The following is a 144179-nucleotide window of genomic DNA, read 5'->3' as shown; positions in this document are numbered from 1 at the left end:
TTCTTTTTGAAACTTTAACCTATAAAACGTGTGCTGTCATTGCTGTGCTGGGGTTAGCTGGCAATAGTACAGAGGACTGTTCCAAGGTCACAAAATACCTAAAAATATGTCTGTAATGCCGAATTTGTTAACATATTCATTAAAATAAAATAAAATAATAAAATAAAATAAAATAAAATAAAATAAAATAAAATAAAATAAAATAAAATAAAATAAAATAAAATAAAATAAAATAAAATAAAATAAAATAAAATAAAATAAAATATATAAAAAAAATCATCACATTAGGAAGGCATTTCAACCCAGAAGATGACAAATGAAAATAAAAGCTACAAATCTTTATTTGTATTGCTACCTTGCATCCACTCACAAGTTTTCCTCTCAAAGACAGTTTTCTACACACAAAGAAATAGACCATATGTATTAATTTTACTTTATACAGTTCACAATATCCATTGAAGTTACCTAAAGTGAACTAAAGTCCTCAGGAAGCATAATGACCATTATGTTCACTTGTTAGCATAGGAGAAAACAATAGTTGAAGTCACGAAGGAACACCCTGCAGTTCATGATATGCTATCAGTTAATTATAAATCTCTTATAAATATCTTCTTCCCCAAGAAAGGAAAAGTCGTTTGGTTTGTGTTATCTCAACCACTTCCAGTTTATTTTGTTAAAAATAAGTCAGAGAAGATAAAAACTGCCAAATAAAGCATAGCATTTTTTAAGCACGTGAACTTAAATAGGAATTCAATTATCACAAAAAAAAAATTTCCTATGAAAAAGTCATACTGATTCCAGAGCCATTTTATATTTGAACTCTGTGTGTGTATTCGTAACAAACCAGAGATCACAATTCTGCACAGATTTTGTAGGAGAGTGTTTGTTAAACTAGATTACTGTCCATGACTAACCTGAATGAAATATTTTCTAGACCACTTCAGCTTGGAAATACACACTCACACATATATACACACAAGTATTTATATGAAAATATTTTACAGAAGAGGCAGTGCATGTACTTTCTTATCTGACTATGCCTTTAACTTCAAAAATTAATCAAGTTTTATGTGAAGCCATAAGTCTACAAGCTGCAACTAGTCTAGAACAACACAACATGGGTATCAATCATACACATTTAGTTATTTGCATAATTTTAAATGTATCGCTAATTCATATGTTTGAGACATATTTTTTCTTTGAGGAACTTGAAGTGCTTACTTCTTATCTCTCAAATGAAGTTAGGATTTTTTTGCAGTAATACTCATAAACCCACATTTTCATAAAAGCTTTCCACACTTCTCAGTGGCAGAACAAAAGCAATATTGAAACTGGAAAAGTTTATTTCTCTAACAAATATCCTTCCAATCTGTGAAAGATTTGAAATATGCAAATACAGTGAAAAAGAATGTTTGTCTATTTCCTCAAAGAAGAGCTTTAAAAGGGTAGTAACATAACCAACAGCTTTCTATTTGATTTCATATAACTATTGGAAAATGCCTACAGATTAATGAATCAAAGAAATAATCTAGCACTTTACAATGAACAAAAGGTGTGCAACTTCCCCCAACAAGCATGTAATAGATTTACATGCCTAATACAATCAGAAAAAAAAGAAAGATTTTATGCTTCAGTTTAAGATACAACTGATCTTGCAATTTCTATAACAAGCGCTTTGAAGGATCAGAAAATATGCCTGTTTCTGTTGCAAAGTAAGTCTTAAAACTGTGTAATTTTCACTTTATTTCACAAGTTCAAAGAGTTGGTTAACTCATAATTAAAAGGTTTTGTCATCTTAATGAAACAGAAAGTGAAGCAAATGGCTGAGATAAACTTGTCAAGTAAGGTGGGAAATTCAGAGTTTGTTTTGGAATCTAGGTCTATGAAAATATTTTTCCATTAGAGACAGTGTAAGTTGTGTGTGGCACATGAAGACAAGTACTGACTTCTTTCCAGCATGTGTTTTTGTACACATACACAGTTGCTCATTACAACACTTCCATGATACCACACAAGCAAATTCAAATTCTGGAAAAAGCTCTGAGATGTTTTATCTGCAACTGAACTGTATGAGGTTTAACCAAATTAATTCAGTTGTCAGTATTAACTTGACTGTCAAATAAAAGGAGGCTTGTTTGGTGAAGCGAGCTGACTTTGCCAAAAGGAAGAGCAGAGAATAGACATCAGATAAGGGTTCATTGTTTCTTTTCAAATAACATTGGTGCTCATAAGGATAGATTCTAAATAGCATTATTATTTTATAAACTGTTTTCTTTAAAGTAAATTATTGCCCTATCCTGATTTAGAATCCACTCCAAATATTAAATGTGCTTGCAAAAGACAACTAAGTTGAAAATACAGTTTTGGGCTCTGATCAGTTTCTTTTTATTTCTTCACATGCTAGACAAAGGAAGAAGGTGGATTAGAAATCACAAACCGTACGTATTAGTAGCACTCAGCTATGTACTTCAAACACTATAAGCCCAAATAATATATTTGAATTTAGCCCTTTGAAGCTTGAATAAAACTAGTATGGAATCAAGGTTTTACAAAGCTAAGTTAGGTAATACAGTAGCACATAGCGATATACATCTTAAATACTTATCTATCAGGTTTTAAAAGTAGTTGAGGTATTGTCTACAAGAGCTAAGTACATCAATTTTGCTACACAATAGTAGGTAGAAAATAAGAAATTGTAAAAATAAAGTTTACTGAGTAATTTTGCCCACACATTAGGAATTGGTGTAATTGATGTTAAGAATACCTTAAATATCTTTTCAAGAATCTGGAGCTGATGTTACTTTTCTGTACAGGCTACTGAGCTACTACAAGTTCTCACAAGCTTTCAGATGAGAATAGAGAGATCACACAATTCTGCATAATCGTTTTTTAAACAGAACAAGCTGATATATTTCCGTCCAACTTTCAGTTTTTGTCTGTTTTGTTCAGCTGTGAAGGAAGAAACAAAAGGACAACAGCTCCACACCATTCAGAGTTTTTCTGGACAATGTTTTTTCTAATGACAGGATACTTGATCTTGCTTCTAATCACTTTGATATTCTGGCAGAGAGTAAATGTGTATTCTGTTTGCAGAAAAATAATTCAGAAGCAAATACAAAAAAAAATAACATATCTAACAGGAACACTTTAGGTTGTGATACCAGAAACGTGAACTTTTTTTCCAAAACTTATTAAAGTTTATTTTGTGAGAGCAATGCTGCCTGCCTTTTTTATTATTATTTTAATATATACATATACATTACTTTGTTAAAAATGAGCTTTGAGAAACAAGATTGCTTTCTTCAAATGTCATGTCAAGAAAATTTTCAGACAATTCAGATTTTTTGTGGTAGTCAGACTTTCAAACACTAGGCTGTGAAGTTGACATTGTTTTAAAGCCTGGAAAGAAAATTCTCTCCTAATAGCACTACCCAGAGCCTTGCCTCCAAATGTTGGAGTCACTAGGTCTAGAAAGAACTACCAGGTTGGGTTTCCTAAACAGACTTTGTTTCAGAGATTTCAGCATTATGAGTGAAGAGAAAAAGCAAGAGGGAGCTAACTGAATTGACGAAGTGTGTTTGCAAATTGGAACATTCTTTTAAATTAAAAATTGACTTGAAAGATGAATGATAGCTACATTTTCACAATTTAACTTTTAAAAAAGAAAACTGTTTAAGTCACATTAAACTGCAGTGAAAATTCAGTGGTCTTATGCTTTTGCTGTATTATCAAATTTATACTCATGCTATTTAACTAATAGACTATATTGAGGAGGGAAAAAAATGAACCATGGACTTCAGTGTTAATTTTAGATTATAAACTATACTATTATCAAGCTCTTTGAGAGTAAAGGATGGGGTATTTTAATTTGACAGCAATACAGAAGGCATTAAATCATCTTCAAGCAGAACCAAATATCATTATGAGTATTATAGACCTTAAAGCTATATTTTCACCCCTTTAGTCCCTAATATCTCTTGGGGCCATTATATCTTGGAGTTAGAACCTCCATAATTAGCTGACACAAACATCTTTACAGCTAGAGTAAAGGTTTTCTGTACTTTTAGTAGTATGTAATTTTACTGAATCTCTTGCAGATGAAAAGAGAGATACCAGATGTGTTTAAGTAGTTCTATAAATATCAATGATGTTTTCTTTACTGATTACATTAATCTATGGTCTGCAGACAAGGGACATATATTTTACCAATACGCATAGAAGGGTCTGTATTCCTCACTGAACCAATCGAATTCCAGAAAACTTCAGTGGTTCAACTTCATTAGCAGAAGTTACTCCAGAAGGACAGCCTGTCCTTAAAAATCCAGTTGTTGTTCAATAATGGGTTGAAAAGCATCCTCCAAAGTGGATGTAGTTTTGGCTTATCTACACAATAAGAAAAAGCCACTTAAACTGTGGTGTTATGTACAATTCTGGGGCTGCTACTCTGCACTGACAAATGCTAAGAAGTTTCTCTGGCAAAACAGAAATAAAAGAATAATTCAGAAACTGACTCAAGTCAGACATTTCTGAAAGCAACATCAAGAGATACCTTATTAACATCTACGAAGTGGACTGTTGAAGCTATTAATATATAGAAGTGTTGTATAGATAATTCACTCAGATTATTTTTATAATGAAAATTTAGCTTTCTATAAAGATTGCACTTACAAATCTGCACTACAAATTCACACATAGTATTCAATCTTAATTTTGTTGTTGTTTGATTATTAGATAGCTAGAACTCCCACTGACTCTGTGGTTTGCTTAAATAAGCTAACTTCTGGAAGAATGGTCTTTTTGCTTTTTATGAAAGTTTTTACCCTATAATTAATTTTTATTGCTTCCTTTTCATACCATAGGAATATATAAGTACTTATTCTGTGAGATTTGACCCTCATGATTCAATATCCACATTACATGATTAGTTCCTAGCAATAAGCACTGGAATATTATTTAATATAATTTGGTAGAATCAATATCTAAGCACAAAACTAAGTTTGTAAATTAGACAATACAAATATTCCCTAAATTAAGGGCTTACAAAGCACATTTGTTTATATGATTATAAAGAAGGTTCCTTTCACATTACATGTAAACAGGCAGCTAAACAAAGGTTAAAAGTTCCTGCAGCAGAAATCACACTGGAGTTAAAAAGAAAAGTCAAAATAGATCCATTGGAATAAATCACAGATGGAGCAAAAAGGTCTAGATGTGCATACAACTGTACAAAAAGCTAAATGTTTTGTGAGACAATGAGCTTCAATAAAAAACAAAATCTCTAGAATCTGAACATCAAGATTCCCTTGCAACAGTTTCCTGTCATTTCTATACTTAACTCTTGAAAGAGCAATGGACTGACAAGGTCTTTTATTACAGACTTTGTTATTTGTTTGGTTTTGACTCTTCCAAACTGGTTGTCAGAAAATGTTTCCACTAGCACAGCACTTTGGACAGACATCAGAATGTCTACATTGTACATCATTCCCATTGACATAAAAAACATGTTGCATTTCAAAGGTATGGAGCTGCTAATGGGCTTTCTGGAATGGAAGCATTGAATGGAGGCTCAAGAGAGTAGAATCATAGAATCATAGAATAGTTAGGGTTGGAAAGGACCTCAAGATCATCTAGTTCCAACCCCCCTGCCATAGGCAAGGACACCTCACACTAAACCATCCCACCCAAGGCTTCATCCAACCTGGCCTTGAACACTGCCAGGGATGGAGCACTCACAACCTCCCTGGGCAACCCATTCCAGTGCCTCACCACCCTAACAAGAAAGAATTTCCTCCTTATATCCAATCTAAACTTCACCTGTTTAAGTTTTAACCCGTTACCCCTTGTCCTGTCACTACAGTCCCTGATGAAGAGTCCCTCCCCAGCATCCCTGTAGGCCCCCTTCAGGTACTGGAAGGCTGCTATTAGGTCTCCACGCAGCCTTCTCTTCTCCAGGCTGAACAGCCCCAACTTCCTCGACCTATCTTCATACGGGAGGTGCTCCAGTCCCCTGATCATCCTCGTGGCCCTCCTCTGGACTTCTTCCAACAGTTCCATGTCCTTTTTATGTTGAGGACACCAGAACTGCACACAATACTCCAGGTGAGGTCTCACAAGAGCAGAGTAGAGGGGCAGGATCACCTACTTTGACCTGCTGGTCACGCTCCTTTTGACGCAGCCCAGGATACAGTTGGCCTTCTGGGCTGCGAGAGCACACTGCCGGCCCATGTTCAGCAGCAAGCTGTTGCTAGCTAACAACATCTTTTTAATTCTGAGGTTCTCCATTGGTTTAAATGGAGATATGGAGAGAACTTTTGATTACACAGTTCCAGGAAGAAGTTACTGCAAACAGACACTAAATGTGTATATTTTATAAAATGGAAACTGCCTTTGCTGTCTTTTTAGTAACAATAAAAATCCTTTGAGTTAAATTTTCATAGCACTCTCCTGACCAATTTTTACTGTGGTGGTTGGCTTTGGGTTTGTTTTGATTTTGGGTCTTTTGTTTTTATGTGTGTGTGTTTTGTTTGTTGTTTTGTTGTGTTTGGGTTTTTTTGGTTGGTTGGTTGGTTGGTTTTTCTTTAGTAAAACCACTAGAGAATTAGGTTAAGTAAATTGTTTGATTAAAAATAAGCTTAAAATTAAAAAAAAAAAAAAAATCAATATTTGCCTACGATGTAGCTCATCCAACCAGTGTGTATTTTGAAATAATCACTGACCTGTGAAATTAACAATTGAAGCGATAAATTGGACTATCTTCAAGAATATTTCTAATAAAGCTTTATCAGTAGGACAATCCAAAGTCGCAGAGTGCTACAATGGGAAAAAGCAGACATTCAAAAGCAATGATTACCAAGAAAAAAAAAAAATTTGATTCCCTTTAATTTAGCAGCAATTGGCTCCTTTAGAACTGCTGAGTGCAAGTTTAAAAAGAAGAGCCTCACTGCCATTGGTCCCGATCATGATGCAAGAAAGCTCTGCTATTTCATTTCCAGATGAGAAAAACAGAAGGCAGAATGATTACTCTTTAACTGCTATTATGATAGAGCTCCCTCTGTTAATGTCTAAAGACCTCAAACATTACTGGGGCAGGCAATAAAAATTGTCAGTTCTTACCTTGTAAAGGCTAACCTAAATGAGACAATGAAACAATGAGACAGAGCTATTTTAATCTGACCTCTTCCAAACATAAGTGAAAGATCTCATTATCAGACATATCAGGTTAGGACTATGAACATCAATGTCACCTTGCCTTGAATACGATCTTTGTGGCATTGTCAGAGCAACAGCCTGATGGTGCTTGGCTGATCTATTTCATCAAAACACTCAGTGGCATATATGTTAGGTAACAATATGTTCCCTTAATAGCTGCTGTCATATGATGGGAAACTTTCCTTTTATCACATCAGCCTATTTTAAGGCATTGTTTTCACTTGAAATGATATTGAGAAAGACTATATTTGCCTAAAGTAAAATGAATATATAATCGCTCAGTAACATGAAGATAAATGTATGGCACCTTTAAGAGAATACTTCTTTGCACCCAGACCACAAAAACAAGAGCTGCACACTCAAAAAGCCGAGGAGCTGCTGCTGTTTGAGAGAGAGAGTGTGTGGAAAGTCAAAGTAAAGAGGTTGGGATGGAGGGGGAAAACAAAAGGAAGGCAGAAAGATGTACACATAGTAAGTTCTTTAGAAGAGCTCAGTAAATCCTGAGTAGAAATGAAAGTCTTTATGAATAAAAACCTGTTATGTAAAACTGCCACCAAATACATAAGCAGGGATTATTTGTCAGATGGTATAATACATCACAGGTATCTTGACACAGGTGCCTTGACTTTGGGGTGGGGGGTGGGGGGGGATTTTTACTTGCTTTGGAAAAGCAAAAGTGTTTGCAACCAGACCCTGAATACTTACATACACAGGAGGAATGAAAGCATGAGGACAGCAATGCCACTGATGATGGATGACTTGGGTTCTAAAAACTGGCCCAAAGAACCCAGATTTCTCTTTCAAATCTTTGGAGCATGTGCGAGTTTCCCAGTCAGCAGTGGAAGAATGCTTTCACTGCTCCACTAAGGCTCTGAATGCTCATGCAAATACTGCAAGTCTGTGGCTTCTCTCCAGGGCATGTTACCCCACCAACTTCTCAGGGTCAGGCCGCTCTGAATTTGTGCTTGTTCAGACCAGCTGTAGGCCCAAAATAGTTTCTCACATATGCTGTTCTGAAGCTCTCCTCCCCTTACCCCGTAACATTCAGGCACAACATTTTCCTTCCTTTTGTCCTGTACAAACATATGAACCATAGAATCACAGAATGGAAATCAACACCTTTGTTTCACAGAGCTTTCTGCGATGGTATGGTGTAGAAGCTCAATTTGTCCTATACTTGACAGGAAAAACATTTGTCCTGGACCATGAAATCTCTCTTCCCTACGCTTTCAGTAAGCTAGAAAAAATATTTTATCTAAATACCTTTTTTTTAATAAAATATTTTTTTTAATCATCTGAGAATGTATTTATTATTTATTTTTCCCTCCTTGAACAAATATAAGGAACAGAATGCTGTCTTCTGAGATCATGGTCAACAGGTAGAGGTCACACTTCAAAACTGGAATCTTCCAGAGTTGAAAGGGTACTCTTTCCTGCCAGTGACTCAACATGCCAGTCTAGAATATCATTAATTTTTCACATTTCTCCAGTTTCAAGGAATTTACTGAAGGATAGAGTTTACTCAAAGCTAGAGTAGACTCTCAAGGGGAAAAAATATTTTTAAAAGGAAAAAAGAGAGAGAGGGCAAACTCAAGATACCTGACAGCCAGATAATTAGGACAATCCCTTATGTAACTGGACAAAGTTGACATATTCACAGCAAGGATTTAAACCTCTGGGCCATTTCAACTTAGATCCAAGCGACAAGTATTTGAAACACATCCTGGACACATAACAGCTACAACTGAATTTAGTTAACTGCCCAGCATTTACGTATTTTATTTCTCTAGAAGTGTATCATATGCAGATGAGAGAAATAGATATTTGGTTTCCTAAAAAAAGAAAATAATAATAATCTGTCCAAAGCTGTTTCCAGATGGCTCGAGTTTTCATTCTGCTTAAGTTCAATATCTAAAAAAAATATGCAGCCTGTCTCTCCCAGTTTCCTGAATTAGTTGAGTTAACTATGATCTCAGCTAAACAAGATGTATTATGGAAAAGAGTAATCTTCCACAGAAGAACCCAAAACACAGAAGCATTTAAAATATAAAAACAAAAACAACCCGCCCCCCCCCAAAAAAAACACAACAAAAACAAACAAAAAAAACCCCACAAAAGAACACACAACTAACACGCAAGAACCCTTCAACCCTCAGAAATACATTGTCAATGGAAAGAAGGCAAGAAGTAGTCTTGACTGACATGTCCACAGGTCTAAAGAAGAACTCTAGCATGCACTTGAGTCATTTTGTGCTGCTGTAAGACATTTTCTACTCTAGACTTTCGAATCCTCTTAAATGTGGCTGTCAGCATTAAGTACATTAAAAAGATACATCAGAAATGCCAGAATGATATTGCTCTTGATTCAAACATCATCCATTTTCACTACAAGCCAGCAATGCTAGTAATACATATAAATCAAATGATGGGCACAGAGAATATTGCATCATAGTATCATGCAAAGCGCACACACTTCCCAAGCTTTTTAACTTTTTGTTCTTCTTCCATTTTTACCTTGTGTAACTTCATAGGTAGTGATCACAGACAGAAAGGGAAAATGTAATGTCTCTTAAGGTAAAATAAATACTGGGTGGCAGGGAAGAAGGGGAAGTTAGATTTGTGTTAGTGGAATCCCACTTTAAAACAGAAAACAAACATTAAAAGCAGAACATTTTGTGGATGACCTGGGTTTGCAGATCAGATCTGATCAGTTTGGTTTACCTGCCGAACAGGAACTCCAGAATCTCAGTTATGAGTATTTGGGTGCGGTCTCTTCATTTGTAATTGGAGTGAAATCACAAATCCGCAAGGAAAAAGAAATAAAAAAATAAAAATATAAACTCTTATGTCCACTCGTGTTTTGGTTTTTTGCTTATACAAACTGGAATTTCATTCTGGCAGCCACCGAGATCTCAAATATTAGAGCAAAACTCTCACCCAAGAACGCATAAAAATGCCAGCTCACTGAAATAAGAAAAAAAACATTAGAACATACTACATTCTTCACACCAAAAATTCAAGTATCTTAATTTAATTATCACCTAACCTCTGTTGAAAGGAAGTGATTCATTCTTGGACACAGGTATCAAGATGTCAGCAATGCTTGCATATACCATGGATCTAGTCTATATTTAAATGCAAGTTAGAAAAAAACTGTAGTATTTCTGAGGTACAACTTCATTATCAGAGCCCACAATAAAGTATTTAAACTGATCTACCAATATAAATTCACTTCTAAAATACATACAAAAGATGGCTAAAAACCAGTTGAAGTGTAATAAGGCAGTTTTTCACTATGAACATTAATTTATTATTAAAAAAAAAAAAAAAAAGTATAAATACCACAGCCCAAAAAAACCCTACAGGAAAAATGCAAAAACCCGCAAATTTGACAAATATCAACAGATGGAAGACATCCACATTTCTAAACTCATGTAAAATAAAATCCTCTAAGAGTATAAAATAACAGATGTTGGGGGTTTGACATCTTGTGGTGGGTTGACCCTGGCTGGACACCAGGTGCCCACCAAAGCCACTTTATCTTCCCTTCCTCAGCTGGAAAGGGGAGAGAAAATATAATGAAAAGCTCACAGGTGAGATAAGGACAAGGAGAAATCACTCACCAATTGCTGTAACAGGCAAGACAGACTTTAGTGAAAATTAATATATTACTGATAAAACCAAAGTCAGATATTATGAAATAAAACCACATCTTAAAAATACCTTCCCCCACACCCTGCCTTCTTCCTAGGCTTAACTTCACTCCTGATTTTCTCTACCTCTTCCTCTTTAGTGGTGCAGGGGGACAGGAATGGGAGTCTCTTCATAATGTTTTAAGGAATAATTTCTTAAAAAGACATTAAGCCACTTTCTAAATGCAATTAGATGTTAGACCAAAATGTACTGTATAGAAAGATGACATATTTTTCATGTTTTCTTTACTAAAATAACCTTTGAGATCAAAATCTAGTTAAATATGTAACCTTTTACACTGCTAATGATTTTTACATTCAGTAATTCTATTTGTTACTTTAAGACTCTATTTGCTTACACTCAAGTGAAAAAGCAGCCACCTAATTCAATAACATTACTGTTTTACCATTTTGATTCACTGTCTCGAGTTACAGAAAGCTTAAACATCAATAATTTATTCCCTGTTTTCTAGCAATTCCTAGGGACACTAATGAAAATCATTCAGTCAAAGTGTCAGATATATTGAAGTAGTCTATTTATGAAACATTATTCTGTAGCCGCAGAACTTACGAAGTTTAACTCTCTCGATATTAATATTACATCTAAAAATGTGTAAAGCACCAATTAAAACAATACAGAGATAAAGGCAAAGACTGAAATAAACCTCTTTCTCTAACAGAGGCTGTGTTGCTGACACTATTCAGAATGCTACAGAGTGAAGCAAAATGTTTGAGAACACTTACTGTGATGGCAGTCTGCTGGAAAAAAAACATAGGCATGGCTTGGAGCAGGTTAGTAAAGTAAACAGCATTTTAATGGCTATATAAGCACAAAGAAAAGGCTATGCAGAATTTATTTTGTTTCCCATTCTTCCACTTGTTTTTAGGCATATCCAAGATAAGACACAAACAGCTTGGTTCCTTGTAGTCTTCAGCACCCTGGGGCTTCCCCTCTTGCTGCTGTTAAGCCTACAGCACCCTCTTGGCAGCACCCTGCTCTTAGCTGCTAACACCCATGTCTTTTTGCAACAGTTTCAATATTTTGCATTCTCACTGTAGTTCATTTTAGCTTATGCTCCCTCTCATAACCTCCAAGACTTCCAGCTGCTTTTTGCTCATGTTTCTGGATTTCTTGGCTTCATAATAACCCTTATGGCCTGCAGCTGCTCATTAACATTCCTCAAATCCTTATAATCTTTCCCTTTCTATTTCCTACCATCATCACCATCTCCATTTTCAGAAAGCAAGAAAAAAGGGTATATTATTTGTTGTACAAGCAATGCCTTTGAGAGCTACAGAGGGGGGTAAGATTTCACCTCATGATCCTCAAATTGGTCTTTGGGTTCTACAGAAAGACACACAAAACAGTAACCTACAGATTCAATTTACCAAAATAGAAACTTCTTCTCTATGCTACACTCATGTTAGCAATGTCTCATAGAGCCTTTCAGATGTACAATGAGTACCACCAAGTCTGCCGAATTAGCTAACATTTTTATTGATGTTTTCCTAAATTCCTTGGATTTCCATACCAATAAAAAGTTTATAATTTGTACTAATAAGACACAAGGTATAAAAAAAAAAACACAATCATAGAAAAAAGGCAAATGTCAGATGGCAGCTAACTCAATATGAAAACCCTACCCTTTTTCCTTACACAAATTAGCTCCCAGGTTTCAGCTCAGTTAAATCATTGTAAATGAACAGAGACATGTTTGAATTTTCTTACCTTCAGATATATTCAGATATTCAAGCATCACCCTCTGCATATATTTTCTATCACAGGCTAGCACATAAAGTTGAATCTACATCAGACTCTTGGAATAGATTCTAACTTGGAAAGCATCCATATAAACAAACAAAAAAGCTATAAAACTTTACCCTCTGTATTACAGCTCAGAGAGAAGCATACCCAGAAAACAACCTTAAAGGTGAAGTCAGTCATATTTACCAGAAAGAGGGAAACTAAGAAAAAAAAGGTAGTAAGTTACATACATGATGAAGTACCACTTAGTTTTTCATATGTCTATATTTTCATATTCCTAACCTGCAGGATTAATATACACTGTCCTGAGAGTAAAACGGTTTATTCTTCTTGCTGCATAGCTACCACTTGTTTTTGGCTGCTTCTCCTCAGCAAAAAAAGTTTCACATTAAGAAATCGGGGAGAAGGATCATAAGATGAAATTTTTACTTTAGTAGCCCTTTTCTTCTTGTACAGTATGTAAAATGATCCTAGTGCCATCAGCTCTGTACAATTCCATCTGCCTTTCTTCCTAGTACACCTGAATGTTTTAGTGCACAAGTTAGCATGTGAATTATTTATCCCCCTCAGTAATATATCTACATCATGCTCCAGAATTTTTAACTATTAGGTTTCCATACAATTAGAGCAATATAATAATTATAACTTGACATTTTTAGCTGGGTGTTATTATTTTTCAACCAGGAAGTGTTCCAAAACTAGAAATAATTGATTTTCATTTAATTTGTATGCATGTTTTTTTCAACAGAAACAGTGTTTTGATGCCTGAAATATGCTCCACATTCTGCAATTTTTTTTTGTTTAGAAAAAAAAAAAAAATAAAGTGACAGCTATTCAGGTTTCAATTTTGAGATCTTGCTGAATGTAGCCAGACCACCTTAGGTGTAAAGTAATTCTGTTTCCTGTAAGAACAATTTTCCAACACTAATGACTGAAGCAGCACTGTGAACTACCAAAAAGTGCAGCACTTCTGCTAAAGTAATTTGCAAAAAGGGGATAAAGCAAGTCTCATATGTCACTATGACAGGATTTTAATTTGCAAACTTCGGTTTGGTGGAGTTAATGTTTGAATACCATGGGAACTACGAATAATTACACATTTACTTTGATGAACATAAGATTGACCTAGGCAATTAAGTTCATGAAGGATTTATCCTGTTACTAACAATGAGAGAAACATCTTAGGCAAAACATGTTTTTATGCAAGTCATATAACTTATATCAAAACGTATTTCTTTATTAAAATTTCTCTTCCAGATTTTTATTGAAGTACAGAATGACACTGAAAAAAATTACTAAATACAGGCAAAAAAAAAAAATTCAGGAGAAAAGTAGGAAAAGATCTGTCTGCAAGTGTCTCACATGTTGCAACTAACAAAGTCAGGATCTCGCTTTGGCAAAAGAAGCATACTGGAGTGAGTTTGGATCTCTCTCTTATTTACTAAGTTGAGACTCATCTTTGAAAGTAGAAGAGCCAATGTCCTGCTTTATGACATGGATATATTGATGAGAGTACATGCACTTTCTACTCAGTGTTTCTGAGCACACTTTACATTTATTTTGACATGTCTGTGTATTATCAAAATGTTACAGAAACCTAAAAGTCATAGTTTATTTTCATATCTTTGTAAACAGTCATGTCAGCATGTGCTTTCTATTAGAGGTTATTCTGATAGTATTCTTGCCCATTTTCTAGGGTAAACATATTTTAAAATTCTGAAAATATATCAGAAAATCTATTTACAAATACATAATAGGATTTGAGGACATACTATCAGAACAATGGAGCATAATGCAGTACATCAACAATACCTGTGTCGATAGAATTTAGCAGAATTTTCACAGCGACAAGGTTAAGGACTTTGCTTTAATTTTGCACTGTGAAACCCAGTCTCATGAGCCAGACTAGCTAACAGCAAGGCAAGAAAACATTTATGCTGGGCCATCCTTGCTGCAGGCACATTTTAGATTGCAGAAATAGCACTATCTTGCCCTAATTTACTGCACCCCTTCAAAATCCCAAAGATAAATAAGACTAGGAAGGGAGATACTGCAATTCTTACCCTTATATGATGCTTTTAATTTTTATTTAAGATAGATGTAGTCAGGATTTATTCTACTAAAAGATTGCTTTAGAAGGGAAACCCTAGAAAAAGCATTAAAGAGTACTCATTATATGCTTTTAAAATAAGGGAGTATTAATCTTCCCTTTATCATATATACAACCGAATTCCTTAAAACTTGAAGACTTTTTAGCAACGCTTCATACTGATAGTTTTCACCATGTTCTACTGAGAGGCACTATGCCAACTGAAGCTTCAAATAGGTGAGGAAAAAAAAAATCCAAACATATAGAAAAGACAAGTGTGACCATTCAGACAATAAAATAGCTCAAGTGAGCAGGCTGAAATCTCAAGATGGAGCAGGAAGAAGACTCTTCTTTTCCTGAACTGTCAAATAATATGCGTGCTTCAAAGTTCGTATCTCATCTCCTTCTGAGGTCTATTCAACTATTTGTTCAATTCCAATGTCACATCCAGCAAAAACGTGTAAAGTTAACAACGTAAAGTTAAATTTAAAAAAAAAAAAAAATCTTTAAGACATTCTTCTATTCGCAAGCTCTCAGATCTGAAGACCATTGGTCAAGAAGGTTAAGAGGAAAATAAAAATAGAAGTAAATTAAGTCTCTACAGAAAGAGGAGAGTGGAGACATTCATTTCAAGAGGTCAGTCTAAAACCCGTTAGAAAAATCTTAGCTAATGCACACTGAGACTAACCTCATGAGTTCACCCTCAGTTCACAAGATTCTGAACCTGAGTAATTGGAAGCAAGATAAAGTTTCCAAGTACACAGATACAGACATTTAGAAATAAAAATAATCCAGGGAGTTCAGTTAAGCTAGACACAACATTTGGTTCTTAGTATTCACTGTGAACAAAGGTTAAAGTTTCATCTCTGTAGCACTATGATCAAGCATTGAAGCACCCAGCCATTAACACTGCAATACCCCATGCATGCTGCCAGGTTATGGAGCCTCTCATAAGTGTAATTTCAGGTTATTAATATTGCTGTCACATGTGGTCATCCCATTCCTAAAACAGTCTCTCTGGTGGCGACTCCATACAAGCAAAAAAGGGGATTATCTGTAGTAAAAGCAGAACAGATGTACTGAGAGATGACTACACCCGAGACAATGCACATCAACCTGCCATACAGGTCCCAAGGTATCAGTGCGGAATAAATTTTGGAAAAGGTTTCATAGGAATTCCTGTCAGGTAGAAGAATTTTCAAAAAGCAAAAATACACTTCCTATTTGCACACATAGATTCCTTTCCTTCTCCTATTACATATATGTTTATTTCTATGTATAATATGCACACATGTAGTTTACATCAGATATTGAACAGACTTTTGTTCTGCATTGTGTGTGCAAGATTTTTCTTGAACATAACTTTATTAATTTTGTGCTAGGAAATTAGACTTAATTTCTTTCAAATATCACCCCCCAAAACAAGATTAAAAGATTAATAAGTATTCAGTTTTGACTGAATAATTTTGATTTTGTTCATGCTGAAGCCTACTCCACAATTCAGAAGAAAAATAATTTATTTTTGCTGCGCCATATTTCTCATTAATGCTAAGTTCCACAAAGTTGATCTACTTGTAGCTATCTTGCAGAAACAGAGTGTAAAATCAGAGCAGACTACGTAACATAAAAAACACATTAGTTTGTCATATTAATTTTAATTTTTTTAGTTAGCACATTAGGGTTTGTATTTCTCCAAATAATTACATTTGCATCTATTTGCAGCATAACAAACTACAATAAAACCAGTCAATCTGCTTCTCTTTCCCCCTAGTAGCTTCTGAAATAAGACTAAAGCATACTAATAGCTAGCATGTGCAAGTTTTACATTTCCTTCCAGTTTCACCATTGCAACACTGTATATTACTTGATCCATAACCAGTTATATTTAACAGAGCCAACACTAATTTTGAATTCTTCTGCGTTTAACAAAACTTGTCAAACTGCAGCATTATTCCATAACAAACAACTTGTTATATAAATTTCAGCTTTTCCATGAAAAGCTCCAACATCCAACACAATAGATCATAATGCAAGTCTCTACTAGATGTAAATGCTTTGGCAAACTGATGTTGGAAATACAAACCTTAGCTAATATTTGTGTCTTTACATTTAAAGTCTATTTTCCAAAAGACTGTGCTGAAGACTTGGAAATCTAATATATTTTTGTGTCGTATGAGCTAACTTTTTTTCCTTAGGAGCTTTATATTAAGTTGTATCAATACTTTTCAGCAAAACTGTATAGCACCTACTGCCAGCTAAAAATATTTTTCGTTAGGATGACGTGTAACACGTTGTCATAGAATGGCAAAACATTCATTTTTCTTAAGAAAACTCCATTAGAAAAAACCACCAAAACAAAACAAACAAAAAGCAAACAAACAAAAGAAACTGCGGCATGGGTTTAATATTTATTACCCTTCTTGTACACCATACCTCAAATATTGATACCCTGTTTTCCCTCAAATAACATACTCTTTCAAATTGTCCAACGCAACAAACCCATAAATCTTTTCAATTTATGCAACATATGAATTCCTGAAATTATATTTAAGATTAGTCATCTCAAATCAAGTCCCACTCTGATATAAACTGGTTCTCATTCAAAGCCAGTAATGTGCCGCAAGCGCCTACCAGCAGGTATTTTTCTCCATCAATGATTGTTACAAGTGGAAATAAAATAAAATATTTGGATACGTATAAGCACAGGAGTAAGAAAGAAATAATCTTTCTTTAAAGGATAGTGCTATGGATGAATACATTTGGTGTAAAGTTGAGAGGAAGTTAAGGGTTGAGAGGCCAAATGTGAATGGCAAGTCGGGAGAAAATAGGAGCTTACATGTGTCACCAGGGAAGGTGGTCTCTGCTCTTCCAAGAGCTAGAGGAGTCAGTTACAGGTTGGTCTTTCCAAAGTTTTTCTGACCTCTCCTCAGTGTATAATTAAATCAATCAACCTCTTCCTAGTCCCACTAGGACTACTAGCCCCTAGCACCAGGAATATAATCAAATTCAAACCCACATATAAGTGTTTCTGGTAGCAGCAGACTACTAGGGGACAAAGAAACATATACTTTATACTAGAAGGCAACGTTTAGTGCAACAAAAATGCCTGTGTTTGAAACATAGATACTCCCATGAACACAAGAGAAGTGAAAGACTGATAGAATTTGGGAGGAAGGTGCATAAGAAACATGGTCAGATATGCGAGGATGTAAGTAAGGAGTATGTTAGTAAGATGAGATTCACCTTACTAAACTGTGAAACATTTTAACAAAATAAAGTCACAGTCCTATCACTTGATTCTTTGCTCCCCTGATATTCATTCTTAAAAGAAAAAAACAAAACAAAAACAAAAACATTAAGAAGGTAAAAGGTATATTGCTCTACTAGATACTTTTTTACACTTTCACTCTGGAAAAACAGATTTAGGCCATCACTGTAGTTAACCTTCCCATGTTCTGATGTATTTTGAAAGGGAAGTTTGTTTTCCATTGCACGTGAAAGTCCCTCAAAAAATTCTGTTTGTAATTTCCCCTTCATCACGCAACGTGCAACATATCTATCATTTAGTAAGGCAGGAGGTTCAGAAGAAGAAAAGTGCCAGAAGATTCCTCCGTGCCCCACAGTAGTAATCTTCCAATTTCTAGCTGTCACCTATACACCTCCAAACAGAATATTAACAGCCAGAATATACAAAGAAGTTCTGTCTTCTTCTTGTACATTTAAAGACTTAATGTTTCCCTCTACTCCTGTCATACTCATTTCTGTTAGTCTTATACAAACTTAAGCATCTGACATCAACATATGAAGAGTGAAAAAAATAAATAGTTAGACATAGAACAGAACCAAAACCAGCTTTCTATATCCTAACTGACTTTTCTAACCACTGGGACAAAGGCTTGAGTGGAAGAAAATCCTCTTATTAAAAAAAACAAACAAACAAACAAACAAAAAACCCTGCAAGAACTATACAAAACCAAAACAAAACAAAAAACCCCACAAACACCCACACACACACACAAAAACACAACCAAACAAAAAAAAAGTCCCTGAACAGCCTGTACACCCAGGGCTGCTTATCTCCGCAAAGATTAAGCATTTCTGTGTATTTGCAGACCACTGCCAACAGAACTAGGTGAATTTTGCAAGTCACAAGCTTGATCTGATGAGCAATATCAGACCCTGAATCCTTTCTGCCTCTGACCTGTTAGAGTCCCCAAATGCCTCCAACAAGCCCCATCCCAACAGTGTACTGGAGTGTGTAACAGTAAGATTTCTAATTATGTTTATTATAGTTGGTGAAAACCAGCAGAAGGCTTACACAAAGCAGTTTCAACATTGTCATTTACAACACAACGACTTCACAAATAAAGCAAAAAACTTCACATTCATTTCTATTATGTCTAAAGCATCACTGAAGATAACAGTGAATAAACCAGCATTTTTCTGATTTATTGTAGTACAAGTGGCAATAAGATAAGACAGATTCTGCAACTGCACTCTGAAAGGCTTCTGTACTTTATATAACAATTCAACTCAAAGCTCTGAAGTGACTGTGTTAAATTTATCTGTGCTTGAAAAAAAAATAAGATGTTTGTATCTCATTATAAACTGTCATGGTTTGGGTATACCTGTATTGTGTAAAATTCAGTTTGTGACTTTTAGTAACAAAACAAGAATTGGCCGATGATTTATCAGTGTTTACAACATGAGGTGAGACTGAGAAACAGTGAAATTTTATCAGCAAGTATATACTGAGAATACAGGCAGAGAGAGTATCAGATTTGAATTAAAATAACCTGCATATATCTGATACTGCAATTTTTTACTACAGGATACCTGCACCCTGAAAATATTCTGGCAAGATATATCCAGAAACTCCATCTTCTCTGATCCATCATGTCCCTTTCTCACCAGATCCTTAGGGTGTAGGGTCAGTATCTTGCATGGGGGAAAGAAGAGATTTCATCTCTCCCCTTCCTTAAGTGAGACATCTGTAACCAGGTCTGCAAGTCAAAGTATCTTATTTATTGCTGTCCAAGATGTTCCAGCCTTCAGCTCCCAGTGGTGTCTAGAAAGCCAAATATCGATCTATCAACTTTATCATAAATTCTTACAGTTGTAATCAGCACTAAGCAGCAGCTTAAGTTGTTTTACTTCAACAACATGGGCAAAAAAAGTAAAAAAAAAAAAAAATGCGGGGGTGGCTTTTCCTTACTTGCTTCCAGCTTTAACTTGAGCTATTTTTATTAAGAAATAATTACCAGATAATACCATTGCTAGACTAAATAGCCTGGAAACTATTTCCTCCCTGCTCATAAAATCTGCACAAAGAAATTGTTTTTCCTGTCTAATGTTAAGACCACTCATGAGCAATCTGCCTTAAAAAACCTCACATTTCCACTGATAGCTTCTCAAATGGTTCACTAGTCACCGAGAACTCAGAAGACAGAACTGATTGCACGAACATGAAAGTGTATTTAAAATTTAATTTATTATAGACGTTGCATTATTTTTCATACTAAAGTTTTTAAATTTCAGATGTCAACTGATTTAACATCAGCTATTAAAATGTAATTAAGTCATGCCTCATTGCAATAGTAAACATGTCTGACCCACACTTGTATTTCTTGTTGAACTTACCTTTCGGCTAGTGGGCTAAAACTGTTATCTGCATCTTGTATATTTGTGCATTTCACTGCAACATCCAGATACAGGATCAAAATCTGGCCGACTAAAAATTCACCTGATCCAACATTTATTCAAATATGCACTACATGGTACTTGGAGTAAAAGCAAATCAAGATAAATTTTTGGAGACAAGGTTCAATTCTTCTTCACATGTCTACATGTTAAGATTCAGGACTCAAAACCAGAAATAACTTACTGCAGCACATCTTTGTCTTAAAACTGTATCATACTGAAAATTTGTCAGCTGCAAGATCAAGCTCAACTAGAACTCTCCTCAACATTTAGATTAAAGGTCACAAGAGGCTTCCCAAAGTATCACAGATTCAAGGAAAAACAAAATCTCTTCCATTTTTCTTGTGCAAAACATGAGTTATTAAGTAGATTCCGCATATGGCTGAGTCAGCTATACGGCATTTTACGAAGCTAGACAGTCATCTTCATTTATTCTGCTGGATTGCAAAGAGTTACACATGAGGTTTGTGGCAGGCTTGAAAAACTGTTCTGGACTTTGATTAACAGTATTTCAGTATCTAGTTTATACAACTTAGAATGGAAGTAATTTCTGCTTTTGTAACTATAAAGCTACAGGAAAGAACTGGAGAAAGACATGGTGACTGACATCTTAATTTTTAAACTGCCCTGGAGCAAGATATAGTACTTCCTATTCTCCCCTAGTAAGAGATTTGACCTAGCCTTGTGATAAATCAGATCAGAGGCAAGACAGAAAATCATAGAATCATAGAACAGTTAGAGTTGGAAAGGACCTTAAGATCATCTAGGTCCAACTCCCCTGACACGGGCAGGGGCACCTCACACTAAACCATCCCACCCAAGGCTTCATCCAACCTGGTCTTGAACACTGCCAGGGATGGAGCACTCACAACATCCCTGGGCAACCCATTCCAGTCCCTCACCACCTTCACAGTAAAGGACTTCTTTCTTATATCCAATCTAAACTTCCCCAACTTTCTCAGCCTGTCTTCATATGGGAGGTGCTCCAGTCCCCTGATCATCCTCATGGCGCTCCTCTGGACTTGCTCCAACAGTTCCATGTCTTTTTTATGTTGAGCATGCCAGAACTGCACACAATACTCCAGGTGATAGGTCTCACAAAAGCAGAGTAAAGGGGCAGGATCATCTCCTTTGACCTGCTGGTCACGCTCCTTTTGATGCAGCCCGGGATATGGTTGGCTTTCTGGGCTGCAAGCGCACACTGCTATCTCATGTTCATTTTCTCATTGACCAGCACCCCCAAGCCCCTCTCTTCAGGGCTGCTCTGAATCTCTTCTGCCCAACCTGTAGCTGTGCCTGGGATTGCTCTGACCCAGGTGTAGGACCTTGCACTTGTCATGGTTAAACTTCATAAGGCTGGCATCAGCCCACCTCACAAGCGTGTCAAGGTCCCTCTGGATAATATTTACAAAGGCCAGCTCCAGCAAACCATGCACCATAGCTCTGATTCAGCACCATTTAAAATATGGGTATATCAATCAATTGCATGGGACGAAAACAACCGAAAAAAACCATTAGATTAATGTTTGTCCCTCTTTAAATAAAGATAAAAAACTGTTTTCCATTGTTGTTCACATGGCTTGTGAGGCCAAGAGGGAGTGCTGTTCATTACAGTTCAAGTATAAATATCATGACAAGCTATAGATTGCATACTAGTAGGCAGTATAATCTATGAAACTGCCTGTGGCTGAAAAACTGTTGAGTTGCCTCATTTCAGGAAAAGGTAACCTTAGGTTAAGGTCACTCACAAAGCTTGGTAAAGAGTTTCATATACAAAGACTGCTTGTGTTTTTTTAAAAAAAGAGGAACCAAACCTCCAAACAGTTCAAACAGGTACCATACCAAGTTCTACATAACAGGTCCACTAAAAATAAGTACTTTATCAACTCCCACAGGCAAAGGCCTGATTTCAGTTTAGGACTGGTAGCATTCATTACTTTCGAAAATTGCAGTAGTTGCAGAGTTGTGCATATTCGGCTAAACAGGGAGCACGCTCTTTTTTCAAAGCAAATAGGGAAGGACCCATGGGAAAGCACAAACACCCCCGCCAGATATACTTCTTCTTATGGACTCTGAAATTCACCATTCTTCCTTCTGTGGCTTCTCCTTTCTTGATCTCTGTGACTGTGAACCAATCTTAAGTAGATTCAAATGCGTGGGTATTTTTTTTTTTTCACTTATTTAATTAAATAAGCTTTGCCTCAGTTACTAAGCAGCAACACAAACTTCAAACAAAAAAGAATGTTGCGTCAAAAACCTTTTTCAGTCCTACTACTAAAAGGGCTTGAGGGGGCAAAAAAACACACCACCAAGAGAATCCACACATCTTTCTGTAAGATTTTTAAATGCTCTTGCACTAGCCTCATTACTATCCTTTTAAATAAAACACCCTGTTCATTTGTTAGAGTATCAGCTCCCAGAGAAAAAAAGCTTTAAAGCAGCGTGAAAGCAAAAAGGAAACAAAACCATGATTCACAAGAAGCATTTCCACTGGCTGTGAAAGACGCTCCAAAATGATCTGTCTGGTCATAAAAGGAAATCTCTTTGAAATTCATTAAGTCAGACACTATCAGCCCAATCCTGCAATTCTGACTCAGGCAAAGCTGTCACTGACATCAGTGAAAGCATTGCTTTTATGAAAAAGTGAGAACAGATTTCAAGGCTGAAACCTAGTTGTGTTTCATTTCATTACCATCTTACTTCACAAGCAAAAAACCCATTAAAATCAGAATTATATTCTAGTCTAAAAGAGAAACTGTACATCCAGGGAACACAAAACAAGCCCAGTATGAATTGCAGCAGAATTTTATTGTGGCCTTTCTTTTAACTTTCCGTTAGATGTCAGAACAGTGCAGAAATCAACATATATTTTCTTTATGAGTTTTGGCTTCTCTCAAAGTGATTTATGAAAATAGATCTGCTGCTAGAAGTGCTGTAGGGTAGACAGAAGGTTGCAGGGAAAATGCCAACACACTAAAAAGACTAAAGAAAAATAGGCAATAACAAAGCATAGAACAAAGCAGTATAGGAATATTTGAGTATTTCCTAAGATCTTACAAACAGAAGCAGCCATCCTATTCATATTCTAGGAAAGAATAGACTAGGTATTTTATCAGAGAGACTGTTTTCCAGAACTCAGATAATATTTGGGATTACAGATGTCCAGCTGTCTCTTGCTTTTCAAGAGTTCCAGTCTTGCATCTGAGTCTAACTAGAAGACTAATTATTTTTAAATTATCAGTTTTCCAGAGATGCAATAGCACACTCTATGATACTTTGGATGACCTTCTTGGAACAAGATTTTGCAAAATTTATTTGTCAAAGATAGCTTTGTTTTTAAAACTTCAGAGTGCAAATTTCTGAAAGATACTTATCATCAAGAAAATAATGGAAATTAATAGCTATCTTAAAACTATTGAATCCTCTTTCAATTTTCATTTATCATAGCTCCTCTCTTGTTTAGAAGAGATAACAAGAGAATTCTAATGTTACAGTTTAGAAGCAGCCCAGATTCAGGTCTATAAAATCCACAAATTTGAGGCTTCTCATCAGAAAAAGTGACACCTGCAGTTCATAGAATATCTCCAATTTAAATGGACCAACAAGGATCGTCAAGTCAAACTCTCTCCTCCTTGCAGTTGGTACTGCTCAAGTAGTAATATAACCAATCACAGTCCAAAACCTAAAGAAAAAAGATGTCATAATTGACACTGGTTTAAGGCTTACTAGCTCTTGAAACAAAACACATCTGAAACATTTAGGTTTTCTACACCTTTGTGGATTTATCAACTTCAAGGAAGCATTCTGCTTCCGTGTACATGGGTACGCTCAAGGTAGCTGACATGCTCCTACACTGTATTCAGGACCTTGCTCATTTAGTCACCAGGATCCGTGCAGTGAATTATACTGAGAACCTGTGGAGTCTGGCAGAGACGACTTGATTGCTACATAGAAACCCTGATTTTTATAACGAACAACGTAGTCCAGTTATTCTTCCACCACAGAAGTGCCTCAGGAACTCTCACTGGTATTCTGCCATGCTGCTGTTTAATATTTGTCTTACTATTCTTGAAGTACATTAGCAAATATTTGAAGACAGAAAATTTACAGTCTTAGCTTCTTTTATTAATTTAATTGTTCAGAGATTGTTATAATGTGTGATATTATAGATAATGAACATCAGAGTAAGTTAAAAAATGACTGAATGTATTTCAGACCTCCTAGGACCTAAGGTAATCACAATATTTGCCCCAGTTTTTGTTTAAAGTTTGCTTTGAATAGCAATTTCATAGTCATAAAACTGCAAGTGTTGAAAAAGCCATCTTTCTCACAAATTGACTTCTAAACAGGTGGGGATTCATAAGGAGCAAATTCTATTCATGCAAACAACCATGAACCCCATCCCAATAGCCTCACTACATGTACATCTTACGAACCAAAGTGACAAATCTGTCAAAACTTACATTGTCAATATATTTTTCTGTTTTTAAACTTTGGCTTCATTTAGTATCTTAATTTAGCTTCTATAAGACATTTAAACATGAATATTTACTTTCTTGTCACCTCTCCGTGGTAAGTTCACCACCCACTAATATTGCATTCTAGGAAAAAAACAAACAAACAAAAAAAAAAAAATCTTATATGACCATTCAGAGAAGGAGGCTTGGAATTTTAAGATTTCTTCCAACCCAAAACCTTTTATGATCTGTGTGTTTAATAGACCGTTATTAATTCTTGAAGCAGTGGTTTACCAGTTTATATTTTTCCAGTTTATCTGAATAAAAGCCTACCTGCCTTTGTGTATTATGTAAACAAGTGCAAAGATGTAAATAAGTGCAAAGATGTTCCTTATGGGAAGCATAAACACAGGCAACGAAAGGACATTTTGACAAATCAGCCCAGTACTTTACCACACAGCCATTAAACTATTACAAGCAGGTCCGCTTCCAATAATGCTGAATCCCACTGAATTATTTTCGTTATGCTTCACAGTCGTGGAACTGAGCGTGCTTTACCTCCAAAACACTGCAGTACAGCTCTCCTATTCCCTAGTCAGGGAAGCAAAGATTTTAGCTACCTAGCTGAGAACTTTCTTAGTTTCTGTTACAGTCTTAGAACTGGGAACTGCTGTATCACCTGCAGCAGATGAAGATCTGCCAGTCTTGCTCATACTTCAAGTCTGAAACTCTTTGCCTCTCTGTGGTAAGCTATGATTTCATCCACATGTACTGGTACAAAGCTTCTATTTCTATTCATAGAATCAGAATCGTTAGGATTGGAAGGGACCTCTGGAGATCATCTAGTCCAACCCCCAGCGTTCATGAGCTGGCCATCATGAGTGTTACGGAGATGAAAACCTATAACAGCTCAGTGAAAGACAGACATATCTCTAGCTCCAGAGAATCCTCATTATTGTCTAACTCCAGAGTTGTTGCAAGTCAAACTTTACCCATACAGTAGTTAGAACCTACAAGAGAAATCCTGTGGTTCCCTGCCAGGAATCTGTCTAAATACCACATATAGGAATCTGCTTTATGTCTATTCAGACAGCACAGATACTGCTTAGCCAAAACCCTTGACCAGGCATCCTGCTGAACACATTGGAGAAATCACTTCAGATAACACCTTATCCTTTTAAAGGGATTTTACAAATTCATGGCACATTAACAGCTTTTCCTGCTATATACTTCTCAGAAATTAGCAGTAAGGCAACACAGTGTCAGTAAGCTTAAGTGCAACACCATATGTCAGAACTCTTGTTAGAATTAGCAACAACAGATAAACGTTTAAAATCTCCAACATGCACAAGCTCCTGAGCACACAAGGAGTCAGCGCACATGAATTTTTACAGTCTTTAAAGACATGTCTTCAAGGCCTGGGTGAAATATTTCATTTTAACTCATTTACACTACCCAGCTTGGGGGAATACAGTGAATGCCTTTCAGATTTCTCTTGTACTTTCCTCCCTCTACCATTCAGCTGAAAGCCTAATATAATTGTACTGGGAATTCTCTTCACAGTTCTCAAGCCATTAAAAACTGCAGCACTGCTTCCTCTTTGGGCAAAGAAATTTTGCGATTCTGGTACATTTCTGGATAGTGACAAATCTCATTTGTGAGAGGGTAACAGGCCATCAAACAGCAGTTTTCCTAGCTTAAATAAATAAAGCATATTCAGTAGCTTTCAGTTGCTGTTTGAATTTTCCATTGGACTTTTGCTTATCATTTACTGGATTCTAGGTAGTAGAAGTAGAAGTAGAAGTAGAAGTAGGGGACTAGTCTACATTTATGCAAAGCTGATCCATGTCTCTTCCTTCTGAAGATTTAATTAAAAACATGTACAAATGCTTATGTTTCCTTAACAGGCTATCCTCATGTTTAACAGAAACATACACACACACATACATATATTTATATACACCCTGCAGACCACAAAGGTGAAAAGAATTATCATTACTTCTTTAGATTCCATTTTCTACTGGGGAAAAAGTGACATTTTTGGTGAAAAAAACTACAGAAAGAGCAAGTTATTTTCCTTGTCACTTTACTTTGACAAATGCAGGGATGCTTGCTTCATGCCTATGTAGTTGTTTCATGTCCTTGGTATTTTTGTGAAAGAACAACATAGCATAAACTAATTTTTATAAAGTAAGAGATGCAAAAATATTCAGAAAATGATCTGGTGCTGAAAGCTGAGTCCCGTAGAGTCCCTAATAGTTAAGTATTTTTTCATTTCATGGGCGGCTTTGGAAGGCCACACTCAGGCTTTATCTGGACTCACTTCACCCCAAGTAAAGATTTTGGGGGCTTGGTTATTTATTTTTATGAACTAGCAAGGAGGTCTAATCAACATTGCCCTGGCAGAATGGCCCTGTCTTAGAGCTAGTCAGCTAAGGGAAATCGTACAAGCTTTTCCATAAACAGAGCTGACACACAAACAGCAGTTTTTTTAGTTTATTTCACTGTCTGGAAAGTGACTGATCTCAGACAAGGTATTTCAATCACTACTGGTCATAAGTTAGGGTTGTCTTTGACAAGTTGCCAGTAAAAAAAAAATTCATATTTCAAAACTATTAAGGAACAGCTCCTCTAGCTCTGTCTGCACAGCAGTAAACACAAACCTTTTAGAAGTCACTGACAAGAGCCATCAACATTTGAAAATGATCAGCATGAGCCCCAGCACAACATACATCTTTTAAAAGCTACTTATTTCATAGGAACCACAGAACAGGTAGGAAGGGATCTTGACAGATCATCCAGTCCAAACTTCCATGGGAAAGGGAGCTTAGATGAGATTATCTAGCACCTGTTCAATTACAACTTGAAAGCTTACAGTGACAAGGATCCTTGGGACAACCGCAGAAAGACTGCTCCCAGTACCCTCATATTTTATACTAGGATGTTCACAGCATCCTGAAATTCCTTCAGTTTGTTTTCTTTCAATAAATAATAGGTTAAAAAGAAAACCAACCAAAAGAAAAAAAGAAAAAAACAAACCCACACTAAAACATCCAGTTTGACACATTTACATACAATAGCTGCATCTTAAAACTTTTTTTAATGCTATGCTGGGAAAAAGAAACTGCAGAGCACTGAGGCAGCTTCCTTACTTTGTTGAGATAAGCTGCTTGGCAGTTTCAGAGAAAATGTTTCAAAGAACTGATTTTTGCTTTTCTTGTGGCTGGAAGAATCTGGTTCAATATAACGGCAGGCTCCAGTCTCATGGTTTCCAAGAGAAATTTATTTCTCCCTGCTGACTATGCAAAATGTCTGTGCTGTATCCAAATTCAGGGTGTCTTTCACATGTACATCCTCCCCGTAAAGGATATTATAGCTAACTATTGCAAACAGTGAACAAGTAGCCTTGTTATTAGTTCTAATAACCCAGAACTTTTTCCATTTTGTGTTTGTTTCACCTAACAGCCTTCACTTATTCAAAGCAGGCTCCCTCAGGTATCTAAGCCTGCATGATAATTAGAAAGCATGTTTCTAAAGTAATAATAAAAAATGTACTACCTTTAAGAAACAACATGTGAAACAAGCATCATGTCAGTTATATTGAATTGAAGGTTTTTTCAAAACACAGTAGTTGATCTCACTTTTCGTGAGTTTTACATACAATCCTTTAAATAGAACATATCAGTAAAAGCTCAAATGCTAGCATAACTCTAAATACATTTCTAAAACTTTCCTCCTCTCTCTGCACCCAGTACAGCACTGTGGCAAAATTACTCTGCCTCATCTTTTAATATTGAAAGAAAAATAATCATCATAATTGAAGCTTGGACTCTTAATGGATATTGCTCAGATATCTGGATCACAGAAAACACTTGCATTTAATTTTTAAGCATTTTTAGTGAGGTTCACACTCTTTAGTAACATCAGAGTTCAATCTAGTCACTGCTAATCTTTGTGAGATACTGAAATAAATTGTAAAACAAGCAAACAATTTATTAATGTCTGAAGAAGCAAATAATTTAGATGCTTTAAAATTATGTTACAAACTGATTCACAGAGAATTCTTTATTTTCACTTCCTTGTGAATGCAGTGCATTGGTCTTTTTATTTGTACAAAGAGCTCCTGAACTAAGTCAAAATTTGTTTGTTACTAATGCTGCTGAATGCTGTTCAAACCAAATGGAGATATCAGTCATCTCTCTAAATGTGTTTTGTGGCCTTATGGGCTGACAAGGATGTCTTAAAAGCTTCAACTCTTCAGCTATTCTTAGAAGCTTTTGTTGAAAGAGGTATTTTTGCCATAGCAAAGAATACTTTGGACCTTCCTCTAGCAGAAGTATCCTGACATTCATGAAAATTGGGTAAAGCTTCCAGTGGCTCAGGCCTACTTGAAAGTCCTATGCATATGTTAGTAATGTTTCACAGATGGCATTTGGTCCTTACGTCCATCACTGCGGTTGTATTCAGTCTCACATCTATATTCAGTCATTCAGCTGTGCCAAGTAGCTGATAAGAAAAGAATTTTTAGTTCCATTTTAGACTTTGGAAAGAAAAAAAAAATGAAATAGCATGTACCATATAACAGATTTTGAAAATAACTATAGATGTTCTGCAGATTTAAGAACATTTCTGTCTCCAAAGGATTTGGAGACAGGTTCTTCTGAGAAACAAAAATCAACTCTTTTGCTGACTTTTGTATTTCATTCTATTCCCTAAAAGTGGTATGAAGCAATGCCACAGATACAAGACCAGAACTGTTGACAGCATCAGTTTGAATCTGTAGTCGTCAAGACTATATTGCAACCCTTCTGGGGCCCAGAAAATGCATAGCAGCTTATTTTATGTTTTGCCATTACTGTGGTCCTGTTCCCTTGGCCTCATACTGCTAGACATCCTAATTGGTGAACTGGCACACTACATTTGCAATGTAAGGCTATTGACATTTGTATTGCTGGTGTTTTCATCCAACTTTTTTATTCCAAGGAATAGGTCTCAAAAATCCACTACTGGATTACTCACTAGCCAGAGGCTATTTAAACTCTGCACTTTTACATCTCCAGATTGCAACTGTGAATCAGTCTTCAACATCATCTCTACACATAGACCACAGCTCCATATCAACAATTACAAATGATTTGAACTTAATCCATCAGGTTCTTATCTGTTTCAAGATCTTACATGGAATTACAGTCATATTTCTTATTTGTGTCTCTCATCTGTTTCTGGAATGAAACATATTTTGATGACATTTTCAGTAAAAAGAACTACTGAAAACAAAAAACAGAAGTACCACCTATATATAATAGAAGCAGTGATGATAAATTGATCTCCTTAATTCTTCCAGTAGCTCTAGAATTGTGCAGGGTTCAACTGAAACTGCAGTATTAAAAGTCATTCTAACAATATACCCCAATTCCCATATGCTTTTGATGATTTCAGTGGAATCTGAACCTTTGTGTCTGTATCTGTGAATGAAATAGAATTCCTTCATGTTCTGCCTCTCCACAGGGTTAAAAAATAAAGGTACAAAAAAAGGTGCAAAACCATAACAAGAGTACCGTACAAAATGAAGCAGCTTCATACTCCAGATAAGACTGCAATTAGTGTAATAAACAGAACCAAGACACTGTCCAATGATACAAGCTGCTCAAGTCAGCAAAGCCACATCACATCCCTCTGCCCCTGAAAGAAACATATAGTAGCTGTTCCACCACTATTTTGTTGGCAGTCTCCTTTTTTTGCTGCAGTTTAAATAAATTACAAATTCCATTTCTTTCCTGCCTTCCAGCCAATATGAGGGTAAGAAAGAAAGAAGTCTTCCTCATCTCCTCTGAAAAAGCCAAGACACACTTTGTTCAACATAGAGTGATAAACTGCAGAATTTCATTTCCATTCTCCTCTTCCCATTTCTTACTTCTACTGATTATCACTCCCAGCAGTGCACCCCAGTTGCCTGAAGCTGAGTTATTCCAGACTGGTGAACCATAAATCAACCAACACAAACTGTTGAACAGTACTGTAGACCACATCAATGAGCACTGCATGGACTCAACTCCCCTAAATAAATATCATCACCAACGAAGTATTTAAGTGCACACACCTTAAATTTTTCTTTTGAGATCAAGTTGGAGTCATAAAATTTCCTTCAAAAAATTTGAACATACCAGATGGGGAACAGCTTAAGACAGATTCATTAGAGTCAGCAGTTGTGTCTTCTGAAGTACCACATCCTTCTGTTAAAAAAACAAATTCCTTGAGGCGTGTGGGCATGAAAAGTATACAGGGGTAGAGGAGTGAGAGCATACAGAATATACATACTTTCCTTCCATACATCAACAAAATAATGTTTTAACAAAAACAAACAAACAAATAAACAAAACCCATCCAAACAAAAAAACCCACCAACATAGAATCAGTTGCCAGCTAGAGACTGCGCATGTAAGCCAGTTTTCCTTACTAATTCAAATATTCTATCATCATATAGCAGCAAATTGGTTTGTCTGGGGTTTATGGTTTGGGGTTTCTTGGTTGGTTTTGTTTGTTGGTGTGTTTTGGTTTAGCTGTGGGTTGATTTTATGACATGCACATACACACCCTTTATTTTTTTTTTTTTTTGCCTTTTTATTTGTTTTAGGTTTGGTTTTTTTTTTTTAACTGAAAATAAATTACTTTTGCAGTAAAACGCACCCTTTTCCCTAACATACTTCCTAAATGGAAGCAATAAGTCTTCACCTTGTCTGCACAAAGGGAGTTGATAATCACAAGAGATATTTCTGTGCTTTCATATTTTTAATGATGAAATTATTTCCTTTTTTTATAATTTCCAAAATCCAGTAAGGATAAAACTACAAGATATATGAGAACGTGCCATCCTGCCACCATGCATGGAGCTCCCCTTCACGCATTGTTTTGTAGATGTAGCAAGATTTTTCACCCTGAAGTAACTAGGCATTTTGATGCTATGAGAACTCCAATGTGAGCATGTGAAGCTACATTATTTCTACTGACCCTTTTATCTTCATGTCCCAGAGAATTCTTAAGGATATTATAGTCCATAAATTTACAAAAATTAGAAGCTTTAAGCAACTGTTAGCTTCCTATTCATTAGCTGAAGTATTAAAGTTATAGTAAAAGGCAGCCTATGAAGCCTCACTGTTGTAACCATGTAATGCAAAAACATTATCTGAAATACCATTCTGAATGACCTCACATCAGATTGCTAATAGAGCAGGGCACACTTCCTCCTACGAAGACAGTACCATAGGGTCTTTCATGGGACTGTGCCTTGCAAAAGCCTACTCAATGGCAAAGCAGGTATTTTCTGAATACAGAAACACATACATGACCTAAGTAAATGGGAGTCTGGGCATAACGGTCTTAATTTCCCAGCAGGTATCTTCTTGAGGTGGCTACATAAATAAGTCCACAATTCAGTTTTATTTATTAATGTGAAACCTTCATAAAGGCACTACCTTAGGAAAACATTTGCTTAAATAAAACCTTGAAATAAAAATCTCACTTTGACTGTGATTTTTTACTATCTAATGAGTATACAAGTGAAGGAATGCACTTTTGTAATTTTTTTTTTTTTGCAATGCCCATTTTCTGAAATTTTTTAAGTTAGTTCATATGCATTTATTAATAAATGAAATAAAGTCTTAAGTTCAACATCAGCTTTACCTCTGTAGCTAAATTAAAATTCATGTTATGTTAAACTTAAGACACAGTCAGGAATGTTAACTTTAATGTGATCTATATACTTTACTAAAAGATAACCTGTTTTTATGGTTCACTGTAATTTTTTTACTTCTGAAGAGCCTTTGAGTTAACATTTCAAAATATGTGATTATGTCAAAGAAGAGACTTGTAAATTCTAAAACTGTCTCCACTCAACAATACCACATAATCAAGACAATATAAAATAAATACTTGAAACCAAGATATAAATATGATCAATCATTAATTCAAGATGAGATTTTCTTTTTTTATTTATTTATTTTTTCAGGCAGAATGTAATGCTTTATCATATTTAAGCATTTGTTATATATTCATTTTTACATTTACTTTCAAAACAAGTATGCGTATCTGATTCAGACCCCATAGCTGTTAACAAAACAGAAAAGAAACAAAACAATATCTACAACTAGGCAGTACAAGCTGTCTGTCACATCTCTCCTCTGTCTACACTTTGACTACAGGCCAGAGTAGGGTAGTCACACCAGCTTCCTGCTTTTAAGTGTCTGAGGGTCACTCTAACCTCCTGTCAAAGCATCTAGGAGCATGGAGTTCAGATTTTCAGTAATTAGATCATCCAGGAACAAAATAATTGTTATACAGGAACAGAAAAGAGGTAGCAAAGAAGTTTGTTTTCATTTTGGCTTCATTTAAGTAATCTTAAGAACCAATTCAATAAGATTCAACTGTTTCTAGATATTTTTAAAGGTGAGCTGCATCACATGCATGATCATGACACATGTAGGAAATACTGGCTGATGAATAGTGACTAAAAAAATTACTGTATATAGGCAAACAATAAAACTATCTATTTTATATAAAAATTAATAGTCAGGAAATGAGATAAGTACCTCTGAGGTAAAAGCCTTTTGTTATAGTGAATTTGGAGGGGAAAACCTGTTTTTCTAACATTTTAGATTCTAGTATGCACAAGTTATAGAAGCAGCAATTAACCTTTAAATCTGACAAGCAAAAAAAAAAAAAGTGTTGAATTATCTTGTTTGTTATCAACCTAACTTGTAACCCATAAAATTTCTAGCAGAAAGAATATTTATGAAGCCCCATCTTAAATAATGAATCAAGATATTGACTACAAAGTAGGTCTTGTTAAATATAAGCAATGAGCACTGCTACTGAACAAATTTCTTCCCTGGGAACAGTGTGTAGCTATTCACTGCAAGACACAACAGTAAGGCACTAAATGCAAAAATTTAATAGTTTTTTTTAAAGGATTACAATGAAGTGTATATCTGACTGAGCCAAAGATTACTTATTGGATATAGATACTTGGAGACAGCATTGCATGGATATCAGAATCACATATCAGGTCAGGACAATAATCTTCATAGAGCTATGAAGACAGCTATTGATTTTGAATTATATTAAATGCACAGTTTCTTATCAATCAATATGAGGACTTTAAATTCAGTAGAGTGCATGTAAATGGGCACAAAACTGAAATTCAGAATCACATTTTGTGATTTTTGTGATATTTTAATACATGCTTTATCAATTTAAAAATTAACTATTTCATATAAATCACAGAATAATTTAGATTGGAAAAGACGCTTAAGATCAAGCCCAACCATTAACCCAGCACTGCCAAGTCTGCGACTAAAGCATGTCCCTAAGCGCTACATCTACACATCTTATAAGTACTTCTAGGGACGGCAACTTAATCATATACCTGGTCAGCCTGTTCTAATGCTTGACAACCCTTTCCATGAAGAAATTTTTCCTAATATTTGGCCTAAACCTTATCTGATGAAACTCTGAGCCCTCCTCCTCTTTTCCTTACCTAGAAGGGACTGATACGCTCTTTGCTACAACATCTTTTCAGGTAGTTGTATAGAGTGATAAGGTCTCACCTGTACCTCCTTTGCTTGAGGCTAGACAATGCTAGTTCCCTCAGCCATTCCTCATGCAACTTGTGCTCTAGACTCTTCACCATCTTTACCCTTCTTCAGACACACTAGTTTCACAATGTCTTTCTTGCCTTGACAGGCCCAAAACTGAACACAGTATTTGAGGTGCAGCTCCACCACTGCCAAGTACAGGGGGAAGATCACTTACCTAATCCTGCTAGCCTTACTATCTAGCACAATCTAGTGTTTAATATTCTCAAAATTATGTCCTTTATGCATTTCTGTTTAAATACACATGCTGAAGAACTGTCCCACAGTCTGCATGTGCCAATCCTAGAGAAGTGAGCCTCAGAAGGTGGACAGACTTGTTCCATAACACAAGTGAAACAAGCCACCTGGAGAAGTAGGTGAATCTCATTTGTTCCAATTTTCTAACTTTCAGGAACTCTTACTACAAGAAGTCCCTTACTCAGTTTTAATACTACTGAAAGTTTAAGATCTCAAGACTTGCATAATGTTTTCAAATTGTATCTCTTTAAGATACAACTGTATGATGCACTTACCCCTTCTTCCTTCCCAGAAGGGCAAGGCTAGAAAAACATTCATTAAAAGGTCTGTCAAATAGTTAAGTGAATAAACAAAGCAGAAGAAACTGTGCAGAACTACATCTCTCAAAGCTTTCCCAGATACCTCCCCATATAAAATAATTTGCCACATATATATAAAAGCTAGACAGCTAGAGAGTAGCACAGTACTTCTAACACCCAGTGGTCAATCACTGAAACAATCTTCTCCCACTATCGAGCTACTGTTAACCAGAAATATATATGTGCTTCTTATACGCACCCCATTGGTTTAATTTCACAACTGAATTTCAGACCATATTATGTCTGATCACAGAAAAGTTCTTGCACTCTGGCACCACTTTCCTGTTTGTTCACATCAGCTCACTAAGCAATGTTCCTTCAACCTACGCTTGCTTCCATTTCATTATGTTCACTCATGTTGAAAGCAGTCACCTAAACAGTCTTCATTTAGGGCAAACCCAGGAATAAAGGCAATGCCAAACACCACTTAGAAACAACTTAAAAATATAGGCACAAAACCAATACCGACTTTGGAAATGCTGTATGAACACCAATTAACAGTCATTTTACAATCTCTTTTCAATACATGTTTTCTCTCACCACACCTGTAATTCAATGATGATCAGCACTAGCTGGAAAGGGTTAAGTAGAAAGCATTAGAAGGAAAAAAACAAATCCTACAAGTTTATGAGTTTGTTTCAGGGGAAGCAAACAAAGAAACCCCAAACAAATAAACAAACAAACACCCCCAAATGCTAAACCAAAACCAAACTCCAACCCTTAAAGATGTGAATTACAGATACGGCAAACATGAAATAAGGCATGAGACAGTAAAAGCTTAAGTTAGGAGGTAGGTTGATTTAAGAATTAATACAATGAAACAATCAAGCAGGGAAATAATATCATTGTGAGAAGCCAAACAATCAGCTGTGCCTTTTTTATACTAGTAGTCAGCTAAATTTTGTCAGTACAACCTCCTCTCCCCTCAGAACTGCCTCTTTGCCTCTGCACAGTAAGCTCCGTGCTGAAAACTGGAATAGAAAGAAAAGGTGACAAGAAAGCAGATACTTTCTTCAAACTCTTTATACTCCAGCAGCACACAGCTACAGTTATAAAACAGCTGAAATAGTCCCCTAGCATCCAAAAACAGAACAGTATTTTTCAATATTTCAAGGCATTCCTAGAATTTGTCAGAGAAGCATATTACAAAGAAACAGCAAGCCACCAACTGCATTAAGCTTCCCCACCTTAAAAAACATTCCTTCGTGTAATGGGTTCCTGTACTTAAAAAATACTCATAGAATGAAAACAAAACATATAAAGCAAGCTACCTCCTCCTTAGGCAACTCCAAAGAGCCATATTCCCAAGGAACAAATAGCAGCCCAGCAATAGGAAACGTTTACTTTAAAACCATAAAAACATTGGGGGGAAAAACAAACAAACAAACTTAAAAAAACAAACAAACCCAAAATAAAACTGTATGTTAATTACCTTTCAGGGCAGCTGTACTGCTTCAGCAGGTTAAGACACCAGAAGAACATATCTGATCTGTTTCTCCTAATGTAAAGAAAGGAGCAGTAGGTAGGAGTCCAGGTTTTTTAGTTACCTTGTTAGGACCTTAATTTAGTTCACTTGCTGGCTGTCTGATTTGGCCTGTACTTGCACTAGCCTCCATCTGGAGTGTGAATTAGAGTGGTAGGGGCCACGCTTGGGAAGAAATAATCTGGAGACAACTCTTCCACCTCAAAGTGGGTATTTTTGCAAGTTTTTCTCAAAACTTTTATAGGAGATAAATAAGTTTTTGCTTCAGAGTGTTTCTGAATTTTAAACATGCTTTGTATAAACCTCTGAAATTTTGTTTATAATTTGACATGGTGTTTATTAAAGTAAAAAAACCAAAAAGTAGTACCCATCATCAGTTGGCCATGGATGGTGCCTGTATTAACAACATAGCAGCATTCAAGTTGGCAGATTAATGTACAAACTCACATATTTTTGTTCTATGCATTTCTGCATTAATAAATATGTATTAGTACAGGAAAAAAATGAAATTCAGTCAGGCATATCAAGTTGTTTAATACTTTTAGTTTGAAAGCTAGACACAAATTTATTTCATTGAAGTTGACATGCGAGGAATAAGCCAATGGAGAATATATTCTCTGAGAGCTACCAACACTAGCAAATATTTTTATATCATCAAAGCATGAATGTGGGTACAATAAGCTGTATACTGAGTGTTGCTGAGTTTTCACAGCCTGTCCTTTTGTAGGATCAAATTAGGTGTAAAGTGCTACCATGTGAGAACAGAAGCTTTTCATACCCACTCTTCAGTGTGCTTTCACAGAGATTTTTCATTTTCCTAGAAGCTTACAGGTTTCCAGCTACACGTACAGCAAGGTGTCAGGGAGCCACAAGGGTGGCTGACCCTGGAGCGAAGGCAAGCCAGGGGCCAAGGGAATACCCAGTACAAGCCATACCCTCTATGGTGGGGTGCAGTCCCTCAGTACCCAAGTAGGGTGGTCATAATCACCCTAGTAACAGGGTCCATTGACTGCACCAGACCTGGCAAGGGGTGAACCAGATCTGGGAATGCAATCTATCAAGGGGAAGCAGTCGATGGGGGAAAGAGGAAAAACTACAACACAGGTCCAATCAAGAGCAGTGAGACATGACTGGAAACTGGTAGACCCACAGTATAGCCCAGGCTGGTACTGAATGCTCAAGTCTTGAGCTTAAATGGGGCTCCTGGGACCAAGGAAAGTATTGTTTTGCATTCAGGAGGTGCTGATTGTTTTGGCATCTCAGTAAGAAAGAACCAGGCACTTCAAGCCAGTTAACAAATATCTTCAGTAAAAGATGGGAATAACAAAAAAAGTGACAGCAATCTTATGACTCTCCTGATGCTGCACGTAGCTGGAGGCTACGCATGATGCTGTCAGGGTCATTAATCTCACTAGCACATTTAGGACCCTGACATGAGTGTACAGGATCACTACAGTACATTCCAGAATGTGATTAAATTATTGATAAAAAGTTTTAAAAGCTTCTGAATCCAGTAAATTTCATGAGCTCATGAAGGACCAAGATAAGCAACACATCTAAAATAAAATCTAACTAGATGGTACAAAACCTATGAATGGAGAGATTTTTTTTCTTTCTTTGGTTTGTTTCCAAATGAATACCGCTTATGTCCAGAATACTGGAAAAGTTCTTAACGAAAGTACTATGATCATTCTATAAAGTCCTGAGCTGCCCTTAGGCAGAATATTGCATTTTATTCTCATCATTTAGTTTTGAGAAAAAGAAATTCAAACTGGAAAAAAAAGGTGAGAAAAGCTACTCAGGAGACTGCAAGAGCTTGGTTCATATGGCAAATGCATTTCCTGAGGTAAACACAAGGGAAGAAAAATAATAATACTGTCAAAAAGCCCACAGAAACAAACAAGCAAACGAAAAATGAACAAAACCCAACCAAACAGAAAACTGTATGTGAATTTAAACCTGTCAGAAATAAATCAAGGTTTGAAATTAGGAAAAAAGCTTCTAATCATGAAAGCGGTAAGATACTACTCCTCTAAGAGGAGCAGCAGAAAAAGATATTTTTACAATGTAACTTACATGTGTCAAGCTGTAGATGACTTTACATGGTGCAGTTACCTCAAAATAGCCATGGACTAAACCCAATGTCTCAAAAGTCAACTTCCAGACCTACTCACTGTTTCACAGTACACACAGAAATACCAGTGTGTTGAAGAAACAAAAGATCTCAATGGGTAGAGGAATTAGTGCTACTCGAAAAGGTGCATAACCTGTTCCCCTCCCAACACCTTCCCAAAACAACTAGTTAGGCCAAGGAAGAGCGTGGCTACTGGTGTTGGCAAATTATTTCAAACTGGCTGAATCATCTTCACAGATTACTACCCTGAATCAGGTAGAATCATAAGTAATAGCACTTCTTTCAGTATAGTGCTGCTCAGACCATTTGCCAGCAGATTCATAGGGCAGTCTTCCTCTCTCACAGACACTGGTTTCATGTTCATAATCAAGCCTACTGAACTCACTCTGTGTTGAAAGTAGTTAAGTGGAAGTTAGGAAGTTTAGTCTCTCACAAAGTAAGAGAAAATAACTATAACAATGACTAATGGCCTCTTCAGGAGCCTGCTTAGTAAGGTTCATGGGATATAGCCCTGGAGGGCAGCGGGGCCCAAGACTCTTGGTTGATATTCAAGGATCACCTGCTACAAGCTCAGGAGTGCTGCATCCCAACTAGAAGGAAGCGCGACAAAAAGGCCAGGAGACCTCCTTGGATGGATAAGGAGCTGCTGAGGAAAATTCAAAGGAAAAAAGAGGCTTCTAAAAAATGGAAGCAAGGACAGGCGGCCTGGGTAGACTACAGGGATGCTGTCCGGGAAGCCAGGGACCAGGTTAGGAAAGCTAAGGCACAGTTAGAATTAAACCTAGCCAGGGATGTTAAGGATAACAGGAAGGGATTCTACAGGTACGTAGCAAACAAAAAACAGACTAGGGACAACATAGGCCCCCTGAGGAAGCTTTCGGGAGAACTGGCTACACAGGATTTGGAGAAGGCTGAGGTTCTGAATGACTTCTTCGCCTCGGTCTTCACTGGCAAAGGCTCTGACTGCACCACCCAGGTCTTAGAAGGTAGACGCAGGGACTGTGAGAATGAAGACCTTGGGCCCACTGTAGGAGAGGATCTGGTCTGAGACCATCTGAAGAACCTGAACGCGCACAAGTCCACGGGACCTGATGAAATCCATCCGCGGGTCCTGAAGGAGCTGGCGAATGAAGTTGCTAAGCCACGGGCCATCGTATTTGAAAAATCATGGCAGTCAGGTGAAGTTCCCGACGACTGGAAAAAGGGAAATCTAACCCCCATTTTCAAGAAGGGGAAAATGGAAGACCCGGGGAATTACAGACCAGTCAGTCTCACCTCTGTGCCTGGTAAAATCTTGGAGCACATTCTCCTGGACAGCATGCTAAGGCACATGAAAAACAACAAGGTGCTTGGTGACAGCCAGCATGGCTTCACTAAGGGGAAATCCTGCCTGACCAATTTGGTGGCCTTCTATGATGGGGCTACAGAATTGATGGACAAGGGTAAAGCAGTTGATATCATCTACCTGGACTTGTGCAAAGCGTTTGACACTGTCCCACACGACACCCTTGTCTCTAAATTGGAGAGATATCAATTTGATGGATGGACCACTCGGTGGATAAAGAACTGGCTGGATGGCTGCACACAAAGAGTTGTGGTCAATGGCTCAATGTCCAGCTGGAGACCAGTAATGAGTGGTGTCCCTCAGGGATTGGTGTTGGGACCGGTCTTGTTTAACATCTTCATCGCTGACATGGACAGTGGGATTGACTGCGCCCTCAGCAAGTTTGCTGATGACACCAAGCTGTGTGGTCCGGTTGATATGCTGGAGGGAAGGGATGCCATCCAGAGGGACCTTGACACGCTTGTAGGTGGGCTGAAGCCAACCTTATGAAGTTCAACCATGACAAGTGCAAGGTCCTACACCTGCATCGGAGCACTCCCAGGCACAGCTACAGGTTGGGCAGAGAAGAGATTCAGAGCAGCCCTGCGGAGGACTTGGGGGTGCTGGTCGATGAGAAAATGAACATGGGCCGGCAGTGTGCGCTCACAGCCCAGAAAGCCAACCGTATCCTGGGCTGCATCAAAAGGAGCGTGGCCAGCAGGTCAAAAGAGGTGATCCTGTCCCTCTACTCTGCTCTTTTGAGACCTCACTTGAAGTATTGTGTGCAGTTCTGGTGTCCTCAACATAAAAAGGACATGGACTGCTGGAACAAGTCCAGAGGAGGGCCACGAGGATGATCAGGGGCTTGGAGCACCTCCTGTATGAAGACAGGCTGAGGAAGTTGGGGCTGTTCAGCCTGGAGAAGAGAAGGCTGCGTGGAGACCTAATAGCAGCCTTCCAGTACCTGAAGGGGGCCTATAGGGATGCTGGGGAGGGACTCTTTGTCAGGTACTGTAGTGACAGGACAAGGGGTAACGGGTTAAAACTTAAACAGGGGAAGTTTAGATTGGATATAAGGAGGAAATCCTTTCCTGTTAGGGTGTTGAGGCACTGGAATGGGTTGTCCAGGGATGTTGTGAGTGCTCCATCACTGGCAGTGTTCAAGACCAGGTTGGATGAAGCCTTGGGTGGGATGGTTTAGTGTGAGGTGTCCTTGCCTATGGCAGGGGCGTTGGAACTAGATGATCTTGAGGTCCTTTCCAACCCTAACTATTCTATGATTCTATGATTCTAATTGTTAGTATGTGTTACTTCTCCATTTTTTAATGCATTTAGAGATTAATAGTAAAATAAATAATAATATATAATGCTAATAAATCTCACCACTCTTAAGACAATTCTAAAATCACTAGTAAAACAAAAGTATCAAACTGTAGAACATTTGCTTTGTAATGAAAAATTTTCAATCTTTTGCTAATACTGTTGCAATTTTTTTATCTTCAAGAACTGATACGAATGAAGAAAATTATTTATGTGAAGTTGCTTGCTATGACACATGTAATTTTGAAATATCATGTACAATTGCCTTTGATGCTTTAAATCCTTCTCCCTAACAGCCATGAAATCAGATCAAGAACAACTTTTGCTTTTTTACAGAAACTAGAACTTTAAATTCCAGTTGATTTCAACAAAAAAGTAAAGGAAGACATTGACAAGGATCAGAAAATTTGAAATTATTTGTTTCTGACTTAGAACATGAACATCTTCAAAATCTTGTGAGTTATCAGGTATTTTATGGTTTACTGGGATATAATGAAATCTGAGATTAAGAGCTGAGTTTACAAGGGCTGAGGAACAACATTCAAGTTAAAACTGAATCTTAAGACCAAGTTTTACTTATTTTTCCAAGATCTTTTCTCTAAACTCATTCTGCAGCAAGTCTGAGGGAGAAGCCTTCACCTTCCCTTGAGGAGGTTCTCACTAGTACTCCAAAGTTCCTTTGTGAAAACATATAGCTCCTTTAATGAAGATTTAGTCCACAATGTACATCAGCAGGATTGCTCACATGAACACATTTTTCTAAATTTTAAGGTATTAAGTCACCTACTGTAAAAGGAATATACATTAGTGTGTGTTATAGTAGCACACACTGCTCATAAATTATCATTTTACATACTGTCAATTTTTCCAAACTGTTATATTCTGACCAAATGGAAATATCTAATAGTTTGGTTGCTGTACAGAACAGTGAGGGATGGTTTCACTTTGTTCTATTCTGTTTCTGAGATTATGTTTATTTGCTGTATTTCTGGAAAGAGCTTCCAAATACAGGATTCTCAAACAGACTGAAGAGGAAAGATCAGAAGGTGAATAACTACACCTCAATGTAAATGATCCAGTCATCCATACCCTTATAAACAAGTCAAAACATGTTGTCAAGCACTTATTCCATATAAAGGGTAATACATATTAAAACAATTTTATGTAATTAATTATCACCAAAATAATATATTTTCCAGCAAGTTAATTAGCTGAAATAAGACAATAGGTGTCAAAATATTTTTAAAACAGCTATGAAGGAAAAAGTGGACAAAAAATAATTTGGTTTTCAGTCACAATTCTGAAAAAGTTTGGAGTAGCAGTGTTTATAAAGTAATAGACAGCTACCAAACTAAGCTATGCCAGGTCTCGCATTTTGGAATAATTTTCCCAATCACTATAAAGGATCCCCTTCAAGTTATTTAAGTCATAGGAGAATTAAAAAAGCTATTGAAACTTAATACTGCTCCCAATTTTCTTAATAGATTTATGTTCTTTCTTTGTCCTTAGGCTAGATGTAGCATGTACAGTCAGCACAAACATTGGATCTGAGCACACACCATAACATGAGAGAGACAGTGGGAGATTTTCCACATTAGCCCACAACTTTAGAATTCACTCTCCCCCTAAATTCATACTTGTGTTTTTTACCTTTCAGAACATGCTGCAAAACCTGTGTATTCTCCAATATGAAAAAACACTGTTAAGTGTGGCAGGATGAGAAAATCTGGGTTCACAGGTTTGATTCCTTCAATTTCATATACACCTGGTATCACTATGACTTTGCTGCATCTGCTCATGGGCACTAAAAAGTGCTTATTTAAAAGCTATTATATATATATATATAAATAAATGTAAAATATTCCAGTAGAAACAAACCTAGTCCAACACTAGCAGATTTTGAAAATGTCATACCTAAAACCCTGAGCACAAATATCAATACAGCCCAAACTATAAACCACTGAGGTGTCCTTTTAATAATTCCACTCATTACAAGAACCACATGTTTTCAGCTGTATCATTAAACAGTCTCAACCAATACTATGTTTTACATATGCAAGCAATTGTATTTCTATCATCAAAATCCTTGTGAGTTTATTTACACAGGTACAGTTTTCTTCTCAGAGTTAGTATTTTTGTATGCAGAACTATCCCACAGGCAAAGAGAAAAAATAAAAACAACACTCAAATAATAGAAGAAACTTAAAAGCTTCACACTGGGAAAATGGCAGCCTACTCTGGATATTTAAGCACTGTTCTGCTATGATTAGGAGTAATTAAATAAAAACAGAGGAACGCTGACTAACTAGCAGGAACTGTCTCCCTTAAGGCTTGAAACAACTAAACATTTACAGGGCCGCTGACTCCAGCAGAACAGCTCACTTGCTTGGAGCTAAACAGTGTTTAACAGACTGAAGCCTTGATTAACAAAAGGAGCTAATAACGAAATATGAGATTAGATTGAGAATATTTCTGCTTTTGACTGATCTCTGTGCACAGCAGTTAACAGGCATTTCTGCCTCTTTCTTAGACCATTGTTTCTTCTGTTCTTTTTTGTAAAACAGAAAATACTAACTTCCCATTGACTGGCATTATCTAACAGAAAATCTGTTTATAAGCACATAAAGCAAAGACCAGATTTTGCTCCAAGGCACTCAAGACACTGTAGTGAGTATAAACATATCAGCTACACTTGAGCACTTCTTTTCAGTGCTGACTACTTATGGAGTACAAATTTACACAGTATTTATATCCTTGCTTAGTTGTTTTCATATAAAGTGAATATGTATGCACACATTCTGTAAACATAATTGCTAATATTTGATAATAATGTTACATTTAGATATTAGACAATTTCTGGGGGGTACTTTTTACATTTATACCTGTTGATTACAACACACAGTGAGTTTTTTCATTGAAGTTGCCAATCTGTTCTCCCTGTATCAATATATTTTCCAAATTCTGCTGCATATGCATTTGATACGTACATGTGACATGTTATTATTCTGTAATGTACCACTCATTAACATTGGGTGAGCTCTAACACTGAGAGTAAAATGCAGACCACCTAATTTCTGCTGCTATGACCCACTTCCCCAGAAGTTAGGTTTAGCACATGATGGATAGAAAGACATCAGTTGCCACTGGAACTGGGCAACTCTATCTGAATGAAGAGAATCAAGGCTTAAGATAGAAGGTGCTTGAGAAGAAAAGCTATCTGAACACATGCAATTTGCCGGACATGTTTCAATTTGTTAAAAGGCTGATAATCTAATTAACCATGAATTAGGAACAATTTGTATGCATCCTGAAATTAAATGCAACAGCCAACAGTTATGCAAACCCAACTAAAAAGCCTATTTGTTTTAGTTACACCAAGACTTGCTTTTGAGGTAATACATTCTGAAGAATGCTATGTTACATCTTTGTGGTGAACACCTATATTTCTCATAGATAAAGCTGGCAAATGCTCTTACACAGACTCTCTATTTTCGGATACTGAAATATGTTGCTAAGACTTTTGCTGCTTATTGAGGAATACTGAACAGTCACATTTTTCTTTTTAGTAGTTTTACTCCCATATTTTAAAGTTAGTCTTTCTATTTTAGGATTACATTTATCAAAAAAACTCTCTTCTGTTTGTAGCTTTGTGTTTAGTAATAGGTCAAAGCCTCTGGGGTTTCACACTTCAATGAATTACATCCTGGGGAATCCTGTGTACCGAGAAAGCCAGATTAATTAACATAATCAAACATGTCTAAGTAAAACCAGAATCTAAAACTACAGTGATGTCATATCCCATCACAACACCCTCTTAAAATGCTGGAATATTCAAACTGGCAATACAAGTGTGGTAAAGACTACATATGTGAGATCTTTATTCCTTACCATTATGATATACATGGTTTTCAACTCTGTCAACTTGGAAGCCAATCTTTCATTTGTAAGGTCAATTTATTGCTTTTATAAGAAAGCACACAACTTTAACTTTGTAGCTGAATATATCATGACAAAACACTTTGGGTTTATAGACTCACATGTTTTAACACTGGAGCCATTAGTTTGAACTTCTGAATCTCAAGGCTCATAAAATTTTAGCCAGTGTCTTCTGGATCAAACCCAGAACATACAGCTGACCTACATTTAAAGAATTTAAATGGTGATCAGCTCTGTTTCCTTTTTAGTTGTTTCAAACTTTAAATTGCTTCAAAGTAGGTTTGTTGTTTTTTTTTTTTTTATTATTCTGAATTAATCTTTCATCAGTTTCCAGTCTTGTTAATTTACTACCTCTGCTTATTTAAAAATGGCTTTCATTTCACATACTTTTTTCAATTGATTCGGAGAAAACTCCAGGAACAAACTTGCCAACAAAGTTTTCATTTTTGTGATTTTCTGTCCCCCTTGTTTCACCACCATTGAAATGTCTAAAGACAAATCTAAACTTTTCTGTTTTTCACAAGTTAATCTGCTTTTATCTTATGTTAGGAAAGTATTCCAAACTGTAACGTTCTTGTAGTTCTTTTCAGAAACCTTTCAAATTTGTCAGCAGCTTTCTTACAGAATGCTTATTTAAACATATTGAACCACAATATCTTCCAGGATTGAGCACACTAAAATAATTATAGCAACTTCTCATGACTACCGCTATGATTAGTTTAATATTCCACAAGGACTCTGTCACACCAAAAAGTACATGCAGTAATCCTTCAATGCATATCTGTACATCGGCTTCTCTCTATGAATACTGTTGAGTAACTGCACTATCTTGAATTCAGTTGTATAAATTTTGTGTTCAAATTAAAGTGAGTTACTCTATTAAACTGACTTACATTTATCTTGCTGAGTGCAAATACATGAGGTTGTTAAAGTATCCCCATTTAAAAGGTAATCTACTGTTTTGATTCACATTAGTATCATCTCCGTTTAGCAACCTTATGGCATTTTTTACTTACAGGCTACTCCTGGTGTACATATCTCAAGTTTATTTTCAAAATACCTAAATACTGGTTGGACCAGAGAAAGTGTAGCTATACACCCTGCTGGTTATGGGGAGAATTAGATATTGATATTAACATATTCTGGTGAAAACTTTTCATTTCAATATACTAGTGTTTTCCATTTGTGAAGAATATGCTTCAATTAACCTTCAATACTACTGAAAGTAAATTAAACAGCTCAGCTTTGTCTGCACATACTATACACATACCAGCTATCACGTTTTGAAGGATGAGCAACATTCTGTTATGTTGTTCTCCAAGTATGCAAGACATGTATAAACAAACAACATTGATATTTGAGACAAATTCATACTACAGTGACACTCCACTAATTTCATTTTTTACATGGATGTTCAAACAAGTCCTATCTTTTAATTTACTGTATCTACCAGAAAGATAAAAAGATACCATAAAGATCTTCTGAAGACTGGACACAGCTTTGTGTTCAGCTTTGTATAATAGGCAAGTCTACCAGTAGCAATATGGAAAGAATAAGAAGATGGTAATTAAAACAATAGTGAATTAAAACACTTTAAACAGAGAATATTTTATCAAAGCTTGTGACTAAAAACTAAGTATGCTTCTATGCTTCTAAATCTCACTGAAGTCAGCAACATGTTCTTGAGTGCTTTGTTGAAATGGAACTTTTCACGAATCAAAGGGAGTTGTCTGAATCCACTCAGAAGAGAGTATTTTAATATTCAACACTACCCATATGAAAATTTTCAAAAGCTTGAAAACGACATTCTTACTTAGCAGAACAAAATGATGCAACAACAAAGTTGCTACTTAAAGCAGAAGCAAGTGTATGTCTTTCCCACAGGGATTTTGAGAAGTTTGTACTCTGCAGATTTAAAGTATAGCCTATATTTATAATTAATAGAACTGTTTCTACTGGAGAGTTCATGCTGGTAGTTTTAACTAATAGTATCATTTAAAAAAAAAAAAATCACTTGCTTCAGCATAAATAAATATTAGGCCAATTCACTGCTGAAGTACATAACGCACAAAGATAAACAGCACATGGAGAAGCAACCTTACTAAACATGAGTTTTAAGAGGAAAGATAAGATTCAAAGATTCTGAATATAGAAGGGAAGTACTCTACACTGATTCTGTAGAGCACCTGCCTTGACAGCCTGTCCTAGAGCAATACAGATATTCTTTGTTTGTTATTATGTTTTCAGTTAAGGGTTTAAACAGCTTCTTTTCATGACCACTGTTTCCACGCAGAGCTACGGGGAGAATGGGAACAAAAGGATAAACTTCTTGAAAACTTGGAGTACTGAATACAAAGAGTCCCTGAATTTATGTAACCACTACTGCTGGAAAAAAAAAAAAAAAAAAAAAAAAAAAGAGAGAGAGAAATCAGGAATTTAAACAGTTCGGGGAATAGAGGAAAGAAGTTTGTGATATTCTAGGACATTCTTCAGCCATACACTTGATACGTATCACCAAAGAAATCCAAACTGGATTGAAAATGTGTGGTAGGTGTTATTATTTAGTGATACCCATTGGAGCAACCTTGAAGAAGAGCTAAAGAAAGAGTAAGGATATGGCAAAATAGAAAATAGAAATTAAGAACTGAGGTAAAAGCAACATGTGAGATATTTTTGAAAAAAAAAAAAAACCAAACAATACAGCTGGAGGTGGAACATGTGATTACTGCAAAGATTTCTAATGAAATACCCTATTTCTAAAACACACCCTATCCTTGGATATGAGGAATGCATAAAATCCCTCTTTCTTATTTCTTTCCTGCATCTTCTTTACTGAACGGTCTTTTAACCTTTTCTGTTCTGTGCAAAAAGTTTTTCTATATTTCACTCACTGTCTTTCTGTAATTACTTCGTTATACTTCCCTCAGATTTCAGTTTCTTTTACTCTGCTTCATGTGCCTAATCTTGCTCAACCTTTGCCTTTTTCCACAGCTGCTTCCTTCTTTAGCACTTGAGCTTCGTATAGCATTTTTATAGTTAAATTAGACTCTGGCCTGAGACAATCACATGAACTGTGCAACTAGTGAAGCTGCACACAGAGTGGGGCTGCTAACACATAACACAAATTAGTGGCTGTAGGGGAAAGGAAGCCAGCAGATTATATTGAGGCTAACACTGAGAGGGAAGTGCCTAGCCAGATATATTTCACATATGCAGAGATCTCTCCCTGAACTACTCCCATAGATCCCCTTTCATTGGCTCTCCAAGACATGATGCTGGTGTTCAAAGGGCATTGCTTTTTAGATTCACAGAATATCCCAACTCTACAATCTCAGACATATTTTCCTTTTCTGTCCCTCTCCATGTATATGTCCCTTCCTCAAAACACAAACCACACAGATTTCACAAGAATTTCTCAAACAATATTTCTCAAGATCACTCACAAATCTTTATCCTTTTCTAATACAAGCAGCTCCTGGCTTGCACAAAATGTTGTTTCCTTTCTCTAACAATAACTGTAATAATTTCTCCTTCCTGCTGTCACCTGTACTTGTAAACTCATTCTCTGTTCCTCTCTCTTCTCATTAATAACTTTCAAGTTTCCCCCTTACAATGTTCTTTCCTTGTTGTTTCTCATAATCTCTTCCACTCTTCTCCCCAGAAAAACTTTCAAGCTCTTTGGATCTCCCTAGTAGTCTGCCTCATGGCACTAGACCATCTTTTCTAAAAAAGTGGAGCTGAACAGGATATACTTTTTGTGCGTCCACCAGCACTGAACTTTCAGAGAAAAGACTGAAATAGGATATTTTCCCCCCTATTTCCTAAGAAAAGCGCTATAGGTGCTATAGGCAAAGGAGAATAACTCCCATCCCTCTTCCTGCAGGGGCAGACATTCAGTCAGGGGCTCTTCTCAGGGCAAACACTGGACCAGACCCCCAGATAAGCCCTCCCCGCGCCCCTAGCGGTATCATCTCCCCTTCCAGGGGTAGCCCCTTCAGGGCACCCCCTCGTTGTCCCCGGTCCCCGGTCCCGCCCCGCCGGCCTCCGCAAGCCACAGCGCTGCTGGGGGACGGCCGTGCCCAGCCCCCTCCTTGCCACCCCTCCCGCCCTCGCCGCCGGGGCCGCAGCACCCCCCGCGCCCGGGATGCGGTCGGCTGCAGGGTGCCGGCTGCTGGCAGGAGCCGGGGCCAGGCGGGCGGAGCGGTGGGCTCCTGCAGCCGCAGCGGCTGGGATTAGGCGGCCACCCTGCTGCGATGCGGAGCGGCGGGGCGGGCGCGGCAGGGCCCAGCGGGAGGGCGCGGGGCGCCGCAGGGCACTAGGCGGGCGGCGGGCGCGGCGCTGCCGGAGCTCTCCAGGGTGCTTGGGACGCTCCTGCCCGCGAGGAGCCGCTCAGCGGCGCGCCGAACCGAGCCGAGCCGAGCCGCGAAGCACTTGCGATGCCTCGGACACCGCCGCTCCGGGGCTCCGCTGAGCCTCCGAGCAGCATGGCCCGGATTAGGTACCTCCGAGCGGCTGTGTCGGGATTTTACCTGTGGGAAGCAGCGGTACTGCTCAGGTGAGTTGTTTTCCTCTGGGAAGCAAAAGTCCCCCAGCCGTTTTTCCCGGGCGGCTGAAACACTCGGGACTGGCGTGAGGAGCGACCGCGGTCACCGGTTTTCCTCACCACTAACGCCCTGCCGGCTAACCTTCGGAAGCCAGACTGTGGGCACAGGAGTGGTATGCATGGGGTCTACGCTTCGCGAATGACTTTTTAACATTGCATTCCCTCGAATTAGATTTCACATTTTGAGAGCTGAAGGCTGTGCCTGTCCTTCACCTGTATGTAGTAAGGGTTTCCCTATTTTATCACTGCTTTTTTTTTTATCACTGTGAATTTTATCACTGCGAATTTTATCACTGCTTTTAACAGTAATTGTAGCATTAATGATCTTGTAATTCTTCAGGTGCAAAGTGCCTATATGTAAAAGTTATGGAAGATAATCTGATTTGGGAATATATAGACTTCTTTTTACTGTCAGTTCTTTTCAGTTAAATAAAAATCAAGGGTTGTGTTAGATCAGAGAAGTCTTATACAGAAACAGAAAGATGATAGCTGAGTGAACAGAGGATATGGTCTGCAGGATTTCCCTTGAGAGGAAAAGCATTTGCTGTACTACTAATAGCCTAGGATTTGTATTGTGAAAGATAGCAACAGATCCATAAATTATGACCTGAGTAGAAAACTGAGGTTCATATAGTTTTTCTGCTTTCTGCACAGCAGACTTTTGCTAGCTGAAGTAATGCTATGATTTCAATGCAAGCATTCTTTTGATACATAGCTCTGGAACTGTGATGACAACAGACTGAAATAAACTTAAGTCCTCTGTTTAAAGGTAAAGGAAACCTTAAAAAAGAAAAATCAGACATGTAAAGAAGCAGAGTTCAATGTCATTGTACATTCACTGCTGATGCAGGTTTAGCCATGCCTGTTATCAACACACAGTCTAGCTCTGGATCACAATAAACAGACTATGACATACAACATGACAATTCTGGGCTATTTTAAGAATCACGTTGTTACTTGACAAAGACAAGAAAGAAAACTTACATTTCAAAAGTGGTTCTCCAGGGAAACCGCAGGGATTATACATGTAAGAGATCTATAATCGCAAAGTTAAAGTAGTAGCATGTAGCTTCACAGGTGCTCATAGGTTTTCAGCAAGTGTTTCCTTCTGAAGTTAGTTTAATGGCCTGTTTTGTATCAACATAGCTAAATAGTTTATAATGTGATTTTATTGTAACTGGGCCAAAATAAAGAGATTTTAAGAAACTGGGTCACATGGTAGGGATTAATTGATGCTGGGAGGAAAGAGCAAATGCATGTATATTACAGTTTAGACTTTTACAGTTATGTTGAGTATTTAATGTTCAGAATAGTAGTGTAGTGTAGGCAATACAAGCAGTACCGTGCTATTATTATTCTATTTTAATGTACTTATACAACTTATTTTTCCTCGGTGTATTATTTAAATGACACCCTACTGTGGAATGATTTGTCCTTTATTTTAATCATATGATAACATATATTATATTCCAAGTGAAAAAAGAAAAATTTTTCAAGTCAGTGTTGGAAAACATACATGTATTTTGTATCACATATCTGTACTGCTATGAAATTGTTTCAAGCTGTATACAAGCATCTTATTTTGCATACGTTCAAATTATTCTGTTCAGTGATCAAATAACTGTTGCATTGCACTAGTCTTCTGCTCTTAAATTGTCATTTTATCACAGTAAACATGGTCGCTGGTGCACAAAGGCTATGTATTGTGAGAAAGACTTCAGAAAGCTGCTTAGAACTTATGTATATCTTTGGTATGTATCTCTATATAGAGACTGCTGGTGATTTTAGGTCTAGCAGTATTACCTGAGTTATACGAGCCAGTTCAAGACACGCAGGAGTCTTCTCCATGCTTTGAAATGGAAAAAGTGTTAAAAAAAGGGTGGGGAAAAAGGGTTAAAATACTAAACCCTTTAAAATTCCCAAGCTTCCTGAAGCCATTAATTTTATTTCTTTTCCAACTGAAGTCATGTGAAATGATTTCCATTGGAGGAAAGGGAACAAGGAATAGTACAATGCTGCTTTCACTTTCTATAGGACTATAGACTTCAGCCTTAGCAACTATATAGCCCCATCTGTGAGAAGATGGATATGCTAGGAAGTTCTAGGAAAAAAACAAACCTCGTATTTTATTTGCTCAGACATTATAAAAAAATAATGCACCCTCTCTTGCACCTTGTAACATTAACACTTTTCTGTTCTTCATTAACAAGCACTCAAGGATGTGTGAGAAGACTGAATGAATCTAACAGGAAAAACTTTCGATTCTTTTCCAACAGCCCTGAGGCTGTTTAAAGTTATTGTTTAAATGATGTCTGTAAAGACAGCCATTAAGTTTTATCTTCAGTACAGGTCAGATGAAAGTATAAAGTTACAAGCTTATTACTTTAAAGTTTCAAGATTGGCATGCTTCACAAGAGGAAACTGCGCCTAATTTATTTATTTTTTTTAATAATTAATTTTTCACCTCACATCTAAAAGCTTTTCAAGTTGAAATGACCGAAACAAGATGTATATTGATCATTGTAGGATGTAATTATTAATTTGATTAATTTAATTATGAAAGACTTGTGGAAAGAATAAAAAACTGCCAACAGTCTTTCATAATATTGTTCATGTTTGTACTACAATGTCATAGATAAATAGCATACTTACTGATAATATCTTAATAGATTTTAGACATGAAATGCAGGGGTTTAGGAACTCTATTACATTTTCAGGAGTATATCTGAGGACTGGGAGAAAATCTATGCTCAGACACAAAGTAAAAAACAACATTATTTTTAATAACTGCCTGGCCAAGCCCCAGTGTGATATTAAGAACAGGGTGGAGATGTAAAATGAATTGTGAAAGCTAGGGAAAATAATTTAATGGAGTCTAAGAATAGCTTCCTACAGAAAAGGAAAATAAATACTTCTAAGATATGCTATGAAGTTATAATAATCCCTAAGACCAAATATTCCTCTGAGTTTTCATTAAAGTAATAGTGTTAACAAAAATTCCTTTGCATTTACTTGGATTCTGACAGGTCACACTGCAAGCTAGATTATATGTGTAGAGTCAAATAGTTTTATGACAGCTCTTGAGCTTGCATAGGCAGCAGTAGCACAGGTCTATTAGAACTACACTCTCAGGGACTTTTCAGGGATTCTGCTTTCTCTTTAAAGAGTACTGTATTGATAGTTTACATGTAGACCTGTGTATGGGAAAGCACAGGATGAAAAGGTAGGTGGCACTATAGAGATGTAAAATAGATTCTTCTTATGATATTTCTTTAGTTATCTATATTAGCACAGACCATGAAACATGCCATGATTAAATTAGTGCCTCTTTCCTTCTTCTTATCATTACTCCATCAGCCTTATATTGAAGGAAACAGTACCACAGGCACAGCTAGTTGCACGTAGAGACCAGATTCTTGTGAAAAAAAACTTCCATGTAACCTAACTCTGGGGCATGTCTGAGCTCACAGTTAACTGATTTTGAAATTATTCTTGCATTACACTGGAAGTTGTTTTCAGATGAATAGCTTTAAGAAACAGAAGTCAATGTCCTTTAAGCCAGTATTAGTTCCTCCAAATAATGAAAGAAAAAGAAACGACAGCTAAAAAGTATTAAATCTGACATATCATCACAAACATCTTTGAAAATAAAGATTTTCAGATGTTATAAAAAGACTTCAGTAGCTTATTATTATAATTATACTTACAATACTATTCAAGAAACAAAATCATCTGTTAAAATCAGGGTGAGAATAAAATAGTGTGGATGCGTCAAAGGCAACATAGTAATTCAAGATGAGAGCACTGAGGCACAGTACCTTTCCTCAGCAGCCCAGACTTAATTTGAAAACAGTTTTCTGTGAGATAAATCAGTCAACAGGCTCCAGGTCCTAATGAAAAAGATCTGATATGTCTCAGGGAGCAGCAAGGAAAAAGAAGGTGAGCTGGGAGTTCAGGCTCAGAGCAAGGCAGTCAGGAGCAGGATCCTGCCAACCAAGTTTGCAGTCCCAAAGCCGATGAGCAGGAACAGGACAGATCCAGTCCAAACAACCACTCAGACTGACAGACAAGATTAGTAGTGATGAGGTAGGTCCAAGGTGAAGCCCAAAAGTCAGGTCAGAAGGTCAGAAATAGGAAGGTACAAGGCTGGGTAAAGGTATGCTTGCACAGTAGCTTGTGCAGAGTCCAAGAGCATCTCCCAAGAACCCCTGAAGGAGAAATAACAACAAAAAAAAACCAAACCAAAACAAAACAAAACTCCAAAACAAAACAAAAAAATGACAACAACAACAAAACCACAACCTCAAACAAATAAATAAAAAAGCAAAAACAGTTCCTGAGAGAAGAGGGGTAAACCCCTGCTGAGTCTTATACGACTTTTTGTCACACAGCTTTGCTTCAATGCTGCGCTGTATTTACCAGAGCTGGATTCCTACCGTGACCAGGTAGCCAAACCCCTGTGATGAAGGAAATGGGCTCAGGGTCCTTGCAAAATGTTGGGAGGAGAGTATCTGGATTCCCTTACAGAATGTATCGATACGCAGGCATTTTACTTCCCAAAACTCAGACAATCAGGAAGTGTGTGTGTGGGTAGCCAAAAAATGTAATTTAAATTTCAACTATATCAGTGAAAATGCTGAAATCCTTTTGAACCAAATATGAGTTTTGTCATAAGTAGGAATTTGATAAAAATTTTTAAAATCCATTTCATATCTATAATTTAAAAATTATGTGTATATTTTTGAGTTTATAACATTATAGACTCTAAGAAACATAAATAACAATGAAATTTCAATTTAAAAAATGAATCTTTTAATTCTTACTGTGCTAGTGGCATTTCCTTACTTTTCAACTTCTTCTAATTCATTCTTAGCCAATTGATGCTAACAACTGAAAGCAAGTAATACTGTGAGATAAGTGCTGTGCTTCTCTATGATGAAAAATGTAATAGCTTCTCTATCAGATTAGTCTTGTCCAGATAGCCTACGAATCATGACAATTAGAGAAAATGAAAATTTTTATAAGATTAAAGCTTCTTTTTTTAACAGATTTAGAATGCAAGCTTCAAATGACCTTACTGGGTATTATGTAATAATACCTATAGGGAATTATTCCCGCAAATCAGCTTTTCTCAAGTAATGAACAATGAAGAGACCTTGTGTGTGGTGTTGCATCTTCTCCTTTTTATTACTTTTCCTACTGATCTTCAAGATATTTTTTTGGAAGAATCAGTAAAAGAAGATAGGAACTAAAAAGGAGTAGCTTTACTTTCACTGGTACGTAGGCATTGTGAACAGACCAAGTAAAAGGCACTTTTTTGAGAATATCAGCTACCAGCAGAAAGGGAACATCTCAGAGAACAGGAAAAGACACAGCTAGAAACTATGTGCAACAAAAATGGAGGCCCAAAGCAGAAAAATGAGAAGAGCACCAGGAAGCAGAACAGTCTTCACCGTAAAGTCAAGAGAAAAAAAAGGTGAAATATTGTGAAAAAGGTGAAAAAGTGTGAGGTGTCCCTGCCCATGGCAGGGGGGTTGGAACTAGATGATCTTGAGGCCCTTTCCAACCCTAACTATTCTATGATTCTATGATTCTATGAATATTTTATGCTATACTTTTTTCTAGCACAGGTTATAGTCCTTATTTTGTATGGCTTCTGAAGGAATATGATCCTTCCTGACTGATGTTTTTAGGTGCTGTGTCAATACAAATGCTAAGCAGTGAGAGTAGAAAGAAAGAATGAAGGAAAAAAAGTACAAAAGTAAACAGCATGTGGTTATAAAATTATAAAAGAATGCATTTTGTTATTAGTCTCCCAGTCAGCTGTCTAATGAATTGCTCCAACATTATTCAAACAGCAAACAAGTAATAATGCTTGGTCTATGTTGCAGTGGACTTTCTACATAACAAACACTTCCGCTATACTTTTCTTATGTCATATACCACCATGTGACCATACCACCCTCTAAACCTACCATAGACATACAAAATGAGCAGGGACAAGCGGGGAGTGCCAGGGACATTTCTGTGTAGGAAGTTCCCTAAGGAAGATCAGCCCTCTTCAATATTATTATTACTGATGTTTCTATTTGGTGAAATGGAACATTAAAGAAATGCAGTTTCCAAGGGAAACAGTTTGAGACCACAGAAAATGTAGAAATGTTCAAGAAGGCTCTGGCCTGTGATAATCTTGTGGTGAGTGATAGGACTGTTGGAATAGTGGAGCTACACAAGTGGTGGGGCTGTAGGAAAAAGCAAGCCAGCAGGTTATCCTGAGACTGTTTGAGTGAAACAATAAAGTGAGTAGAAAGCAAAAGCAGGAGTATTAAATTATCTCAAACTGTGAGGTGGAGTTAAGTGCTATTAACCTTTATGTGACTTTTATAACTGAAACTAATCTAGGAAGGATATCATAAGCAGAAACAGTATATCTATGACATTTAAAAAAGCAAACTTTTTGCCTTTTCCTGATTAAAATTCCAGCTGCATTTATAACTACATAACCTTCTGTCTTAATATTTTGCATTTTGTTGCGTTCCATCTTTGCTATAAAATATGCATAAAAATACCTTTGATATAAAAAAATAGTATTAGAATATGCTACTCATCTCACTATTGCCTAAGGCTTCACATGCTATGCATAGTTTGCATAAGACTCCACTATGTCTAGAATTTATCTCCAGTTTCTTACAAAATATTTTTTCTCCCTTTCAGGCTTTTGAAAGGTAAAAAATGAGTCTAGTGTAATACTACCCATGATCTCTGAGGATACACAAGCACCAGAATATATTGTTTCTAAGATGACTTTCTATAAAACTGGCTAATCTAATTATCTAATTTTTACTAACAATTAATTAACTTGAATTTCACAACTACCTACTCAGCAGAAATGCCCGGTACATACAGTTATACCAGTATGATTTTTCAAAAGTTTGGGTATTAAAATTATTATTACTTTATATCTTAGTTGGAGACTGCAGAGGTCATGGGCTTTTTTTGTGAAAAGTTGGTTTATAATGTTCTGAGGTAAAATAGGGCTTGAATGTTAAAAAGATCCTAAGGTTTTCTCCTGCTGAAGCTTTTAATTTCATAAAGTTTTCAAAACTGCAGTGTTATCTGTTAGATTCAGTAATGTACAGGAGCATCCATGCCCTGGGCATGTGTAGGCTAAGACATATTCACCGGCAGAGACCAACTAAACTTCCAGTTTTGTGAGCAACATGTCTGCTGGTTAAGCATGCCCTACTAGGTAAATAAAATAAATGTCACAAAACAGTAACTTGCTGGCAAAAGTAAGGTAAAACTTTTAATTTTATGAATGGAAAAACAAAGGTTTTGAAATCAATCAGGACTAAAGCACTGACTTCACACACCTAAAGTATGACTAACTACATTATTCCAAGGTAAATGTTAATTCTGTACCTAAGCATCTACATAACGTCTCCATGAAGTCTCCATGCTCATCTTAGCAATGTTTTCCCTGATGCTATCAGGTCAGATCTGTTACCTCTGACTCAGCAGCATTAGAACTAAAATCAAAATGGACAGATTTCAGCATCAGAGCTGGACTAAATCCCATAAAAGACTATTTTTTTAAATCCATAGTTTGTTTTCTCATTGCTTTATACTAACAGAAAGAATGTTGGATGTAATTTATATATATATAAAAGGAAGCAGATTTATCAGAGTTTTCAAGATTTCTTAGAGTTTGTTTTAACTCTTAATTTGCAAGAGTTAAAGTAAAATAAACTATTTTCTATTTTGCTGCAGATCTTGCATGCTAAATAATGGATGCTCAATTGTTTTCAACTTAATATTGTAATTTTTTACTACACAACGTGAATATGAAATGCACTCACTGGAAACAGTAACCCCTGATTACAAAATGTACAATGCAACTAGAGAAATGGAATAAAAAATGATATTTGAAAAGAGTTTCTCATATATGTATAAAAATTTTACCTCCAAAAGTTATCCCAAGCTTCTTACTCTGTGCAAGTGAACTCTAAGAATATATCTAACTCTTTACGTATTTTTATTGCTCCTATACACTGATCTTTGGATGTAAGAGTACTCAAATTTTCATCTCTAATAAAAATCTGAGGACAAATGCACTTCTTCAGATTCCCTCAGTAATGGTTAACAGAATGTCCTTTTTCATCCTTTTTAACAGTGCTGACACCTCAGGAGGTGAAGTGTCTTGCACACCATAAAGGCTGCAACAGCATTTGGGGATGTCCTCTATGCTTTAGTGATCGCCCAGGGAAGAGGAGGGGGGAAGGTAGTGTACCTGCAATACTTAAGGACCCCCCACCCAGCCTGTTTAGTATGTGCAGAGGGGGATCAGCACACATCATGATCTTTCCTTCACCCAGCATGTTTCCACTTCTTTATGGGAAGCTTAGAAGCATCAGGTGATAATTAATGGTATGTAGCTGACCAGGATAATTCTGGTGGAAATATGAAAGGCACTGCTTTTTTTACCTTCATATTATTTTCTCTGACTTATTCAGTAAGGAATATGCTTCAGTGCGTGCATTAGGGATGCTGGGTTCTGTCATTATGTGGCATGAATACCGCCACTCCCATCATCACCCTGAAGCTCAACACTGTAGTCTTACACTGAACTATTATAGTGTTGTTTCTAACAGAAATACTAAAAAGGAAAAAATATGTAATCCATATATCTCATGCAAATTAACACAACTGATTGAACATCACCATTCCTGTCTCACAGAAAATTCCAAAGCCCTGAAAATATTGTGTTGCTTTTTCAATGCACAAGAGGAAGTCTAAGTTGCAAAAAGCAGGAAAAACTCTCTGCCAGTTCTGGGGGTGGGGGAAGATGTTCAGTGAAGTTTTTGAAAATTAGAATCCAAACCCTCAACTTCAGCTGCTATCTAATGCAGCACATTAGAAAGCTGATGGTGGCTGACAGAATAGAAACGACACAAGACTATTCCACACAAGCCTGCCAACATTACATTAAAACAGCATGGAAACAGATATGTTTCTGTAAAACACTATTTCAAGAAAGCAGTATTTTTTCAACTAGAAATAATTTGGCTTAATGGAAAATTCTTAACCAATAGTAATAACACAGTATCTACACTATAATTAGCTGACTAATCAAAATAAATTTAATGAGAAGTGTTTTGAGAGAGAACTTTATATAGCACTGAGTTCTATTTACTGATAAGTTTTGACTTGTCTGGGTTGTAGGCCTGTTCGTTGAAACACTTTATTTTCAGGCAAGTGACTCTTTAGGATATATTCAGCTTTTTTTTTAACTGGAATTATATCTTATCAAAATTATTTTGGAGATAAAGTCTCATTCTGAGCAGCTATCTGACATGCTCACTGAAGATACAGGACAACACTCTTGTACTGATACAAGCAGATCATTCTTAAGGCAAATGGAATAGTGTTTAATTGAATTGCACTTCAGTCGTCACAAACCCTGAGGTTTTAATTCAAAATCAAATTTTTATCTAGTTTCGATAAATCTCAACCATTTCATTCTATTGTTTTTCCATTAATATTTTTATGAATAATAAAAGAATTGCTTGAGAAGAAACATATTGCAGAAACCCAGTTTTTAGTTTCAGTTATGGTTTTCAACTCATAAATTGGACTTTTTAAAGTAAATCAAGGCAAAGGAGGAGCAGAAGACTTAGGACATTCTAAATGGTCATTAAATATGGTTACAACAAATATCTTTTTTTCTACAGTTCATGAGACACTGTTGCTGTTATATTGAGTGAGAGTAAAATAACCTAGCGGATGCAAAGTAAGCTCTTGGGGCAATGCCACAACAATACTAAAAAATCTAGGCAGTGAATTATAAGTAGAAGTCACAGTAATATGCATCTCTCCAATTTAAAGGACATGTGCTGATGCATTCAAAATACAGGATCAGCCAAGGAGCTGTAATCTGTAGAATTCTTTTTTCAGTATTCACAAGTTGCTCCTAGATTTGCAAAGAGTTTGCTTAGGAAACAATAGTTTGAAGTTTTTAGCCAGGCAAAAGTCTTTTTTTAATTAATTCTGCTTTCAACCCAATGTTGCCTCATTGACACCAGTTGAATTGCTATTCATATGGTGGTGAAAGACATCAGCTAGTTCCTGCACAAATTCAATCGGTTAGAGGACTCACTCATTAATCACAAAAAATGTAATTATTCGGCTTTGTCATGCTTTTATAGAAGGACATATGGTTTATAAAAGATAATATCCTGAAATTATTTTACTTGGTCATTTTGCAATCTATCCATTATTCCAGTAACTTTTCTTTGTTATTCAGTGAATATACAAATTAGTCATTATAGTGAGATAGCAATGCAAGTTCAGACTACTATAAATTTGTGATTTACAATTTACAGTTCCCATTTTCAAAGATATTCTATTCATTTTAGACAAGTATTATCTGTCTTAAAAAAAATAAAAGTGTTAATTGAATTTTGGGAAGATCTGAATATCTTTAATTAAAAACAAAAGTTGCCAAAAATTTAACCTATTCAGTGTGTCTTTGGAATAGTAAGAAATTTGTCTTTATTTATTTGTCAGAGAATATTTGAAACATTCTCTGCTCCTTGTATCGTAGTTTGAGTCAGTTTTTTCCCAAAAATGTAGGTTGTATTAAATTAAAAAGTGGCAAGAAATTAAGACCTGACTTTAGAACATGTATAAAAATAAAATATACAACAGGTACAAAAGATTACTAAGGAAGTAGTTGCTTCTTCAAAACAATAAACAAATATTCAGATAAGAGTCATAATTCATAAAATATCTTAAGAAAATTCAAATGCCGTATGGATGAAATTGGCAACAATAAATTTGTCTTAAATAAGAAAACAAAATTAGAGGGGCAAACTGTAGTTTATTGAATCTATATCTTAATTTAACTAGAAAGCCATGCCCATAGGATCATGAAGAATGCTGACAAATTAGTTTTCTTCCTTTACCCTAAGAGGGTTTTTTTTTTTCCAAGAGGGTGTTGGTAAAGCATTGTGCTTTATGTACTGAGTCACAAACAAAAACAAGTATATGTAAATTTAGCCTTATCTGGAATATAAAGCCCTCTGACTGTAGAATGATGATCAGGTCACAGTGACTTAATCAGAAGATTTAAAACCCCATTATTCTCTATCTTTCATTTCTGTTAAGGAAAGATGAAAGATCCCACAATAATCCAAAACTTTTTTAAGCTGTAGTCCATAAAGTAAATAAGGTATAGATATTGTACCATTTCACTTCTATGACAAATGTGACTGAGGAATTCTCAACTGTATTAATAAAAGGAAAAAATTATGACACCCTAAGGGATCACGAACATCATAAAAAAATCCTTGCAACTGTTGTCTAACTTGCAAATAACACCAAAAAAGCAATGTTACTTCAGTCACTGAAACAGAAAAAACCTAACTTTTCCAAATCTGAAAGGACATTTTTAATAGTTGCATTGAGATGCAATCCTATATATTCTTCATGTAATTTTAATTTCTAGCCATTAAAATAATAAAGAATGAATAGTGATCTTAAAATGGAAATTGTTTGTTGCACGTAAAAACTGTTACTGTGGCTGTAAATGTGTTCTGATGTAACACTACTTATCTTTGCAGCATTATATTGAAAAATTAATACATCCATTCAAATTTATTTAAAATAAGAGGATAAAAGGGCAACTAGAAATATCTAAAACCAACAAAATCAGTAGAAAATCTAATCACATAAAATATTTAAAATTCTCCTGAGGATTTTTACCAGAAAAGACCTCTTTAAGATCTTGGTGATGCAATGCTTCTGGTCCTGTTGAAGTGCCAGGTTTTTTCTTTGGCAAGCGTGAGTTAAGAGTTCTGTGCTTCTCTCTGATATGATAATTATTGTTATCTAAAACATTGGAGGATAGGAAAAGCTGAATTTTCATTGCATTAGGAACTGACAACTTCACAACCTACAGGAAATGAAAGGAATTTCATTTTTAATTAGCAAGAAACACTTTGTCCATTTTAACAGAAATAATAGGGAATTTGGAATCTCAGCCTTTTTTGAGACATTGTAAACTTAATTCTTTCTTCATATACTCTCTTTAGGTTTAGTACATGTTACCCTCTTCCACTACTCTTTCACCATTGGAAACTCACTTTTTATTTTTGTTCTTATCTTTTTTGGTCCCTCAGAATTAAATTAATTTATTCACCAATAAAGCTGAAGTAGATTTTTTTCGTGTTGGAATAGAAAGGTATTGGAGGGAAATTATCTCCTTGCATTAACCTTGAACTGTAGAATTCTGACAAAGCTCCTAGCTTTCCAGAATGGCCCTGGCTTTTCATGTATCAATATTGCTGATGAATAGCTTTACTTGTCTTCTGTGAAGGATTTTAATTCCCAGTAGAGTGAAGAGATTGTTTTAAAATTTTATTGCATATTGGCTGCCTGAAGTTTTTCCTTTCCTTATGAGTGCGTAATTTCCTTGAGCTTCTCTTTGAAGCTTTATAATGTAAATTGCATTTAAAACATTCAAACATCAGCTGGACAGAATGGACCACAAACATAAGATCCAATTGCTCCAGGGGTTTAGCCACACTTGCTGTCTGAGAGAATAAGCTAAGTAGTGAAATGAAAAAACTACTGGACCATCGTAACGTATGCAAAGCATCATGTAACAGCTCTGTAGCATGCATTGTAAGATGAAATACAAAACTTCTACCTCTGAATGGCTACAATGGATTGTGTTTGAGATAGAAGAAGAAATAATTTATGATCAGATGAGAAAAATCAAAACCAAATGAGACAAGTATGTTAATATACTTCTTAATGTAAAGACAAGTGTTTACTTTCAAGGTAAAATACATAGGTAGTTTAATGATGGAAGGAAGAAAATGAGGATACAATCAGATTCAAAGACAGTTTGTATCAGTTATATTCAAAAGTTAGTGAGACTCTGGAGACTACTTTGAGAATAACTGGGATAAATTAGGTGACTGCTTGGACTTGGAAACCTCTCTCTGGGAAGTTTCCAGTGGAAGGTATTATTACAGGACACCATACTCTTTCTTTATCTCTGTCATCCATCTGGGAAGTCAGCAAATGGTGTAACACTTCTTTATCATAAAATCATAGAATAGTTAGGGTTGGAAAGGACTTTAAGGTCATCTAGTTCCAACCCCCTGCCATGGGCAGGGGTGCCTCATGCGAGACCATGTCACACAAGACTGTCCAGTCTGGCCTTGAACACTGCCAGGGATGGAGCATTTATCACTTCTTTGGAGAACCTGTTCCATTGCCTCACTACCCTCACAGTAAAGAATTTCTTCCTTATATCTAATTTGAACTTCCCCTGTTTAAATTTCAACCCCTTGTCCTATCACTACAGTCCCTGATGAAGAGTCTATACACACTAAAGCTACTTTTAAGAATCCACCTTGAAGATGAAAAGTTTGAATGACAGGATAAATCACTGAAAACCAGTACTTTCTGTAGCACACAAATTATATAAAAGTCTCAAAGGCAGTACAATTTATGTTAACTTTAAAAATGCACTTTTAAAAATAAAGCCTTGGTAAAAATGAACTGAAGTTTGGGGCAAATAGAGAAGAGAGAGCTTATGAAATGGAATATGGTGACTCCTCAGAAAAACATGGGAAAGCAATCTGATTTTTGTAGCTTTAAATATTTTAAAGAATGAAATATTTGTAGACATTGTGAAATGCAAAATTCCTTTTGAAGAGTTTTTCTCAATAATTTTCTTTTGGAGGAAGGGAAGAGAGTGAGGTTTTCTCTCACAAACATGCCTACTTTAAATAGACATTTCAGGAGCAAAGATTCATGATCCATGATTTTTCTTGCTAGCTAAATTGCCAGCTGCTACATAAGATCTCCCATTTAAATTCTGTAGATATTGGTGCTCTGGCTGCATAGCTATGCTAACTTTTTTTTTTTTTCAGAGCTCTGTGGTAGTAATTATTTTAAATATATAAAAAAATCAGCAATAATGCAAACATAACCTCATCTGAGGGGTCAGAAGTGAGTACCATCACCTGCAATTGCAGTCATACATGTCACAGCACCATAATTACTTCCATCTTGAAACACATGGGGACTTTCTATCTCTACTTATAGTGCTAAACTATTCCTGAACTGAAGTGCCTCACTAGTTAAAAGGCTTTTAATTCATGATCTAAATCTATCCCTGGCCTCTTCATAACCATTTGCTTTCATGACAGTGTTATCTTTTAGCTTAAAATTCTCTCCTCTTTGCAGGGGCATGTCATTCATAGAACATTAGTTCATTTCTTCCTAGTAGTGGCCAATCTCTGATATTTTAAGATGTCTGCAGTTTATGAAAGTCTCAAGTGCAGTTTTCATTCTTAATTCCATAATGTGCAAGCAGCTGATGCTCATGCAACTGTTTGGTAAGTCAAATATCCAGCTATGAAAGAATTTGAGCAAAATGGACCAACATTACCACATGTAAACTGCAACCCAAATTACGCTTTACAATACAGGCAACTACAAGCCTACAACCCAGTCCCAGTATAGAAGGCCCTTGAGAAGACACAATTTTCCACTTTGAACTATGCCCATTTTATCTGTTCCTTAAGATTTTCAAGTCCAGAAAGTGTCTTTTGGCAATCTGATTATTTCTGCATATTTGTAATGTCTACTCTGAATTTAGTCTGCTTTTATATATTATAGGTCATTCCTTTTCACCAAGCTAGTATACATGAAACACAATACCTTATATTTTGCTGAATTGTTTCTTCCAGAAAGCTGTACTGTCTTGGACAGTACAATTTGATCTTCTGTTAAGTTACTTTAACTATTAAACTGCTCGCCTAAATTCCCACTTGAATTTGTCAGTCTCTCACTGATTTTTCTTCTGCCTTTCTTCTTCAGATCAATGTCCAACATTTTCTGCCCCTTTGAGTTATTTACACTTCAATGCTGTTTTCCAATCTTTTCTGATAAACAGGTTGATCTCTTAAAGTTTCTTACTTTAAGATTTCCCTAACTCTCAGTGCTTTAGTGGCTTTGTTTTGTACCTTTATAAATGTCTTAATGTCCTTTTAAACCTTGGATAAGGAATTTGATGCAATGTGCAAGAACTGGTCTCATCAATATAACATAAAATAGTAAGTGAACATTATCCTTCTACTCTCTGTATTTCCACACTATTGGATAGCACAGTAGTGCAGTGAGAACTTTACCACAATAGTGCTGAGTTGTTCAACACGAATTATGAACCATTCTTCAGACTCAGCTGCTTTCTCCAACTCTGCCCACACTCCCAATTCATCTATCTTTTAACATCCTTCCTTTGTCTCTTTTAAACTATTTTACTTAAATGGACAGAACTTAGGAAATGGGTTATTACCCTCATCAATATTTATACCTTATTTATTTATTTATTCATTTCTTTTCAACTCTTATTTTTAAACCATTGATGATTTTGTTTTTCCTTTCCAGATGGTAGATGGCAGTGCTGAACACCATTCTTGTTATGACTCCCTACAATAGCTTTTTGTCTAGAATTTAGGATGTGGGTGCTGTTCTAGAGAAGCTGCATCTTGGCTGTGGTGGGCTGCTTCATATTCTCTAACATTTTTATCCCAATATAAATGTCTTCAGCTTGACCTAACAGTTTCTGACTCAAATATGATTTTTGGTATGTCATGCACTGTGGCAGACGTGTTTTTCTATCTCAGTCCATGAAATTTCAATGACAGTCTTCAAGGCATGGAGTAAAGCTAACCTCAGATTTTAAGTGAACACTTATTGAACAGACAGAATAGACCAGAGTAATTACAGACCTGGTGATTCCAGTTCCAATTTAGAAATTTATGAACAATCTATAAATATGCAAATCAACTCACACATAGGGTAGAATAAACACTAGGTAACAAATTAAGCAGAAGGATTTCAGTTCTCTAATTTCAGTTGATATTATAATTTAGCAACTGAACTGAGTTTTAATTAAAATATGAGTTAACCACAACATTCTAGAGGTTTCTATGTTCATATTCTGTGCATGTCCAAGTTTGTAATACTCAAGACTTAATATGACATAATTACTAGTTTAAGATATTAAATTCAAAGTTCACATTTGAAGACAGATTTTTTTAGCAGACCTTCAAATTGGAATTTGCCGTAAAACTGTAACTTTTCATGTCCCGAGTAACACAGTGTTTGGAGGAAAAAAGTTACATTCCTAGTCTGCACTTAACATTGCATCTGCATACATACATACCTTTTGAAATTTTCCCATTTTGGAACTCCATCCATTGTTAACAAGCAAAGTCCAGCATAGGTTTTTTATGTGTTAGAAAATTCCTAAGGATTTTAGGGTTTTCCCTAGGCTTACTTCTAAACAAAAGCATTTTTAAGCACTTCTAAAAAAGTGAATTGGCAATAACAAGAGACAACCAAGCAGGTAAGAAGTCAGAAGAAATGGGAAAAGCTCTTTATCTTTTTTGAGACTCCAAAAGCCGTGAATGGTTTTATTTGCATTGTGTACCACAATGTTACTCATATATATTTGTTGACTATATTGTTTTTTCAATGCATTGGCCAGCACTCAAGTAAGGGTTCCACAATAATAGAGGCTTTTTCATCAGGTCCACATGGCTGATTGCAGTGCCAATACTCTTCTAACTTAGCATGTGTGGAGCACACTTTAGAATGTCAGTGAGAGTTCTGTATGCATATGGAGAGGAGGCTATATGAGACGACATTTGCCATGTGGCCCCGAGATGAAAATTTTGCCCTAAAATAATTCCTTCAGTAAGTTCTTTTTTTTTTCCGCTGCAGCAGGTACTTTTTTTTAATAGAAAAATAACCTCTAAGACACAGATAAAGAATACCATTTGCCATGAGACTGCTTAATATGTAGCATTATGTTTAAATATCAATATAAAATATCAGCTGAACAAAAATTGGTGTAGTAGTACTATTCCATGAAAGACAAAGAATAAACTAGATTGGAAAAGACCTTTAAAATCATCAGGTCCAACCTTTACCCTAGGACTGCCAAGACCACCAATAAACTGTGTCACTAATGGCCTCATCTACACATTTTTTGAACACTTCCAGGGATGGTGTTTCCACTATGTCCTTACTATTTTCTTTCTCATCTGGACTTCTGTTACACCACACCCAGTTAAAAAAGATTCATCATAGCATAGACTCCAAATTCTGACATTCCACATGTACAGCTTCTGTGTAGATGACATAGTTTAAGCATGTGATGATGAAATGACTACTGTTGACTGAAAGTCTTATTAATCTACAAAATCCTGAAAACAAGGTAACAGCAACCTATAACTAGGCAGCTTAACAAAACAAAATTTGCATATAAAATGACAGATAGGAAAAGCATTTATTTGCTACTACTATTCTTGAAGCATAAACTAACTGGAAAGGCAATCGTAGCTTTCCTACTTTCTTGTTCATACATGAAGTAAATTATTGACCATGTAAAATTAAAGTATACGTAACAAAATCTCTAACAAAATTCCATTTGTTTGTTTGTTTGCTTTTCCTTGCTGTTAGCTTGGTAGCCACAAAGGAAACAGACAGTGCCAGATCGCGCAGCATGCCCATGTCGCCATCTGATTTCCTGGATAAGCTAATGGGAAGGATGTCAGGCTACGATGCAAGAATCAGACCAAATTTCAAAGGTAATTTCAAACCTAAACTTTTAGTTTTTCGGTATTTCAATATTTCTTCTCACATAAATGCAGTTCCTGGAATAAATATGGAAACTAAGACGTACACTCACTGAAAACAAACAAAAAAAAAAAAAGCCTTCTTTTGCCTTTCTTTGTTATGACGGTTCATTTCAGTAGTAATATTCTCTATTCCTGTCATTTTTACGGCTTTCCAAATACAGACCTCTTGGAAATTTAGCCTATCACTAGGTTTCGTTTGTCTAATATAATTTTTTTTTTTCTTTTTTGGGTTTAGTGGCTTTTATTATGGGGTGTTTTGGTTTGGTTGTCTGTTTTTTTTTCGTGGTGTGGTGGGTGGTTTTTTTTCTAACTTTTTTAAATAATTTTTTGACATCTCCAACTCCCAGAAATGTAAGTGGTTATACCTCTATTTGCTAGTGTTGTCAGAATTTGCCCAGATTGATTCATAAAGACCAAGCTGTTTGCCAAAGTACTTCCTCACAGTAAGCTATAAACAGTTGGTGCTGTGTATATAAAGTTATTAACCAGGATTTACTGCAGCTGGAAATGTTTTGCTTTTAATAAGTTAGTGGTGCTGATATTTCTCAGAAAATGATAAATGTGCACTGGAAATTCAAACACATCAGTAAAAGATTTACAACAGTGATCAATATCCCTAGCAACCACACAAAATAAGTCCCCTGGACTTTCCTTGCCAGAACTACTTTGAAGAATGTTCTGGTGCCTGGCTTCCTGGAGGGCTCAGCAATATCAAACAACTTTTTGAAAGTAATGTAAAACACTCTATTTCTAATTTTTTTTTTTCATTGTATGAATGGTAGCTCTTGCATTATTTTTGTTCCTTATTAAAGTTACCTTGACTTGTTGCCACAGTATATTCTTTAGCATGCAAATTGCAGGTTCAGCCTAAGGTAAAGTTTTGCTGGGCAGAAGACCTCAGGCAAAGCCTAAACCCCAAGGTTTTTCTTCTTTCTTCTTTGTGTTTCCTGAAGTCCTGCAAACAGGTGTTTAAAAATGAGTTTACAGCTTGATTTAGAGACTGGATTTTGGAGATTGCCATGGACATTATGCAATCACAATGTTCTGATCGAGCTACAGTGAAGAATAGGCATGATTTAGAGATCAGCAATTTCAATACAGTACTTCTTGAAAGTATAATTCAAAAAACTTAGAGCCTTGTTTTGTAACAATTGAAATTTAAAGAGACAAAACCTAATTTGACATTGTTCTTCTTCAAAAAGTGCACATTCTAAATCTTCTAGACAGCTACACACTTTGAACAAATCTGCCCAGAATGATTCAGACCTATCACTAAGAATAAGTATTTCCTTCAGTGACTTTGCCACTTTCTGGTGGCAAGTGCTGGGGTTTAATGCCTTTTTGAGTTTGTAATGTGGCAACAGTTTTAAAGAAACAGAATGAGTACTAATAAGAGAACTCAGTCAATAATTTTAAATAATTTATTCTTCCAGTAAAATTCCTACTTAGACAAGATCCTTAACTACTGATTTTAGTCATAGTTAACTTTGGTCAATAACGTAATTATAAGTTTTGTCTGAGTGCTCTGCTTTTGGATAAGGAATTCTGCATAACCATTGCTGTTCAACAGAAATAATAGAGAAGACTTGGTATTTATTTAGCTATGGAATAAAACCAGGAAGTTAAGAGACCTTGCAAAATCTTTGTTCTAGCTGCAAATCATTTACTTTACCCAGTAGATCAAACCTATATAAAGATGCTTTCTTCTTACTCAGCTGCTCCACATCCCAGACTCTGTCTTTCTTACAAATATGAGAAATGCTTTATCACCTTTCAAATTTGGACGCAATTATGTAATCCATGTGCAAAAATTGTCATGGCATCAAGATGCTCAGAATTAATCTGATACAGAAGAGGTGTTACAATTTCAAATCTATATAGCCCAGATCGCAACACTGATAACAACCTATTAACGTGGAAATTTGGGGATTTACATAGGAAAGTGGAAAGCGTTCCTTGTCTTTGTATTGCCAAAAAGTACTCAGCTAATCATTAGTTTAGGAACTTCCTAAACCAAGATTTAATTAAAAAAAAATAAATTAGATAAATATGTTCATCTCATCACTTCTAGAAGCAGTTTTGGCCTTTCAGTGCAGATCCATGGGGGAATGCACCACCAATCACCTTGAACTTTGAAAAATGGCTATGTATTCCTAACATTAAATAAAGCAAAAGGCACTTTCACTTAAGACTAACATCCTTAAAGAGCCTTTGAAAACAGATCATGTTGAAAAGTTATTAAAATTCCAAATAAACTAGTATAATTAATTATATATTACAATTAAAGTTAACACTTATTTAATCTTATTAGACTGCCTTTACCCATGTGCTCCTCAGCTCTTTCAGAGTTTCAGTAGATCTGAGAGACATAATTTCAGCAAAAGTAATATTAATCCACATCTGTTAATCACAATAGTTGTCATAATTTCTACCAGTTTGACTGGTACAGAGGTAAGGTTTACAGGGATAAAGCTCATTGTCAATGTCATCCACTATCACACCACAAGTCTGATTAGATTTTTTAATCCAAGTTACACTTGCTGGACAAGGTACAAGTTCCCCCTGATAACAAAACTGATGCAGGTTACAGCTGGCTCACAGTGACTTATATTTCCACAACTTTACAAAGATTTTGTTATTGCCTGGATTGATAGCAACTCAGCCTGTCAGTTTGTCCTGATCACTTAGTCTGAAACATCTTCTACAGTCCTCATTCAAATCTTCCATCAGAATAGCTACAGTATTTTACACAACTAGCAAACGGAGACGAATGATGCTACAAAGACTTCATTTAGTTTTTCTCTTCTGACCTTCTTCACATTCATGGATACTTTTAATCATCTTTATTTGAATTCACCTTCCAGGTGTTGGCAGAATTCTACTTTTAACTCCTTGCAGATACTTATCATTGTTAGCATTTGTGTGTCTAGTGAGTGTCAGCTCTACTTTTTTCTCCTTGTCTTTAATTTATGTTCCAAATCCCTGAGTTCCTGTGTTTGAATATGACTTCCAATTTTAACAGCTTCATTTGTGCTTCTTTTTAATATGTTTTGGGAAGTTCTTTCTTACTCTCAGCACAGTATCTTTAAATAATCTCTAAATCATTTGCAAGCTGCTTTTAGCTTCTCCTTTTGCACTCTTTTTAACTAGATGTTAACTACATTGTTGTAATGCTGTTTTTGAAATCAAGCATTGTAGTGATTTATGGCTTTTTCTTTATACAAGCAACTATGTTTGTTGATATAGCACACTTATACCTTAAAGCATAGTATTAATTTAAACAAGATAGTATCATACCAAATTTGAAATTATGACAAGCAATAGAACATGAAAATGCTTGTAAAGAAAGCTGTGTTGCAAAGAAATAGTCTAACATAGCCAAGAAGTACAATTTTCTCCCTGACAGTTTTTACGGGCTCTGCCTTTGTTCATCTCCCCTGCTTTTTCTTTTTCCCTTAATCTTTTTCAAGAGTTGTCCAAGTTAAGCTTTTACTGAATTCTAAGAAATACTGGATATGCTCAAGAACAGCTCTAAATAATTAACTGGATATCAAAGTGAAAATAGTGTCAAAGTGACTGCAGAGCGATACCTCCTTACTTGAGAATTCAAGGATTAGGATGCAGTCTTGTGTATTACAGTGACTGAAGTGAACATAGAGATGTTTTGTTGAAATTGCTACACAGTATTTCAAAACAATTATTGCTATGAAGAAAGAAGAATGTTTCAAATTTTGTCCTATTGGCAGAATTTTTAATGGATGCTCTGGATCTTCAAGTATTTAATGTTGAGTTCATTGGTCACATTAGATTTTTTTAGTTGCAAACCACCAACAGTTGCAGGGCAGCTGTTTCTTCAATGACCCTAAAAAGAAATATTACATAAGGGTTTGTAAGACCAATCCTCGAGTTGCAGATACAGATCTTTCATTATTAGTGACTGCTTAAAACTACAAAAAGAAACTAGGTTCTCCAGTGCTGAACTGGATTATTGATAAAGAATATTAAAGGGCAAGAGGATGACTAAAAAACCTTGTGATGGAAAAATCTTTTTTCTGCTGCACAGAGATTGAAATTGATAAGATTTCATGGACAAATTTACATGCTCTACCACCATGCCATTTTTACAGAGACTTTCAGAGAAATAATTTAAAACCTTTTCCATGAAGAGACAATTCATTGTTCAGTTATCATAATGACTTAGCTGCCACTACTGATTCATCACACATGCAAGATAAGACAGAACAACAGTTGCCTGAAGACTCATGGTAACAGAAAATTCAGTTTAAACAGATTATTATTAACCATTTTGCAGATTTGAGAGGAATGAGAATAGAATCCAAGTCTTTCTTTGTTATCCATATTTGTTCCTATAAGCAGTAGAGATAAGAGCAGAAGCAATGTATTTCTGTTACCAGTGCTGACAGATAACATTAAAGGTAACAGCTGCCTTGAGTGAAGGCTATTTTTATCCCTAATTGTTGTGAGAAGTGCATACACTGCTTGCTGAAACACATATAAAAACCTGGTTTACTATATATTTCAAACAGGGTGTTGATTTTTTCTTTTTTTTTTTTGTGCAGAAACATCTGTGCAAGTTAATAATCAACTTTGTCTACTTTTATTATTGCTAAAACTGGCAAGTCAAGTAGCCTAACTTTGAGAAAAATCAAAAGGAAATTTATTTACTTTAATTGTGCACTAAATGAGTTGTGCATGTAGCATTATTTCACCCTAACTAAATTTAAAAAAAATCATAATTTTTTATATTTTATAGTCAGTCAGTAAGGTAAAGAAGCTGGTGTATTTTTTTTCTTTTGCAGGCCCTCCAGTTAATGTCACATGCAACATATTTATAAACAGCTTTGGATCCATTGCAGAGACAACCATGGTAAGATATTTTACCTCAAGCAGTGATTAAAGTTCAAGTTAAATGTGCTCAATGAGCTCAAAAGCTAGCTAAGGCTTCTCTTCACCTGGAACTAAATGAAGAAGGAAATCCACTCCCAAGAACAGAAGTGAGAACATTTAATTTGGCAGCTGATTTTTTCAAACAGAAAATTCATCATTATACCATCAAACACAAAAGTAAAGCCAAGGGTTGGCTTTTTTCATAACTTTTATTTGCTAATTGTAACAAACTCACTATTTTCAATTAGATAGATATTAGTTTCTATAGTGTTCTACTTTTCTAACTTCAAAAAATGTCAATTCATTAAGTTAATAATATTTTATAATTTATTATATACAATGTATATAGGGATGTATACTTTATTTTAAAAGTCCTTAATCAATAGAGCACAGGCATAATAGAAAAACTGAAACAGTGATCTGGTCTATTATGTATTCTATGAGTGTGGTAAATATGCTTTTTGTATGTACGCTTATAATTTGTCTCTTAAAGAAAGGCAGAAGTTAGAGTACAAGAAGACTGGAGACTTTAACAAAATAAGGAGAAAGAGAGGTTCAAGCCTAAAGATCGTAAAACTAGATATTGAACTCTGAACTAACAAAGAAAACTTAGATAATATTATTTAACACAAAACATACATGCTAATAACTTGGAGCACAGATTTACTCTTTAAAAATTGGTGAAAGAGGAGATACAGGCATTCTTTCTCTATACAAGTACCTCACAAATTTTGAAGAAAGGCAAATAAATACCTTTGAAAATAGTTACATAGTAATTTGGGGACAGAGAGGGTTAAAATATAGACAGTTGAAGGAAAAACTATGAGTCTGTAAGATCCAAATATAGTAAATATTCTGAAATCCTAACAATTTCAAGGGTCAGGATACATACTTGGAATGACAGAACAGACTAAATATAATTGGGGCAGACAAAAAAAAAAAAAAAGAGGGAAGGGAATAATCCTAAGCAAAAGCTATCCTTCTGAATTACCTGTAAGAGCAAGAAAAGGCCTTTGACTTTTGCATGTACCAAGAACCTGTAGTTAGAAAAATCAATAACACAAATTCATGAAGACAAATATTTATGCAACCCATATGCAAAGTGATAATCACAGCTGCCTGACCTTTAACCACCTTGGAACATAGTAATAGATGTTACTGAGAAAGGCAGATGATTTTTTCCAGGTAGAAAGTTACTTTAATTTGTATTTGAGGGCCTTGCCAGATTGCAAATCCCAAACAGATTGACATGTCATCCAAGAAGATTTAGTCAGGTTCGATCAGAGGATTAAGCAATACCCACATTATTAGAATAGGGTTCCATAGCTACTTTTCAATGGCTGAATGGGTGTATCTGGTACAAAGCAGGAGACAGACCATGGGGTCAGTAAAATGCAAAAATCCATCAATTATATCACAATAAAAAGCATATTTAGAAAAATAAAGTTGCTCTCACTTTAAAAAAAATTGTCCTGAATTTGGGAAGAGAATGCCTGAGTTCACATCTCAAGTGTGTTTTCTCTCTATGACCAGATAATTAGAAACATTTCCTTTCAGTGCAACTTAGTACAATACAATAATGGTATTCAATTCTGCTCTGTGTTGCCTTGAAAGTATATTAAAACAGTTGAGATGATAGACTACAGCCTGATCTGTAAAAAAATAGATAGTACATTACAGAAGATGCCAAACCTGGTCGGAAACACAGGCATTTTCATTCTATTAATTGTTCAGTTTTTGAATGCATATAATTAAGTACAACCTTGACTTTAAGACAAATGCTGCCTTTAAGATGCTGGTATTCTGTTTATAATGTATTCACTGGTACACAGTATGTTTTGTTTGCAGTCAGCAGCTGTTTACCCCTCAGAAACCCAAATCTTCCTCTGCAGAAAAACAAATGCTTTTACTTAGATGGGACTTTCAGTCCTTTATTTTATTAGCTTTAACTTCTTCCCAACATCTGAAGATGAACAACTTCTGAAAAACATGAACATCTGTCTATCTTAAAATTACAATCAAAACCATCTTTCATTATTTCGCAAGACGAATTTCTGCATTGTTGAACAAAAGTCACTTCACCGCAGTTCAGTATTTTACCAATTGTAACTATGTTACTATTTATTTACTGTAGTTCTTAAAATTCAGGTAGCTGTGTTCTAACATTTTTTTCTAAATCTTTATGCATGAAACGAGTCATCAAAACAATTGATTAGACTCAAAAAGGACTTCTATATTCACAGAATCACAGAATCCCAAGGGTTGGAAGGGACCTCAAAAGATCATCTAGTCCAACCCCCCCGCAAGAGCAGGGTAACCTAGAGTACATCACACAGGAACTTGTCCAGGCGGACCTTGAATATCTCCAATGTAGGAGACTCCACAACCTCCCTGGGCCACCTGTTCCAGTGCTCTGTCACTCTCATAGTAAAAAAGTTTTTCCTGATGTTCATATGGAACCTCCTATGCTCCAGTTTACACCCATTGCCCCTTGTCCTATCACTGGACATTACTGGAAAAAACCTAGCTCCATCATCCTGACACACACCCTTTACATATTTGTAAACATTGATACGGTCACCCCTCAATTCTCCTCCAAGCTAAAGAGACCCAGCTCCCTCAGCCTCTCCTCATAAGGGAGGTGTTCCACTCCCTTAATCATCTCTGTGGCTCTGCACTGGACTCCTTCAAGCAATTCCCTGTCCTTCTTGAACTGAGGGGCCCAGAACTGGACACAATATTCCAGATGTGGCCTCACCAAGGCTGAGTAGAGGGGGAGGAGAACCTCTCTTGACCTACTAACCACACCCTAATACACCCTAGGATGCCATTGGCCTTTTTGGCCACAAGGGCACATTGCTGGCTCATGGTCATCCTCCTATCCACCAGGACCCCCAGGTCCCTTTCCTCTTCACTACTTTCCAGCAGGTCAACCCCCAACCTGTACTGGTACATGGGGTTGTTCTTCCCCAGATGCAAGACTCTACACTTGCCCTTGTTGAATTTCATCAGGTTTCTCCCCGCCCAACTCTCCAGCCTGTCCAGGTCTCGCTGAATGGCAGCACAGCCTTCTGGTGTGTCAGCCACTCCTCCCAGTTTAGTATCATCAGCAAACTTGCTGAGGGTACACTCAGTTCCCTCATCCAGGTCGTTGATGAAAACATTAAACAGCACTGGTCCCAGCACTGACCCCTGATGTACTCCACTAGTCACAGACCTCCAGCTAGATTCTGCCCCATTGACCACAACTCTCTGCCTTCTTCCCTTGAACCAGCTCTTGATCCACCTCACTACCTGATCATCAAGCCCACACTTCCTCAGCTTATCTATGAGGATGCTGTGGGAGACAGTATCAAATGCCTTACTGAAATCAAGAAAAAACACATCTACTGCTCTACCATCATCCATCCACCTAGTTACTTCTTCATAGAAGGCTATAAGGTTGGTCAAACATGACTTCCCCTTGGTAAAACCATGTTGGCTGCTCTTAATGACCCCCTCACCCTTGATATGTCTAGAGATGGTGTCAAGAATAAGTTGTTTCATCATCTTTCCAGAGATGGAGGTAAGGCTGGTCGGTCTATAATTACCCGGATCCTCTTTATAGGATCATAGAATAGAATCATAGAATAGTTAGGGTTAGAAAGGGCCTCAAGATCATCTAGTTCCAACCCCCCTGCCATGGGCAGGGACACCTCACACTAAACCATCCCACCCAAGGCTTCATCCAACCTGGTCTTGAACACTGCCAGGGATGGAGCACTCACAACATCCCTGGGCAACCCATTCCAGTGCCTCACCACCCTAACAGGAAAGGATTTCCTCCTTATATCCAATCTAAACTTCCCCTGTTTAAGTTTTAACCCGTTACCCCTTGTCCTGTCACTACAGTCCCTGATGAAGAATCCCTCCCCAGCATCCCTATAGGCCCCCTTCAGATACTGGAAGGCTGCTATTAGGTCCCCACGCAGCCTTCTCTTCTCCAGGCTGAAGAGCCCCAACTTTCTCAGCCTGTCTTCATACAGGAGGTGCTCCAGTCCCCTGATCATCCTCGTGGCCCTCCTCTGGACTTGTTCCAACAGTTCCACGTCCTTTTTATGTTGAGGACACCAGAACTGCACACAATACTCCAGGTGAGGTCTCACAAGAGCAGAGTAGAGGGACACGATCACCTCCTTCGACCTGCTGGTCACGCTCCTTTTGATGCAGCCCAGGATACGGTTGGCTTTCTGGGCTGCAAGCACACACTGCCAGCTTATGTTCATTTTCTCATCGATCAGCACCCCCAAGTCCTTCTCCGCAGGACCACTCTGAATCTCTTCTTTGCCCAATCTGTAGCTGTGCCTGGGATTGCTCTGACCCAGGTGTAGGACCTTGCACTTGTCATGGTTGAACTTCATAAGGTTGGCATCAGCCCATCTTACAAGCGTGTCAAGGTCCCTCTGGATGGCATCCCTTTTCCTCCAGCGTATCAACCGGACCACACAGCTTGGTGTCATCAGCAAACTTGCTGAGGGCGCACTCAATCCCACTGTCCATGTCAGCAATGAAGATGTTAAACAAGACCGGTCCCAACACCAATCCCTGAGGGACACCACTTGTTACTGGTCTCCAGCCAGACATTGAGCCATTGACCACAACTCCGTGTGCGGCCATCCAGCCAGTTCTTTATCCATCAAGTGGTCCACATATCAAATCAATGTCTCTCCAATTTAGAGAGAAGGATGTTGTGTGGGACATTGTCAAACGCTTTGCACAAGTCCAGGTAGATAACATCAATAGGGTGTCTACCCCTTCTTATAGACTGGCGTGACACTTGCCATCCTCCAGTCCTCAGACACCTCTCCTGTTCCCCACGACTTACCAAGGATGACGGAGAGTGGCCAAGCAGCGACCTCCACCAGCTCCCTCAGCACCTGCGGGTGTATTCCATCCAGATTTATAGATGTCCAGACTGCTTAACTGATCCCTAACCCAATCCTCATCTACCAAAGGAAACTCCTCCTTTGTCCTGACTCCTTCTGGGACTACAGGAATCTTGGGCCTCCAGGGAGAGTCTGCAGGAGTAAAGACAGAGGCAAAGAAGGCATTCAGCACCTCTGCCTTCTTTAAATCCTCTGTCTCCAGGGCACTCACCTCATTCAACAGTGGGCCTATATTGCCTCTTGTGTTAGTTTTATCCACTATGTATTTGAAAAAGCCCTTTCTATTGTCCTTAACCCAACTTGCAAGATTAAGTTCCAAGGAGGCCTTAGCTGTCCCAATTGCCTCCCTACATCCTCTAACAACTGTCCTATATTCCTCCCAAGTGGTCAGCCCCTCCTTCCATAATCCGTAGATTCTCTTTTTCCACATGAGTTTGCCCAGCAATTCCTTGTTTAACCATGCTGGTCTCCTAGCTCCCTTACTTGATTTCCTACCCATTGGGACACTCTGATCCTGAGCTTGGAAGAAGTGGTCCTTAAATGCTGACCAACTATCTTGAGCCCCTTTACCACCTAATACCCTTTCCCATGAAACTTCCCTTAGCAATTGATTGAAGAGGCCAAAGTTGGCCCTTCGGAAATCCAGAATTGTGGCCTTGCTAGGTATTCTATTCCTCCCACACAGGATCCTAAACTCCACCATCTCATGGTCACTGCAGCCAAGGCTGCCACTGACCATCACCACTTCAGCCAGGCCCTTGTTGGTGAGTACTAGATCCAGCAGCACTCCTCTCCTAGTTGGTTTGTCCACCATTTGCATTAAGAAGTTATCAATGCACTGGAGGAACCTCCTAGACTGTGAATGACTGGCTGTGTGAGTCTTCCAGCAAATATCGGGGTAGTTAAAATCCCCCATGAGGACCAAGGCATGTAATCGTGAGGCTGCTTTCAGCTGCCTGTAGAAAGCCTCATCAACTCCTTTGTCCTGATCAGGAGGCCTATAATAGACCCCCACAACTGTATCACCTGTACCAGCCAGTCCCTTAATTCATACCCACAGACTTTTCACTTGACCCTCATCTGCCCCTGGACAGAACTCAATACATTCTAGTCGCTCTCTCACATAAGGAGCAACTCCACCACATCGCTTTGCTGACCTATCTTTCCTAAAAATGACATAGCCATCCATGACCACATTCCAGTCATGTGAGCTGTCCCACCATGACTCTGTAATTGCCACCAGATCATAACCTTTAGACCACACACAGACTTCTAACTCTTCCTGTTTATTCCCCATGCTGTGTGCATTGGTGTACAAGCATTTCAGGGAGCAAGCAGAGCACACTAGTGGCACCCTTGGGAGGCAGAAGGCCTTTTGGTCTTCATTAATACTAGAACAATGCCCCAGTAGTTCAAACCCAGTTACAACCCCCTCACACTCTGAGTCTAACCTAAAGCTCCGTGAGTGAGCTCTGTTGACTCTGGCCCTAATACACTTTTTCCCCTGTGGGACAGGGTCTAAACAACCATCCTTTCCCTCAAATGAAGCAATAGATTGAGAGTCCTCCCTAGTATACCATCCTTCAAGCCCTAGCATGTTTCTCTTGGGCTTGTCCCCAACAGGCCCAATTATCTCCCCTTCCCCCTTCATATCTAGTTTCAAGCTCTATCGATGAGCTCTGCTAACTCCTGCCCCAAAAACCTTTTCCCCCTCTGGGACTGGTGTATCCCACCCACCACCAGAAAATCAGGTGTCTCATACAGCAGCCCATGATTAAAAAAGCCAAAACCCTGCCTTTGGCACCAGTCACGTAGCCATATATTAATCTGCAGACTCTTTCTATTTATCTCTTCACCCTTGCTTGTAACAGGCATGGAGACAAACACCACTTGTGCTCCAGACCCTCTAACCAACCATCCCAGGGCCCTGAAGTCTCTCTTCATTGCCCTTACGTTCCTCGTAATAATTTCGTCACTGCCAACCTGAAAAACCAGCAGTGGGTAGTAGTCAGACGGCTGCACCAGATCAGAGAGTTTCCTTTTAACATCTCTAATCTGAGCCCCAGGTAGGCAGCAGACTTCCCTGTGGGATGGATGTGGTCGACAAATGGGCCCTTCTGTTCCCCTCAGAAGGGAGTCACCCACCACAATTACTCTTTTTTTCTTCTTGGTTGAAGAAGCTCTAAGGCATGAGGGCGAGTGACAAGCCCTAGCTGACTCACTAGATAGATCTACCCCTCCATCTCCATTTACCTGGCCCTGTAGTTCCAAGACTTCATACCTGTTATTCAAGGGTAACTGGGAGGAAGGAAGGGATTGCAAGGGTTTTTGCTTACCTCTACAAGGAGGGACCTCCCTCCATACCTCCTTGTCCCTTAAGTTCACTCCTACCTGATGGTAGGAGGGAAGGGGGTCCACCACTTGTTCAACTACTCCCCTCTGCCCCCGCCTTAGGGTGTGGCTCCACCAATCTATTTCACTTTCACATTCTCTGATGGCTCTCAACCTCTCTACCTCCTCCCTCAGTTCAGCCACCTGCATGAGCAGATCATTTATTCACTCACACCGCACACAAGCGGTGTCACTGGCTCCCTCCAATACAAGTGCCAGGCTCAGGCATTTACTGCAGCCAGAGACCTGCACAGCCACATGTCTGCAGGAAGGCTCAATCTGGGTACTCACGTCACTCATCACTACAGCTTTTGATCATGTTGTGACCGTGACCTGGTCGATCGGTCCGTCTACATCTACCCGTACGAGCAAGCAGTCCTTCCTCCTCCTGCGCTCCAGGCGAGTGCTCTTGATCAGGCAGTTATCCCGCTCTCCTGCCCGCGCAAACTGCCGTGACCTTCTCTGTTCGCTCGCTCTGTGCCTCGACCCGCTGTGCTCGCAGCGCTCCTGGTCATCTCATGCTCCCAGGGCAGGTTTTTAACCACTCACAGCTGCCGCCGAGCCTCCTGGCTCCGCCCCCGGTGAGTCAGCTCCTCGAGTGAGCGGAGCTGCCGGCTCCTGGGCAAGTCTTGTCGAGGACTTGAGGCTCCCTCCTCGGTGGCTCTTGTCGCTCCGAGGTGAGGCTCCTGGACACTGATCTCGCTTCGCTTCGCTCCGCTCCGGTGTTGCAGGTGTCCTCTCTCAAAGCTACTCACCCCAGCAATTCTTGAAACTTTTTTCCAAGATGTAAACAAAAGAGCTCAAGTAAGAAACAAGTGCAAAATAAAACCTGTCCACTAAGTGGTACCTTGAATTCTCGCTGCTATTTAAAACTACCAGCTGAATAATGAATATGCGTATATGAATTAGCTTTAAAGAAGTCCGAGTACACCAAGGCACAATCGTGATTGCTCTTGGCGCTGTCAGTCTCTCTCCCTGTCTCTGGTTCTCATACCGATGACCAAAATCTTTGGGCTCCCTCTGCTGCCTTGGCTATGTATAACACAGTAAACACAGAAAAACAATGGGTTAAAAAAACACCCAAAATTAGATCAGCTGCAAAATAGCCCGGTGCAACCTTACATTATAGGACTCTATAGTTTGCAGTAGGGAAGAGGAATTTGTCAGTGCACAAGGGGAACTTACAGCATGTGGCAGAAATCAGCTTTCAGTAAGTTCATTCTCTTAAACCCATACACACCTGGTCTACCTATCAGGAGAGACAGCCAAACCAAAGCAGCTTAATTTGGTTTACAGCAGCTGGCAAACTCTGTAAATTGGTTCTTTCTTTTTTTCGGAGGCTTGCTTGGGTTTTTTTTTACATTTCTTTTGACTTATTTAGAGTATGGGTTACTGTTGGGAATTCATATTCCCTTTCTTTTTTCACAGTGTGGAAAAGGCATGCCACCTCTTGCTAGGAATTTATGTCATGTACACTCTGAGGAGGCAGAGAAAAAGTAAACCATGTAATCTAAAACTCCCTTAAAATTTCCTGGTGGGCACTACTTAAGGTCCAGACTTGCCAATCTTTCTGCGTTATTGAGCCAAATGGTAGTACCAGACCTGTACATGTCTGATGATATTCACAAAGCAAGTATTTCGCACTCATCCTCTAGTCAAGTAAAACTCTTATTGCATCACACGTATAAAGGAAAATCTACGTTCAGTCTTTCTTTCTTTACATGTTACTACTATTATACTTTTCTTCAGTTGGGATTTTGAAATCTTAAAGAATATGAGATTAAATAAAAATGTGGAAGCCCAGAATAAAATTACTCTTTCATTATAGGAAATTAACATAAATAACATAAATTAACATCTTGCATTTTTTTATTTAAGATAAACAGTGACCTATTGAAGTACACTTAACCTTAAAAATCTGATAAATCAACAGTAGTGCTTGGTCATGTAAAGTTAAATGTATATTGTCAACGTGGGAACTGTATCCTACACGAAACCAAATAATTTGCTTATTGGTACACTGGAACTGAAATTTCGGGCTTTATCACAACAGCCTCAAAAGTTTACAGAGGGTTTAGTACTTTTTTTTGTAGCTCAAGCTGTGCTAAGCTTGTATTTGCACCGTATCTCCGAATAAGCAGTGTCAACATAAAAAGAATATACTGTTCAGTTTTACGGGGTAAGAATAACACCAATGCCAACATTTTCAGCTACAAATATTTACAGACACAGTAAAGAATACATGGAACAAAGGCTACAGAATAGTGAGGCTAAAGGGCAGATAGTAGGACACACCAAAAAGCCTTTTATTCTAGTAAATATGCTTCACCAACTTCTGCAAGGTCTTCTGAATTTTAAAGGTCAGGAACAACACTTTGGCCTTAATCCAGATTTACAGCAGTATTTACTAAGTATGTATTAATATGCTTAGCATAATGCACGTGCTAAAAGTTTATTGAAAGGGACACTCACTGAGAGACCTAATGGCAAATTATAACAGTGCAGACAATTAACACATTCAAAAACATACGTCCCTTACTTCTTCCTGGCACATTTTTGCTGATGTGTATTTCTTGGCTCAGTCTCTAAAGAATTGTATTATCCTGAAAGTTGTTAGGAAGCAGGTGATATACCTTTCTGTACTCTAATACACTAACAAGTTTATCTTACATTTACAAATAAAATGTTCTTTTAACCTACATTAACCCATCTTTAAACCATCAGAATTACTCTCCAAGTCACAGCTTTTTAATTTTGTTAGCTTCATCTTCAAGTGAGTATTTCTATTTAAATTCTATTCTACCTATTCTCTTTAGAGTGCTTGAAAGGAATGTTCATTTGTATACATTGCAAAGCTTAATGCTGAAACATTTCATCAAATATTTTTCCTAATTCCTTTTTAGTTGATTGTCTCAATGCAAGGAAATATGCACCTTCCTTTGGTGAAAATATGCTGAAAAATTCTGTGCAGTGGATATAGTAATGTGTTAATACTGACTTGACAGACAAATATCTACACTGCACAGTATTTATCTCAGATAAGCAAACATGCAATAAAGGCCACTTTGTAGTGTCAAGATTACAAAAAACATTCAATATTTTTACCTATTTGACAACTAACTCCCTTCTATCAAGACACAGAGAAGTCATTAAATTGTTATTTTGTGAGTTTGGAAGACAGTTTTTTAACATCCTTCATTTTATCATTAACTTGCCTCTGACACCCTGAGCCTGGGTTATAGGCTCAGGAGTAGAAAGAGGCTTTTCACATTCTAGTGGGTCTGCAGCTGTCCAATTTGTTATATGTCCAGATGAATCCATGCAAATCCCCCTGATGAGCTTGCATTCTAAGCAGACAGCATCATATCACCCTGCCCTGATACAGCATATTTTCCACACCATATGGAAGTTCTATAGTACGCAAAAAAAAAGAGCTCCAAATCAGTAAGTTTCAGAAGCAGTGATGGAAAATACTGTTTTATGCAGTTCTGCTCTGAAACTTTTAGTCTAATGGAGGATATTACAACAGGGCAACAGCATGACGAAGCAGAGAGGAACAAGGAAAAGTTAGACAATGGTAGCACAGCCAATTCCTGTCCATCTAACCAAGTTACAAGATGTGGCATGGCACCAACTACTTGCAACAGCTGATCAAGGGTGCATATTGTATATTCACTAATGGGTGTTGAGGAGAAGAGGTGGTTTTAGGTGCTTATTAAGAATGAGACCAACGGGAGCTGTGCATAAAAACATGAAGGTTAAGCATCCAGTTTGCTGATAAACTGTAATAGATGGTGCAGCAGGTAGATAGGTTGGTTAACACTATGCAGAGAAGAAGCTAGTACAGATAATACTGCACATGATGGTTATCAGGTACCAACAAGCTGAATTTCCAAATCTTGAGAAATCTGGTTCCCTATTAACACTGAAACTCATCCTTACACCACAAGTCAGAAATGAGGAGAAATAATCTCATTGTACTTATCTCCTGGCCTTTGGGAAGTTTATGAGGATGATTGTACTATTCTATGCTTTTTCCTAACCTTCTCTTTCTGTGTTATAAGATCTGAATATTCCTGTATTTTTTCCTGGCATCTATACTGGAGATTTTTCTCAGGAAGTAATTACAACATTTTGGGCTCCTTTGATGACTCTGACAAAGTAAAGGAAATGTCAATTTTTCCTTTTTGTTTCCTTTGACAATTTATAAATTATTCAGAAAAAAAAATTAAAAAAAATAATAGTGTTTGAATTGGATCATTCCAGTATTAAATTTCAGGAATTTGGGCAGAAAATTAACTTTGCAGTGATGAAAATAATTTTGACTCATGTTTGGTTTAGGTTTGGACCAGCAAAAATGACTACTTCAATTGATCTTTAAAAATCACCAGAATCTTTACCTTTGCTGAAGTTGACGAACATTGCCAAAGTTGGTGGCAGGTTTCTTTCCTTGGTCCCTCCAGTGGTTTTAAAACTGTTTTAGCAACTCTCCGGTGAGTTAGGGAGCAGTAGTGTTCATTCCTTGGTTAACAGAGTGTGATTATGTTATTTGAAAAAGAGGCTCAGTTACAGGATGGTTTCCACATATTTCATGTTTGAAAGCCAGTATATTCAACACAGATATACAGAAAAACAGAAACTACGAACTGAGCTATGTCAGTAAAAAATAATCTTGTCTTATTAAAAATGAGGTTAAACTTTTTTGTTTGTCGCTGCAACAAACCAACTCAAGAGCAAGTCTCAAGTTTATTTTAGATATTGTCTTGAGGCCAAATTCTGCTGAAAGCTTTAGAGATACAGTGCAATCCCACCTAATAACAAAGTGCATTTGCCTGAGAAAATACTGGAAAAACAGTCAGTTCTTGCTTCCAGGTCTTAAAACCTCCCTTTTCTAAATATCCTTTCAATGATTTATGAAGAACCGAAACTTTCTGTATGAAAGGAAAATATTTCATGCAGTCAATGTCTTTAGATTGACTGTGAAGTTAAAGTCTAGAATAAGTGATACTGTAATGAAGAAAAGCTGCTTGAAAATGTCTCGGGTACTTTTGATAGCCTTAGATGAGAGTACTGCCACAGAGGATCCAACTCAGTATGTGTTTGCAGCATTAATGGAAATTTAAAAGTGATGCAGAAACTGAAAAGGACTATATTCTGTGCACAAACATGTCATAGGTCTGAAAAGATAGTAGCAAGTATCTACAGTAAAACAGAAGTTCAGACTGATAGTTTTTACTGACAGCAGTCATGTAATGGGCACAAACAAAGTAAAGGTGTGGTCCCTTTGCAAAAACGGAATGCCTTAAAAGCAGAACGTAGAAACCTAGAAAACCAGGTTTTCATAATCAGATACTAAAATTCCCCTTTCAGTTGTTCTGACTTGTAAATTTAATTCATTTTTGTGACTGTGAGCCATAATTTATTTCAAATTTTTTTATAAAAAGATGAATTGGAATAGATTTTATATTTATTCCAGTAAGGCTTGGTGTCTGAGTCACAGCCAAATTCTGTGACACTTTCAAGAACTTGTAGCTGAAATTCAATGGGAGAATATGGAGAATAAATATATGAGTCACAAATAAAGACTGCTGGTTCCATTTAACTTTCCTTACTGATATAACAAATTATCTGGATCCTAATACCCATCTGTAAGGGCAACTTATGACTAATTACAGACCTGTGTGATGCTGTAAGGGTTTCCAGACATAACTTTTATTTCTTATTGCCAGCAGACAAATATCTCAAGTTTCTCAACATCCAGCAACCGTGTTTCTAGACTATGGTACATGCAGAAGACAGGCACTCTGAGCTCAAGTAGAAAAGCTGCAGAACGAGGCTGAAAGGAGGCTTTCTCATTTTAAAGCAGACTGCTCATTGCTGATCTATTTTTGTGGTGCTTGAAGATGCAGCTCTACATCTACAAAATAAATTAATTGAAAAGAACTGCATACAGACTTTTAACAAAGAAAACACTGATCGTCTTCCTAAATTTTAATAGGTTTTTGTCATTTGGTTGAACAAAAGACCAAGACATGATACTTAAACACTTTGGCACTCTTTGCCAATATATAAATCCACAAACAAATGTTTTCAGTAATGAACAACAGCAACAACGAAATGTCAAATGTTGAATAAAATCTCCAAGATTCTTCATGAAAAACAACCACTAGTTTATAGTCCCAGCTGTCACACACAACATGGATAATACTCTAGTACCTCAAGGGCTAGTGCTGAAAGCTGAGTGACTTCATCCACTTGCTCAAGCTGGGCATCCACAAAATCTCTCTTCAGCTACCCCCAGATGCGTGCAGCGTCTTGTGCTTTGACTTCCTAGTCCTGGGTGAAATGTCAAATCAGGTATACCACTATCAGTACCAACTTGAGATATACCAAATTCTGTAAATGCTTTAGAATACAGCACCAAGAGCTTGTTTCATTGGTCTAAGGAGCAGGCAGCATGCTGGGCCATGTTTTGTTAAAGTTCTACTTACATTGAGGGAAACCTACCTTCAGATACTTTTTACCTCATTTGAAGAAAAGAATGAATCCAGGCTTGCAGTTGGTTTAGTACTCTAAGCCTAGGAGTAATTTTTTCTGGTTTAGCTAAAATAGATACTCCCCAGGATATGTGTTATAATCAGCTCTTCCAAATATGCTATAGGAAATAATTTTCCCGTCTGATCCATTTTAACAAACATTCTTTGGATCTAAAGATAAAATCTTTATATTAAAAAAAAATAAAATAAAATTGTACAATACAAAAAGCTGAACAGATCAATTTAAAGCACCGTATTTTCCATTTCCCCATAGCTATATATTGCAACTAATAAGAACAGAAATCTTGAATGGACCTCTTACATGATCAGTGCAATTCTTACTACTGCAGATAATTTTGCTTTATAATCCTATTTATCACCTGTTCTAATGCTGTCTAAAACCCATGGGTTTTTTTACATGTCATCCCTCATGAAAAGTTCTTCCAGAATCTTTATCTCTTCATTCCAAGGGAGACTTAGCCTTTAGCCAAATATTTGTGTACTGTGTTTACCTACACCCATCTGATCTTGTCCTAGAAAAGCTGAAGAAAAGTTCACACCTCCTATTAATTCTTACATATGTTTGCTCACATTGACTTTTCTTTTTCTGCCCGCTTTTGTACAGCATTGCATTGTAAAAGCCTATGTCGTTATTCTCATCCCCTCCAGCATTTTCTTACTTACTTTTACATCTTCATATTTATCTTTTCAACGTGTTTGAATAGGAGCTGTCATGTTAGCAGTTGCTAAAGGTCTATATCCTGCTATAGTGGTTATAGCATTACCCAGAAAAAGCTGTAAAGACTACTAATTTGCAAGCTGAAATCTACTCAGTCATTATTGTAGAAAAGCTGAGTATCTGTAAAAAGATGATTGTGGCATCACGACATAACTGTTCACACTGTATGAGGTATGCTTTTTATAAAAAAGCATATTTATATTTTGTTGCAATCATATAAGAAGATTAATTCCATTGAGGTAATAAGTATGTAATACTCATAATAAAGATATAGTAAAAAACAACCAAACAACCAAACAAACAAAAAACAAAAAACCCACAAACAAAAAAAACAAAACAAACAACAAAAAACAACAACCAAAAAAAAAGCAAACAAACATAAAAGGACTAGGCCAAAAGAAATAGTTCAAACATCTTTAGTCTAGTTGCCTTATAATGTGTATTTAAGCAATGGAAATTAATCTCATCATGATATAGGGGGATTTTGTCCTTAACTCCCATTAGCACTAGCAGGAGTTAAGTCCATAAATCCGCATCTATCACTGTAAGAATATAGCCTTTCTCCCTTGTTTTTCCATTAACCTGTAATTTACTAACACTTTGTTTACAGAAACAAAAGCCACAGTTTTCTTTAGAATAACTGTTACATTAACATGAATTAAAAAAATTAAGGATTCTTCGATTGTCAATTTTGTTCTTGGTTTCTGTTCTTGAGTCTAGTAAATACGTGCTGGAAAAGTTCTCCAGTACAAATGCCTGGCATGAAGCAATAACCTTGAAATTCTTTCTTTGAATAAGTTTGAGTTATTTTGACATCGTTTAAAAATTCAGTTCTGTTCTCATATCTTCATTCTGTTGTGAATACTTGGTACTTCATGCATTCTGGGTGTGCATTTTTAATTACAATAGCCAAAGTAATCGCTTGGCATGAAAGAGCTGTGCACTCACATATTTTATACATCATACTCGTATTGCGAAGAAATATCTTACATTGTATCCCAAAAGTTGAAACTATCATATAATACTTTAGTATTAGACTGTAAAATTATACTGTTTATCAAAAGAGATGGCAAGAATATGTTTCATACATAGCTATTTTCCATGAATATACAGCATGTCCTCAAATATGGTCATTAGGTGGTAGAAAAAAGAAGTATTGTGAGACTGTGATTCAGGCTTTACTGTTCTTCAAAAGCCAATGGGATCAGCAAGGTGTGGGCTGACAATGCATTTTAACTGACATGCCCCTCCCTGTGTCATTACTGGCATAATAATGGTGCCGGATCTCTTTTTTTTTTTTTTTCTTTCTTTTTTCCCCCTAAATCCTCCTAAATTCTAATACTAATCTACACAATAGTAAAACTCAGCATCTCTGAGAGAGATTGCTTTCTTCAACAGTGCAAAATAACCTGTGTGACTTCAGAACCTGTCTCGCTTATCACATAGACCAGCAGGCCCAGTTAGTTGACTAAAGCACAATAATTGGGTTCCGTACCTTCTCTCACTCCCAAATAAATTCCTTTGTCCCTTCAGCTCATAAACCATCTTACCCAGGAAGCACTACCCTGCCATCTAGATTCATTATACAGATGTCTCAAAACAGGGATCTACAGACTGCCACTTTCCTCCCTCTCTCCAAACAATATGTAATCAATCCCAGCTCACAGGCTGCTCCTCTGCCTCTAGGGTTCCAGTTTGGTGAGGCTTTTTTTTTCTCAACAACTTCAGTTCAGGGCTTTGACACAGCAAAGCCAACGAACATTAGCTCCCTGTAGCTGCAGCCTTTTCCACAGCTTGGAAAGGTCCCAGCTTGCAAGCCTTTACAAAATATTATCAGACCCTAGAAGCAAATTTAATCCCATATCTTTCATTAAAAAAAAAAACAAAAACAAAAACAAAAAACAGCAAACAAAACAAAACAAACAGGTTAAAAAAAACCCAACATAGGCAGCTACCTCCTCAAGGCATTTCTTGTTAGACATTGTGAGCCCTTATGAACAGATATTGATCAAACACTTTATTCTCAGTTAATAGATTTACAGAACGTAAACGTACAGGAACACATAAAAGCCAATATATCGGCGTAACACGACTAGTTAAAGAAGATTGCTAGTCTGCTTTCCCTCCACGAACATTGATACAATACGTGGAATCTGCCACAGTCTTCTTTTTAGTTCTTTTATCTCCTTTTATAGATTTAAATAGAATAAAGGTTTGACTCCTAGTAAAATTGAAGGGATAGAATACTGAAGATTTTATGTTTCTAGTCAGTCTAATAAATAGTTCCCTGGTTTGCAATATATTTTTCCTTATTTTTGTGAATTTTATGAAATTGGCTACTCTATAGTTTTAGAAAACAGTATAGAAAACACATCATTTGCATACCTCAATACAATCTATATTATATCAAATATAGAATATAGAATACATATATATATATATAAAACTCAACAGTTTTCAGCATATATGTTTATACTTTACACTGGTTAAGTCTTTCATTGATTTTGGATGATTTCTTTCAGATTTTAAATATTTATACTAGACCTTTTAATGTAACAAGTCTGTTTCCCAGCTTATCAAAATGTAGGGAAAATGATTCAGATTTGTGTCTGTGACTACTGTTCTGGTAAAACTGTAGTATTACAAACTACAGTACTTGACATATATCAAAATAATGTTAGGACTGGCTTTTCAGTGAGTAACCTCTACTTCTCCCTTTGTAATGGACCTAAAGGATCATTTCAAGTACATGTTTTTAAGGGAGATTTCTACTCTTAGCCAATCTTTAGTCAATCACTGAAACCAGTCATAGTCTTAAGTGTTAACACATATAATGTATTAATAACACTATGGAAAAAAATAATACCAAAACCTCATCTGAACAAATTAATAACCTCAGAAAAACTCAATTTTTCACTTAACAAGAAATACTTTCTGCTGTTAGAGCAAAAGAATCTTTGGGGACACATCATTTGTCTGCAGAAAAAAACTCAACCCGAAACAATACCAACGCAGAATTTTTTTTGTTAACTGAGAACATAGCAGAACTCTATGAAGAGAGAGGCTTAGTGCATGATATTTGTTCATGTAATTGTCACGTGCATTTTCATCTAATCCTTATACTACTGCTTGAACTTTAAAGTGCAAACACTTTAAAAGTCCCTGAGCTAAAGCTTAAAAAAGCAATTACAGTGAACAAGTTGCAAAATGTGATTTTAGAGTAATGCATTAAGAGTTGAGAACACACAACTTCCATTAAGAATGGAAGTAGTCTAGCTAGTCTTCAGTTAACAAATTTCTAGGACATGCAATAAGAGCTGTGACAAATGTTATTATACAACATGTCAGTACTGTGTTTAATTACTTTCTTAAACAGTAAACATCCTAGATATTAACTGGCTTACTGGCTTTGACTTTTGATATGAAGATTATTTGTGAGCACAGAAACTAAAATACAACCGTTCCTACTGGTCATGAACCAGAAGAAAAAAAAAAAAAAAAAACCCAACACACAACCTACTAAATCTATCTATTTTGCAATGTTTCAATCCTAAAACATGGAAAATAATTAGGTTCTATGGCACAATGCTGAATTCGACAGATTCTCAATGTTTTGTAATAAAGACAATGCTAAAAATCCAGGAGTTCTCACAGAAACTACTGACTATATTCTTCTTTTAACTGTGGGTTGAATGGCAAAGACTGATAGCTCTGTACTAATAAGCATCCTGTAAGTGGGCCCACACTTTCAATGAGGGAAAGACTGAACTGGAGTAGTGACAGAACAGTTCTTATCCTCCAGATCCTTAGCAGTGATGGTAAATGACATATTACTCAACCCAGAAGAAAAGAAAATATTAACATAAACATACATCCCACGCAGAACATTAGCAGAGATCACACTTCAGAATCCAAGGTTATGAAAGCAGGTGACACACCTAGGAAGAGTATTTGGTGCACAAGTAGTGTATATACTTATTTGCTGAACTCTGAATTTTTATTTTGTAACGGAATCTGAGATATAATATTACAGGTAGCAATTTGAAGTCCTCATTTTAGGTAGTTCTTTGCCAAGGATGTTCTAGTTCTATTGACTTCGATACGAATACTGCTAGGCAGTCATTGGAGTTAAACTCTGCAAAGGAATTAGGCAAAATTTAAATAAAACTTTAACAAAACTGTTCACAAGACTCCCACCAAGATACCTGGTAGTTCAGAAGCACAAGAAAAACAAAACAAAACCCCAGAAAGATTAAAAATATTAATGTACGCCTTAAAATCTGCATTTATACATCCATGAACAAAGAAAGAGAATACTTCATTCAAAATCCATCAGCAATCTTTTCTGAATAGCTCAAATAATTTACTAAAGCTTCCTAAGGTCAGAGGCAAGTTAGCCCTCACTCAAATCCCCAAAACATCTGGCCTGTTCTACTTAATGGAGGGGGTGAGAACACCCACAATTTTAAACTAGTCTAGGATTAGAGCTTTTATCCAGGAACTGAACAGGCCCTACTGCTCATCCTCAGCCTGCAAGGGCTTAAATTTAGAGATCCTATTCAACAGCAAAGTGCTTAGCCAACTAACTTCAGGCAGGACTAGACAGGAAAGTTTTCCACGCTTTCATGTGTGGAAACTTGCCTTATACAGCAAAATTTCAAGAGTCACAAGATTAGAAAGAAGAAGGTTTTCTCTTAAGGCCCATGAATAGACATGAGGGAGGAGCCATGTGTTCTGGAAAATTCACAAAGCTGTTTCTTACTGAGGGGTTGGTACAGTACTGCAGTTGCTCCCAGCTTCTCTATGGGTTCCGTAATTCCAGACTGAGAAAAAAAAAAAAATCCTTCATTTTACTGCCAAAAGCTGATCTGGAAAGAAATATTTCGCCTATGTAGTTATACAGGGACTGACCATCAGGAAGGATTCTGTGAGTCAGGCAAACTATCATAATCAACAACATATCTACATTGCTTCTTGTAATGAATGCCCTACAGCTATTCAGTACAGAAAAGCATGTTCTTAGGGATGTTTGGCACTAAGCAAATCTTAGTGCTCTGACACAGATTTGATGTGTCAATTAAAGTTAAGTACTCAGCAATCAATTTAAATCACAGCTAATTTCTCTTTAGCTGCAATGGTATATCTCTGACAGATTAATGAGTTACAGTTTATGGTGGAGCATGGGATCTGTTGTAATTTTTTTCACTCATTAATTGAACTGCCCTAGATACATGCACTATCCTTGCTGCAGTTCAGACCTGCAATAGTGTGAAGATGTAATCAAAAAAAGTCGCCTTATTTGCAATAATAAATCATGCCAGTGAAAAGATCACCATTGTTTATTAGCAGGACAAGCAAAAGGATGAGCCATTTCACTATAGCCTAAATTTATTCATAATTAAGGAAGTTCTTGTCCTTAGATTTAAAATGTTTTCTTCCTCTAGTATTTACCTTTCAACATATTAAGGGACGTCAATCAACCAACTCATAAGTCCTTTGTACTACTGATTTTAAAAAAGCAAAGTTTTCCTGACTGTTTTCAACAGAACTGGCTATCCGGTCTAGTCCTACATCATCCTTTTCTGCACCTTCTTCTATATATTCCTTTTCTGACCACACATGACTACAGAAGAGGCCTCATCATAAATAATCTCAGTAATCATGGAGTTCCAAATATTAAGCATGAGGAAATATGGGGGAATCCTTCACATTATACAAACTGTATTTACATTTTTATGTTTACATGTCAGTGTAAATTTCAAGGGTCTTCTACTTTGAGTTTGTAATGACATTGGTAATCTGCATAGAAAATGACTTACCAATTTCAGGGGCTTAAATTTAGATACTTGTGTTTAAGGAAATTTGATCAAGGCATATTGAAATCATTAGCTGAATAGCTTTTGTTCCAGTCTGATATTTTCAGTTATGTAAAGGAAAACTAAGGAAACTCCATCAATTTACCCAAAGTAATTCGATTACCTAAAGTGCAGGCACAGTGTTTAGGGCCAGTGAAGAAATCTGAAATGGAAAGATGTTATTACCACATATTAATAATATACCACGAAGCATCCTGTCTGATTATATTAATCAAGGAAGCAATAAAAAAATGTCAAAGTGTATTGAAGATGCATAAGGCAACCACAGTATTTTGCAGAAAAAGACCAAACATTTTTTTTCATTTACCCAAGAAGCGAAATGGAAAATGAAGTGACAAATGCTCTACATATTTTTTTGTATTTTGGCATACCAAGGATGTTATTCTGAAATATGAAATTACTAGTACTATTTCACTAGCAACTGAACACCTGATAACTCAGCATCTGACAACTTGGGGGAGGGAGGGTGGATAAAGGGAAACCAGATAGTCTCATTCCCTGTGGGGTGATAAATAAATTCAATAAATTAAATAACTCATTGTAATTATAGAAACATGCTTATTTTGAAGTGGCTCTTCAAGACATTGGTTACTTTTTTAGGCCAGGATTCCCTTGGATCTTATTTTTCCTGATACATATTATTCTCCCTTGCAACATCTGCATAAACCATTTAAATCATCCTTTGTTTACCCCATGACTGTAGTAGTTCTCTAGATTTTTACCTTCTAGTTTTCATTCCTTAGCAACAGGTAACCCTGCTAGTTTTCATTCCTTACTTCAGTCTTCTTGTGAGCAGCTCTTTCCAGTACATCTGTGGTATCTTCTTAGGAATAGAGGATAATATCCAGTTTTCATTACAACAAAGAGCCACAGCTATCAAATTTAAAAAAAAAAAAGTCTTCATAAAAACAATATTTCTCATGTTGTTCATGTGAAGAATAATATGAGAGAAATAAAGCCATAAATTTAAAGTGGCTTTAAATTTACTCTTAGAAGTGTTCATAGAAAGTCCATAAGATTCTCATGTTAAAATTTTACAGTGAGCTAGATCAGATAAAGCTAGAATCATTTTACAATGTTATGCAAAAGACAAGTCTAGATTTCACTTGGATATATCAGTCAAAATTGTAATAGTATTTGAAACTTCAACAGTAGGTTTCTGGAAGATTATTCATTTATGCATGAAAAATTGATTATTTGGTTCCAATGGCAGCATTCAAAAATTAGGAGATCAGGTGATATGCAATGTTCAGATGAAAGACATATTTTGGAAATTTTTATATATCCTTCTTTCAGATCTAGAAGGATTTCACATACAGTGCATATGTAAATAGTGCATTAAAGAAACCACTGGTAGTTAGTCAATTAATATCTTGAAGATTTGTGCAAAAGTTTCCATTAGGCAGTCTAGCTATATTCTCTATCCTGTGGGAATATAGCTCTACCTGTATTAGTATAATGAAGACATCTGTAAGCACTTTAACTTTTACTGTGTGTTGGAAATCGTTAATTAAAATGCTAGTACTAGAGTCCGTAATAACCTCAGCCTCAGCTTCCACAAAGCACAAGTACCTGGTCTCCCAATTTTTATTTTATTGAGCCCTGTGATGCTGGTGAACAGTATCCTGACCCTGTAAAGAAAGTTCACCCCGCGGCTAAGGGTTTCAAAGGACAGCAGAGCAAGTGCAAAACCATAAAGACCCATTCTATAGAACCAGGGTACAGCAGCTGTTCAGACAATGGTAGCCTCCAGGCTCTGGAAGTCACCACAACTTAAACGATGATTTGATGATTTCTCTCTCCCCTCAAGGAACCTCCCCAGCACACAGTTATTTGAGTTGGGAGTCACCCCCTCCAGGCAAGTAGCACGTGAGAATAGCAACCCTCTTGCGGGAAAACAAATCAATTCTGGCAGTTAAATTCTGGTCTCTGTGTTTACATCAAGAAACTCCAGCTGTTTAAAGTAGTTTAGCTTTATGCTCACAATGTGTAATTATAAGCTGAGACTATGAATACTTGTCTTTCATACAGTAGCAATCAAATATATCTCTTTCCTTTTGATAGGATTTTTTTTCATGAATAATGAGAGCCAATTTAAGTCAGACTTGTCAAGAGAAAGAGCCTTGAAAAATAGCTTCACTTGCTTCAATGAAAAATTTGGCTAGGATTCTTTTCATCTTAAGAGCTTGAAACAATTTAAACCAATAAACTTTATGCAAAATGCCACACAGAATAGCTTAATATAACCTTGAACAAATTCCTCCATTTGTCTTTCTCCATTTTCACTCAGCTTTCTGCTGTACGTTTTCCACCTATTCTGTCTTAGACATTTGAGAAGTCCCATTCAGAAATTCATCATATTCTACAGAGAAAAGTAAAATAAATAGACACACTTTGGGATATAAAAATTTAAAGGTAAAGCTTAGGTTTTGCTGAAGTGCAGAGGAAGTCCTGAGAGCTACAGTGCTCACACCCAGAGCCTCAGGTTTAGAGCGAGTGTTTCCTTCAGTGCAAGCATTCCACATGTTGGGGCAGGTAGTAGAGCTGTCACTGCTCCCACATCCTGCTTCTTCCTCGCCTTTGATTTTATACAGGAATTTGGAAGGGGAGCTGGTACTATGTGGTATCTGGGATATCATGCAAATAAATAAGGATATTTCAGGGGATATTGCATTTTCTTGTTGCATGGAAGACAATAAAAGCTAAGTTTTATGAACACTGAGCACAGACTTGTCTAAGGGTTTTGGCTTACTTTAGAAAAAGAAAAAAAACACTCTAGCTCTGGTTTCTTCATGCCATGTTGGTAATTATTTAAAGTACCAATAGTTTCTCTTAAGACATTTTTATGGCTCTTGAGGCTGCCACTAGCCAGAAAAAGAAGGGAATTTTCTCTTAGTCCTTTTCTGAAATGGGGGGGGGGGGGGGGTGTAAAAAAATAATTAATTCCTTAAAAAAAAAATAATAGCCTTTAAAAGTATAGTTCCTATATCCTTATGCTGAGTGTCTCATTTCTCTCAGTTCTTGATATAACATAATGAGATGCTAACATTCACTTTTATTAAGAACAGATACTTTCACCTTTCAGAGTGATAAAGTTTGAAGAATGTGTGCAACCATAAATACATTGTCTCTGACAGAGAGTATATACAACTCCAAAATTAATTCCAGGAGTCTGAAGCACTCCAATTGTCTTTTCTATAAAAGCACCCTTGATTAAGACAGGACTATTTGTAGGAATTAAGCTGACTCCACTTATACCTAAGCTAATCTGTCGTAAGGATTTATATGATCTTATACATGGCCAGGTTGGATGGACTTCTGAGCAGCCTGGTCTAGTGGAAGGTGCCCCAGCCCATGGCAGTGGGGTTAGAACTGGATCTTTAAGTCCCCTTCCAACCAAACCATTCTGTGGTTCTATGATCTCCACTGTATTTGAGAGGAGGAACATGCATCCTCCTCAGACAGTTGTCTGGCAACTTACTTCTCACACAATTTCCAACAAGGAACTGGGGCACACAAAGTATAAGTGGTGGGTCTAAAATATGTAAGGATTAGAGAGACAAAAAAATAAATTAACTTCCCTTATAGTGGAACAGATTCTCCCTGCAAAAGAGAGGGAAATGGGAGAGCCCCAGCCAGGAGCTGGGCAGAAAAAAGTAATGCTGTAAAACTCTTTTTATGCTTCTCTCATTTTGACTTCAAGACAAAGTTACTGTAGGGGTAAAGTTATATGGAGTTTTATGAACTGTACATGGAGGCTGGATTTTCTTAGCTTGGGATTTTTCAATAGCCCTGAAATACATCTTCATTCTTATCCATTGTGTCCCCACTAATACAAATAGGTATCATGCTGGTATTCAGCTAAGTAATACTTTTGTCATCCACAGATGGACAGGGGATTACATGGCTAAGAAATGAAATAAAAGCTAAATCCCTATGCTCGACAAAGCCTTGCTTCTTTTCTCTTTCATTCAGGATTACCGAGTGAACATCTTTCTCCGACAGAATTGGAATGATCCACGCCTCGCATACAGTGAATATCCAGATGACTCTTTAGACTTAGATCCATCCATGTTGGATTCAATTTGGAAACCTGATTTGTTCTTTGCTAACGAAAAAGGTGCCAACTTTCATGAAGTTACAACAGATAATAAGTTGTTGCGAATTTTCAAAAATGGGAATGTACTTTATTCCATCAGGTGAGTCTCTAATCAAATGATATTTTTTTTGCAGATAGAAGCTAAAAAATGTACCAAAGAAATCCTAATGGATATTTTCAGTTGCTAGTCATGCAGAGCTGTATCTGAAATAGTTGTGAGTTTTGAATACAGACTTTTATCATCATTACTGTTCATTGTTAATACTAAAATTGAAAATGATTCCTCATTAGATGCACATAATAAAAATAGTAAGAAAAGTATATTTCCCATTTTAAAATACAGATACTGAGCATAGTGGAGCTAGAACACTTGCACAGAGCAAATAATCCTGGAATGGTATAATCTGAATTGGCCTATGTATGAGTTTCACATGCTATAGCTTCCAAATGTCATGAAAATCCAATTTTATTTCATTTTCACCTTTTTGGATATTTCAGTTGCACTTCAACATGGAAACATGACCTGTTTGAGGAAGCATGACATTTAAAGAATAGATCACTTACTGCTGGAAATGGAGAGAAAAGTGGGAAGTAAACTTTTGAAAAGGTTTAAGAAGCTGTGAGCAGCAATCATAAGTATTGACAAAATCTAGTTATCCTACTTCTTCTCTCTTCTCTTCTCACCACTTTCCTTTTATTGATACTGACATTAGTAGGCATTTTACCATTACCTTCAAAAACCTGATCTAGTGCGAAACACATCAGATATAAGTATACTGAAGCCCCATTAGATATGGTATAGATTTGGTATTAATACAGTGACCTACGTGTGCAAAATGTTACACTTTTCAAAGTAAATAATCCTCTCGTCCAGTCAGCGTTTTGCTTCGCATGTTTTTATGACACTGCATCAATAGGTAATTGAACTTTTTGAAGAGACATCAGGAATCTGTGAAGCAATTTGTATACTAAAAGAAAAACAAAATATCTGTGACTTGCATGGATGCATCAGTGGCAAGGGAGTTTCCTCCTTCTTTGCAGTGCAAGTGGGCAGTGTCTTGCCAAGCTTACATAGGAAGAAAGCGTTGGGTTAAAGTTCCTGTATTTCATATTCAAAAGGAGATTAGCCTACCAGTCTGGGAACATAATCATTCTTCAGTGTCACAACATGTATTCTGTCACTAGAAACAGATGGAAAGCAAGTAAAAAGGATTCTTTCTCTGGACCCAAGTAGAAAGAAGAGATAAATCAATTATCTCCAGACTGTCTAAATCACCCTGGGAGGCACTGGCAGTTTTTTCACTCTAATCATATAACTCCTCCTCCTTACCCCACTCCCTCCAGATAAGATGAGGGGCAACATGTTAATTGCTAACATGCTAGTTTTAATATTAAAAGGAAAATAAAAGGAGACTTATTTCTAAATTTTCTTTTTCCTTTCATTCCCTAATGATTCCTCACCCCCTAATTGCATTGGAATTATAATATTCCCATGAAAATAATAAGGTTACAGTCCTTGATTCAATGAACACCTGAGTACTTACTGAAGCACAAAGCAAAGTCCAGGTGCCTCTTCCCTGAAGTTACTTGTCATGTTACAAGCCTACTAGTCAGATTCTGTGTATAGGACCATTTTTAACAGCATGGTAATAGGGTCTGGATCTGAGTTCCCTCCTCAGGCCCTCCAGCTGCAGCTCTGTCACTGGCAGGCTAAACAGAAGTTATAATAACAAAGAATCAAGAAGCTTTGGAGAGCAAAAAAGAAAAATAAAAGAAATACACAGCCACCTTTGCCACCTAATGCCCATTTCCCTTTAGCTTTAATTCCAAAAACAGGGGAATGACCCATGTTTTTTGGAGAACATTCTATCAACTGATCTGATAAACAAAGGTGCAGTCATGACACTGGATGATGAATGGATAACTAAAGAACACCAGTGAGGAAAAACTTGTACCTCTACCTCCTAGAATCATAGAATCAGCTAAGTTGGAAAAGACCTTTAAGATCATCAAGTCCAACCATTACCAAGACCACCACTAAATCATCTCTCTGAGGGCCTCATCTGGATGGTTTTTGAGCACTTCCAAGGATGGTGATCCCACCACTGCCCTGGGCAGCCTGTTCCAATGCCTGATTACCCTCTCTGTGAAGAAGTTTTTCCAAATATCCAGTCTAAACCTCCCCTGGTGGAGCTTGAGGCCGTTATCTCTTGTCCTATTGTTTGTTACTCAGAAGAGACTGATCCCCAAGAGACTGATACTCCTTTCAGGTAGTTATAGAGAGCAATAACGTCCACCAGAGCCTTCTCTTCTCCAGACTAAACAACCCCAGTTCCCTCAGCCGTTCCTCATAAGACTTCAGAGAATAAGTCTTCACCAGAAGGCACCAGACCCTTCTCCAGAAGTATTACTTTAAAGATAAGTTACTGTACTGACACAAAAAGTAAAAATACCCCTTTTGCTTATAGGCTGCAAAGTATTTAACAGGAAGTATCAGGACTAACATGAAACACAGCTGGAGTTCAAAATTACAGGCATGTTTCAGTGTGCCATCAGTGTCGTAAAATGTTATCCTAAACCTTATGATGACAAATTATGCACCTTATTTTAGAACAATAACACATAAATTACTTTGTCATTATGATTAACAGCTGACATCTGTTATGAAATTGTTGTAAGTCTGGGTGAATTTTATGTTTAAAATACTGTACCAGTCCAATAATTCTGCTGTAACACAAAAAGCATGCTGTTGTTGAATTTCTTAAGACCTCTCATTGACTTAGGCAACCCCACTGAAAAATTGTTTTTCCTGAAAGTCTGTCATAATTTTTTTTCCACATCATCAAAATAAGCTGAGTGAGTGAAATGGGTTCAGATAATCTATAGCTCTTTTGAGAGCTTTCTAATTACAAAAAAACCCCACATTTTCTTCAATTCCTAATGACTTCCATTTTTTTTTTTTTATTTTCATGCATTCTTCCTGTGCATTTCTAACGCATTTTATGGTATATTTTTAATACTTTTTTTGTGTTCTTTCAGATTGACTTTAATACTGTCCTGTCCGATGGATCTAAAAAATTTTCCAATGGATGTGCAAACGTGTATAATGCAGCTGGAAAGCTGTAAGTTTGTGTAATGTATTATCCTCTAAATACTTTTTCAGGGATTACAACAACTATGCAGGAGGTAGATAGAACAAATTTTCAAAGAAGAATCCTCTGTTTTACCAAAAGAATCTGTGAAACAGATGTGATTTTCAAAGAAAGAAGACATTCTTTCATCCTTACTTGTACAGAAAATCTGAAGTTACTACTGAATTTAAGTATCCAGTGCCGACTTATCTTTATGTAAAAAACTTATGCACATAGGAATTCACCATTAAGTCTTCCCTTTGTTCACACATACAGGGGGCAGTAATATGGAAGAGCATAAATGAAACATAAGGATAACTTAAGGAAGTGATTTATATTATTTACATGAATATCCTCAAATCAGTAATAACTCAGTGTCCTAAAAAGCTGGAAACAAGATGATACATACTAAGTTCCTGCTCTGCAGATTTCTGCCCTAGATCTTCACCATGCCTACAAATTCTAACTACATATATGTAGTTTTTACCTAATCCTAGAAAGGATTAGGAAAAGTGTTTATTGCAAAAGAGAATTGTAGAAGATTGCAAAGAATATATATGCATTTATGTATATGCCTATGCACTGTACCTACACAGGGTATATCGCTTACACAGTTCTCATCCCCTCAACTGGGGCAGCATCTTGGATCAGTGGGCCAGCCCCAGAAATATTTTGGAAAGGGCTGTAATGCCCTTGCATTATAAGGAGGAGGAAGACCATACAAGGTATCATTTAGTGAGGGATAAAATGTGAGTATGATCTGACCATCAGTCATAACACTGGAAAAATCCATCATCTTCTGAAGACTCTGGGCTTAAAGGAATTTCTAGCAGCACAGATGGCTTGACATTGAAACCACGTTGCAAAACACAGAAAGAAAAAAAGACCTAAGAGTTTTCTATTGCAGAGAAGATCAGAGAGTTTGACCAAACCTGGTGTTACACTGGAATTTCAATGGAAAAGGTAAAATTACAACTCCACCTATTTCAAATAATCTCTTCATAAAGCCTTATTTTGCATTATACGCAAACATCGTGAGGAGAACAGAGAAAGTGAAACCAGCTTAGATAAAACAGGCTTTGCAGAATTATCTTTCAGTTAACAGCAATACTTTTTATGTGAAATAAAATTAGCATTTGTTAATTCAACCCGCCATACAATCCACTTATCATCTCCCTCGATATCTTGCTTAGAACATAAAAGTGGATGGAAAGCATACAACAGATAGGCCATTTCAAGGCACACATACACAAAAAGACAAAACTAAAGGTTCTGACTGATGCCGTGATCTAAGCTAACACAAGATGTGTGAGAAGGAAGGCACAGACATGCATTAAATTCTAATATTCCTTGTAATAACAAAGTATTTAGAAATTACCTTTTCCCCTAAAATAAGTGTACTTTGGAAGAGATTTCTTGCAGAAAAATGATGTGAAGAACAAAAATAAAATGAAGTAAGCTTTCCTTGAAAAATTCCAGCAATCTGAAGATTCTGGAAATAAATAACAAGGGGAAAACAGGTAAATGATAAGTACCCATCTTAGTGTCAGATCTAGATTTACAGGTTTAAGATCAATAAGTAGAATATCTCATAAAATAATTTCATTCATATAGAATGAACAAACTGGATTATCTGAAATATATCACAGATCAGAAACACAAAGCACATAATTTTATTAAATTGTTTCTTGGGGGGGTTCTTATTTTCCTGGAACAAAGTAACATCTGAGCAAAAGGGGAAGTAATTATCTATCAGTCAGTATGTCAGAACTGTTTGCAGCATAGGTAATGCAATGCTTTTACAAAATATTTCAGGATGAGTATGAAAGCCTGTTCTGACTTTCATTACAATGGACAGATGGTAATATTATAAAACAGGCTTTCAATGTGAGGGCAATAGCAGAATCTGACAGCAGAAATTTTCTTGACTGAAATTGAAAGATAATTATTTGCTGCAAATGTCAAGGAGTTTAGGCAATATTATACATTCAGTATTGAAGCAAAACTTCACAGTCAACCCAAGCAGATAATCCTCCTAATAACCTATGTCACCTTTATAATTAACGTGGCTAAATAGAAAGTTAATATGAGGCAGTTGTACCAGAGTACATACAGATGACAAGAACATTCACTATATACAATTATGCTTCAAAGTACCATAGTGTTTGACTGAACAAGCAAAAGGTATAACTTTAAAATTAATAATAATAATTAGAAATAATAATATGTTTTAAAAGTTAAGAAATTGATGCTTTAACAACTTCGTAAAGCTCAGATGTATTTTTCCTCTCTTTCAGCCTTTGTGAGGACAGGTTGTACAACAATTGGGCATTCTTGAAAAAATAGGCATCTGGTTTGCTTTATAGAAACCTTGCAGGAGCTCACAATTCCCACAAACTACACCACAGGGATCCAACACATATTAGCTGAATAGCACTGTAGATATTTGACCATATTTTTCAGCAGACTGTTTTTCACTGAAGTCTTGTTTTTAATCATTTGGTTCAGTGGGAGCAAATTCCCTGCTGCACATTCACAGAGCAGAAAAAAGGCAATGTTCACAAAAGAAGACTTCAAAAAATACAAATGAGCACTTCAGAATCTTCTAGTTACAGAGAAAGATCAAATTTGATTTCATAGGGAAGTTACAAGTAATAAAGCTTTTCCCATATCACCTTGTCTAATTCTGTTTTACATCTCCAGACACTGAAAAATAGAATATAGGCAAAGTAGCTGGCCTGAGGCAGAAAATTTTTGCAGCATGTAGGAACAGTGGCTCTACCTATATGTCTGATATGGGAACTACCAGTTAGGTTTGCAAGAACAAGACAGCAGTTCCCTGAAATGGCTCTGGGACAGATCCAAACAAGTTAGGCACAGCGGCATCATTTCCAAGCTCCTAGATCTTCAGAAGCAGGAATTCACCTGCCCGAACCCAGTTTCTTTATACAAAGAATTGCAGGAAGGGAGATTGGAGGAGTTACAGAAAATATCTGCATGCTGGACAGGAACGTAACAAAGTTAAAAAAAATCTTTTGTACAAGTCTGAAAACTGAATAATTCCCAAAACTTAGAAAAAGGTGGGAAAAAATATTCCAGAACCTTTGGCTAAGAACAGACATCTAGTTCTCTTTAAAATTATAGAATTAAAAAAAGGAGGATGGGCATATTTAGCATTTTCCCAAGCTTTATAGCAAATGTCCTGAGGTAAGAACTCACATAACCCCAAGAGTTTGAATCCATCCAAGCGTCTCTAATTTCTAGGCCATGGTGTCATCCTCTCCTGTAGCTGTCTGACTTCCACTTATTTGTGCACAATGAGACAACTTAAACAGGGGTATCAGAGCACTAACTCTGGTGATTAATGCACTGTCTAGGGAAGTGGAATATGTGGGGTTTCAAAGCAGAAAACAAAGTCATCTCATGCCCTGCCTAAATGATCCGATCATCAGGCTGTGTGATAAAAATTAGAGTGGTTGCAGGAGCAAGACAGCAGCAGCCATGCTTCCAGATGTTTCTTTTGAAAGTGATGATCATAGGGTTTTTTTCAACTGAATGACAAGTTGGGTAAGATATTGTATAATTAGGAATCTACAAAACCCATTTATCTCAGTTTATGTTTTTTATGTTACATCTTTAAAATGTATCTGATCCTGGAAGCCTTGCTCCTGCATACATCGCTAAGTGTACATACATCTGACTGTTTCTAACAAATCCCTTATCCTTTTCTTACTCATTCTACCCCCAGGTTGCAAAAAAAGACTGACTGTCATTTGTAAAGGACAGATCATTGGTTTTAACTTTGCTATAAAATAATAATTTTGTTTAGAACTAGATACTTTCCTTCTGTATTGATACTGTTGCTCCAGAGGAAAATTCATGTATAGCTTTTCTTACCAAATGATGTATTTATTTTTAGCCAGCTCATGTAATGTTTTTTTCAAAGTCAGTTTGAGCAGTTGAATTCGCCCCTGGTTAAAGTACTTCACCTATATCATGAAGTGCCTGAAAAATATTTAAGTGGAAATGTCTTCTATTTTTAAAAGATTTATTTTATCAGATGATTTCTCAGCAACTAGAATGAGCTGCTGAATGAGCAAATGGAAATGCATATATGAAATGATCCCTTCTCTATTTCTGTGCCTTACACCCGGGTAGCCTATAGGCATGTGAGATAATTTTAGTTTTATTCTGCTTGAATAAGATACAAAGAAATGTCAGCTAGATAGATATTTATTTCTGTGGCCTGTCTGCTAGGAAAGAAATGTTTTTCTTTCATATACTAGAGCTTGCTGTCTCTTTTCTTAAGTTTCACTTTTATCTCATAGCATTCCTTTTTTAAAATATTACAACTTGATGTGACATTCAATATCCCTAAATATTCAAATAATAGTAAAAATACTAACTCAGTTACAAAACATACTACATACTAGTAGAAACATAATACAACATATGTGAGCATTCTGTTCCTCTTATGAAACATATCACAACATATGTGAGGGCTTTATTACTGTACTTTCAAAATTGCATGAATGAAATGTTATATTTATTATTAAGATTAATAATAGAGCTAAAAAAAGACAAACCACAGACACTATATGAGTTTTTATTTCAGGGACCTCATGTGGGTGTTGATAATAACTTGTCAACACCATTTTTTAAAAAATAAGTTTTTCTGGGAAAGATGACCAAGACCGAGGGAAAAGTTTGGTTTTCTTTTTTTCCAAACACTATAGTTTCCCTTACTACTTAGAAATATTTCGGAAGGATCACGTTACTTTTCCCTGCTATTTTTCCTGAAACTTGAAATTGAATATGCTGAAAATTTTCAGTCTAGTTAGATAATTTTCAGTGTTCTCTAAAAGCTAGTGTTAGTACTTTTATCTTGTCCACCTTCTGCCAGAGTTTTGCATAGATACGATACATCAAATAGACTATCACTACAGTTCCATTTTATTTTATGTCCAGTTATTCAAGGCACAAGTCCTGACAACCACTCTTCATCAAATTCATTATCTTTTCCACCTCCTTCCTCAATAGGTATGACCACATCATTTTACTTTCATTATTTCACACTTAGCAGCAGCTCTGTGACAGACCATTTGCTAAAGAAAAAACTGCAGGCCAAATCCAACTTTCCCAATTGTTTCAGGCCCTCTACACCACCACTGAATTCTGAATTCCACGTGAATTTCTGAATTTCACTATCTAATTACCTGGAATGACTTTAGGCTCCTAAAAATGAGTTGTCTCTTTAAAGAGAGCTGTTTGCTGACAGGCTACAGTGCCATGCATATACACAATTCCTGAGTTTTCCTGAGAAATACTCCCTCTGGCAAACGTCTGCTCCTAGGATGATAGCCTTGTTATTAACAACAATTTACTGTCTGCTTTTGCATTACAGATGTGCAAGACCTCAGACTTTGGGTTAACAGAGGCAGTATTTTGTATTTGTATATTAATATTTGTATTTGTATATTTGTATTTGTATTTGTATATTAATGTAACCTAACCAGTCATGTAACTTCTGAGCAGCGCTGTTCAACATAACAATGCAGAGGTTTTGTTCTTTCTTCCTAGTTCTGTGATGATACCACTTAGATTTTGTGTGATTACTAATATCTTTGTAGAATTAAGTAAGAACAAACATCTGGACAGTAGCCAGACAACAACAGATACACTGCAAATTGCCCTGTACTTCAGCCACAGCAGCTGTTTTGTATCCCATAACACACACAATTTGGCACCTTTACTTCCTTTCTCAACCTTTGTGCATTTGCATACGGCAAACCAAAGCCCTAGCACACTGCATATGAGTGACAGAAATCCTTACTAATCTACCTCAGTTTGGCCTGGTCCTGCTGACCACTATACTAGGTGATAGCCTGTATTGCTTTCAGCTGTTTCTGTAATATCAAAAGATCACTTTTTCCACCAACAATGAAAAAGTGAGCTATGCCCTCGTATACTAATTAGGTCAGTGACTGACTGTCCTTTTACAACACTAATAGGTAGCCACTAGGACTTTCCTTCATAATAGTGTATTTCCCAATTATCAATAACAAAAATATCCGCTAGCAATTTATAATAGTCACCAAAACCATCTCATAGTCAAAAAACTCCCTTTTAGTGTGAGTTTGAAAATCATATAGGGCTGCAGAAAATATGAATAAGAGATATATATGTTCTGCTCACAAAGCAGCAGCAAGAGAGGTAATATTGTAGGACTGAACAGCAAGAATTTAAAAGTAGGAATAACCAATATGTAGCAAAAGTTTGCCCTCAAAAACAGGTGTGCTCAGAAATAGGTTCACAGATTTTAATTTGGGACACATAGGCTAGGACTCCCTTCAGACAGGCACACCACATTTCATATGCAAAGCAGAATACAAAGCAGAAACAAGGCACAAAGAGAAAATATTTTATGCTCGATTCATACCCAAGAAGTCAGAATTCAAGAGCTATGCACTTATGTCTACTATAGAATAAGCTCCATACATCTAGAAACAGTTAATAAACGTTTAAAGTTATGTGTAGTTCATAAAAGCACTCTTCTGATTGACTTTAAATCATCTCTGTATGCTCAGAGTTCAGTAGAAGGACACTGAAATGATTTCTCTACACAAAATATAATGCCCTCCTGATAGAAATGTTAGAGACATACAAAATGTGATTATGTATTTTGTTATTTTTCAAAAAAAAACCCAACAAAACATAACAAAACTGCAAATTTCATCGCCATGTTAACATTTGGCATGGGCTTCTGTGGCATAGCCATCTAGAAACAGATACGACTGGGGAGATAGGGCTTTTGTAGGTGTGAATCCGAACTTGAAAACCTGCAAGTTCCTGATTCTATGACTTTGCTGCGAGTTGATTCCTCTTATTTCCACAAAATCAGGGTCCTAGTTTGTGCTAGCTCTTCCTAGCAGCTAGTTCCTCTGAATTCAGTATTTATGGATCTAACAGTGCAATAAAGATGTTTTATTCTTTATAACTACTACATATTTCAGTGCAGTTCTTACAAGACATGGAATATATTTAAGAATATATGACATGCAGTACAAGTTTGTACCAGTACATCTGCTGAGAATATAGTCTTCACGTATGAAGCCCACAGGTTTGTTGCAGCAGCTAATAATTTCCCTTTTGCTAATGTAGGCCTCAGTATTGCAAATACATATGCATGAAAATCTGTATAGTCCCATTGAACTCAGGCACTAGCATCAGAATTTTAAATTAATCCACATAATTCTAATAGTGTACACTTTTATGACTGGCAGTTCAAGGATCCTAAATCCAAAACATAACACTCTGACCTTGAAGCTTCAAAATTTTCATTACCAAAGCTCCTTACATTTCTCCTACTTGCTGTGAGCTTAAAGCCCCTTCCACCCACTGCTCTTAATGACACTGAGCAATTTGGTGCCTTATCCGTATCAGTAACATAAGACTCTACTTTGTTGCTAAGAATGAACTTAAAGGCAATTTCAAAACCTGCCATGATGTCTTCTTGGGAGCCCAGACACTTCAATAAGGGACACTAATTACATTAACCAACAACACTGTCAAAATTAGGAGGACAGATATATAGGCTAATAAATATAAATATATATATAAAATATATTTATATAAATATAAAAATGTATAAAGTATAAATGTAGTTGTATATATGCTACAGTATGGTAACCACCAACTGCTTCAAAAGGCCATTTCTATAGAAATGCCTTTTTCCCCTTATGCATAATGCACATAATACCATGACCATTCTGAGTGTGCTATTCAGCAGTTCTTCGTAAAATTATTTAAAAACCAAAAATATTTTCTTGGTTTTTAGATATTTAGGAAGCTCAGTGAGTTCAATTAGTATTGCTGTTCCTCCTGAATAACTTCTAAAGCAGAACGTAGGGTTTAGCCCTTTCTGTGCATAAAATATACTGGGATAGGCTTAGGATATGAGCTGCAGTTTGTTCTTGCAAATTCTCCTATTCTGCGTTTTTTCTGTTGTTGAGTAGATACTCTTCACTGTACTCTTTCTTCCTTTTCTCCATGCTAAGAGCAATGATGCAGTAGTTGGAAAAAAGAGAAAGAAAGAGATTTTCAGTTCATTTGGAACTGTGCCAAGTAACAAAATTGTTTCAGTTGGAAGATCAAAAATATCTGTCCTTGTTAACAGTGCTCACTAAAGAAAATTTAGAGACAAATTTGTGCTAGCAAATAGTTCTATATACTTGAATAATTTATGTTTTCTCACTTCCCCAATTACAGGACTGTTATAGGGTTTTAGATTTCCCTAATTCTATGGGCATATTTGAATGGACTATGTATTTCATATTCAATAAAGGTCCATATATTTGATTTAGATTTAAGTTGCTTAACATATGTAGTGGAAATATTATATACATTGTACTATTTAACATTTCTTTGGTATAACATAAACTCACTTCTCCAGTAAGGTTCTCTGTATTTTAAGACACACTTACTTTATAGCTATGATCTTGACTTACAAAAGGGCAAATACAATATTGAATGCTAAAGCTATATTTGGGCATTTAAAATGTAAACATGATAAAAATTACTTACTACAATAGCTTTTTGCATACATTGCTATTATTTTTACCAGATCACACTAGTGAATAATTAGTGGGCAGGGTAGAGAGATAATAAAAATTAAAAGCATGAATTAGAGATGAATGAATCTGATTTACTGAAATACATTTTGACACAGCACTTGTTTCTTGTCAATTCAATAAGTTTCACTCAGGGGATACGACTTCTGGCCATAATCTACATGCTTCAGATGATAATCTGCTTTACACACAACTGCTTTTTGTCTGAATTCATGCAAAGTTTGATAGGACCCATACTTTTGATATTTTTATAGTTTGTGGCATTTAATACTGAATTTTAATACTGTGTATATGGAATGTCATATAATAAGACAGAAAAATAAGTGTTTCCTTTCACAGTTAATATATGGCTGTAATGGCTTGAGTAATTACTTATCTTAATTACTTATTTAAAAGGATATGATCTCCTTTCTAGCAAATTCATCCAGCCCCAACAGAACATCAAAGTAAACCACCAGTGAGCCCGAGTGTCTGTTGTAAAGCTGTGTATATAGGTACTCCCTAAAAGAAAGAACCTAGAAGAAAGGAGAGGTCTTGAAAACTGTTTAAAATTTACAAAATTCATAAACAACAGAGCTTATAGGTGCATTCAACATTGACCAGAAAAGATGAAGTATGTCTCAGATTTGAGGTCAGCATATAAGGGCGTTATGGCTGAATAGCATTATTCTTATTTACATATTCAAAGAAAAACAAAGTCCCTGAATATAACAGGTGAAAGATTTATGCCCACACATCAAAGAAGTTATTTCCTTTACTGGAACTCAATATTTCTGTATTTGCTGCAGACAGTTATTCTTAGAAAGTTTGGAAAAAATATACATTGAGCGGTAATTTGCTACTGAAAGGTTAAAAAATATTTGCAGTTATCAGTAGGTTATCCTCAGTAGCTCATGACTACTGACTAAAGCATAAAGGATATATTGCAAAGAAGCAAAACAGATGAATGAAAGATATAATTTAGACATAAAAACCCTCCCTTTTCCTTCTGATTCAAGCTATTATATGTGTCTCAAGTGTGCCCTTGTTGTTCAAACTATTACAACAATAGAAGCTATCTAGTTTCAGATTTCAATCTTAAAAACTCGCTTTGTCCAAATCTATTAGATTTTGAGAAAGTCTTAATGAAAACTGAACAAGAATAAGAATCCTTTTTTTTTTTTTTCATTCCTTCTAACCAGGTAAAATGTATTCAGAAAAGTAATAAAATGAAATGCCAGGGATACACTGAAAAATCAATACATGACATATTCAGAGGAAGTAGAGATATTTCCCCCAGTGATATCCCATGCGAATATTCAGCTGAGAGGGGGAAATAGCAGATATATCCCCCAGTGATATCCCATGCAAATATTCAGCTGAGAGGGGGAAATAGCAGGGGAAAGTACTTGCCATTTACAAGTCTGGACCTTGATTAGTACTTCTCTTATGGGTTTTGCTGTTTTATTTAATCTTATACAAACATGCATGAGGTATGGAAAAATCCAGGAATATGGATATTAAAACTGAATGTCTTTAAATGTCATAATACATCACAGTCAGCTAATATGAGAATATTACAATCAATTTCTCTCCTGTGTTTTGTACCAGTTTCAGATAAAAGTATTTTTTTTAATTCAAGGAATACCTCACTCCTGCAGAAATTTTCTTTCATTGTTCTCTGTGAAGAGTTTGCACCTTACAATTCAAATTGACGTACATCCATAAACATAGCTTTCACAATCCACTATTTCACAAAGGATGCAGAAGACTGGCTTTTTTTTCTAGTTCAGAATGTTTGGTGATTAAGAGATACAAGCAGACCTCTGTATTATCTTCATTTTGTGACATTTACTCAAGTTACACTATTTGGTATGTCCCTGCTTTTCAAAGTTTGAAGCTGACCTAGAGTTGGTTTCAATTTTGTTTATCTTGCTTTTGTTTTTAGTTGGATACACAATGAATGATCTCATTTTCGAATGGCAAGAAAAGGGAGCAGTTCAAGTAGCAGAAGGTCTCACTCTGCCACAGTTTCTGTTGAAAGAAGAAAAGGATTTATGTTACTGCACCAAGCATTATAATACAGGTAAGAAAGCATGTTAGTGATTAATACTGGAAAGACATTTAACATTTATGTTATTTTGGAAACACGTTTTATTTATTTAATTATTCTTACTGAACTCACAATAAGATTAAAATGTCCAGGTGCATTGTGCAGGATAATGCAGTCTTAAATAACTGATATGATGAAACAAAACTACCTGAAGGCTGATCAAACTTCTATTTTAGTAAATTTAAGAAACTACATAGTTCACATAATTCAGAAGCAATTCAGCCAGGAGTTTTATTTTTACAGTAGGTGCCATGAACACATCTACACTGAACTGCTGAAATTAAAAAGTAGTATGCTGTGCACTAAGCATGGCCTGGTTCAGTGAGGAAAAAGGGACACGGGATCCCTATGAGCTGCTGTCACATTTAGATGGGAGAAAGGGTTTATTGTCGTAAGTTTAGAGGACAGTATGGTCATTGTTATATTTCTGCATTGCTTTGGCCAGTTTCTGTGGCCAAACAGGTGCTCTAAAATGTGAGTGCAGCCCACAACCCTGAAAAGATGGCTGAGGTTTGTGCCTCTACATAAAAAACAATTTGGCCATATAATTTGTCCAGAAAAGTCAAGCCATTTACAGGTACAGAAAACTGGGAAACCTGGATGCAAGCACCCACGGCGTGCTTCAGGATAGAGACTTTAAAAGACCTCAGCAGGCAAGAAGACAATTGCACAGATGTGGGACGTGCCTACAACCAGCAGCGGGAAGAAAATGCAGTGCTGAGTGGCACCAGCTGCAGGCAGAAGGAAGGGTATGTCCTTATCAGAGGAAGCAGCAGAGTGGCCTGCTCTGAGTTACAGAACCAAAGTTAGAGGTACAAATCTAGAAGAATTCTATCAGGGCAAGCCCGAGAGAAAAGACAGTCTTACTCATGCAGGACTATATTTTTTGTGAGAGTCTCCTCTTCAAGTACTTTCTCCAGAAAAAAGAAAAATCAAAACCAGAAACAAAGCCTATTTCTCTGGCCTACAACAGAGTAGATAAAATGAATTCTTAAAAGAATGCTAAGCAGCTGCCACTTGGTATGCAATAAGGGACCAAAGAAGAGTATTCAGTTTCAATTTACTTACAGCACAGGATGAAAGCTCTTCCGAGACATCCCGTAAAACAGGAAAAAAAAAAAAAAAAAAGAAAACCAAACCAAAAGCCTTCCTGTGAAGCAAATTAATGTGAAGCTTCAGGACAGTGTGTGGAAACTCATCAGTGCGTGTCTCATCAGTGTTTCATGCCCAACTGAAAATGGATCACTGTAACCACAGCTTGAAAAATAAACTGCTTCTAAATATAGGGACATAACAGTTTCAGAACAGTACAGCATAATGGCTCATCAAGTCCTGTGTTCTGAAGTGACGCAACAACATTTCTGAACATTTTCATGTTGTTGCATCCACTGGTATATGTGACAAATTTGGGAAGTGATGTAGAATCATAACAAGCAGAAAAATCACAATATGCAAACCATTCACATTACAAGGATGGTCTTGCTCTACCACGTCTTCATTCACTTCCTATGTGACACACATTGCTCCCTGGCTTCTCATGCAAAACCCAATTTTGATTACAATCACTTTGAAAAACTAACAGAGTCTATGACAGGCCGAGGACATGACAATCTGTAGACACAGAAAACAACATTGCCTGACTCCTAAAGGGCATTTTTCTCTGCAGAAGAGACCTCGGTTATCACCCCTACACTGATAAAAATTGAAACATTCTACCTTTAATATTCATTGCATAAAAAATTATCAGCTGTCCTTGAGGCAGAGACATTACGTCTAGATGTCCTTGCTATTTATGTTGCTGTTAGATTGTCCTTAGTTTCTACTTCTCCCCTCTGCAACAATGCTAGCACAGTGGAGCATGTGACTAGTATTTCACCTTGCAAGACTTCTGTTCAAGTCACTATCTACAAGGCTGCCAGACCTTTCCTGTAGAACTGCTGCCTACCCAGTCCATCCCCAACCTGTACCAGTGCGAGGTAACCTCACTTTCATTGCAGAATTGTGCATTTATCTTTACCAATACATGATGCTGTGTCAGGTCCTCCAGTCTATGGAGATCCCTCTGGATAGCAGTTTGGTCCTCGGTTCTGAGCAAGTGCAAATTCATCAAGTTGAAAAAAAAATTAATTTATCCTTTCTACATTTATTTTCAACTCTTTTTACAGCAGTCATTACCAATTTTGAAACAATGTTAAGCTTACCACCTGCCACAGAACAAGCTATATAAAGTCACTACCTTCCGGGCCAAGAACTTACTTACACTTATGTAGTCAATGGCACATGAGAGCATCAGCACTGATATTCCCCAATATGCCACTGAGATTTGCACACCACGACTTGAAAGAAAAACTTAATGGTAGTACATTCCTACAGCCGTTTTGTGAATCTTTGTTTTAAATATATAGACACCAGCCATATATATGAGAACATGTCTAGTTTTATATGACAGACACTTGAAAATTATTATTTCTAGTCAGGCTGCGTGATCATAGACACAGCCTGAATGTTTTACAACAAGGAAAAGACAAGTACTTTTATAAGCAGTTTTTATCTCTTTAACTATTCTCAATGTGTATTGTAGTGCAATAGACATTTGTTTTGAGTAAATAATGGTCCTTTTTTCTTTCATACAAAGGTACAGAGATGAAACAAGAATACTCAAAGCATTACAATGGCAACTATTTAGGGAGAACCTGGGAATCCAAGGTATTAAATGTTAGAAAACAGTATCATAAAGTGCAGCAGCCCCGCTGCATCAATCTATGGAAAGTCTGTTTCTTGGGTCTAGCTATTGAGTCTACCTATTGTTTTGTTTTAGAAGATGAGTCTTTTAACTTTTGCTTTTAGAAGAGAGGACTATCTAGTTTTGCTCTATAGAGAAAAGTGCATCAGCTGCCTTTTGCAGTACCTCTTTTCCAGACAAAATGACAAACTCTGACTTCTACAAGTCTAGAAACGATAAACACTGCAGCAGTTCAGGACTGCACCTAGAAATAAACACTCTAACACAGTGTTCAAGCTCAGACTGAGCTTGAATGCTTAGGACCTTTATGGGTAGTACAGGAACCAGCTGCCTAAAGAAGTGATTCCCAGAAGGCAGACAATGGTAGAAGCCCTATATTGTATTAAGGGATCTAAATCTAAGTCAGTAATTTTGGCTAAGCCAGGGAAGAAGTCTCACTCTCCATTTCTCCTTTCCTGCTACCTCTCAGTACTTAATTTCATATTGAATCTGTCTGTAGCTGTTTATCAAGGGGGAAAATGCAGTGCTAGAGGAGAGGACCATCATCACATCCCAGTTGCCTCAGGACTCTGTTAGCAAATCTCCATAGATAGCGATATTTTGGCCATTGGGCTGGCTGGCAAATTTTTGGTCATTGGTCTTCAGTAAAAACAGAACCATGTAGTCCACCTCTGTCTTGGCAGATGTGTTGGAATCAGAATACAAAATATCTGCTTCCCAGATCTAATGCTTATACTCTGCAGGGTTCTATAACAATTTATTCAGATTTGCTTAATTTAGGTTAAATTTCGATAAGCTTTGAATTTTTCTCTATTCAGCAAGTATAAAATTCTTACTTAAGTAAATAGTTTTATGTAATTTCACTAAGCTATACAGACTTTAGGCCACAGTCTTCAGGCCACAGTCTTCTCTATATCCATAAAATATTTTCACAGTACATTGGCTATTAGCATTATCAATGGCTTTTCTTACATGGAGGCCAGATTATGACCCACAAGCATCTAAAGTAGTATCAAGAAACAGATCCTTCAGCAGATATATCCCCATTCTCCACAGATTAACAGTTAAATCTCTTTGTGCTTAGGTCCTTTATTTTTTATTTTTTAATACTTATTCCTTTTATATTTTGCTGTTATTAATTTTCAATTTCATGGTGTTTTAATAAATATTTATAATAAATATTTATAATAAATATTTATAATAAATATATATTTTATAAATAGAAATAAATATTATTACTTTTATCTTTATTTCTCAGGCATGCTATTTCTTTAGCTCAGTTTCCTAAGGTGATTCTCCAGTATGAAAACTTTCTATGTAGCTTCAGAAATAGCTCCTCAACCTTCCTGGGAATTGTAAACATGACCATGATATTGTGCAGGTACAGTAATGAAAGCTTCCCACAGGGAGTATCTTAAAGGCTGCTGAAAGGGGACAAATATATTTAAGTCCTACCAATTACTGCCTCTGGAGCAGTGTGAGGCAGAGGAAAAGGACTCCTTATGGCCTGAAAGATACTACATATGCTTGCTTTTGCTTGCATGCCAGCACACTCTTACCTGCATAGCTCACTACTTAAACATCACCTGCCATTGTCAAAAGAAGCTGTACAGCATGAAGGTGTGCTAAGGTGGAAAACTGCTCTTCTCAGGTTACTCACAGTTGGACACAGAAGCAACAACCAAAAAAAGAATATGTGACTTAAATACTGACTCCAAAGAAAAGCCACTTGTACTTTATGGGGAAAAGAAAAATCACATCGACTGACTGGAATATCAGTTTCAGCGTGGACATTGGATAGAAATCACGCCAGCCCAGCAGATCTGACCTTGTTACTAAAGAACATGTGTAAGAGAGAAAAATACACCATCACATGCATATATACCAGTACATTCGCTTCATACGCATAAGTACAGCATTCAGCAAGACAGTACTTTTGGTGCCTTTAGCACACTTGAATCCCTGGTTAGGCTGGACTTCCAAACATGAAGAACCCCTGTTTCAAGAAAAAAATGTTTATCTTTTAGGAAGCTCTTAATAGCTGTTCTTTCTTTTGCGTTAGAAAAATCTGTCCATTTTATGGACTGTGTGAACATCTAGACTTACCCTTACTCTGAAATAGCATCAGGTTGTAATATGTTACTCAGCCTCAGCAAAACCACAATACCACAAAGGTTTCCTGTTCCTCCTGGCTACTCCCCATGACATTTACAGTGAATATCAGAATGAACTAGAGTTTACCTTCTGTGTGCTGCAAACGAATTATTAGAAAAATGCTTTTAGCTACTTGGATATTTCTTTCCCCAGCTGAGATGACTTCATGGGTATGTCTCTTCTGATCTACTCAAGCATCCAGTCAAAAAGATTAAGGCACAGCTAACCTGGCTTTGGATTTGAAATAAAATACAGGATGAGAAAGGAGACCCACAGCTGGAAAACAACAGCACAGCCTCTGCTGACTGCCTCCTAGCTGAAGTTCACAGCTGCTAGTGCAATCTATTTTTTTTTTTCCATTCTGCTTCATTAGCCAAGTTTATGCAAGTGGCTCTGATCCCAGCCAGGAAGGGCAAAAATTAACATCACCCCTTCCACACTTAGACCAGTAACTGTTACAACTGCAGTGCCAAGATTGACTTCCAACTGTTGCCTTTCTTCAGTAGTCAGCCGCGGAGTAACAGGAAGAAGACTACCTGGGGAGACAGAAGTCCCCCAGGGAAGTTGCCGCATATTAGTTTTTCAGTGCTATTCTGGAACAAAGCAGATGAGGAACACATATGAGTGGCACGTCTGTAAACTCACTGGGTCTGAGACAAAGGCAAGAATCTAAAATCACACATTCCGTGCAGTTAGGTAAAAGTATTTTTCCACTTTAACACACACTTCACTTTCTTATTTTCAATTTTTGTCTTATCGGGGCTTGGGGCATTTCATTTGTTTTGGGGGTTATTTTTAACCTTGATCAATAATGTCTAGAAAAATACAAATCCATGCAAAAAAATCTTTCAGTATAGTTCCTCTAAGACATCACTCAGACTGAGTTCTGGCCTCTTCATTGTCCCATATCTTTTCCATCCTTTTCTATGTTTACAATATACTCCATTTGTACTTCTCTCATTCAAAATCTCTTTCATTTTCTCAGGGTTCTGTTCTCCACAGCTGTTCTCTCTCCTTAGTTTAGACAAACCTGGCAAACTTACAACCACATAAAAAATACCCACATCAGACCTAGTACATTATTTATTGCTCCTTCTTTAGGACATGGTGCTGAGAGCTCTGTAACAGTTCGAACCCACTTGAGTACTCAGGAAAGAGACTTAGATCTCTTATCCCACATTTCTGGAGAAAAAAAAAAAAAACAAAACAACAACAACAGAAAAAGTGTACAAGCAATAGCCAATGTTTACTGACACTCCAGTCATACACATATTACACTTTCTGATGCTCCTTAGTTTTCCTTCCAAATTTGTTTTCAAAGAATATAGGACCCTATAAGAAGGAAATGCTTCATGCTGAACTGTAATTATTGTGATGCCATATAAAACAGCTTTTCAAGAGACCTAGATCTGGTTGATGCATTTCTGTCACTCCTTACCCCCATGATTTCCTGTGGTGTATGAGAGAGAGAGACCAATGCTGTCCAAGTCTGCTGTCACAAAAAAACAAACCTTCAGGGTAAGGATCAGTTTGAAGTAAGAATATGATTTTGGCAAAGGCCCAGTGCAGAGCTTCTAGTCATGTGGGCTGTACTGAACTGCTAAGTAAAAGAACGTATCTTGTAGTTATCCTTTTGAAGATCCTGGAAGAGAAATAGAAGGGAAAATCCTGGCCTTTTCCTGTTCACTTTGTTAAACCAGGACTTCATTCCTTGATTGAAGCAGAAATCAGTTTTGAAGCTGGGGCAGCAGATGGTTGAGACAGGATTTGGGACACAGATTTCAGTAGTGTAGATAGGATTCGGGAAAAAACAGCAATTAGGAATGAAACTAATAATTGAGCCAGCAGATATAAAACTCCTGGGATATGTCATTTTAAAATTGAACATCATAACTACCTTATTTCTAAATAATTTTTTAGTGTCTCAACAGAATAAAAATTTTATACTATGATATTTATTATGACATCATAGAAAGAACTAACAGCCTGTGAAGAGAACTGTTTTGAAAAGAATTAAGTTCAGAAGATATTTCCAAGCGTAAAATAAAACATTTCAGCTTGACTTTATCTGAAACTCATTTCTGTGTGCCTAACACTTCTCACAGCATAATACACAATATATGAAATTAGTATAGCATAAGCTCATAAATAAGTCCATTGAATTTTGTTAATATGATAAACATTAAAGCCTTATTAATGTGGAACTATTTTCTATAAAATGGCATTTTGGCAAATAAAAATGGATTAGGAAAGTATCCATAAAAATAGATACATTCTATAACCAAAAAACTGCATACCAATTAAGAAATAAACAACTATATAGCTTTCCATGTTAAATTAGGGAATTCTTGCATTCAAATAAGGAAGAAATCTGAGCTATGCATATTTTCTGCTGTAAGAAATTGTGTATTCATGTATACTCTATTTACAGTAACAGCATTGCCGTCAGCACCATTCATATGTCACTAATATGAGCATTGAGCAGAATTAGAAAATCTGATGAGACCAGGTCAAGATCTGTGAAATAATCTACAGTCCACAGGGTAATAAAAAAAGCAATCTGGATAGAGAAAAATAATTGGTTTATGGCATTTCTATGAACAAACAATAATATTTTTGTTCTGGTTTAAGTTGTTTGATGTTCAGTATCTGGGAAAAAATAGGCCATTTAATTAGCTTCCTAAAGTTTGTTAATCTCAAATCCTCAATTTCTATTTAAATCTCAGACATTGTACTTTTGAACTGGAACAGGTTGAATGGGGATAAAAGGGGAGACTTAACAGAATCCTAATACCCAAACTGATCTCACTATATTTTTCTCAAATTCATTAAACTAAAAAAAAAAAAAAAATTTAAGCTTCAAATTGAACCAAAATATAAAGGAGATGTTATACAATAGGAAAGGAAGTCTTTTCTTTCCACACAGCAGTATTTCCAAACAATAGAAAAACAAGGATGATCACACAGAGGAAGTTTCCTTTGTCATAATCAATTATGTTTTGGTTTTTATAATGAAAGAAGAGTTCCAAAGGTTAGTGAATTCTTAAGTTTTCAGGTTTTCTGTCCACTTTCTTTTCAGCAAATACTCCTTTTATAATAGAGATCATGCATATTAAAAATCACTGAAATCAAAACATCCATCTTTCATTAGAGAACAAATATATTTGACAGAGTGTAAATTCTTTAATGTGTGCACTAGGTGTTGACAGTAAAGAACATTCTATTTCTATTGAATATTTCTTCTTTGCTATAAAAAGGAAAGTTTACGTGTATTGAAGTCCGATTTCACCTTGAGAGGCAGATGGGTTACTATCTCATCCAGATGTACATACCAAGTCTCTTGATCGTCATTCTCTCCTGGGTGTCGTTTTGGATCAATATGGATGCAGCTCCAGCCAGAGTGGCTTTAGGCATAACAACTGTACTGACCATGACAACACAAAGCTCAGGTTCACGAGCATCTCTTCCAAAGGTAGGCAGAATTTCCTTTGTTTGCACCACATTAGTACAAAGTCATAATGCTGTGTGACAAATAAACACCTTCAGTCAACCTTATAATGTGTGTTTGAATTATCAGTATTCAAGCATCTTCTAAAGGAGATAACTTTGAAATACTTAGGTGGGTTTTGAGTCACCAATCAAATATATTCCATTCCTCCCATCTCAACTACTTAGCCAACTATCTACTAAATTCCACAAACTTCAGTAAGTAAAGAAAACAATGTTATTCGGTACTGTATAGATGCTGTTTAGCACTTGCCTAGCTCATCATTTTCCAGATCCCAATATTTGATGACATGATAACAGATATCACTGAATTTCTAAAGTTTATAGATTCTAACCTTCTCTCAATGGTATTTCTTTCTCAAAACCTGCCTACATTATGAATTAACTCACTAGTTAAAATTAACTAGTTAACAACTAGTTAACTCACTAGTTACAATTTACATTAAAATGTAGAAAAATGTGAAGCTAAATAGTTCCAGACAGCTGTATGAAGAATGGCTCACTACACACTGTAAATAGCTTAAATTATATTTGTATGATTAATTATTTAATAAGTTTTCTGACTTGTCGTTGCTTTAGAGATTTTCATTTTAAGGTTTATTCCTTGACCATCTTCATGTTCCACTGCACTTAACAGAAATAAAATATACACAATAAAAATACACAAAGTCCACTTCTGTATTTAGTTTTAACATGGTATTTTTATGCTGGCTAATTTTTTTTTTCCAAGTAAAATAGATATCCCTAACAGGAGTGTGTCTCATGCCTCAAATATATGGATCTAAATGCATCTGAATCTAGCATCAACAGATAAGAAAACAACATTATATAAAAACTCAGAAAAATAAGACTCTAAGAGGTTACCAAAGAGAGCGACAGACTTTTTGTGCCACATTTTTTAAGCCTGAAGTTAGTTATATTGGTTTATATGACAAAGCTCTTGTAAATCTACACAGAGGGAGAGGCCCTACTTTCCTAGTTCAGATTATGTCCTGCAGCAGAGCTTGGCAGTAAAGGATTGCAATGAGTTCATCTACTCTGTAATTGGTTTTCTGTAGTTTCACTGTGTCAAAATTACGGGACTAATCTGAACCTATAACTTTGATTTACTGAGTCTATATTAGCAGAGAAAGAACATACCAGAGTTATTCATTTATCTCCCGTCTTCTACCTAATTTTTATTCCAGGCACTTTAAATCAGATCTATTCTAATACAGGAATTCCCAGTGGTCCCACTATAAGATATTCTTTGGTTCCTTAGTATCATTCACAGATCTCAGTGGGACAAATGGAGGAAGAGCATGTGCTTCTTCTGGATTATTTCGTTTGTAATACAGTGTACACAGTACCTTATAAGGAACTGTTAATAAGAGTAAACATATTTAGCCAAAGACTACTTTTTTAAAAGAAACATTTAACACTTATAGCTTGAATTGTTGTCCCTCTTATTATCTAGCTTTCATGTTAAGTTTTGTTTTATAAAAGTAGTGTTGGGATGTGGAGATATAAATGAACTTCCTCCTTCCTGATATGAAATGCTAAACTTCACATCTGTGGTTTTAACACAGTCCTCTTTCTCTCTATAGGTATCATATGTCAAAGCGATTGACATCTGGATGGCTGTGTGTCTGCTCTTTGTATTTTCTGCACTTTTGGAGTATGCAGCTGTAAACTTTGTGTCAAGGCAACATAAAGAACTTCTGCGATTCCGCCGCAAGAGGAAGAAGAACAAGGTAAAAGTAACAACATTCACAACTTCGAAAGAGAGTCAGAGATTGATTTATGCCAGGATACAGGGTTAATTTGGTAAACACAGTCAGGGCTTAAAGTGGCAATATAAATAAAATAGCAGCATTCACTATAGGTAGAGGGTCACTACAAGGACTATGCACTGCATAAATCCAACTTGAAGTCTCAAAGAGGGATTAAGAAGGATTTAAATGAGGCATGGATCATGTGGGAGCCATCTACACAAGCATGAATTTCACTCTGTTAGAAGAGTTAGATTCTTCAGTGGATGAATGTTACTGGTCTTGCAGCAGTTTTTATTACATTGAGATCTAACAAATAATGTTTCCCAAGTTCTTTCTAGTATTAAGTTCAATTCAGCAGTGTTTTATGTAAATATTTTTAATATAAAAGATAATATTATTGAAGAAAGAACAAACATTTTATTTTAAAAGGCTGAGAAGTGTTTTTTTCTTCTAACATTAATTTAGTATAAATTGTTCATACAACTAGTAAGAAACTTTAATATGGCAATGGTTATTAATATTTATTTTATATCTGAAGCTATCTAGACTACCAGCAAAATAAGCCACTACCAAGTGCAAAGTCAAACAGCTAAGGCTACAGGTTTTAATTCTAAAGTTGCAGTCAAAGCAACCAATAAGCAAAATTTCTTACAACAATATGTAACTCCTACTTCGTATTTTTCAAAGAGTAAGTTTTTCTCCAACCTACTCATTAAAAGAATATGCACCACTGATGTAATGCAGAGCCTTTCTGCTGGCTTTCGGTGACTACCTAGAGTATCACTGTGGATAAAAGTCTGATCATAGCTTAGACTTAGCTCAGCCATCTTTTGTTCCTGAAGACTTACCTCAATTTATTGCTTAATCACATCACAAGGAGAGGACATTTTACAGTTTTTTTCCCTTTTACTTAGAAGATATGGAAAATCTGTAATGCCGGAAAGTCTTCCTAAGCAGTCTCTAATAGCAAGACTCCATGTTAAAGGCAGGTAGGACAGTCAAATGAGTATGACATTCTCATACATTTGCCTGTTCCAGTGTGTTGGCTCCTAGACTTCAGCTGCCGAAACTCATGTACTCATGTAGCATAGAGGGTAATTCAGACCACCTGTACATGCTTTCAACATTTGCTGGTGTGAAAAAAATGTGGTTTTTTCTTTTCACTGATAGTAGCAGAAAAAAACACTAAGATACACATTTTTGTGACAGATTATTTGTTTTTCGATTGTGGCAGCTCTTTGAAAGCTGCTTAGCAGTTTGGAATGGGTAAGTGGGACAAGCAGAGACAGATTACTGGGCAGGGGACAGGTGAGCCACAACAGATGTGTCATGTATCAAACAGCAGTGGTTAGTGATACATTATGTGACTAAACCTCTACTCCATTCATTTTTTTCACCATGTGTTATAGTGTCTTCTGGATGTCACACAAATTTACCATATTAAACTTCAGCAATATCTTTCTTGAACACAAGTCAATTATTATAACAGCAGGGTTAGAAATTGGCAGGTAATATTACTTACCTTCCTCAGAATCAAACCAAACCTTTTTCAAGCTCCATCTTGGCAAGACTTCAAGCTCACCAAAGACACTTCTTCAACAATCACAATCAATCAAATTTCATCTTAGATATATGTGGAGAAAGATCCACAATATACGAAGTACTTCTAAGAGAAGATCACTTAACAAAAATGCATGCACATGAATAGTGTCATTGATTTAAGTTTGCTGGATCAGTGCTTGATATCATGGTATTACTTAAAAGACCTTATTCTAATTTTACACTTCATTAGACAGTCTTCTACCTTCAGGTAGGTTGCCTGTTAGATTCTCATGAAATTAGAGGGTTAGAGACTGAAGTGTCTATAGTAAACTTTCAAGTACTACCATTTGATTCTGAAAGATGAAGACATTCATTTAAATGCTTTTCTTCATAACATACCTAGGTGAGGGGATTAAACATATTCAGAGGGACATGGTTTTCCTTTCCTCCCTTTATTGGGGTGTTTCATCATGAGACAGGCTTCTCAGCCTAAATTTACCAAGAAATGCTTTGTTCCCATGCAAGGTTATGATTTTGAGAAGTAGGCATTTTTTTCTGAAAAGACTAAATGATTGTTTCGTGAGTGACTCAATTCTGTGTAAAGCTAGAGCTCCCAGACGGAGTTATCTTTTGAGAATATACCTTCTCAAGATCTACAGACAGCTCAGCTAATTGCTTCTCTTTTTCTCAATGTTTTATTAAACCATTCCTTGCCCAACAAGCAAACTACAAGTTGAAATGTTACAGCATAGAGATACTCTCTCTTCAAAAAATTGGATCTCATCCAAAGCCTCTGGTATATAAATAGTAAATGACGTCTTTCAGATTAAAAAAAAAAGCAGTTAATAATTAGGCTTCCCTACCACAAATGTTACTATTAATTCACCACAATTTCTAGCATGAAATGCATACCCTAGGATCATAATTTAAATTAACCTTTGCTTACTTAGTCTTTTTTTAAGTCAGTTAGTATAGCATATGATTATAAAGTTTTATATGTGTTTGTTATCCCTTTGGACTAGGTTAAACTCTCAGGAAATATATTGTATTGACTTTTAAAACTACCATGTACAAAGAAATGTTCATTTGACCACAAAGTCAAAAGACATGAAAAGAAAATAGGTTAAAAATCTGTTTTTAAAATAAACTTTAAGGGCTTCCTTGAACATTAAAACCTCTTTTTTTTCAAAGTGAAAACTGCTATTCTATTCAGTATTTATGTCCAAATAGATTACAGAAATAGAACAGTTAGGATAACTTATTAGATTTTTTCATCCTATGTGCTTACCATGTGGGGACATTTTACTGGGATTAGGTTTTTCTACCAGGTGAATTCAACTGATGAATACAGAATTTTTTGGCATAGGCTTTTTATCTGCAAGGGTAGAGCAAAATTCTTAGTGGTTTGACTGTGTTGTAAAAATCCAAAAATAGATGGGTTTGGAAATGGTTCATTTTAGGTATACGTTGACAGAAGAGAACATGTATGCAAAACCTCTAATTGCAATAGGGCAGCTGAAGAATTTCCAAAGTTTATTTTCTTTGTAATTAAAAAGATGTGCTTGTTGCAAGAAATATTTACTTTTACCAGGTAACCCTAGCAATGGCCAGACGATTGAATTTCAGTGCTGGAATGCCCCTCAGAGGTCAATGAATCCTCAAGTCAGGATCAGTTGTACCTAATTCATCAGACTCATAAAAATTCCACAAGCTCTCCTGCAATCTATTCCAATGGTTTAGATTTTTTTTTTGATGGCTTGTCTAGAAGGAACACAGAGCAGAATGCTGCATTCCTTTATGTAGCCATCTGTACATTTCCTTTCATTCTTCTTTTCTTTAAATATTCCTAGGTGGGGTTTTTTTGTTAGTTTGGGTTTTTTTCTTCTTCTTCTCCTTCCTTGGAAATTCACCTATTCTCCTAAATAAGTCCATGTAATTCATCAAAACTCTGCAACATGAAGCCTAGCCTGCAACATGAAGCCTAGCTGGTAACAGTTGAGAGCAGGTGAAGGATCACATGGTGTAAGATATACATTTGTTTATTCAAGCCGGTTTGCCATTTGCCCTTTTAACAACTGCAGGTACTGACCCATACCAAGATTGTGATCTTCCATAACTCACAGGCCTTTTTCCAGAACTACTGCAGAGCCATTCACTTCCCATCTTATGTTTGTGAAGTTTATTATTCCTGGCTAAATTTAGTACCTTGTAGTTCTACCTACCAACTCTCCTGTATTTCTCTGTCCAAATCATTGAACTCAACTTTAACTCCAGATGTATCCTCAGACAAATTTGCAGTTTTTCCCAGGTTGGAGTCTTCTGTAAATTTTATCACACCTATGGGCTATTCCTTTTCAACACTGATTAAAAACAAAGGATGACTGAAATCTCTCTTTTAAAAAGCACATGCTCGAACTCAGATAAACCCTTTGCAGTAAACAAGTGCAGCAAACAAAAGAGCTGCTGAATTATGGGAAATTATACAGTTACACACAATGTAATTATATACAGAGCTGTATCAAGACATTTTGGCATCCAAAGCTCATGTATCCTTGCCATATTCCTTATGCTTTTTCCCCCTACAGTCACACCCTCTTTTTTACACCACCTAGTACATTTGCAGCCTCCCTTCCCAAACAGTAACAGCACTTCAAGGCAATTATTAGTTATAACTGCACCCTCTGGCTACCATTTTTATAGTTGTAAGTATCGACCTCTCTCAATGACTCCAAATAACTGAAAGACAAATTTCTTTTCAGAGGCCAAATTCAATTTGCCCAGAATAAACAAAAATTTTGAAGCTCTGGGATTGTGTTATAAATACAGTTATAAATAAAAACATAATATGCAGTGGACTCATTTCTGGTTTCCAATAGACATCAGAATAGATATAGGATAATTTTCAAAAAAGGCCTTATTTCTTTGTGGTTACACAAATGGCATAATGAATCCTGAGAACAGAGGAATTTTTGGTTCCAAATCTGAGATTTCATTCGGTAGTGAGTATATGATCCATAGTGTTTTGTCTCCATCAGAGAAAGAAATCTGGCCAATGAACACAACTATTTCAAAATTAGTATATTACTAATACGATGGAAACATTCCTTCAGAATGAACAAATATTAATTATTCATTTACAGTTGCACGTCTTTCAGTATTGAAAGACAAAAGGAAAAAAATGTCAAAGTTAGAAGTCATACAAGGATACTGAAAAACACCTATAATCAATGCTTTTTCTTATTATCATTTACATTGTACAGGGAAAAACATTAACTGTATACATATACTGAATAACACTTTGATTTTAGATTAGTTTTTAATATATTGAATTTTCAGGAATAGTCAATCTTTTAATTCTATTTTCACAAATCTAAAGATCATCGTATCTTTAGTGAGGAAAATAGACATGCAAACTAGATTGGTTTTAATGGTAATCATACCTCTTTTCTTTTGTTTTCTTTTTGGTCAACCCATCCGTTTTGATGAAAGTATTTTGAGGGAGTTCTTGATGGAAATGAAATCAGTGAATCATTGCAGCTTAGCAATGGCTTGAGATGTACACGACCTATAGACGGAACTTTGCCTCAAATCTACAGTACAAATTTAAGGGTAAACTACGAAGAAGATGTCCCATTTGTCATAATGTGATATCCAATCATTAACAGAGGCCCTATCCTTTTGTCTGAAATAATGTCTTCCCATGTGAACTTCATATACCTTCATTGCTACCTGTATGTGATGACGTGAAATGTTAATAAAGGTACTTGTTTTGCTAATTTTGAAATCCATCTTGATCTCTTTAGGTCTGGATTCAAACATAATATTAAAATTATACTTCCTACAACTTCAAAGGAACAGTGACATCGGTTCAAAGAATAATCATTTGCTACCAGATCAGTATTTAAAACAAAACTGTTTGTAGTGCAAACCAATTCAATAATACTTTTCTTTTCAAAAATTAACAGTAAAAAATATAGTGTTCAAATAAACAAAACCAAAGCTTCAAATAATTCTTCAATCTGTTACCACAGCCTACAGTCAAAAGGTTATGGAGATATTCTTAGCCCTTATCCATATTACTCTTCAAGAGAAATGTATTATTAAATATATGGATAGAAAACAGCATGGTCTCAGGGCCACAGAAACTGACAGCTTTCAACACTTTATTAACTCAAAAGTTAATATCAATAATAAAAGTAACTGCATTTTTCCTGCAAGCAACCTTATATATGAATCTGGGGCCAAATTAATTTTTTTTTCTGCATTATGAACCTGATGAAAAACTTGCATAACCACAGAAAAAAATTATGGTGGTACCTAGCATCTTACAATGCTCCAAAGGTGCCGTTTCCTGCATAGCCATTAACCTTAGCCCTTTGGTCTGACTTGGCAGGCTCCAGCCATCCTGCCTGCCCTAAGGGAGACACCATCCAACAGACCCTGGGCAGAAATGCAAGATTCCTAGAAGGACCTTCACATCACTTCCTCGACAACAGAGAGCATTTCCAAGCAGCCTACTCACAAGCTAAACTCAGGATGTATGCAAGCAAGAAAAATAAGGAGAGATCTGGCCTTTATAACCCTTTAAAGAAATCACTCAATTCAGGAAAACATAGAGACAGCAAAATCTTAGCATATAGTACCTCATCTGAAAACATACCTAGCTGAAAGCTGCTACACAGAAAGTTTATTTTGTTATCCTTTTGAGTCTGTGCAGTCATAAGGATTGTTTTCTGGAGATTCATGGAAAGATTTAAACTCTGAATTTTATGTATGAAAGTGTTTAGCAAGTTTAGTGTAAATTCTCACACTCCATGTATTTGTAACTCCTGTTAACTAGCATACAACTTCAAAACTTTTCTGGAATGTAACTATCATAAAAGTGTTATTTCCCATTCTTTCCTGACAGGAGAAGAACACTTTTATAGTAATTAGATCTTTGGTTTATCACGTCATCAACTAATGACCCTATCATTTTGTATTTCTGTTATTCATTCCCATATTGAAGTCAGTCAGTTATTTTCCCTCCTTATCTTTCATGTTAATTTTTCTTTTTTGTTTCTATAGGAGAACTCTAATATAGATTTTAAGCACAGAAATTTCAGTAAACTATATTAACTTGTTAGTTTATTTGATTTACATGAAAAAGTATTGCAGTTGGGTAATAATTACAGCTCTGCTGGACGCTCATGCTGATTGCCAACTAGTTCACTTCAAATGCAGTAAATTGTCTGTATTCTTTTGCAGACAGCTTATTCAACTAATATTTATAATCAACTTCATTGGATTTTTTTTAAACAAAGTAATTAACAATAGCTCTTCCAGCAAGTACTATTTAAGCAAAAATCTAAATACGTTTAGAATTAATTCTCCATTCAAAAACACCTTCAGATATTCCAAATCTCAGAGGCATTTTCAAAATGAAAAATTTAGGAGTTTGGATTTAAACTGTGTTCACTGAGAAATTGTGTTTGCATAAAGTAAGAGATTTAAATTAAGAAATGCTTTGGAATTACTGTACTGAAACACTAATTATTTGACTTGCTTTGGTAAATAATATTTTTTTATCCTTTCATTTTCATTTAAGCTAGGAAGAGCTTCAAAGATATCAAAAATACTCTACAAAAGCAAAATTACTGCTTAATTATGTTTTAATACAAAAATTATTTTCAGGAATATTTAAGAAATCACATATACATAATACTTTGCTGCACTTCATAAAAATCTAGAATCCTAAAGGAGCTAGGCTAAATTAGACATGAAATATAGGAAATTCTGAATTTAAAATCAGAAATTTAAAAAAATGGCAAAAACCATCAAAATCACATTAATATCCTTGAGAAGCATACATAGTGAAAGAATGCACTGGAATATACATCAGAATAAACTTTGGTCCAGGCTTCACAGCCTATGTATCATTTATTTGCCTGCATTTGTACCTCCATTATCACTTGAGAATACCCATAGCCATTTAAAGAGAAGTACAAAATGTGTCTCCCCACAGAAGCCACTTTCTTCAAACGCATGCTATGAAAATATGTATATCTTCAGATCTCCTAGTTTTGTTTCTATGTCACATGATTAAAACCTGCTTTTCCTTACAGATCCCTGAATGCATATATTGTCTTTGCTAGCTTTCCCCTGAACTGTCAGAAGAACAAATCAGAAGAAAAATCTGGACTTAATTTTCATTAATTTTATTTTAAACTAACACACTTTATATACTATTCTCTTTATCAGACTTATTCACAGGAAGACCCGGAATGAAGCGTGCAGATAAGATTAACTAAATATACAGTGACCAAATAGGCAGAATTCTCATTAATATATTTGACATCAACATCACTAGTGCTTCTATAATGAAAATCTCTAGAAGCCAAGATCCCATTTTATTAAGCAACATAGAGATTTAATGGCTGCCGTCTAAAAGACCAGAGTGAAGTTTGCCCACTTGAAGACTGCAGATATTTACTGTAAATAGGGAAAATTAAACTTGTGTACCTGACTACCAATAGCTTAGTAAGTTCTCTCTTTAAGTAGTGTAGAGAATCTATAAACAAATAGGAAAATTCTGCACTTACTAAGGATGCTGCAATATTTTTGACAGACATTGACAGGGCTGAAATTTCAACCAGTTAAAACAGATAAACTGTGGATTGAAGAAGTCACTGAGGTAATGGTGCAATACTTGCTATTTAGCTGCTGGTAAGATTTCTGTAAGTAGAAAAGCATTATTTGATTTTTCTCTTTCCTTTCTCTCTTTCTTTTTTTTTTTTTTTTTTTCCTAACAGGATGATGATGTAAGGGAAAGTCAGTTTAGTTTTACAGCATATGGAATGGGCCCATGTCTGCAAGGAAAAGATGGAGTGACACAAAAGGGGCCAAATAATCCTGTTCAAGCTGCACCAAAAAGCCCTGATGACATGAGAAAGGTATTCATTGACCGGGCCAAGAAGATAGACACGATATCCAGAGCTTGCTTCCCATTAGCTTTCCTGATTTTCAATATTTTTTATTGGGTAATTTACAAAATCATCAGGCATGAGGACATTCACCAATAACAAGATTAAGGCTTGCAATACATACAGCTCTGTCTGCTATGTTCAACAGGACGCTTTCTGTTAGAAATGCACATCAGAAGAGTTGAACAGAAGAGTAACACCCAGAGAAGATACATCTGCTATTGCAAACTTTTTGTGTCAAACTAAGTATCAACTCTTTTTGGTTGTAAATCACTCTCTACTGAAGTTTTACTGCCAAGTGTTTATACATACTGTTACATAGTGGTATAATTGTACAGTACTCTTTGATGTTCCTTAAATATTTTTATTTCTGCTATATTTTTAATTTTAAAAATGGATTCAGAATACCCTAGGTAAATCCCACAGTATTACAGAATAGATTAGTGTTTGAAACCTTTAATTTGCTTTAGAAGATAATGAAAATATTACTGATTTGAGATTACAGTTTTAGGGACATTTTCTTGTTTTAAGGATAGTACCTGTGGTTTTGCAATGAGTATATTTGACAGATTATGTAGTTTATTCAATGAACTTCATATTATTGTTGCCCTGGAAGGTGCATGTTAAAATCATCTCAGACAGGACAAGATATTTACAGCCTAATAACCAGCATATTACATGATAAATATATGAATTTATGAAGTATTTACTCCTGCAAAGGACTTTTTTTCCTTTTAATTGTCTACACTTTGATAATTGAAACTTATAAAAATTTTTAATCCTTTTTATATTTTTGAAGGATTTTTTTTCTCAATTGATAAAACTCATAAGCTTGTGAGATAGGCAAAATACATTGAAAATTTACAATGCCTCATTCTGATTCAACACAAAGATATCTTGTACCAAAACTAAAAGCCAGTAGTCAACTGCTTAACTGAAATATTTGGAGGGAAACTATAACTGTGTTAATGCACATTTATCTCCTCCATGTTACATAGATACAGGAATTTAAATTTAGGAATATATCAAGTTTTCTGTCTCATTCTTTGAAGCATATTGATATGACTGAGGTACTGGTTAAGAAGCACTTCACAACTGTGGGAAAAAAAAATTGCAGTTCTAAAACATAAAAAGGGATCTGGATGGTCTTTTACATTTATTTTACTTCATATAAATAAACAAGAAAACAACTATTAAAACCCTTGGTAAGTTTTTTCCTGTTTAGGATTAAACAAGTCATATTAGTTTCTTCTTTGAATTGTAACACAGTAGGTCACATTTATGGCTTAGTCTGTAGGCAAGAGAGTTTATTTTTGCCAATCTTGTCTATTGCAGAACAGAAACATGCTAAGATACAGAAATATGACATTTAGAACTACAAGGTACTCTAAGTCCAGTACCTGAGGCTGTTTCTCATTACAATTTTATTTTTTTTTTTTAATATGGTTTAAATTTTCGGTTTGTTGTTGCTCAGAATGTATATACAAAAGCAAAATCAGCTGGAGGCAAACATTTGGTGCGCTGCCAAAGCCATGGTGCATATGAAGTAACAAACAATGTAATTCTGCACTGAGGATTGTAACATAGCAACCTTGGGTTTGGTTGGGTTCCCTCTTCTTTTCCTCTGAGGATTAGTTAAAGAGATTTTAAAACAGTAGCCATCAGATTTTGCTCAGCTGTGTCAGAAAGAGGCTCTATAATCCTTTATTTTAAAACCGAATTATTTTTTATAGTTTTACCTCAGTTATGATCTGAACTTAATTCAATTAACTTTGAACAATTACTGTTTGCTGAGGTTGTCTCTTGGTTTTGTTGACCTCTTTATGTGCACATTCCAAAATACATTTTTCACTTATGAAGGTGCATGAGGGAGTATCATGAACTAATGACTGACATTTCAGTTGGGTTATATTCATCTCTCTCAAAGTTATCTTCAGCTGTATTGCATGAAAAGGGATGTCAATTTAATTCTGCTGTCACCAAAGTCAACAGTATTTTATTTAAGGACTGGTTGAAGTACTGGATCCATAATCAAGAGGAAATCATAAAAAAATTACATTATCTTGCAGGCTCATCTTTCTTCTAAAATACGTGACTTGCACTCAATAAAGAATACTTGAGTGGGTAAATGCATAAAAAATGCCGACCAGATAAGAATAACTCCTAGTTATTCTAATTTATTACACTTGATTACCAGCTTCGTGTTGCCTCTTTCCCATTCAATAGTCTATTGCTCTCACACATGCAGTACTACCTTATTTTGAAAACTAACAAATTCTAGTAATGCAGAGCTAAACAAATGTAGGGCTAATTTCTTTCTTCACTCTTTAAGGCAGAAAAGGTCTATGCTCCTAAACAGAGAAATCAGACAGGAAATCTTGAAAATTATAAGAGGTTGAATTACAAAACTGGCAAAATATAATGGAGTCAGAAGGAATGTAAACTATTAAGCAAGGACAAGGTCCTTCATTCATATATGAACATATTACTTCAGTGAGGATGAAGAACCCTGTATCACGTTTCTCTTTTACTAGAGTATGCTAATCTAAGGAAAAATTACAGCATATACATAAAATAAAATGCATAAATATTCATTATAATTATTTTCTGACCCTCCTAGTGGATTGCTGCATACATGTTCTGTTTAAAATAAGTGAGATCTGTAGATTTAATGACTGGACCTAGTGCCTAATGTTGTCCCTCAGAATGCATCTCTTCAAGCATGCACTATGGTGAGAGAAGAGTGTCTTAGACCTGGCCAATGAAAGGTATACACCTTCCTCAATGGAGTTATATTTCTCTTACATGGCAAGTTGAGCATACCTTACTTCAGTAACTGAAAATTTACATATAATGCTCAGTTTTCTAACACGAAACATTGAAAATAAATTAATTAGTTTAAAACATCACTATGAAAACTCTACAGTGTTGATGGAACATTTTCTATTTAGCAATCCATTAATAACAGAAGTATTTCAAACAGAGGGAAAAAGCAAAAAATTGTTCCATGATGATGTTTTCAAATGCAGGTGACATTTGCTATGTCACTGTTGCCCTCAGGTAAATAAAGATTTGCTATTTTGATGTAATGGAACCATAATCTCTCCTGAACCGCTAAGTTTGGGTATTTTTACTGGAACCATAACATTTGCCAACATAACATAAGCCTCTGCAGTTCACTGAGTAATGTGTTTTTCAAAAGAAAGAAGAACTTAACTTTTAAATTTCATTTAGATTATTCTTAAATGACTTAGTGTAAAAACACATGGTAAAGAAAGAGATGTTATTATTTGAGATAGATAATAGAAACTTCAAGGCATAAATGCCTGCTACTCACCACTAAGTCAAAAAATGCCAGCAGGCATGCCTGCCCTCTGTACAAAGCTAGAATAGCTACTGTAATCAGCTAAGATTAGTGTGGGAAATGATTCTTTTGTAAATGTATAATGAAGTAGCAGGGAACAGCATTAAGAACAATCAAGAATTGAAAGATACTCTGCGGTATTTATCAAACTGCAATACTAATGCTGCAGTCCTGTGAAAGAGGCAGTGGAGAGGCAGAAAAAGAATCAGGGAGACAATGCTTGATACAGATGGTACATTGCTGTTCTGCTCCTACATCTAAAAGGACCCCAAAGGCTGAAGTAGATAGCTACCTCACTTCACTGCCACTGAACCTGGGCTCTGCAGGGTACAGGTCCCCAGCAAAGCTACATAAGAAGGCTTCTTGTTAGCACAACCTCTATGTGACAGGCCAACGCAACTTTGTCACAAATCACTATTCACTCTAGGTGCAAATTCTGTGCTGGCCACATCATGTTTTTCTGGTCTTTGTTGTCCAGTCCTATATAAATAAGATACTGGCATTAGAAGATCATTGCAATACAAGGAAAACAGAGGGAGAAACTGGAGGATCTGGAGAAAAGCTCCAGCTGTCAAACAGGTGTCAGTCTCCATAAAAGGGGAAAGAAGGAAGCATATGATAACCTTGCTACTTTTCCCGATTCCCCAGTATCCTCTCCATAGGTACAGTTGTTCATTTGGAAGCAATAGCTGCAGGGGGAAACAATTTATGTCAACTGTTGCCAAGTTTCTACCTGCATGGACAGAGAATTGAATTCCACACCATCTGCTTTCTAAATGGAAAGAGAATTGCAGCGGAAGGTATAGGATGAAAAACATAGGCTGTACATAGCATAAAAGGGACCACAGAGAGAGGGAAAGCCCAAAGCAGTGCCTGGAACCTCTCATATGACTGTCTATTCTTCCTGCGCTAAAGAGAGAGACATGGCCAAATACATGTCACAGCCAAATAGATGTCACAGCCAAAATCTTCAGGACCTTGAGAAAGATACACTCAACTACCACACTACCAAACTCCAGCTTAAATTCTAAACAGCAAAATACATTTTATTTTTAAAACTATCAACAAAATAGGCTTGTATGGTTAGAGGGATGGCTTATTTTTCTATACTGATGATAAACTTGAGGAAGCTTGAAAGAGGAAGAAAGTAGATACTACTGTAGATTTACCTATTTTAACACCAAAGTAAAGCACATTCTACTTTCAAAGATTTTTGACAGCGAGCGCTACTATTTAAACAGGTTAGAGGAATTCAGGAAGAATGTGGGAATTCTTTTTTCAAATCAATCATATATTGATTTTCACTGGATTCTCTTTATTAGAGTTTGTTCCAGAATCTTTGTGATGTGTGAGAGATGATTCTGTTTACTCACTAAAAAGACTTATAGTTACGTGATTTAGTTGTGCACTTTACATGTAAGGAGTAAAGTATTGCTTCCATTTTGTACTATAACCCCTTACAGAATGGTAGGTTGATAATGTAGATAAAAATATAGTCTAATAAACTGTATAAAACCTTATATTTTTAATAGTAGGGAAAGATAAAAAGTCTTCCTTAAGCTTAAAAAAAAATTTATTTTTAGCAATAATTTTGTATTAAATGCAAATGAATTTATTTATACAGTTTCTAGCCCAAGAGGAGATGGTTGCAAAAGATAGATATACTTTATGTGCAACTTCTGTTCTCATTTCAACTGTCATAGGAACAAATCTAATCCAACAGAGCAGAATTTGGCCTTGAACTGTGAAACCACTGAATGAGCTATTAATTCATACAGTACCCCTGTGAGGTAGTAAAATAACTTTATCCACATCTTACTGTATAATGAAATGGTTATTTAGATGAGAACAATATCAGGTCCTTACAGACATTTTTCTTTTTGAGACAACTAAGAACTAAAACATAAATCACAGACCAAACTACTTCTTAATAATAAAATGGGTATTCTGTTTCAGAGTGGTTATGGTAAAGGTGCCTTCAGGCCACATACATCACCTACAGTAGTTACTGAAATACTATCAGTTTGGAAGGCTTATAGAAACAGGTTAGATTGCTGGAAGCAGTGGGTTAAATGCCAGAAGAATGTTGGCTCATCCTGTATTCTTGATATGCTTGAATATTACTGTACTTCTTCACTTTCATCTTTGTGAAATATGCAAGAAACATTTCCTATGTTTGTATTTAAATGTATGACAGAGTGATGTTAACAGATGAAATGGACTAAAGTAGTTACTGATGTTCCATGATATGTAATTGTGAGTTGTATAAAAAGAAATTGTGCCATAATCTTTTAACATAAAGGTTTAACATAATATGCAGTACTTTGTGTGTTAGTGATTCTGGCTTTTTAAAGGCTGCAGCAAGAAAAAAGAAAAAACTTATATGATAGTGCATTAATGACTTGTCTGTGAGTTTTCAAATTATTCTTCTGTGAGTTCTGTCTGATGGCAATTTCATCTCAAAGTACTTCCTTTTTAGTGAATGTGTTGTGCATGAATTTGTTTAAATTCCTTTTTATTGTATTACAATATCATATTGCACTTAAACTGACATTCTTGGCAGACAGAAGTGTTAAAATGTGTGAAACTTATGCTGTCACCCATAACTGTAGATATTTTGTTCCAAAAAAAAAATAATAATAATAAACTAATTTTTTTCAGAAACCATGAATTTATTTTTATGCTATTTTAATGGGAATGGGTTTAAAGTTACAGGAGAAACTATCAACACCACTGGAAAGAAGGATGAAACCTTTATCAGTAGTTAAGGTGTGTTACTGTTGAATATTTCACAAGTGAAAACTTGAGAGAATAAATAAGGTGCCTTTGACTGTTATATTATTCAGCTTCAAAATGCTTTAACATCATTAATCAAATATTCAAAGAAGTGTTTTTCAGGGACCATGATGGGTGATAACAGGCACTGAATTAGGAGTTTGCTCTTCCAAGGCTTCCTTTACAAGTTAGTGGACAGAAAGAGATACTTCTGGTGGACAGGCAGAGGATGGGCTCCAGTTCTGACAAAAGAAAAACAAACCAAAACCCTCATTCTAAAAGCTCAGGGAAAGTTTTCTTTCTAAATGGCCATTGAATTAAGTACAGCTACTCCAAAATAGTCCAGCTGATCTTACCATCGAAAAGGGGAAGAAATTCACTTGCAGCAAAATAGCCTTATGGAAACTTTATAGATCCTTTAAGTACTCCTCGATAGACAAATTATTTCCCACAGAACTGCATGATCAGATCCCTGCTATGTATGATAGCTGCTGCTCCAGCAGGTCTAAACTACCTTGTTTTCCCTCAAGCAAAGCATAACTAGTATCAATTCTTTTGTTCACATATGTTCCCAAGCAACAATGTCATAAAATTACTGGAGTAGCAAATGTTTTCATGCTGAGATGCACAGTTTCCAAAGCATAAAACTGCAAATGCACTGTACCAGGTGTGCAGCAAGCAACTCAACAAGAAAGTAACAGCCAGGTAACTGGAACCAAGAGTCACAATTAAAAGAAGTAACAGATCTTAAAGAGATCAATATGTGACTCTGTTGCATCTAATTTTTTACACAAATTGAGGAGATTACCCCAGAACTGGACACAGTGCTCCAGGTATGGTCCTACCAGTGCTGAGTAGAGGCGAATGATTACCTCCCTGAACCTTCTGGAAAAACTCTTAACACAGCCAAGGAAACCATTAGACTTTGCCACAAGGGCACATCGCTGGCTTATGTTCACCCTTCAGGTCCTTTTCTGCCCACCTGCTTTCCAGTTGGTCACCACACACCAGTGCATGACATTGCTGCTTCCCAGGTGCAGAACTCTGCACTTTTCCTCACAATAGTGAAAAAACTTTTCTTGTAGTGTTAGCGTCCACTTAAGTAATCTGCAGTTAAAACCTCTGCTGAGGCAGTGAGCTCAGCCTGAAACCCACTTATGTCACATGCCTGAATTACCCCTTTAGCAAGCTACAAAACACACCTGATCTGCCTTTAAAAACCACCCTGTTACTTTGGATATGTTTAGTCACTCTCATTAGGCATGTTCAGTAGCTACAGAAAACATTCAAAGAGTGGTTTTCCAAAAAAGCACATGATATAGCAGTTTGCTTGCCATCACATCAAGTAGGAGTAAACCTCATGTAGATGTATTCAATCAGAACAAGCCCACACATTACTATAATTCGGCTAACTTACTTAAAGAAAGAGGATAGTGTTAACTATGAAAAAATTCAATTATATTTGATTGCGTTATATGCAAAACGGGCTTCCCTCCTGTTGTGGTTTAAGCCCAGCCAATAACCCAGAACCATGCAGTCGCTTGTTCACTCTCCCTTCTTCCTCCCCCTGCTCCTGGAGGGATGGGAAGGAGAATGGAAAGAATGTAACTCCCACGGGTTGAGATAAAAGGAGTCCAGTAACTAAGGTGTAACACAAACCACTGCTACCACCAAGAATAATAAAAGGAAGAGAATACAACCGCACGCCACTCTCTGACCGATACCCAGCCCAACTGAGCAGTGATCTAGCCCTTCCAGGTAACTCCCCCCAGTTTACATACTGGGCATGACATGCTGTGGTATGGAATACCTCTTTGGTCAGTTTGGGTCAGGTGTCCTGTCTCTGTTTCCTCCTGGCTTCCCCTCCTCCCTGGCAGAGCATGAGACTCAGAAAGTCCGTGGTCAGAGTAAACATGACTTAGCAACAACTAAAAACATCGGTGTTATCAGCATTGTTCCCTGGCTGAAAGTAAAAAACACAGCACTGCACCAGCTACTAAGAAGCAGAAAAATGACTGCTACTGCCGAAAGCAGGACACCTGCCCAAGCATTTCTTGTTTCATTGCAGCATACTTATTTTTTAGGAAACTATAAATTGCACCAGAAGATGGCTCCCTCTCATACAGATTGAGGGATGCATGATTGTCTGCATTTTGTTCCAGGAAATGAACTTCAACAAAATGCAGTCTTTATGTAGAAACTCCATGCACTGACATTCATTGTTAAGAAGGAAATTCTTATCACACTTCACTTTGAAAATATTTTGCAAACATTCTGAGGTGGTACTGTCTTAGAAACAAAAATAGCTGATGTTAATTTATGAAGAACAAAATCAAGGGTTTATGTCTAAATACACGTGAAAATGTAAAAGTTTGTGTACCTGAATATTTTATGATATAAAAATAGCATTTTAAAACAAACACCAATAGTTTAATTTGTCTGTTGATTGTCAAATACTTATTGCTACAGACATGATTTTGCCCAAGAGAAAATGAAAAAGTAGCCAATTTTTAAATCAATCTTTTAAAAATTAAAGATGAAATCAATAATTTACACTCTGCTCCCAAATCTGCTAAGGTTAGAAGGTCTTTGGAGTACATTCCTCATGTTAAGGATGCCTTCAGAACACAGGTACAGGTAAAAATACATCAGTTATTGGCTATGGAGAACAGCTATCCCACAACATGTATGCTGTAATAAATGCAAAGAAGGAAGCATATATATCTTTTACTGAGGAACATGTAACATCATATCTAAAATGAGGTGAGCTTATCCACTTCAGCAATGTAAACAGTGTGAACATGTAACTCAGTGTGCCTTGCAATAGCTTGTTGTGTCACCATCCTCTCGATTTCCTAGCAGGCTTCATCCGTCTACACATCCACGGAACAAATATGAGTAAGAGCACCCAGAACTTTCATCTGAAATGATAGTAAGGATATTAGTATAGATAGATACCACAGGATAGTTGTAGACTAGAATAGGTACTACAGTGTACCACTAACATCCATTTATTGGTTTTCTTTAATTTCTCAAGAGACTACAACATATATTCTCTTTCATGATTTAGGTGCAGAATGAAGACTATTAATTTTTACTCTAACACTAGTTAATAAATTGTCTGCCAAAAGTTAAAGACTTATATATTTAAGATTAAGGTAGAGTATTTGCAACTTAAAAATCAGTGAGCATTGTATTTGTTGTCCTCTTTCTTTTTTTTGCCCCAGGCTTTGCAGGCTCTCCTGAATGATGAGTCAACTAAATTACTTTGACATAACAACCAACTGCTTTGTATTTAACTGTATTATCAATAAAGGCAGCTCAGTAAAAATAAAACAGGAATACCATATCTCACTTTTAATAGGAAACCTCAATTTTATACAAATGTGTTCAGGGGTTATACAGAAACAATTTTATAAGAACAGATTTTAAAGAAGATAAATTTAAAAGCACTTTCAGAAGTATCTTATCACATTTTCAGTAGCCTCAAATTTACTTAAGGTTTCTAAGTGAAGAAAAAAAACCCAAACAAACAAACAAACAAAAAACCCTGAATTTTGTTATTGCAAATATATGAGACCAAGTAACTTTGAGAAGAGTTCTGAAGCAGTACCAAAGCAGCTTCTAGATGAAGGAACATAGAAAAAGTAGTAGGTCTTTCTCTCACTTTCTTTTTTCCCCCAGTAGCTTTGTATTTCACAGCAAATCTGGTCCATTTAGGAGACTAGGACATTCCTGAAGGATTTTGCTCAACAGTTGAAGTGCAAGATATCATTGGTTCAAGTCCCAGCTGGGTTACAGGTTGTGTCAGAAGGAGTTCAGTGTTCAGGTAAAACCCCTTTGTGAGACCTCCTTGCATATTGACCAGAGTTGTTTTCACCCCTCTATTAATTCTTTTATTCCTTAATAACACCTTCAGAATGCTGTTTTCATTTGAGAGGCAGCACATCCCACCACCATCTGACATAGAACTAAGTGTATTAAACTGGTCTGTTATGCCTGCTCCTCTTTAAATTATTTCTCCCACTTCATCAACATCAACATTTCACAAACCTACTCCCCTTGTAGAACAATTATATTGTCTTTTCATATTATTAAACTTCTAATACTTTATTTTTACCTAAAAAACTCATGCTTGTGCTCCCACTCTGGCTCCCCCTGTAAGGTAAGGTATGAACCCAGTTTAACGTGAAAAGCTGTTCTCCTCCCTGACACCCCAGGCAGCCACCTGGGATAAGAGTTACAGGAAAATTCAGATACTTAGATCCCTCTCACACATCTTTCCTTCCTTCCTTTACTACCTAATCTTGGAAAACGTTCTCAGTTTTCAGTGTTAACATGTCCAAGTCATGCCTAAAATCTTCTATAAGAGCCTTATTCACTACACATTTTCAAGGTACAAAACCTCTGTCTAAATCTCAGCAGAATTTACAAAATTTATTTATTCCTTCCCTGGTTTCACTTGAGGGGTACAGATCCTTTGGGATGTTCAAAGGGACATCTGGACAATCTCTGTAAAAACACAGAAAATCCTATACATTGTCTTTTACTGATCACCCTCATAATCTCTCTTAAACCTTTAGTAGCTCTCAATCCAACCATACCTTATTCTCTAATATTTGTGAGATGGCTACAGGGTAATTCCAAGGTACAGCCAGTGTTTGCTCATCTGTGAATTTTACGAGGTTTCTTAACCTGTCTAAAATTAAAGCAGAATATTTCACTTGTAGCAACCAGAGCAACGTATCCTACGTGCGTCTTTTGGCATGTGTGAAAACCATTCAAAACAAAAACATTATTTCCAGTGTGATAGAAAGTGTTATTTTCCATTATTTGTTCCATGTCTAACAGTTCTCTAATTCAGAGTCAATACTGAGCCCTAGTAAGCACACAAGTCCAACTTTTATGTTTCTTTGTCCCTGCCAGGCTCTACATACATCATTCACAATTTACATATGCATCACAATTTTGCAGCTCCAGATACAGCAGATCTATTTACCATCACAAAAACCGCACACAAATTCACAAGCTATGTTTACATATTCATCATGAACAAAACAGGATAAAAAGTTATTCTTTCATTGATCTCTAGGCAAAGATGTCTTGCAACACACCATGATCTAATTTTTGTGAAAGCAGGTGGTAAATGTCTACTCATCCAATGGAAAAAGATTCTGAGAAGCTGTACTCCAAAGATCTCTTACTTCTATTGGTGCTTTGCACATGCCTACCCAGATGTTCCAGAGCAAACAAAGCTTTTAGCGGAAATAAAGACAATCTGTGGGAAGTGTACTGTAAGACACGAGTCTGACTGATGTGCTGAAAATGTTTATTTATATTCCCAACAGAGCATTCATGTGGTACTTTGTGTAGATGCCTGTAAGTGAACTAAAATGCAGGATACGTCTTCAACAGAATTGTCCACCTCCATAATATTTTTTATAGATGTATATGTAAAATATATTAAAAATCCATGGTTTTGCCATTTTACTTTTCAAAAAAGCATGAAAGAGAATATGGGGGTTTTGTTTGTTTGTGGGGTTTTGGGTTTTTTTTTTAATAAGCACTCCTGGAGGAAGATGCTGCTAGGCAAAAGGTATGAAAAAGTAGTGTAACAAAGTAAACTGACCTTTTACCCAATACTTAACCCACCAGAGGATGAAAGGCTAACATGTAACTACTGTGTGAAGACTCTCACAGGTTTTTGAGATGAAAATATTTAACAAGAGGCATTTTGCTTGTCTTATTCTTACTCTCAGGATAACAGCAATGTCTTTTAACCCCACCAGTTTCACACTACCTAGCACAGTTACCGAATGACTCTGAGCTGCCTTTTCTGGGAGAAAAACCTCCTGATGTCACCTCTGAGTGGGAAAATCATTTAGGATATGGAAACCTTATGAATGGTACAAACCATGAATCCACATCCATCTTAACCTGTAAGTTTCCCATGAAAAAGATTTAAGTTTTCCAAATTGTGTAGTCAATTGTTTATGATCAGTGGGTGGCAGTTCACCCTGATGTCACAATTTTCTGAACTTAATATCCTTGATATAGCTTTAGTGGCTGGAGTTTCTGTGAATCTGGTTTGAGTAAGAATTGCTGTCAAGCCTGCTCGAGTAGCTCCCAATCGCCCTGTTCTATAGGTCTGAAGTCAATGGAAAAGTGTCTCAGGAAATTGGATCAGGCTGGCCTACCTGTTATAAAAGGCAGTGGTTATATATCTTTTTGCAGTTGGAACTTTAATTACTACTTTTCTAAAGGAAATCGAATCACCATCTTTGACATAATTATTCTGAAAAATTTCTCTTTGTTTCAGACCTTAAACAAAAGTTCTAAACTCAGGGAGCTGAGCTGAGTCCTTTCCAGTGCCTAATTGCTGTGTGCCTGCAAAATAATCAGTTATTTGAAAAAAAAAAAAATCTGTTCATAAAAATAAAGTTCACAAAATCTAAACCAAACTTGAACCTATGAACCAAACTCGAGGATCTGTAAAATATGCTTGTCATCTTGCCTCTCTTATTTCTGCTGCAATCCAGTCTCTCTCTGTCTGGAGTGGAAATACCTACTGACATCAGAAGTGGCTGGGAGAGGCCTTTCAAGATTTATTTCAGCCATGCGTGTATAATTTCAAGAGTTTCAATTACACTATAATATTTTAAATAGTAAAATAAACTTGGAAAATATTCTCAGAGATGGTAAGATAGTAAACATCAAACAAACAAAAAAGTAATTTCATTGTACAACACTTTAACCAGTGTTTTATCCTTCAATCTATATTCTTTAAATTCTCAGAATAAAAGCACATAGAAACAGACTATATATTTTTGTTCATACGGTTTATATCCAGACAGTAAATAGTTATCATAGAAGTCAGAACAAGAAAACACTTAAATCCTCTCACTATAGACAAATGTTTTGAGTTAAAATCTAGAAAAATATCATTTCATTTCTTTTTATTTATCATGTTTTAGAGAGGCTCTGTAACTATGACCAATGTTTCATGCTTTTGTTCCACTTCTTGAAAATCTGAATTGAAATTTTCTCTATTGGCATTTTAAATCTAGCAAAGGACAATAGCTCTTGTCTTTTCAGGGATCCCTGGAGAATAATCTTTGTTAAAATAATTCTTTATTAAATCCATTGTGGAGCAAAGTGAACTCCTTCAGAATCTGGATGTCACCTCCAAACAAACATATAGCAAGGAACAGAGCTGTCATTAGCACTGCTTTATGTCCAACACATTGACTGCCACCCTAGAGTTTCTGTGCTGACAAGAACTTATCTGTGATCAGATCTCTTCAGAGCTCATAGAATAAGGAGGGAGAAACTTGCAGAAGTGATCGCACAGATTTTACCTGCTGAAGAATCACTCTTGGATGTTGCTGAACTTTTTCTAGAAAAAAAAAAAGGCAAAACCTCCTTTTCAATCAGCTCTTCTGCAACCTGTTCCTCCTTTGTACGTATGAGAAGTCTAGCCATTAAACCGCATCACTACACTGTCCATTAGGATCACCTAAACTGGAAAAAAAAGAAAAGGGGGGGGGGAAATTTGGTAGATTTATCACTCTGTTGGTGGATGTGGAAATAAGGCAGACTCTTGGTGTGCTTCTCTTGGGAGATATGTTGATTCAGAAGGGGAAAGGGTAGAAGAACAATGTGTAGATGCATTTTGTCCATACAAATAAATCCATAGAAGGTAATTATTCTTGAGCAGTTAATTTGAATCTTAGTCCAATTAGCCAGACTCCATGGCTGCATCTACATAGTTTTGAAGGCAACAGAACCAAAACAAACACTTGTGTATACTCAACAGGACCATGTAATTACCTCCATTCTGAAATCTTATAATGAAAGTCACATCTCCCTTGTGGAGAAGAACAATCTAAGATACAAAGATTACTATTATTTACAGACTGATTAAAAAGCTATGAACTGGATCTTTTCATATGGCATCCATGACAACAGCTCTATGAATCTTCAGCATGTTCTACAGAAAAAAGTCAGTTAGCCACAAAAGAAGAAACTGAATTATCTTTCTTGTTTCTTCAGGATGACTCCCACGAAACAACTGGAATTGTAGAAGAGTAAGAGAGGATAACTTGGGCCCATTCCAATCTCAAAAATAACCTTTTTGCTATTAGTCAGACTTAGGGCCACATCCGTACTGTAGATACAAATACATTAAGTCCCTTCAAGTCTTGGTCCCTGTTTCTTCCTTTCCCTCCATGGCCTTATGATTCTTGCGTATCATCTTCATGTTAGTAATGGTAGGTGCAGACTTAATCTTCACAGGCCTCATATTGCCCAAAGTATCACAATTATCAATAGTTACAACTTCATTTCTCAGCACAAAATGACAGA

At 36.4% G+C, this 144179-nt stretch overlaps 1 protein-coding gene and 1 long non-coding RNA gene across 3 annotated transcripts; one reads left to right on the top strand and one right to left on the bottom strand.

Moving 5' to 3' along the window:
- The first annotated feature begins 49791 nt into the window (after positions 1-49791).
- On the top strand, positions 49792-129775 carry GLRA3 (glycine receptor alpha 3). 2 transcript variants are annotated; one of them, XM_065694700.1, is made up of 9 exons: positions 49792-49910; positions 67509-67636; positions 72508-72575; positions 97038-97261; positions 100201-100283; positions 110850-110987; positions 119169-119383; positions 121005-121151; positions 129506-129775. In XM_065694700.1, exons 1-9 carry the CDS (start codon positions 49792-49794, stop codon positions 129773-129775), a joined length of 1392 nt encoding a protein of 463 aa, XP_065550772.1. The 2 variants fall into 2 exon arrangements, with proteins under 2 accessions (XP_065550772.1, XP_065550782.1); XM_065694710.1 differs by lacking the exon at positions 49792-49910 and having other exon boundaries at positions 67558-67636; positions 121005-121157.
- On the bottom strand, positions 91210-93931 carry LOC136022027 (uncharacterized). Its single transcript, XR_010615985.1, has 3 exons — positions 93785-93931; positions 93166-93204; positions 91210-91321 (listed from the first exon to the last, which is right to left on the bottom strand). It is a non-coding gene; the product is annotated as an uncharacterized LOC136022027 (long non-coding RNA).
- Positions 129776-144179: the final 14404 nt, after the last annotated feature.

This window comes from Lathamus discolor, chromosome 1 (genome assembly GCF_037157495.1).
Source record: "Lathamus discolor isolate bLatDis1 chromosome 1, bLatDis1.hap1, whole genome shotgun sequence".
Lineage (NCBI taxonomy): Eukaryota > Metazoa > Chordata > Aves > Psittaciformes > Psittacidae > Lathamus > Lathamus discolor.
The sequence above is the reverse complement of the archived record's forward strand: the minus strand, read 5'-3'. Positions and strand labels throughout refer to the sequence as shown.

What these genes read in the sequence shown, in the direction of transcription:
- GLRA3 (XM_065694700.1), top strand. Translation starts at nt 49,792, where the DNA reads ATGCCTCGGACACCGCCGCTCCGGGGCTCCGCTGAGCCTCCGAGCAGC. An exon ending in GAAGCAGCGGTACTGCTCAG is followed by an intron (nt 49,911 to 67,508) that starts GTGAGTTGTTTT and finishes CCTTGCTGTTAG; the next exon opens with CTTGGTAGCCACAAAGGAAA. An exon ending in AATGTACTTTATTCCATCAG is followed by an intron (nt 97,262 to 100,200) that starts GTGAGTCTCTAA and finishes GTGTTCTTTCAG; the next exon opens with ATTGACTTTAATACTGTCCT.